This window comes from Somniosus microcephalus, chromosome 1 (genome assembly GCF_052327205.1).
Source record: "Somniosus microcephalus isolate GS21.2 chromosome 1, FLI_Smic_1.0, whole genome shotgun sequence".
Lineage (NCBI taxonomy): Eukaryota > Metazoa > Chordata > Chondrichthyes > Squaliformes > Somniosidae > Somniosus > Somniosus microcephalus.
This window is the reverse complement of record NC_140987.1, coordinates 103271367-103415545: the sequence shown is the minus strand read 5'-3', so window position 1 is coordinate 103415545 and position 144179 is coordinate 103271367. Positions and strand designations below refer to the sequence as shown.

Here is a 144179-nt window from a genome sequence, read left to right as displayed (position 1 = left end):
TGGAAGGGCTAGAACGTTCAGGGGTGCTGTCCAAGGTGGACTGGAGCGAATGGGCTACACCCATTGTTCCTGTCATGAAGCGTTCGTTGAGCAACAAGCCGGGGGAACCTGGGAAGGTTCGCATGTGTGGCGATTTCAAGATCACTGTTAATCCGGTTCTTCACACGGTGCAATATCCGCTTCCGCGGATTGAAGATATCTTCGCTCCACTGTCTGGTGGGAAACACTTCACTAAGATAGACCTGGCGCAGGCGTACCTACAGATGGAAGTTGATGAAGCCTCACATCAGTATCTCACGATCAACACGCATAAGGGCTTATATCGGTATAATAGACTGGTTTTTGGAGTGGCATCAGCTCCAGCGATTTGGCAAAGGGCCATGGAGCAGGTATTGCAGGGAATTCCAGGCACACAATGCTACCTGGATGACATCCTGATTACAGGAGATAACGATAACGATCACCTCGCGAATTTGGAGCAGGTGCTCATCAGATTGAAAGAATATGGGCTCAGAGTTAATCGCCAGAAATGCGAGTTCTTTCAAAAGCGAATCTCATACTGCGGCCACGTCATTGACCGGGAGGGGCTCCATAAGTCACCTGACAAGATCGAAGCTGTTGTAAAAGCTCCTGCACCGGAAAATGTATCCCAGTTGAGGTCGTTCCTTGGGTTGGTTAACTATTACCATAAGTTTCTTCCAAATTTATCCATGGTGTTACACCCGCTAAACACTCTTTTGCAAATGGGAATACCATGGAAGTGGAGCGATGATTGTAAGCGGGCTTTTCAAAAGAGCAAAGCACTGATCACCTCTAAGGAAGTGTTGGCTCACTTTAACCCAACGCTGCCTATTCGCTTAGCTTGTGATGCTTCTCCATATGGTATCGGGGCAGTGCTCTCACATAAGTTTCCAGATGGCTCGGAAAGGCCAGTCACTTTCGCATCCAGATCATTGACCTCCGCTGAGCTCAACTATGCTCAGATAAATAGGGAGGCTCTCAGCCTCGTGTGGGGAGTTAAGAAATTTAACCATTACCTGCAAGGCCAAAAGTTTACGCTGCTGACAGATCACCAGCCGTTGGTTTCCATTTTCAACCCTAAGAAGGGTGTTCCGGTAATGACGGCGCAGAGGCTTCAGAGATGGTCCCTTTTCGTAGGGGCACATCAATATGATATTGAATTCAAAAGTACAAAGCAACATGGTAATGCTGATGGGCTGTCGCGCCTGCCACTACCTACAGTGGAAGAGGCACCGGCAGCTGACCCTGTCGAGATATTTCACTCGACCATTATCGAATGCTTACCAGTCACCAATGCGGGTATTGAGAGAGACCCGAAATGACCCGACACTGTCTCGGGTCTACGACTTGACAGTGAAGGGATGGCCAGCACATGGCGAACCACTGTTACCAGCATTCTCAGCCAGACGAGAACAGCTGTCCGTATGTCAAGGAACATTGATGTATGGAACAAGGGTGATTATTCCTCCTAAGTTAAGGGAGAGAGTTCTGAAAGAATTGCACGAAGGTCATCTGGGGGGAGTCAAGATGAAAAGCCTTGCTAGGGCTTATATGTGGTGGCCAGGTATCGACAAATAGAGGATCTGACTAAAAGCTGCTCAGGGTGCCAAAAAGTTCAAAATGCACCTCCAATTGCACCACTGCATCCGTGGGAATGGCCTTCAGCCCCATGGCAACGTGTGCATATCGACTTTGCAGGTCCATTCATGGATTCCATGTTTTTGATAGCAGTAGACGCACATTCTAAATAAATGGCCAGAAGTGATTAAGATGTCGACCACTACCTCTGAGAAGATGATCGCAGTTCTAAGAACCATATTTGCAAGGAATGGGTTGCCGGAGCAAATATGTTCAGACAACGGACCACAGTTCATGTCAGAAGAATTCCAGAAATTCATGAAAAAGAATGGAGTGAAACATTATACATCTGCCCCATATCATCCGGCTACAAATGGGTTGGCTGAGAGATTTGTTCAAACGTTCAAAAAGGCGATAAAGGCCATGAGTGAAGACCATATTCCACTACAACACAAGGTGGACAATTTCCTGATGGCGTATCGAAACGCTACGCATTCAGTGACAAATCAAAGCCCTGCCATAATGTTCTATAACAGAAGGTTGCGGTCCCGGTTGGATTTGTTAAAACCCAATGTGCGAAGGGAAGTCGAAAACAAGCAATTCCAGCATGTAAATAACAAGGCCACTCGTAGTTTCAAAATAGGACAACCAGTGTTGGCCAGGGACTATAGGGATGATAAATGGCAACCTGGGACAATTCGTGCACGACAAGGACCCTTGATGTACACGGTAGACGTTGGAGAGAATGTAATATGACGTCATGCTGACCAACTTGTGGAATCGAGAACAAGGGTCGACCCCATGTCTACGGCAGAGACACCAGTTGAAGAACTTATTGAGCCTGTAGCATCTACCTCAGACTCGAACGTACCTGATGATGTTCAATCCATAGGAGATCAAGTGGATGAGTCACCCCAGCAACGAGAACCAGAGACCCCTGAAAGGTGTTATCCGGGCTGGATCAGGAGGCCTCCTCAGAGACTGAATCTTTGAACAGTTGTGTGTAAATTGTATATATGTTATCCATGTAATGTTTAATTTGGGGTGTACACTGTTAAGCTAAAAGGGGAGGAATTGTAGTGTATGTAACCTGTACCACCTTAAGAGGATACCTTAAGGTGATGGACTACTTTTTGATGGCTCCTGTACATTGTAGTACCGGTGATGACCACACCGGTACATAAACCCTGCAGAGGAAAGTGTATCCCAGTTCAGCCCTGACCCTCAATCACTGAAGACCTGTTTACTTACTTCTGTAGCCTGTGTCCTGTTATTCAGTATAACTGCAATTGAAACCACAGACTCAACAGAGACGGTGCAACAAAGGTTCACTAGATTGATTCCTGGGATGAGAGGGCTGTCCTATGATGAGAGATTGTGTAGAATGGGCCTATACTCTCTGGAGTTTAGAAGAATGAGAGGTGATCTCATTGAAACATACAAGATTCTGAAGGGGATTGACAGGGTAGATGCTGAGAGGTTGTTTCCCCTGGCTAGAGTGTCTAGAACTAGGGGGCATAGTCTCAAGATAATGGGTAGGCCATTTAAGACTGAGATGAGGAGGAATTTCTTCACTCAGAGGGTTGTGAATCTTTGGAATTCTCTGCCTCAGAGATCTGTGAATACTGAATCTTTGAGTATATTCAAGGCTGAGATAGATGGATTTTTGGACTCTAGGGGAATCAAGGGATATTGAAATCAGGCGGGAAAGTGGAGTTGAAGTTGATGATCAGCCATGATCTTATTGAATGGCGGAGCAGGCTCGAGGAGCAGGCTCGAGGGGCCTACTCCTGCTGTTATTTCTTATGTTCTTATGTCGCCAGTAGCGCCCTGGAAGGTACCAGATGCAAAAACATTGAGGGCGTTGGTGACTTTCACAGTCACTGGTAATGCATGCTCGCCAGGTCCAGCCCATATCCCTTGAATTCTCTAGAGTCCAAAAATCTACCTATCTCAGCCTTGAATATACTCAATGACTCATCATCCGCAGCCCTTTGGGGCAGAGAATTCCAAAGATTCACAGCCCTCTGAGTGAAGAAATTCTTCCTCATCTCAGTCTTAAAAGGCTATACCCCCTAGTTCTAGACTCTCCAGCCAGGGGAAACAATCTCTCAGCGTCTATCCTGTCAATCCCCCTCAGAATCTTATATATTTCAATCTTATGATATGTGAGGCAGCCATTTGTAGACTAAAGAGCAAAATGTGAAACACAAGCATGTTTAAACTATTTTCTTCTTACCAAATGAACTGGAAAGCACAGGAATAAAATTCAAAAATAATTTTCATGATTCTGCTCTAGAGCATTTCATCCATCAGGAAGACTGCATTGTGCAATGTATCTTGGAATCCAGTTGTGGAAGAATAAAATCTATATTGAAGATGTATACATTCTGTGCAAGTTGCCTGCTGGTTTAGTTGTTCACAAGTATTGGCTGTTTTTGCTTATTTGTGTTTAATAAAATAATGGACGACAAGAAGTTTGCTTATTCAAGCTTGTTCTACTGACTAACACCTAGCAGGACAAACTGTATGGATGTTCAATATTGTAATGAAACAATGTTGAATACAGCTTTTACCTGTTAGGCAACAGTGAACAGAGAATCCAAAACACTGTTCTTGCTCTTTCTTGAGGTTAGCTGACTCTTATCATTGCACTGGTTGTATAACATGAGCAAAGTGAACTCAAGTAATGATACCTGCCAACTTTTCAAATCTGGCACTTTCTGGTGAGAAGGTTTAAACACCAGGTCCTCCAAACTAGGATATTATTTAATTAGTTGCAAAAATGTAGTTTTGTGCCAAAGTATTCAAATTTCAACACTGCCATGCGGTAAACAATTAGGGCGTGAAATTCGGTTACGCCCCGTTTGGGGGCAGTAACCGAGTTAAGGCCGGACATTTAGCACCTGGCGTGGAAGTACCACCCTGGCTGCTAAATTCAGCTTACCGCCCCACACAGGAAGTGGAGCGTGATCTCAGGTGCTCCACTTCCTGGTGGGGCGGTAACGAAGGCGATGTCAGGGCGTGATTGGTAGCGCTCTGCGGAGCGCTGCTGCGTTTTAATGCCCCTCCTCTTCAGTTAAAGGGGAGGGCTGTTGTGCACTCTGCAGGGCCTCCACTGGGCCCAACTAGGCTACCAGAATGGCGTACTGCCATGTGCGTGATGGCGGTCAGGACCATGCCACGGCACAGCACGGAGGGCCGACCTGGAGGTTGGCCAAAAAAAGGAAATGGTAGCGCGGGTCGTGGCCACACCTCCCCTTTAAACACTGCCCCATGAGCGGAGGTCGGCCCGGTTCGCGACCCGCGAGGCTGGAGCTGACATCACCCGCGGCAGCCTCACGGGGCGCAGCCGAATTTCTGCCGCGGGGTTTTGAGGGGACACGGTGGGGCGCTAAGGGGTCGTGCTGCATGCCAATGATGTCATCGCTGGCAGCGCAGCAGCCCGGGGCGCTACCGGCGGGGGCACGTGCTATCGGGTCGCGCCTCAGCAACGCCCCGCTTAATTTCTCAGGAGGCGATTTTTTTGACCCCCTCCGAGTGATGAGCCCTGTTAGCGCCCCCCAGAGGCACTAGCGGCAGGCACAAAGGAGCCAAATTTCTAGCCCTTGGTTCTTTCTCTTGTTTTCATTTAGTTTTACGATGCTGTAACATTGCAGCCTCAGTCTCAGGGGAGTGAACTGAGTGAGCTACTCTTCCACATTTCATTTTAAAATATACATCCAATCTTCCTGTAAAATAACTGCACTGTGGGTGTCCAACATTCCATCCAGTCACAGGCTGGCTATAGCACACGTACATGGAGTAGCAACGCCATGACATTGCGATTGTGACGTCGCTACAAAGATAATGGAGATGTTCATGCGTAGTGTTGTCGAGATGCAACTTAATGATGTCACCACCAAAATACCATTGCAGCAGCACATTTAGTAGTCCCAACAAAGCCAGCAGCAGCCGAGAGGTCCCAATAAGAAATGTGTCTTCCTCACTACTAATCAGAAAAAATCCATCACGTTTCTATTAATGTGGTCACCAATTGCACCTCCATTAAAAGTCAAAAATGTCTGACTTACTACCACAGTACTTCTTTAGAAGGGGACAAAGTATTTAGACATGCTAATACTTTGATTACAATGTGGTTAAGAGTTATTGTACAAAAAGAGTTTTGGTTAACTATTTCTAACAGTTGTTTGAGAATTGAACCTGTTGGATTGTTTTCAAATTGTGGGATAAATTTTTGTCTTCACTCCCTGGCTGAGCGGATCACCATTCTGTTATAGAGCTGAATGGCATGAAAATCGGAAAGGCGGGCAATCCGCTCAGCCAGATTACTGCCCATGCAGTGAAGACAAAGATTTACCTCATTGTGTTCATCCTGTAATCCTATCAAGGTGAGCTGCTGAGAATTACCTATAAAGAACCTGCTTTTAGATCAAAGTGGAATCCTGGATATAACTGACTTGTCAAATATGACTAAGTTTAGTTTGTCTTGTCATGAAACGTGGAAGTAAATTAGACAGTGTAAGCTTATGTTTATGTAATTCACACAAAGGCCTAGAAATTCAGTTGGGCGCGCCAGACATTAGCGCCTTAGGAGGAGTAGATCTCGAGCGCTAGGCGCTTAGCGCCCGGGCGCAGCGCGATCTGCGCCTCGCCCCAACTTCAGTACACATTTAGCGCCGGCGCAAAGTCTTAGCGCGCGCCCTGCCGCGCGCGCAGATCGTGACATCATTTACTAGTGCAACGCGCAATTTGTGCACCCCGAACCGGAACTTCACTCGCGCCGGCCCATTGTGCGCTGGGCGGTCCGAACGACTGTGAAGTGGAACGGTACACAGCCGAGCCGGGCCGCGGGGAGCGCTAATTAAAGGGCACTTACCCTGCACTATAAAGGGCCGCCATTTTGCAGCATTCACTCTTGTGCAACGGTTTTTTGGACAGAGACCAAGGAGGAAAGCTTACTGGTTTGGACCAACACTAGGACAGGTATTTTTGGCTCAGGCCAGAGCTTAGCAATTATCTTTGCCCTCATTGAGAGCTCAGTGTTTGCCAGCATATAATGGGGGCTGCATTGGGTGGCAACGCTGACTTTCAGCCTTATGCCAGAAGGGCTTACAGACGCCGTGAGAGAGTGGCAGCCCTAGCTAGACGCAGAGGGGGCAACAGGTGTCGCCAACTGAGGCCTTACTCACCCAGGGTATACCGCCAGCAGACCTCCTATCTGACCATGTCTGCCGCGATATGTGTTAAGAGGCTGCGATTCAGAAGGGAGGTGGTTGCAGACATCTGCCGGCTGCTTCACAGAGATCTGCAGCCACAGCTGATGCGCAGGACGTCTCTGTCAGTGGCAGTGAAGGTGACGGTGGCTCTCAACTTCTATGCCACCGGCTCCTTCCAATCCGCTACTGGGGACATCGCTAACATCTCCCAGTTCGCCGTGCATTGCTGCATCCACCAGGTGACCGAAGCCCTTTTCACAAGGAGACATCAATTCGTCTCCTTCCCCATGACCCTGGACAAGCAGCAGCAGCGTGCAGTGGGATTTGCAAGAATAGCGGGCTTCCCCATGGTGCAGGGTGCCATTGACTGCACGCATGTGGCTTTGCGGGCACCTTTTGAGCATGCCGAGGATTACCGCAACCGGAAGGACTACCATTCCCTCAATGTACAGCTGGTGTGTGAACACAGGCAGCGCATCCTAGCTGTCAATGCCCGCTTTCCAGGCAGCAGCCACGATGCCTTTATCCTGCGACAGACAACTGTGGCTGACATGTTCCAGGCATAGCCTCCCCCCAAGAGGATGGCTTATCGGGGACAAAGGCTATCCTTTGTGTACCTGGCTCATGACCCCGCTCCGCGCGCCCACGACCCCTGCTGAAGAGGCATACAACGAGAGCCATCAAGCGACTAGGAACATCATAGAACAAACAATCGGCGTCCTCAAGCAACGGTTCCGCTGTCTCGATCGCTCCGGGGGAGCCCTCCAGTATTCGCAGGATCGAGTCTCCCAATTCGTCGTCGTTTGCTGCATGCTGCACAACCTGGCTATCCTCAGGACTCAGGCACTGCCACCTCACGTTGGACCACCACCTCAGGAGGAGGAGCAGGAGGAGCATGAGGAGGAGGAGGACGAGGAGTACCAGCCCAGGAGGGAGGCACAAGGTCCAAGGGCCGCCCGTCGGCGGCTTATTGAACGTCACTTCTAGGCCCCCTGTCAGGGAATGGCTTGTGCCAATGAAAGAACATGATTGCAGCCGCTCCGCAAGCCCTCAGCCGGTTAAGGCAACAAACACTTCAAAGATCAAACATGGACAATGTTAATAAATAAAATGCTTTATTGTTCAAACTCAGGTCCCTTCCCACATGAAAACCAAAAACAGACGAAACCCCCAAAAAACACTCAAACACATTACTCGCTCCCACAACCTGGAGAGGATTAACAAAATAGTGCAACTAAAATGGCCGTCATTCTCGGCCTTCGTAAAAAACAAACATCACATCATCGGCCTTCAAAAAACAAACATCCAATTCTCGGCCTCAAAAAACAAACACAACTGGCCACACATTCGACTATTTGGCCCGCTAGGGCGATGCCTTGGCCATCTTTGTGTGGCCCCTGCCCGCCCTGCTGCTCCTCCTCAAAGTAAGGCCATTGGCTGCTGCAAGGCTGGGGGCAGGCTCCTGAGGGGCACATGTCGTGACGGCAGATGCCCTTGGGGGTCGGCCTAGTCGAGGTCTGGCCGTCGAGCGGGCGGCTGTTGAATGCTGCAGCTGTGGCTGGCCAGCATCAGTCGCTGCAGCAGCTCCTGGCAGCTCCACTGGGGGAGTGGCAGTGGCGGCTGGAGGAATGGGGGCAAGCTGGTGGATGGCAGGTGCTCGCTGGTCGCCTGAGGCACTGGCACTCGCCCGGGCCAGCACTGCAGCATGCGCACCAATCTGCCGAGGGACAGACCGCTGTGCTGCTGCAGCGCGCCAGGTGCCCTGGCGATGCCTGGCTGACACAGCGAGTGTGGCAGCAGTGAGTGCCCGTGTTGACCTGTTCACTGACCGCATCAGAGCAACCAGTGACTGGACGGCACCACTGATCACCTGGCCAGTCGCTGCCAGAGCTGCCCCGAATTCCGCCCGACTCGCTGCCTGATCTGCCCCGAATTCCGCCCGACTCGCTGCCAGAGCTGCCCCGAATCCCGCCCGACTCGCTGCCTGATCTGCCCGGAATTCCGCCCGACTGGTGGCCTCTGAGGGCCCGAACTCGGTCACACTCCGAGAGAGGGACTCGATGGCCTCAGGCAACCATGCCACCGCCGCCATGAGCTCCGTGTGCCGGCGCTCCGAGTCCGCGGACAAGTCCTCGAGGCGTTCCCTCTCCTCGGCGAAGACCATCTCCGGACTGGAGGCCGGACTCTCCCTCTGGGGAGAAGGCTGCCGAGCTGGACGCCGCTGGGCCCAGCAATTGGACTCCCCTCCGACGCATCCCCCCTCTGGGGAGAAGGCCGCCGAGCTTCCACCCCCCTCCCGCGTTTCTGCAGGCCGCAGGTCCCATGAGCTCCCCTCCCCTTCGACACTTCCGCCACGCTCCCCTCCAGGGAAGACGTGTCCCCTACATTGGCCTGGGTGGCCGCGGCTGAGGGTTCCCCTGATGGGCCGCCTTCCTCTTGCTCTTCCTCCTGCTCCTCTTCTGAGGGGCTGTCACTGGCAAGTTCAGGGACCTCCTCCTCACCATCTGAAAGCAGGAAGGCACAAGAGTAGCTTTAGAGTGAGGAGAGGGCGTCAGCAAGGGATGCATGAGTGGTGGCATTCAGCGCATTGGTCGGACAGTGGCAAAGGATGTAGATCTGATGCGCAAGTGGGACGAGAGAGGTCCAAACGTGGATGTCCTTACCATTGGTGCCCAGAACAGGGTCGGCATCTCCACATACAACAGGGCCAATCACCCGGGCACCCATGATGCGCTCCACGCGATGTTGAAGCTCGGTGAGCGGCTGGATCTGGGGTCGGCCTCCCCCGGTCGCAGTCCGGCTCTTCCGATTATTAGCCAGCTTGGCCTGCAAGAGAAAGGACGGCCTCTAAGTACAGTGTGTCGCCCTGATCTTGTGTGCACTGCCTCCCATGGTGGAATAGCCTGGCCAGTGTGTCGCCCTGATCTTGTGTGCACTGCCTCCCATGTTGGAATAGCCTGGCCAGTGTGTCGCCCTGATCTTGTGTGCACTGCCTCCCATGGTGGAATAGTTTGGCCAGTGTGTTAAGTGCAGAATGTGCAATTGATGTTCATGCCTGTCCCATCGCTGCTGGATGAGGGCTGGCCATTAGGGCTTTCAGGTCCCTTTGTCCATAATGTGAGGTGCACATGCAAGGATGAGGAGGTCACTGGAAAGGGTACTCACCCTGACAATGCGAGTGAGGTCATTAAACTTTTTGCGTCATTGGACACCGCTCCTGGGGACCTCGCTGTTGGCTGACAGCTTGCTGGCGACATGCCTTCAGGCTCTCCTGTAGACGCGGAACGGCGCCTTCTTGCCATTGTCCGGGTACAAAACATGGCGCCTCTTCTCCACAGCACCAACCAGCACACTCAGATCACGCTCTGAGAAGCGCTGCGCACGTTCACGGGCCTTCTGCATGGCTTCAGGCGCTATTTGGGTCCAGCAGCAGTGTTCAGGCCTAGCTGGAGGGCTGCACTATCCAGGGCGTGGCAGCAGACACAGTCGACCCTTCCCCCTTAAGAGCTGGCCGGCGCCAGGGTGTCTGCTGTCAATCACGAGATGGCCGCACCTGCGCTGCGCCCGGCCTCGGCGCTATCGATCAGCACCTCCGGCTTAGCGCCCAAAGAGAGGCGTCCAGCGCCAGTTTTAGCGCTCGAGCGAACTCTTAGGGCGAAGCTAATGAATATCGGAGAAGTGGCCTCGATTTGGCGGTGGGCGCAAACTTTAGCGGCCGCCCCACTTTACCGCCCCAAAAGTGGCTACAATGAATTTCTAGGCCAAAGTCTGTTTCCACTAAGGAAGAAAATTGCTTATTTCTTTCTGAGAGGTACTTCGTTTCATTTTCTGTAAGAAGAATTCAAATAGTCCTGTCTGACTGCTTTGTTTTGTTAACCCTTTGTCAATCATTTCCAGACTTCAAGTACTGTAACGGACTGATCAATATCTTGCCTGTAGTGCTTGTTTTTGTAAATAATCCTATTTGTGTTATTGTCCTATTTACTAGTTTAGCTTGTTACAATAAGTGTCAGATGCAATGAATCTTATCTGGCTTGTCAAGTGGCATGAAATGTATGGAATCCTGTGTATATTGCAATAACAAATCTATATATATAAAAGGATATGTCTATCTGTCTGTCTCTCTGTCTGTCTCTCTGTCTGTCTCTATGGCCGGCTATACAATCAAAAGTTATAGAGCGTACCTACACATATGTTATATCAAAAGAAAGCTCATCATTAGGGGACTCTTGTAGGCATATTTACTTTTTGCTCGGACAAAAATTGTGCCGACGGTATCCAAAAAACTTTCAAAATTCCTCTCATTATCCGCTCATTTGCATCGAGTGGGGGTGGGTTCATTGTGTGTGCAGGCTACAGTTGAGTGACGTGATCATTGACCAATCCTACAGTTCAGTGACCTGACGGTTGACCAATCGGTGCGTGTGTGGGCAGGCCTTATCATTCTGAACCGAGGTGAGTCGCCGCCATCTTGATTCCAAACTTTTCATTTCTTTTTCCCACTTTCTGCGTGTTTCTTTTCAAATCTACATTTCCAGCAAAAAAAAGTTGCTTTTAAAACACAAATTGTTTTTAAAAAAAGTTAATTAATTTGTAAATCTTTTCTCTAACATCTAGAATTTTCCTACCTTTCACCGTTTTTCCAGGCCTGTAAGCCTGGGCCTCTGTTGCCCAGCCACGCCCGAGCTAGGCACCACCCGTCGCGCTCAACAAGCGGCTCGCGATCGCCACCATCTTTGTGAAGGCTGGAGGGGGCGGGCCTGAGCCGAGCGTCGCCACCCGCCGCCATCTTAGTAAAGGTGGGTGGGGCAGGAGTCAGCGCGCATGACTTGAGTCCGGCCGGGCCTCACGCGGTAGGTTGCACGGCGGCATCTCTCTCTCTACTCTTGAAGCCGGCTCGGGTGGGGGGCGGGGCTCGGGAGATTGGGGTTCGGCAGATCGGGGCTGGGGGGGGCGGGGCTCATGAGATTGGGCCTCGGGAGATCGGGGGGACGAGCCTCGGGAGACGGGGCGGCGGGGCTCAGGATATCGGAGATCGGGCCTCGGGAGATTGGCGCTCGGGAGATCGGGGGGCGGCGCTCGGGAGATCGGGCCTCGTGAGATCGGGCCTCGGGAGGGCGGGGCTCGGGACATCGGGGGCGGAGATCGGGGGGCGGGAGATCGGGGGGCGGGACATCGGGAGATCGGGGGACGGGACATCAGGAGATCGTGGGGTGGGGCTCGGGGGCTCCCCCCCTCCCCCTCTTCCCCCCTCCTTCCCCCCCCCATCGCCGGCAGAGGGGAGAGGGTCTGCTGGCTCCCCCCTCCCTTTCTCCCCCCTCCTTCCCCCACCTCCCCCCCTCCCCTCCCCCCTCTCCCTCCTCTCCCCCTCCCCTCCCCTTCCTCTCCCTCCCCTCAGTCCTCCCCCCTCCTCCCACCCTCCCCCTCCTCCCCTTCCTCCCCCCTCCTCCCCCCCTTCCTCTCCCTTTCCCCCCTCCCCTTTCCCCCCTCCCCTTCCCCCCTTCCCCCCAGTCACGCTCTCTCTTCCCCCGTCGCTCTCTCTCTTCCTCCCAGTCGCGTTCTCTCTTCCTCCCAGTCGCGTTCTCTCTTCCCCCCAGTCACGCTCTCTCTTCCCCCCAGTCGCTCTCTCTCTCTCTCTCTCTCTCTCTTCCAACAACAACATGCCCTCAAAAACCCCTCGGCACTGCCGGGCACTTCAGCTAGTTTACAATAAAATGGAGGATTGTTTGCCGTGCAGCGCACCGTAACCCATATACTAATTGCATATGGTTAAGTTTTAGATCATAGGGAGTATTGAAGCTGCCTCTTACAAGTGAGTAAAAAGTATTGGAGACAATCCTGAATTGTAACACAATGCAGTATCTATATATATAAATCGGTACATCTGTCTGCCATTCTGTCTGTCTATCATCGCGTGTGCGTCTGTCGGGTATGCGCTCAAAAGTTACAGGGCGTACCTACGCGCGCGTTACCTCCAAAGAAAGCTTACGCTTCCGAGACGGTTTTAAGCGTATTTACGTTTCGGCCGGGCTAAAATCGCGCCCGCGGTATCCGAAAAACCTTAACATTCCGCTCATTAGCATCTCATTATCCGCTCATTAGCGACAGAGCGACCTCGAGCTCGACCAATCGTACGCCGGGTTGCTGGCGTGTGCCACCGGGCCAATCGGTGCATGTGTGGCCGGGCCTTATCATTCTGAACCGAGGTGAGTCGCCGCCATCTTGATTCCAAACTTTTCCTTTCTTTTTCCCGCTTTCTGCGTCTTTAAAAAAAACGTTCCTTTTAAAACACATACTGTTTTAAAAAAAAATGATTTAGAAACAAATTAACTTATCTAATCTCATTAATTTTCCTACCTTTCCCCGTTTTTCCAGGTAGGCCTCGAAGCCTCGGCTTCTCCTTCGCACCCACGCCCGAGCTAGGCACCTCCCGGCCCCACTCGAAGGCTGGAGGGCCGAGCCTCAGCCCAGCGCCGCTCGGGTGCGCGCGCAGCAGGAGCTGAGACGCGGCGTCTCTCTCTCTGGCTCGGCTGGGGGGCGGGGCTTGCTGAGCGCCAAGCGTTACCCTGGCAACCGGGCCCGCCGGCCGTCTCGCACAGCCGCAATCGGCGGTCTTCACCTCAGGGGGCAGGGGGGGCGCGACCCTCGGGGGGGGCCGCGACCCTCTGCGGGGGCCGTGACCCTTGGGGAGGGGGGGGCGCGACCCACGGGGGGGGCCGTGAACCTCGGGGGGGCCGCGACCCTCGGGGGGACACCCCCGCCCTCCCTCCCCCCCCACCGCCCCCCCTCCCCCTCCCCCCCTCCCCCCCTTCACTTCCCCCCTTCCCTTCCCCCCTCCCCGCCTTCCCTTCCCCCCCGCCCTCCCTTCCCCCCCCGCCCTCCCTTCCCCCCCGCCCCCCCGCCCTCCCTCCCCCTCCGCCCTCCCTTCCCCCCCTTCCCCCCCCGCCCTCCCTTCCCCCCCGCCCCCCCTCCCCCCCCCCCAGTCGCTCTCTCTCTCTCTCTTCCAGCAACAACATGCCCTCGAAAAAGCCTCGGCACCGCCGGGCACTTCAGCTAGTCTATATATATAAATCGGTACTTCTGTCATTCTGTCATTCTGTCTATCTGTCATTCTGTCTGTCATCGCCTGTGCGTCTGGTGGGCTATGCGCTCGAAAGTTACAGGGCGTACCTACGCGCGCGTTACCTCCAAAGAAAGCTTACGCTTCCGAGACGGTTTTAAGCGTATTTACGTTTCGGCCGGGCTAAAATCGCGCCCGCGGTATCCGAAAAACCTTAACATTCCGCTCATTAGCATCTCATTATCCGCTCAGTAGCAACAGAGTGACCTCGAGGTCGACCAATCGTACGGCGGCTTGCTGCCGCGTGCGGCCGGGCCAATCGGTGCATGTGTGGGCGGGCCTTATCGTTCTGAACCGAGGTGAGTCGCCGCCATCTTGATTCCAAACTTTTCCTTTCTTTTTCCCGCTTTCTGCGTCTTTAAAAAAAACGTTGCTTTTAAAACACATATTGTTTTTAAAAAAAAATGATTTAGAAACGAATTAACTTATCTAATCTCATTAATTTTCCTACCTTTCCCCGTTTTTCCAGGTAGGCCTCGAAGCCTCGGCTTCTCCTCCGCACCCACGCCCAAGCTAGGCATCTCCCGGCCCCACTCAAAGGCTGCAGGGGCCGGCCTCAGCCCAGCGCCGCTACCTTACTAAAGGGTGCGCGCGCAGCAGGAGCTGAGATGCGGCGTCTCTCTCTGGCTCGGCCGGGGGGCGGGGCTTGCTGAGCGTCAACAGTTACCCTGGCAACCGGGCCCGCCAGCCGTCTCGCACAGCCGCAATCGGCAGTCTTCACCTCGGGGGGGGGGCGCGACCCTCGGGGGGGGCCGCGACCCACGGGGGGGGTGCGACCCTCGGGGGGGGCGCGACCCTCAGGGGGGGCGCGACCCTCGGGGGGGGCCGCGACCCTCGGGGGGGCGCGACCCTCGGGGGGGCCCCCCGCCCTCCCTCCCTGCCTCCCCTCCCCCCGCCCTCCCTTCCCCCCCTCCCCCCGCCCTCCCTTCCCCTTCCCTTCCCCCCCTTCTCCCCCCGCCCTCCCCCCTCCCTTCCCCCCCGCCCTCCCCTCCCCTCCCCCCGCCCTGCCTCCCCTCCCCTCCCCCCGCCCCTCCCCTCCCCCCCGCCCTCCCCTCCCTCCCTCCCCTCCCCCCTCCCTCCCCCTCCCCTCCCCCTCCCTCCCCCTCCCCTCCCTCCCCCTCCCCCCCCTCCCTCTCTTCCCCCCAGTCGCTCTCTCTCTTCCCCCCAGTCGCTCTCTCTCTCTCTTCCAACAACAACATGCCCTCGAAAAAGCCTCGGCACCGCCGGGTACTTCAGCTAGTTACATATATGCCAACTGTTAGCATTTTAAGCAGACAGTCAGCATTTCAAACCAATAAGCAATGTTCCAATGCACCTGCTAGCTTGCTGGAATTCCACAAGAAAAAACTTTTTTCAATGGAGTTGGAGGTTATCAGTATAAATCAATGAGATTGATTGGAAGGCAGGACTGGATGCCATCAGTGAGTTCTAGTGAGTATAGGAATAGGAGGATAGAGCAGATGAATGCGTGGCTAAAGAGTTGGTGCAGGAGGGAGGGCTTTCGTTTTCTGGATCACTGGGTCTGCTTCTGGGGAAGGTGGGACCTGTACAAGTCGGACGGGTTGCACCTGAACCAGAACGGGACCAACATCCTTGTGGGGAGGTTTGCTAGTGCTGTTGGGAGGGGTTTAAACTAACTTGGCAGTGGGATGGGATACGGAGTGGAGCTATAGTAGGGGGTGATGCACAGCCAAATATAGAGGATAAAACAAGTCAGCCTGGAAGGCACAGCAAATATGTAACGGCACAAGGGAGTATGGCAAGGCTGGATGGCATTTATTTTAATGCAAGGAGTCTTGCGAGTAAGGCAGATGAATTGAAGGTGTTGATGAACACATGGGAGTATGATATTGTTGCTATCACAGGGACATGGTTGAGGGAGGGGCAGGACTAGCAGCTCAATATTCCGGGGTATAGAATCTTCAGGCGAGACAGAGGGGGGTGTAAAAGAGGAGGGGGTGTCGCAATATTAATCAAGGAGACAATTACTGCTGTAAGGAGGGATGATATCTTAGCAGGTTCCTCTAATGAGGCCATATGGGTGGAACTTAAAAACGAAAAGGGGGCAAGCACTTTGCTGGGAGTGTATTATAGGCCCCCAAACAGTCAGGGGGAGATAGAGGAACAGATATGTAGGCAAATCTCAGAGAAGTGTAGAAATAATAGGGTAATAATAGTAGGAGATTTCAACTTCCCCAATATTGACTGGGATAGTCAGAGTGTGAAAGACTTAGAGGGTGCGGAATTCTTAAAGTGCATCCACGAGAGCTTTTTGAGCCAGCATGTAGAAAGTCCTACAAGAGAGGGGGCGGTATTGGACCAAATTCTAGGGAATGTAGTCGGGCAAGTGGTAGAAGTGTCAGTAGGAGAGCATTTTGGTGACAATGACCATAATTCGGCGAGATTTAAGGTAGCCATGGAAAAGGATAAAGATGGACTGGAAATAAAGGTTCTAAATTGGGGGAAGGCTGATTTTAATATGATGAGGCAGGATCTGGCCAAAGTGGACTGGGATCAGCTACTTGTAGGAAAATCCACATCAGAGCACTGGGAGTCTTTCAGAAAGGAAATAGAGAGAGTACAACGCCAACATGTTCCCATAAAGGTCAAGGGTGGGACCAACAAGCTCAGGGAACCCTGGATGTCAAGGGATATACATGAATGGATTAGGAAAAAAGGGAGGCTTTGGCAGATACAAAGGACTAAAAACAGTGGAAGCCCTAGCGGTGTATAGAAAGTACAGGGGGGTACTTAAAAAAGAACTTAGGAGAGTGAAGAGGGGGCATGAAAAAACACTGGCGGGCAAAATAAAGGAAAATCCCAAGGTGTTTTATAAGTATATTAAGGGCAAGAGGATAACCAGGGAAAGAGTAGGGCCCATTCGGGACCAAAGTGGCAATCTGTGTGTAGACCGGGAGATGTGGGTGAGGTTTTAAATGAATATTTTGCATCTGTGTTCACTATGGAGAAGGACGATGTCTGGGGGATTGTGATATACTTGAACAAATTAGTATTGAGAGGGAGGAGGTACTAGCGATTTTAGTGGGCTTAAAAGTGGATAAATCCCCAGGCCCAGACAAGATGTATCCCAGGCTGCTGTGTGAGGCAAGGGAGGAAATAGCAGGGGCTCTGACACAAATTTTCAGATCCTCTCTGGCCACAGGGGAGGTGCCAGAGGACTGGAGGACAGCTAATGTAGTACCATTATTCAAGAAGGATAGTAGGGATAAACCAGGGAATTGCAGGCCAGTGAGCCTAACATCAGTGGTAGGGAAATTATTGGAACAAATTCTGAGGGCAGAATTAGTCTCCACTTGGAGAGGCAAGGATTAATCAAGGATAGTCAGCATGTTTTTGTGACTGGAAGCCTGTGTCCAGTGGTATACCGCAGGGATCGGTGCTGTGTCCTTTGCTGTTTATAGTGTACATTAATGATTTAGATATGAATGTAGGAGGTATGATCAGTAAGTTCGCAGATGACACGAAAATTGGTGGAGTGGTAAATAACGAGGAGGGAAGGCTTAGGCTACAGGATGATATAGACTGGTTGGTCAGATGGGCAGAACAGTGGCAAATGGAATTTAACCCTGAAAAGTATGAGGTGATGCATTTTGGAGGACTAACAAGGCAAGGGAATACACAATGAATGGTAGGATCCTAGGAAGGACAGAGGATCAGAGGGACCTTGGTGTGCATGTACATAGATCCCTGAAGGCAGCAGGACAGGTAGATAAGGTGGTTAAAAAGGCATATGGGATACTTGCCTTCATTAGCCAAGGCACAGAATATAAGAGCAGGGAGGTTATGATGGAGCTGTACAAAACGCTAGTTAGGCCACAGCTGGAATACTGTGTGCAGTTCTGGTTGCCACACTATAGGAAGGATGTGATTGCATTGGAGAGGGTGCAGAGGAGCTTCACCAGGATGTTACCTGGGCTGGAGCGCTTCAGCTATGAAGAGAGACTGGACAGGCTGGGGTTGTTTTCCTTACAGCAGAGAAGGCTGAGCAGGGACCTGATTGAGGTGCACAAAATTATGAGGGGCAGAGATAGGGTAGATAGAAAGGAACTTTTCCCCTTAGTAGAGGGGTCAATAACCAGGAGGCATAGTTTCAAGGAAAGGGCAGGAGGTTTAGAGGGGATTTGAGGGAAAAAAATGTCACCCGGAGGGCGGTTGGAATCTGGAACTCTCTGCCTGAAAGGGTGGTAGATGCAGGAACCCTCACAACATTCAAGAAGCATTTAGATGAGCACTTGAAATGCCATAGCATACAAGGCTGTGGACCAAGTGCTGGAAAATGGAATTAGCATAGACAGGGCTTGATGGCCAGCGCAGACACGATGGGCCAAAGGGCCTCTTTCTGTGCTGTATAACTCTATGGCCCCGATTTTCGGCTTGAGTGGGAAATGGTCGGGTTTCCCCGAATGTGGGGTTTCTGACACACGTAAAAAAGTGTCAGCCAGCTCCATGCAATTTTCCTTCAAGTGGCCAATTAATTCCCAGCATGTGGGAAGCCTTGCTAATTGTCCAATTTGAGTCAGAAATCCCCACAGTATGATGTCATCATTCATGGTGCTTTCAAGGTCCGTAGCAAGCACTGCATCCTCTGAAAGCTTCCAAACGAACCACACAGGATGGCAGAGGAGCCTGCAGCAGCTGTGGCCAGTGCCAGACCCCGAGCTGCCTCCAAATTCGACGAGGCTTCACTGCAGGCATTATTGGATGGGGTTAGGGCCCACAGGGAGGTCCTCTTCCCTAGGTCAGGGAGGAAGAGGCCTCCCACTGAGACCAATGCTGCATGGATGCAGGTGTCAGCAGATGCCAACTCGCTGTGAGTCACCAGAAGAACCTTGGCATTACATCTCTAACTCCTTCCTTTACTCCCCCACAGTGCCATCCAGAGCCCCCGTCCTCACTGTGGAGGAGGAAGAGGCTGTGCAGCCAGACTCCTCAGAGGAAGCTCCAACCTCTGAGGGCACAGCGTCAGCAGAAGTAAGCACACCCAGCACCAGCGCAGACACTCACACCTCGGGGGGACCTTCGGGACATAGTGTTGTCACCTGGTGTTTCACAGCTCACAAGTGAGCCTCAGCAGATTCTGGAGACAGGGACAGCAGTGGAGAGTCCTCGTCGGAGGGCGCAGGACTCTGCCAGCTCAGCTCAGCTGCGCTGCATGTCGACCCTCTGCCTCTGGGTCCATCCGCAAGAGAAGAGGTGATGGATCTCCATGCACAGATGCAGGAGTCTCTGGCAGGTTTTGTCTCCAGGGTCGCTGCGAGTGTGTAGGAGTCCATAGCGATCATGAGCAGAGTCTTTGTGGACTCATTGGTGCATGAATGCATCACCATGGAAAGGTTGGCAACCTCCATGGAGGAGATAACTCACCAGGGTACGGAAAACATGGTGAGTGCTCATAAGAGAATGACATCGCTTGAGGAGTGTTGGCCATCTGTTGAACAGAGAAACCAGATCTTCATGGAAGTCCTTCTGAGTAGGACTGCCAGTGCAGATACGGGTCCCCATGGCCCCCTAAAGCGCAGCAAGGTGCTCTCAAGCCACTTCCAAGCGCTGGCCCCTTCTGGCCTGTGCAGCTTCAGGTGAGTGAGTAGCAGCCTGGTGCTCCTGGCGCTATTCCTGCTGTTCCTGGTTCTGCAGCTGCCGCCTCTGCTGCTGGAGATCCTCTAATGGCAAGAAGGGAAGGAAAAAAAGGCGTCCCATGCTTCTCGTAGATGCCTCCGCTGAGGAAGTGCTGAGTGAGGGTGGCGAGAGGGGCTTCCCAGGAGATCGCATTGGAGAAGTGTGTGAGGCTCCAACCTTCCACAGCTGTGCCTAAGCCTTGAAGAAGTAGACCCAAACCTGCAACAACAAGGTCCTTCAACATACAAGTGCCGTCCCTTTAAATCGCAGCTTCTCCGATTGACCTGCAGCTGACAGCAAGCAAGCCGGCAAGCTTCACGCCAGGTCTCAGCAGCGGGGTGCCCCGTAGGCGGGTTTGATGTGGGGAAAGCCCCAAAGTTGCAACGGCCCTGGAATAACTACCTCAACAAGCTGATAATTGGTAATTAGTGTGCCGACGACCAGTCCCGCCAGCGGTGGCCGGGACTGAAGCGGGTCGCGGGGAAACGGCGGTCCGAAAGTCGGACAGGCGGGGAATCAGGCGGAGGGGGGGTCCCGACCCGCTTTTTCGCTGATTTTCGGCCCCCGGCCGCATGAAAAGCCGCCCGACGGCGGCCAGAAAATTGACCCCTATGACTCTGATTCTAAGAACCAATTAACCGAAGGCCAAAACTGGAGATTCTCAGAGCCAATCATTCTGACATTACTTTCTCCCAGTGTTCGCTGCACATAAACTTGAAGCAGAAAAGTTTGAAGCTGAGTTGATGGTCTTGAAGATCTAAGGTTACAGGAGTTTGTCCCCAAAGAAATTAAATATAATAATTATAACAAAAAAAGTACTAACTGCCAATTTCTTTCTGGGGAATGCCTGGATGCTGTTTTAATCCTCCTACTACATTTATGGATTAGTCAGGGTTTGGATATAATTGGGAATGACATTGGAATTGGCAATGAGTTTTACTTAATTTTTAAAAAGCTACACTAAGAGTGCAATATTTAAGAATTTACTACAGTTTACACCTGTGATGTGTGAACACTGTGCTGTTTGTGGGTGAGTTATTGTACCTGGTTATGCTCTATAACTTTGAAAGTTGTTTTCGGTTTGGTTACATACTTGTGCTGGAGGTTCTTTTTTTACTGTGCAGTAACAGCAGAGGTTCCACACAATCCATATTTGAACAGTCAGTATCTATCAATGTCAAGGAGCATGAAGGAGCCAGGCACCAACTTGGCACAGGGCTTTGCGCAGAGCTTGGAGTCCATCCTTTCCAGCATGGAACTGGTGGCCAACTCCATCAACATACTTGTGGACCCAACGAAAATGTAGCATCTGATGGCTGATGTCTCAGCTTCCATTGCAGCACAAGCAGCAGCCACCCAATGTCTGAGTGCTGCAGTGGAAGCTCAGACTGTTGCCATCATGTGGATACCAGTGTTCAAAGGGGCTTGTAGGGTTCACAGCCATGCCACTCTGCCAGTGCCCTTGCTGTTGCCTGTCCACCAGCCAGCCCAGACTGCTGCCGCCCATGGCGAGATGGTGCAGTCCGCAGCTGGGCCTTCTAGGCCCAGAGCTGCTCGAGGTTGTCCTCCAAGGCCACTGAAAGTCAGCAGCCTTCCACCAGCCATTGGGGCAGCACTGCGTAGGAACATTATGACAGGCAAAGGCACACGGAAGACCAGCATTAAGGAACGCACAAGGGTGATTAGCTTAAATTTATAATTCTGGTTCGGAATGTGTATTTTGTGGTGGCTTTTATTTTTCCATTGTGGTCAGGACAATATGATGGCCAGTGACAGAGGGAAGGTAAGGAGTGTGGGACTGTTGGTGAAGGGGAATCGGGGTTGAGGTTACTGGTATTGCACTTGAGTTAGTTCTTCACATACAGCCCGGGCAGAAAGGGACTGTCTAGGTTGCAACCTCCCTTCTCTTCCTTGTCCTTCTCTTCCTCCTCCTCCTCCTGCTCCTCGGCTTCTTGCCTGATAGGTGGTGCCAAGGGCTGTTCCTTCATGATGGCAAGGTTGTGCAGCATGCAGCACACCACCACAAATCTTGAGACCCGCTCAGCCGAGTACTGCAGGGCTCCTCCAGAGCAGTCTAGGCAGGGGAATCATTGCTTTAGCACACCAATGGTCTGCTCTATCAGATTTCTTGTGGCAGCATAGCTCTCATTGTATGCATGCAGCGCATGTGTGCATGGGTTGCGAACTGGAGCCATGAGCCATGTCATCAGTGGATAGCCCTTGCCACCCAGTAGCCACCCTTTGGTTTGCCATGGTGGCTGAAATACAGCTGGCACAGCGGACTGCTGCAGAATGAGCGCATCAGGATACCAGGCATTGGCCTGCATGATGCGCTGCCTATGGTCACACACCAGCTGCATGTTGAGGGAATGGAATCTCTTTCGGTTCAGGTACATAGCAGAGTTGACACGAGGCGCACGCAAAGCAATGTGCGTGCAGTCAATTGCACCTGCACTATGGGGAAGCTTACAATCCTTGCAAATCCTTCTGCTCACTCTGCCTGCTTCTCTCTGGTAAGAGGGAATGAAATGAAGTTATCTCTCTTTGAATAGGGAGCCTCAGTGACCTTCCTTGTGCAACAGTGCACTGCAAACTGCAAGATGTTGCTAATACATTTTGGTAGGAAGAATGAGGAGAGACCATACATACTAAATGGTACAATTTTAAAAGGGGGTGCAAGAACAGACAGACCTGGAGGTGCTTCTGCACAAATCTTTGAAGGTGGCAAGACAGGTTAACAAAGCAGTTAATAAACTATATGGGATCCTCTGCTTTATAAATAGAGGCAAAGGCCGTGAAATTCGGCTCCTTTGCACTTGCCATTAGCACCCCTCGGGGGCGGTAACGGGGAGCAAAGAGCTTATCACCCAGGCAGGGGGCAGCACTTCTCGAAAAATTCGGCGGAGCACTGCTGAGGCACTAGCCGATAGTGCCGCACCCCCGCCATTAGCACCCCGGGAAACTGCGCCGCCAGCGACGACGTCATCACCATGCACCGCACCCCGCCGCGACCCCTTATCGCCCACGGCAGGAATTCAGCTGCGTCCCATGAGCCTGCCACAGGTGGTGTCAGCACCAGCCTCATGGGTCGCGAGCCAGGCCGACCTCTGCTCGTGGGGCAGTAGTTAAAGGGAGGTGCGGCCGCAACTCGCGCCGCCATTTTATTGTTTTTGGCCAACCTTCAGGTCAGCCCTCCATGGCGGCCCTTGGCATGGTCCGTGGCCGTAATCGTGCAGCCTGGCATCCTGTCTCGGTGCCAGGCTGCAGCCATGGCACCATGCTGCCCTGGTTGGCTAGTGTGGGCCATCGGAGGCCCTGCATTGCTCGCAGCGTCCCTCCCCTTTAACTGAAGGGGAGGGGCGGAGAAACACATTAGCGCTATGCGGAGCGACCACATAGTGCTCTGGGGTTAGCGCGCTTTGTGCCCCCGACAACACCCTGACAGGAAGTGGAGTACCCGAGATAGCGCTCCACTTCCTCACCAGGGCGGTAAGCTGAATTTAGTGGCTGGGGTGGTACTTCCGCGCCGGCGCTAAATCTCCGGCGATAATTCAGTTACCGCCTCTAAACGGGGCGTGACCGAATTTCACCCCCTAGTTCAAAAGCCAGGAAATTATGCTAAACCTATATAAAACATTAGTTCAGGCCCAGTTGGAGTATTGTGTCAAATTCTGGGCACCACACCTTAGGAAGGGTGTGAAGGCTTTGGAGAGGGTGCAAAAGAGATTTACATGAATGGTTCCAGGGATGAGGGATTACAATTACGTGGATAGATGACAGAAGCTTGGGTTGTTCTCCTTGGAGCAGGGAAGGCTAAGAGGAGATTTGCTGGAGGTGTTCAAAACCATGGAGGATTTAGATAGAGTAAATAAAGAGAAATCGGTTCCAATGGCTGATGGGTCGATAATGAGAGGGCACCGATTTAAGGTGAATAGGCGACATGAGGAAAAACTTTTTTACGCAAAGAGCGGTTAGGATTTGGAATGCACTACCTGAAAAGGTGGTGGATACAGATTCAATAGAAGCCTTCAAAAGGGAATTGGATAAATACTCGAAGGGGAAAAAATGCAGGGATATGGGGAAAGAGCAGGGGAGTGGGACTAACCTGATTGCTCTTCAAAAGAGCTGGTGCAGACTCGATGGGCAGAATGGCCTCCTTCTGTGCTGTATTATTTTATGATTCTATGAATATCTCCAGCATCAGCCTGGAAGGAGCCAGACACACAAAAGTCAAAGGCCACAGTCACCTTCACAGACACTGGCAATGTGGTCCTCGCCCTACTCTGAGGTTGGAGTTGTGGCTGCAGCAGTTGGCAGATTTCAGTGATGACCTCCTTAGTGAAGCGCAGGCATCTGAAACATTGGTTGTTGCTGAAGTTCAGGTAGGAGAATTGCTCTCTGAACACATATGGCCTTCTGCTGAGAGCACTTCTCCCCTTCCCTCTCCTCCCTCTTCTAGCATCTCCCGTGCTCTGTGTGGCCTCTGCTTATTCCCCCAGTCATGTTCGATTCCAAGAGGAAGGCCTAGTAGTGCAACAATGTCTGGGAGCAATTGGATTGTGCAGAAGTCTTGAAGTCACCAAATGGTACCTCAGCACCTACACGCTTCCCATCAGAAGTGTGCATGTGTGCCACGGACACCATTTTGGAACCCCAAGCGGACTCGTAGCGCCCAAAAATTGCTGCTACCGAGCTGAATTCTGTCTCCCATGTTTTTATGCACCTTAGTTTTTTTTAAATGATTGTCTTGTGTAACAGTTTTCATTTCCTGTAGAAGAAAATAAACCTCTCAGAAGAACATTGTAGGCTAGAAATTACTGTTGCTGATAAAAGTGGATCAATGCTTAATGCATTTGTGTTACTTAGCTCTGTCCACAGTGCTAACATGGACATTATTTAAAATGTTCATTTATTTTAAATGTGTTAACACCTGCATTAAAGCAGTGGGCAGAGGAATGTCATACCGACATGTTCAGTACTTCTTGTTATTATTGTCAGCAGTGATTTTCAGCCTTATGTGTTTTAAGGTTGTGAAAACAAAAAAGCCCAAAGTTCTGCAATGGGTTCCACCATTCTTCCGCTGTAGCTCTGGTGGGAGACCAGCAGAGTCCAGTGGAAAATGGCAGGGACTGGATTGTCCTGGAATTGTCCAGCCTGCCTTGTAAGGAGCAGAACTTCTACCCACCCCTTACAAGGCAAATGTCATCAGAGGAATGAAGACTTCCAACTCCCGGAATTCCAGCTTCCCCAGTGTTGGGCTGGAGGTCAGTTGAGGCCTAATAGCCTATGGGTGGGCGGAAGTGGGCAGCGGGTGCAGGAGGTGGCCTGAACCCTCAAAGACCACCAATTTTAAAGAAAAAAATACACATTGGGATTGGTCCCCTTCAACAGGGGCTTGAGAGGGGTCTGGAGGTGGTCCTCAAAGACAGGTGCTGGATTTTCCACTTACATTATGCAGGTGGGCTCTGGGGATGTGCCTGCTGGGGAAGGGGACACTTACCAGTCCCATGCACATGAAGAAACCTCCCGTTGATCCTGCAAACTCCAAAAGCGTCAGTACTGAGGGGCACCAGTGGGCGTAATCACAGTATAACTGTGGAGATCGTGGCCCATGGGTTTTCAGTGCCTATATGGGGTTTCTGTTGTAAATATGTATATTTTTGGACTTGTGCCAGCCTTTGTTCTAGTCCTTAATTTGGTTGTGCATCAATTTTCACCAATTTAAGTTATTAGTAGATTGTAATGTTCCAATTGTCATATTTTATGAAGTTTACCTTTTATTAAATGTGTAATGTCATCTGCAGTATTAGGTCATATCCCTTTTCAATTGTTTTTGCTTTGATTTTTGCTCTTGTATTTGTGAACTGAGGGTCTGTAACTGATGCATGCTGACAGGTGTTCAGAATTATTTGTCTCTCACTTTTTGACTCATAGGCATTATGCCGACTGAGTCTGAAGGCATTTTATATATGAGCATTTTCATCCATTAATTATGTTAATGCTTCTGTTTACAAAGTGCCTTATCATGCAGAAACATCGCAAAGCACTTCACGCATTTAATTACTTTTGAAGTCCACTGATCAAACAAGGCAGTCATTCTGCTCCAGTAACTTCACACAAACATGCAATGGCATCAATACCCAGTTGACCTGTGTGTTTATTTTGGTAGCATTAGCTGAGGAAGAAATATTGACCAGGATATTGGCAAAACTTCCTTCTGGTCTTTGAATAATATCAGCGGATCTTTAACAGCCATCTGAATCACTGGAACAGTTGAACAGGACCTCAATTTAACCTGTTATCTGAAGGAAAATTGGATGAAAGATCAAAGTCACAGATTGTTGTAAGGGGGAATTTTCCATGGTCATCACTGATGGCGCAGATATGTGCACTTGGCACGGCGGTAGGAAAATCTGGAGGAAGCCATTATCCCGAAAGTGTTCTAGGAGGGTGCTGCTCATTATTTTTTGGACTGGCTGCAGTGGTATCGGTGGGCACTTACGTTTCTGGCATGCATGGGCTTCTTTAAGAATACAGAAATGACAGAAATAAGGCCAGGGCTACCCTCTTCTCATTTTCCATGGTTTGCTCCAGAAACACTGCGTCACTGTTGAACATTGTAAAATCCGGATACACTCGCAAAGGTCTGAAGCACTGAGGGGTGAAATATGACTTCAGCAAGGGGGTAAAACAGGCAGTAGTGGGTTGGTCGCCTGTAATACACACTGCTGCAACCACTATGCTCCTATGCATATTGGTGAATTTGCAGGACTGCTAAGTAATCATTAAAATGAGCAGACCTTGGAAAATCCCACGAGGTCCACCCTATGCACCTACAGTGGGAGATGTGTTCATTTTCTTCTGGGGACTACCACTGTGTCCCAAGCAGCAGATCAGTCTTAGTCTTTCTTATATTTTTGTTTTGATTAACATTGAGAAAGCTGGACACATACTTATCCCTAGATAATGTAAATGTTTTATTTGGACATTTGTAGGTGCCTGTTTTCTGTTCTTTTAGGTTCTGTACAATAGTTTGTATAGTAACTTGTTCATGTATTATTGTAAGTTACTTTGAGTAATATCTGTTGCTTTCTCAATATTTATAACAGATGTTCCTCATCAGTGAATGTGGTAGGGTTTATTTTCTCATTACGTCTCTAGAATTTTGATTCATTTCTTGGACTTTATTTTGTATTGACTCCCCTAGTCTTCTGGGTTTGTAAATTCAAAGTTCTGGAAGAGGTCTTCAAGCCAGTTATGTAATCCATCTTGTCTAATTTATGTAGTCTTTCCTGTGAGTATTATGTAGTCTTTCCTGGCAGTATCTAAAATGGTGGGAGAAGTTGAGATGCTTGTGGGTTTTAAAGGGATTTTATTGCTTGGAGCAAAAGATTTTTCGGTTCACGTTTATTGTTTATTTTGTGTTTGTGGTCTATCATAAGAATGCAAAATGTACAGAGAAGCAACAACAACTTGTATTTATATAGCGCCTTTTACATAATAAAATGTCCCAAGGTGCTTCACAGGAGTATTTTAAAACAAAAAATTTGACACCGAGCCACATAAGGAGAAATTAGGGCAGATAACCAAAAGCTTGGTCAAAGAGGTAGGTTTTAAGGAGCGTCTTAAAGGAGGAAAGAGAGGTAGAAAGGTGGAGAGGTTTAGGAAGGGAATTTCAGAGCTTAGGGCCTAGGCAACAGAAGGCACAGCCACCAATGGTTGAGCGATTATAATCAGGAATACCTAAGAGGGCAGGATTAGAGGAGCGCAGATATCTCGGGGGGTTGTGGGGCTGAAGGAGATTACAGAGATAGGGAGGAGCAAGGCCATGGAGGGATGTGAAAACAAGGATGAGAATTTTGAAATCGAGGCGTTGCTTAACCGGGAGCCAATGTAGGTCAGCGAGCACAGGGGTGATGGGTGAACGGGACTTGGTGTGAGTTAGGACACGGGCAGCCGAGTTTTGGATGACCTCAAGTTTATGTAGGGTAGAACATGGAATGCATTGGAATAGTCAAGTCTAGTGGTAACAAAGGCATGGATGAGGGTTTCAGCAGCGGATAAGGTGAGGCTAGGGTGGAGACGGACGATGTTACAGAGGTGGAAATAGGCAGTCTTAGTTATGCCATGGATATTTGGTCGGGAGCTCATTTCAGGGTCAAATATGACACTAAGGTTGCGAACAGTGTGGTTGAGCCTCAGGCAGATGTTAGGGAGAGGGATGGAATCAGTGACTAGGGAACGGAGTTTGTGGTGGGTACCGAAAACAATGGCTTCGGTCTTCCCAATATTTAATTGGAGAAAATTCTGCTCATCCAGAACTGGATGTCGGACAAGCAGTCTGAAAATTTAGAGACCGTGGGGGGGTCGAGAGAAGTGGTGGGGAGGTAGAGCTGGGTGTCATTAGCGTACATGTGGAAACTGATGCTGTGTTTTCGGATGATGTCGCCAAGGGGCAGCATGTAGGTGAGAAATAGGAAGGAGTCAAGGATAGATCCTTGGGGGACACCAGAGGTAACGATGCGGGAGCGGGAAGAGAAGCCATTGCAGGTGATTCTCTGGCTACGATTAGCTAGATAAGAATGGAACCAGGTGAGTGCAGTCCCAACCAACTGGACGGCGGTGGAGAGGCGTTGGAGAAGGATGAAGTGGTCAACCATGTCAAAGGCTGCAGACAAGTCAAGAAGGACGAGGAGGGATAGTTTACCTTTGTCACAGTCACAAAGGATGTCATTTGTGACTTTGATGAGAACTGTTTTGGTACTGTGGTAAGGGCAGAAACCTGATTGGAGGGATTCAAACATGGAGTTCCGGGAAAGATAGGCACAATACCGAAACGGCTCTCATCAAAGTCACAAATGACATCCTCTCTACTTTTCTTTCATCCTTTAAAACGCTCCTTAAAACCTACCTCTTTGACCAGGCTTTTGGACACCTGCCCTAATTTATCCTTATGTGGCTCGGTGTCAAAATTTTTGTTTTAAAATACTCCTGTGCAGTGCCTTAGGATGTTTTACTATGTTAAAGGCACTATATAAATACAACTTGTTGTTATTTATGTGGTCCAGCCAGATCTGTCGGTGAATGGCTAAACCAGTTGTCCGCCATATCTGTTCAAGTCTGCATCCCTTGGACTTAAGGGAGTGAAGATGAGGGCCGTAGCAGGGGGAATGGCCAGAGTGAGAGAGAGTAATTATTTTAATAGGGCTAGTGCAGCAAAGGTGGTGGTGAGGGTGTGGTTGAGCAGATCGGTAGCTGCAGAAATGTCGTGGTGAATGGAGGGCCAAAGGCTGGACAGTTGGGATTTTGTAAGTGCAGTTGTAAGAGAGTTGGGAGGGAGTTTTTTGCAGGGCCGGACACAGAAGGAAGTAGGGTTGGTGGGGGTGCGGGGTTGGCAGCGGAAGGGGGATGTGGGTGGAGAGCGATACGAGGAAGTGGTCAGAGATGGCCTTTTCTGCGATTGACAGAAACAAGAAGTAGTAATTTGGCACATTGAATCCACTCATTCTAATAGATCAAAGGCCACTCAGTCTGTCCAAACTGGAATCGTTTTGCCACCTGGTCTGATTACATTTTGGAGGATCAGATTAAGTACAAGCATATCACTTTAAATTGTACTTGACCCATTAGAAGCAGCAGTTCTGAAAGGCTGAATGGACTTTTCCCCTTACAGTGTTATGATGACTGTAACAATTGCTCTTTCTAGATCTTGGAAATGACCCCATGCGTGATACCTGTACTTTAAAATATCAGGTCATGTTTCCAATTTTGAATCAGGAAACATTCCTAAATTAATGCAATCTTTAGAAAGAAAGACAGAGCCTATATAACATATTTGGCATTTATATAGCACCCTTCATGTCCTTAGGATGTCTCAAAGTTGCTTACAGTCAATTAATGTGCTCATTGTTGGTTTGTAGACAAATATAGCAGCCAATTTATGCACAGCAAGGTCACACAAACAGCAATGAGATAAATGGCCAGTAAAACCAACCTGGACACCACCATGCTCTTCTTCAAATAGTGCCATGTGATCTTTTTCATCCACCTGAGCAGGCAGGCAGGACTTTTGTTTTGCATCTCATCTGAGATGACAGCACATCCAGACAATATAATGTTCCTCAGTACTGCACTGGAGCATTGACCTAGCTTATGCGCTGAAGCAGAACTTGAGCCCCCAACCTTTCTGAGTCAATGCTTCCACTGAACCAAGGCTGATACTTGAAAGGATAACGTTCAATGGGAGACAGGCAACCAGTAGTAATTTAAAAACATACTTCCGTTCCAATGAAAAAACAATTGTACCTTGAAATTTCATGGTGCCATTGCACCAACGGAAGCATGGTAGGCAGAACTTCTATTGAATACATTGAATTCACCATGACCCCATTCAAAATCTCAGGGCAGGGTCATTCAAATCACAGGACAGGCACCCAAGCACATAACTCTGCAACAGAGAAGCCCACCTTGAGAAGCCAGCATAATCGTGGAGGTTGCCAAGAAGGAAGAACCAGAGGCCAGATCGGGTGAAGAACAAGGCTGGCCAAAATGTTTTCTTTTTACTTTTTAGAACAGAAGGCCCAGCCTGGAATGCTATTGGGCACAAAATTATTCTTCCCATAAAAAATGGGAGAATGCCTGTTTTTCTCCATAATTAACAATCCACTAACCAAATTGCATTCTCAGAACTTACTGTTTTAAGACAGTTCATTCTTGCAATTTGTTTAATGGGTCATTAACTGTGGTAAACACAGGCATTCTCTCCTTTTCATTAAAAGGGGAATTTTGGGGACAGTTTTTGTTTAAAAGAAACATTCTGTCCTGACCACTAAAGATAAAAACAATTAAATTAATGTTGTATAATGTTTTATACTTAACAGGCATCATTAAGGAGCCTGAGTGGAAATCTGCATTTGCGTCATAAAATAAAATACGTCTTTATATGTTTGAGCATGTGCTGAGTTTAGCACAGCACAATTATTTTCAGTACTTGATTCTTACCTATGTTACATGGCAGCTTAAACGCGACATTGGGAACCTTTATGGACATATTCTAAACATTTTCATCAACTTTTTATAGGCTTAACTTTGGGAACACTAATAAATTTGTCAACTAAAAAACCAATCTCACCCCCACAGATTTTTTTGTGACCAAGTTAAGAGTTCATGTCAAATTCAGAGAAAGAAAGATGACATATTATTCAAGTCTGTACATTTGTTGACACATTTCATCATAGCATTAAACTATGACCTCTGCTGTACATACATTTTATATGATTTATGCATGCGTCACAACAGATTAATATTATCAGCTGAATTCTCCACTCAAATTTATAAATATTTGCTGTGCTGATTATTAATCAACTCCTGTTTGAATAGGAGTAAAAAATAAAAAGGAACTAATTTCTGTTTCAAAAATGGTACTTTCTCACAGCTTTCTCACATATCACATTGTGTATATTAGCATATTAACACATTTGCATGCAATTCCTTTCTCTGCTATTTGATTAATAACTTCATTAAAAAAAATGAACAAAGGTCATACAAACATATTAATCCATTTGCGTGCTGATATCAAACAATACATTTTCAACCCAAAGGAGTATGTTCTGCCCAGTGTACTGGGTGGTGTGTAGGCGTGGTGTGGAAAATGTCACCTTAGGGTATATTTTCCTGTTTAGTGCTTCCAATTCAGAATGTTACATGATGAAAGCATATATTAAGAATTCAGAGGTCCTAGCCATGGAAAATCACAGGGGCGGTGAAACAGGCGTGCAGCCAAATTCCTGCTACGCACTACCAGCATGCAAAGTCTGTGCTGGACTCCTAAACATGATAATGTACTCCCTTGTAGAATTGGACTCTTTTCACACACAAGGAAATAGTTCTTAATGCTTTCCTGCTTGTGGAGTTTGCCCAGTGAAAATCAGCTCACATGAGATCATTTACCCAGAGTAATCAATTGTAAGATATTGCTACAATTGTGTATTTTGAATGATACATACCGTGTAGGACCACTTTTAAAGCAAACATAAACATAATAAGGTCTGGAATGAGATAAGCTATTTGGTCCAACAAGAAAGCAGGAAACCATAGACCAGTTAGCCTAACATCTGTCGTTGGGAAAATGCTGCAGTCCTTCATTAAGGAAGCAGTAGCAGGGCATTTAGAAAAGCATACTGCAGTCAAACAGAGTCAGCATGGTTTTAGGAAAGGGAAATCATGTTTAACAAATTTGCTGGAGTTCTTTGAGGATGTAACAAGCAGGGTGGACAAGGGTGAGCCAGTGGATGTGGTGTATTTGGATTTCCAGAAGACATTCGATAAGGTGCCACATGAAAGGATACTGCATAAGATAAGACCTCACGGAATTGGGGGTAATATATTAGCATGGGTAGAGAATTGGCTAACTAACAGAAAGCAGAGAGTCGGGATAAATGGGTCATTTTCTGGTTGGCAAATGGTAACTAGTGGGGTGCCACAAGGAACGGTGCTGGGGCCCCAACTATTTACAATCTACATTAATGACTTGGATGAAGGGACCGCGTGTAATGTAGCCAAGTTTGCAGATGATACAAAGATGGGTGGGAAAGCAAGTTGTGCAGAGGACTCAAAGACTCTGCAAAGGGATATAGACAGGTTAGGTGAGTGGGCAAACATTTGGCAGATGGAGTATAATGTGGGAAAGTGCGATGCTATCCACTTTGGCAGGAAAAATAAAAAAGCAAACTATTATTTAAATGGAGAGATTACAAAATGCTACAGTTCAGAGGGACCTGGGGGTCCTTGTGCATGAAACACAAAAAGTTAGCATGCAGGTACAGCAAGTAATCAAAAAGGCAAATGGAATGTTGGCCTTTATTTCAAGGGGGTTGGAGTATAAAAGCAGGGAAGTCCTGCGACAACTGTACAAGGTATTGGCGAGACCACACCTTGAGTACTGCGTACAGTTTTGGTCTCCTTATTTAAGGAAGGATATACTTGCATTGAAGGCAGTTCAGAGACTATTCACTAGGTTAATTCCAGAGATGAGGGGTTTGACTTATAAGGAAAGGTTGAGCAGGCTGGGCCTATACTCATTGGAATTTAGAAGAATGAGAGGTGATCTTATCGAAACATATAAGATACTGAGGGGGCTCGACAGGATAGATGCAGAGAGGATGTTTCCCCTCATGGGGAAATCTAGAACGCAGGGGCAGAGTCTCAGAATAAAGGGTCGTCCTTTTAGAACTGAGATGAGGAGGAACTTCTCTCAGAGGGTCGTAAATTTGTGGAATTCTCTGCCCCAGAGAGCTGTGGAGGCTGGGTCATTAAATACATTTAAAGTGGAGATAGACAAATTTTTGCAAGATAAGGGAGTGAAGGGTTATGGGGAGTGGGCTGGGAAGTGGCTTTGAGCCCTAGATCAGCCATGATCTTATTGAATGGCAGAGCAGGCTCGAGGGGCCAAGTGGCCTATTCCTGCTCCTATTTCTTATGCTCCTTCAGAATCCATATATGATTATTTGGTCATGAATTTTTGCCACCACCACTGCTTGCTGATCCCTTATTTGGTTAAATTCTTTCCCCTACTTCTTCTGATATCTCTATAAGCCTCTATAACCCCTTCTCAACAGGCACATGCCTGCAAGTAAATGAACATTACAGCACAAAGAAGATGATTGAATTAGTTGTTGACTGACTGGAATACAGTCCAACTCTGGACATCCAGGCCTAGATTTTCTTCCCATTTACCACCTGTTTTAGGGCAAATAATGGAGGAAATAGGGTGGGGAGGGCTTGTGCTAATCTCTGCCAATCCAAAACACCTCTGGTATTCTATTTCCTACATGTACCTATATCACCATGTCTGCAGAGCCAGACAGTCTTATCTGAATTTCTTGAATCACCAGTGTTTTAGAAGGTTGCAATTCCCTTTGCAAGATAATTGTAGATGTTGTACCAGTTGCTTGCCCTGGGTCTGGAGCCCACTTTTACCACAGCCATCATGTTGCCAGTGGCAATAAAAGTATCTATGCCAGTGTTTTCCTTCAAACCAACATCGAAGGACTTTTGCATAATCAGCTGTCCACCACTGCATCAAGCAAACAACCAATGCCTTTGCTTGTGCAAACAGCCTAGTTATCTCCTTTCCAATTAACCTTGAACATCAATGTGAAAGGGCTATTCATTTTCACAGACTGGCTGGATTGCCTCAGATACAAGCTGCCACTGATTAGACCCTTTTGAAAACACAATCAATGTTCTTAACAAGAAAGGGTATTATTCCCTCAAAGCTAGTGTGCAATACAAAGCATCTAATTCTGCATGTGAATCATGCCATGCAGAGAGTTGCCATAATCCCTTTGTTTTATTACAATTTGTATGCCCTCACTGTGCACAGGTCAAAGGCAGATGTATGGATAGCTGGCTAGTGTCCTGATAGTAAGGACAGATGATAGCAGTCTGGTACCAAAGGGACACTGACAATGTTCCCTCTTAGTTTTTTTGGGTGTGCAGCCCCTTTAAGGGGCTGCTTGGCCCATTCACAGTTTTATGCGCGAAATTTAACATTGAGAAAGCCAGTCCTGGGGTTGCACGGGACTGGCAAAGAGCTGCGCGGCCGCCCAGCTTATAGGGAACGTTGGACACTAATGTAGAGAGGCTCAAGTTGCCACCAGGATTGTCATTGAACAGACCACAGAGATTCTGAAGGCACAGTTGATAGCTCTGGGGGAGTGCTGCAGTACAATGCTGCTCAGGTCTCTCACACTGTTAAGGCCTGCTGCATGCTGCACAACTGTGCCGTCTGCAGCGAGACAAAATCCAGGCTATCGGTACTTAAATCATCTAGTAATGCGCACTGAGTGTCCATTAGCAATGGTGAGAAAGGAAAAGGATTCAGATATTTTTATTGAGCATTCACTGAATATTTCCAGTCAAGTTGAAGCTGTTATCAACAAGTATTGGATGAGGGTGCTTAGTATAAGTTGAAAGAGATTAATGGCCCAGAATTTGCTGCCAAAATAACGGTGTTTACTGCGCACGCCGTTATCAATGTATAAATCGTCCAGCAATTTGCTGCGAGTTAAAGGTACCCTGTGAATTGCGAATCAAGTTATTGGGCAATTTGCTCTCACTGTGCACAGGTCTGCTATTAGCCGTGTGAAAACACCAGCTCGCCCTCAACCTCCGGTGATTTTCATGAAGTTGCTGCAGTTGCACATTAATTGCCCATTAAATTCACCGTAGAAAATTAGGGCCAGTGCTTAACAGCATAAGTATCTTCTTTAAAATAGATTTATGTTCCTGCAATTCCAAACAACCGCTTTGGTCCAGAAAGGGAACAATTTAAACTCTGGGGTCTCATTCCTACAGGTAGTAAATTGTTGTTAGAGATTTTTTAAATTTTAAATTAAAAAAAAAACTTACTTTTCCTTTCTATCTCTTTTTTTTCTCTCTCTTAATCTAATCTTTCTTTCCCTCTCTTTATTTCTCTTCCTGTACCTTATTTCTTTCTCAGTTGTTTCTCTGTTTCTTTCTCAATCCTTAAATCTTATTGGTTAAGGAGATGCATTGTTGGTCCCGTCGTTCACCATGCCATTATCAGTTCACACTTCCAGCAACTTACAGGGCAAAATTTTTTTCAGCTGAAGCGTGCGAGTGAGGGAAAAAATCTAACTGATGTGGCACGCCACTCCAGCAAATACTGGGCCATTCTATTCTAGGTTACTTTTGAGATCAGTTAGGCAATAATCTTTCAAATAGATAATGGCCCAGAAATTCGGGTCGGCGGCTTCCTGCGATGCAAGCCCCCGACCTGCACTTACCTAGCGCGCCGGCCGTTGTGCTGTGGGCACCTGTGGAATTGTGATCCTGGGCCTCCTCCAACTGTCGGCATGCAGTGCTTGCGTATCCCAGGGGCACAGTTAGTTCAATGCATCCCCTGGGATCACGTGGGCCATGGAGAACCAATCGGAGCAGGGAATGCTTTATTCATAAGATTGACAGGAAGGGCTGTCAAACTTATAAATACTATAAGCCCCAAAAGATCACTAAATCTTCAAATAATTTTTTTAAAAACAGCACATTTTTAAATAAACTATAAATTACATGAAATAACTATTTTAAACAATAATTTAAATTTTTGAAAAAAATAATTTTATTTTCTAACGGGGCTAAAAATAAACTTACCTTTCTTTAAAGTATTTAAAAATAATAAACCTGTGGAAAAAATGTTTTAATTTTAATTAATTCACCACTTACCTTGTAAAAAGCAGGCCTTGCGACTGCTTTTTACATGTCTAACTTCTGGAGACTTACCCTCCTGGGAAAACCTGCAAAAAAAAGTAAGTTCTATGCGCACGTGCTGCCTCTCCTGCGCACGCGTTCAACCTCTGAACCCCTTCTTTCAGGGGAACAGAAGTTCCGGTTTCCCGCGCATGCGCAGTGCATGCAGGAAACCGGCACTTTCATTGGGCTTACGGGTGAGTACCCCGTGCGCACTCAACCGTGGTGTTCTGGACTTATTACATGCAGATAGCACCCTCTAGTGGTAGTTAGTGTATAGCAGTGTTAGTATATAGCAGTATGATATTTGACCTTCCTGTTTGACCCGGAAGTAGTATTCCAGGAAGAACCTGTTGAGTTATGAAGAAGCTCACGAGGGATTCTCAATCCAGTTGCATCCTTCTCATACGCTAGGCAAGACGCAATGTCTGTGAGTATCCTTGTTTAGTAACATGATAACAACCTTGTCAGTGTAGTATTTTGACAATACTTTGTCTATAAGAAGTTATTAGCTGTTAGTTACCGAGGTTTAGCTCCAGTGCTATTTAGTTATACAATTAGTCTATTCTGTTGTCATAAACATGTTTATATCTTATGTAACATCTAAAGTATAGTACTCAGTTCTATGTACAAAACATACTTTGTCTTTGTTTACAGTTTCACAAATTTGTTCAAGTAAAGCTTCAAAACAGAAACCTGCTTCTCAGAGGAATTATTTGAATGAGTGTTTAGCTGGCTGGATAACTAGATAGGAGCACGTCTAGCGAGACTAGTACAGTGAAAAGACAGCATTACGGCTAGCTGTGAAGAGAGGAGATCCTCCACGTGGAGCAGCAAGGACTCAGAGTAGACCATCACGACAGAGCCAGCTTAAGTCTTCACCTTGTACACCACACTTACCTCACATCAACATGGCAGAAGGTAATACTGAAAACGCTACTCAGCGAGTAGAAGACCTTAAACAGTTAGTTGAAACTGGAGAAAGTGACAATCTGTCTATAAGCTCTCATTACTTCAGATCGTCAGCTCGTTCTAGGTCATCAGCCGGTTCACGGTCATCAGGTGGTTCTAGGGTAACCATGGCCATCGCCAAAGCACGGGCTAGGCTAGAAGCAGCCCAAGCCAGAGCTGCTTATGCCAACAAAGAAATAGAAATAAAAGTTGAACAGGCCCATCTCCAAGCTGACCAGGCCCGTCTCCAAGCTGAACTCCAAGTTGAACAGGTCCGTCTCCAAGCCACATTAGACGCTCTGCAGGAAGAAAAAGAGATAGATGCTGCATTAGCTGAGGCACAAGTATTGGAGGCAGTTTTGGTGGAAGCTGATCCTGAGGCAGCTAACAAACTTTTAATTCCCGCTCCGCGGCAGAGTCGACTACAGCACACCAGAGATTACGTGAGCGACCAAGCCGACACACAGTTTACGAGAGAGAGAGATGAAGACCCGCACATCTCTACAGACTCAAGCACTTCATGTAACATGCCCCATGTCACCAACAAAGGTCAAAATGGACAGCGTGCCTCAAGTCACAGGATCCTCCCCTGCAAAACAGAGGACACGGTGCAGAGGAATGGAGCGCTGAAGAGAGAAAGTCAGCAGCAAACCCCCTCTCGTTTCCTTGAGACCCCCAACAGAGCCCCTACTCAAGGCAACCCTGGCACAGGTCGCACCACCTACGACCTTGCCAAATACCTTGCACGCAGCCAGCTGGTGACTATAGGGTTAAACATGTTTGATGATAGACCAGAGAATTATCGGGCGTGGAAGTCCTCCTTCCATGGTGCCATATCAGGTTTAGACCTGTCAGCAGGAGAGGAGCTCGACCTCCTTATTAAATGACTCGGCCCAGAGTCCGCCGGACAGGCACGCAGGATAAAAGCGGTCAATGTGGGACATCCGCCAGTTGGGTTGAAGATGGCTTGGGCGAGGCTGGAAGAAAGCTACGGCTCACCTGAAGCCATTGAAAGGGCTCTCTTTGCCAGGTTGGAGAACTTTCCGAAGTTGACAAATAAAGAACCCCAGAAGCTCTGCGACCTTGGAGATCTGCTGTCGGAACTCGAAGCCGCAAAGCAGGATGGCTACCTACCCGGCCTATCGTACTTAGACACTTCCAGAGGGGTAAGTCCCATCATTGAGAAGCTTCCATTCAATCTGCAGGAGAAGTAGATATCATTCGTGTCAGAGTTCAAGCTAAAGCACAACGTTACCTTCCCTCCATTCTCTGTGTTTGCCAACTTCATTCGTAGAGAAGCCAAAGCCAGGACAGATCCCAGCTTCAACCTCTTCTCCTCCCACACAGCACTTGCTGGAAGAGACAAGTTTGACAGACGTGGAAAGACACCAATATCTGTCCACAAAATGCAAGTGTCTTCAACTGAGAACACAAGGGATCAGAAGAAATCTGAGGATATGAGCAAACAATGCCCCATCCACAAGCCCCATCCATTAAAGAAGTGCAGAGGCTTCAGAGAGATGTCCCTGGAAGACCGCAAACAGTATCTCAAAGAGAACTCTATGGCCTAGAAATTGGGTATAGCCCCGCTTGAGGCATTAGAACTGGCGCTGCGCAAAGTTTATAGCCAGACGAAACTTATCGCTGCCTGGCGCGATATTGGGTTGCATCGCCCCCAAAGGGGATTGAGGCGTGAATTCAGACATTGCATGGGGCTCCTAAGGCGCCAAAGTTCAGGCGCTACCCAATATCAGCGCAGACGGGCGCAGCGCAGGTGATCTCAATTACCGAAAACCACGAGACTTCCAGGCGCCGGCCGGCTCTTAAAAGGGGTGGGTCAGTCAGCCTGAGCTGCCACACTCAACGCCCTGTAGGCCTCAGAATCGGCGCTCGCCCTTCTCTGGCGCAAAAAACTTGGTGAGGATGGAGAAGGTGAGACAGAGAGCAGAGCACTTCAGCACTGAGGCTCTGGACCAGTTGGTGTCCGCAGTGGAGCGCCGTCGAGATGTTCTGTATCCTGACAATGGCAGGAGGTCCAATCAAAAGGATTACTGGTGATCTTGGAGGGAGGTTTCTCTGAGTGTCAACTCAAGCAGTACGGCGACCAGGAGCCCTGTTCAGTGCAGGAAGAAATTCAACGACCTCACTCGGGTCGTTAGGGTGAGTGTTGTTTATGCAAACTTCTGATTCCCTCCATCTGCACCTGACTTCGAGCACCCTGTTGCCATGATGCCCCAATGGCCATCTGTCAGCTAGCACCCATGGCCCTTTCTGGGCACACACATGGACATTTGACTCAAGGCCACATGTAAGGGCTCTTGCACCATGGGGGGCATGAGATGATCTCTCAAGGCCTCATGTAAGGGCTTTTGCACCATGGGGGGCATGAGATGATCTCTCAAGGCCTCATGTTACAGAACTTCCCCTTCTTTCCCCTGCAGTCCAAGCTGGTGGCGATGCGAAAGGACCAGCTTCGAACCGGTGGCGGGCCTCCACAAGTCGTCACTCTCACGGATCTCGAGGAGAGAGTGCACCAGATTCTTGGAGGACGTCTGAGTGGTCCTGTTACCACTGCAGCTGCTGACCCCATTCTCGACAGTGAGGGTAAGGTTCTCACCTTTTTCAGCTGTTTCCTTCCACTTGGTCCCCCCACCAGCATGCTTCCTCAGTGTGCAGCCATGTCAGAGCCTTGCCGCAATCTGGCATGCCTTGCCGCCAACCTGTCCTTTTGCTAAAGCCACTCTTCCACCTCCCTGCTTTCAGATGATTCATCACCAACTCGGGATCAACGCCCTGAAGCTGCCAGTGCCTCCGGAGGCAAGGATCAGGAGGAAGCCGGAGCATCCGTTCCAATCTCAGGAGAGCATACAAAACTGCAGACTGGGGATAGTAGTTCCCTGGAGGGGAGGGGGGGCTCTGATGAGCCAGTTGCCGGAACAAGCGGCATGCAGCAACGCAAGGGGGGTAGACAAGTTTGGCCACCGGCTCCCCGGAGGGCAAGGCAGGGAGTGATGACTGCTGCACAGAGTGCAGAGGAGGTGCGTCGCCTGGCTGAAATGAGCACCCAGACCCGGCTCAGGCACACTGAGCTGATGGCTGCAGTGGGGAGGATGCCTCAGTCAATAGAAACACTGGCAAAGAGTGTGTTGGACTTCGGGGCAGCAATCGAGAGGACTCTCCAGGGCTTCGGGGCAACAATGGAGAGGACTCTCCAGGGCTTCGGGGCAGCCATGGAGAGGACTGTCCAGGGCTTCGAGGCCGCTATGGAAAGGACTGTTCAGGGCTTCGGACAATCCCTGGAAAGGTCTGTCCAGGGCTTGTCCGAGGCAGTGGAACGGACTGCTCCGGCCTTGTCCGAAGCAATGGAAAGAACTGTCCAGGGCTTCTCCGAAGCACTGGCACCTGCCACACAGGTGCTCACTGCTGCTACGCAGTCACTTGCCGGCCGCGTCCACACCCAGATTGAGGCAACGCGAACTCTCACTGCAGCCACGCTATGTGCATCAGCTAGGATCACCCTGGGCCCTTCCAGTCCCATACAAGGCCAGGAATCAGTGGAGCATGCGATTGTGGCGGATGAGACGAACCGGTCCCCTCAGAGAGCCAGTGTGTCGTCCGACCATGGTGCAGGTGTCCTCTCTTGGCAGGTGACCATTGCACAGGCCAGCGCTGGTACGTCTGCAGTGCAGCTGCCACCACCTGCAGGGCACACTGCTTCCAGCCATGCTCAGATCAAGCAGCCTGTGCCTGCACCCTCCAAGACCAGAGGTCAGCCAGGCCGTCCCTCAGGGGCTTCTGCGCTTCCACACAGTCAGCAGGCGTCCCCCAGCCTTGACCCCGCCACTGGGGTTCAATTACGTAGGAGCAGCAGGGAAGGAAGGGGCCGACCGCGAAAGAGAAGTCATTCTCCATCAAGGGGCCAGCAGTAGAGGGAGGTGCTGAGACGTTTCTTTGGCCAAATTCAAGGACACCCTCACCTGTTGTAATTGTTGGAAATGGTTTGTTTAGTTTTGCGGCTTTGCCGAAGAGTTAACTGTTATTTTTTTAGTTATGGTTTCTGTTGACTTGACGTCGTTTTGCTGTAATGAAAGACTTTGTGACAATAAAGAAAAGTTTTAATGTGCTATGGTACACGTGACTATTTACAGTGATGCTGGCCTTCAGAGGCTTTCAAAGATCCAATGTGCACAGGAGTAAAGACACCCATCATTCTGCCAGGGGGGCCTCGAAATGAGTCCTGATGAGCCTCTGACAGATGGCCCTTCCATTTTCAGGAGCCCTTCCATCTTCCTCCTCCTCCTCCTCCTCCTCCTCATCCGCATGCTCCTCCTCCGCCTGCTCTTCCTCCTCCTCCTCCTCCTCCTCTGCCTGCTCTGCTGGATGTTGAGGGATAGCTGGAATTGGCTGGGTGCGTCGAATCGCCAAGTTGTGGAGCATGCAGCAGACGACGATGATGTGACCCACTTGCTCCGGCAAGTACTGCAGGGCTCCCCCCGAATGGTCCAGACAGTGGAAACACTGTTTGAGCACACCAATAGTGTGCTCTACAATGTTCCTGGTCGCCTGATGGCTGCTGTTGAACAGCTCTTCTGCTGGGGTGGCGGCCAGATGGAGTGGTGTCATCAGCCATGGGCAGAGAGGATAGCCCTTGTCCCCAATAAGCCAGCCTCGTGGTCGAGCCGGCCCCTCAAAAAGGTCACAAACTGAGGTCTGCCACAGGATAAAGGCATCGTGGCTGCTCCCTGGGAATTGGGCGTTGACTGCCATGATGATGATTTGGCGGTGGTCACAGACCAGCTGCACGTTGAGGGAGTGGAACCCCTTGCGGTTGCGGAAGTCCTCAGGATTCTGGAATGGCGCCCTCAAAGCCACGTGTGTGCAGTCAATCGCCCCCTGCACCATGGGAGTTGTCGCTATCTTCATTGCGCCCGCCCCAACATTGGGTTGCGCCCCAATTCTCGGGCTCTTTAGGCGCTAACCGCTGGTGCTCCCAACCGAATTTCTAGGCCAATATGTTTCAAGTGCTGCTTTTCCATGAACCATCTCGCCAAGAACTGCAAGGTAGATGCAAAATGCACAGAATGTGAAAGTGATCGGCGCATTTCAGCACTCCACCCAGGCCCAGCTCCTTGGAAGTCAGAGTTGTCTCCTCCCACCTCAGAGCACGGCGGGGAGAGAGAAGGAGCTGCCGGTCCGGAGATTACATCCAAGTGCACCAAGGTGTGTGGAGAAGGAGTGAGCGCAAGAGCATGCTCCAAGATATGCCTCGTTAATGTGTACCCTGTAGGACGTCGCCAGGAATCTGAAAAGATGTATGCCATACTAGATGAACAAAGCAATCGTTCTCTAGCAAGATCCGAGTTCTTCGACATCTTCAAGGTCAAAGGAAGTCCGTCGCCTTACACGCTGAAGACATGTGCTGGACTTTCAGAGACAGCCGGCAGGAGGGCCTGTGGTTATGTTGTTGAGTCAGCCGACGGGAAGATTAGTCTCCCCCTTCCTACACTCATCGAATGTAATCAAGTCCCCGACAACCGTTCTGAGATTCCCACTCCGAATGCAGCTCATCACCACCGTCATCTGAGACGCATTGCAGACGAGATCCCACCTCTTGATCCAGATGCAGACATACTCCTGTTGTTGGGAAGGGACATCCTGAGGGTACATAAGATAAGGAAACAGATCAACGGTCCACATGATGCCCCTTTCGCCCAAAGGCTAGACCTTGGCTGGGTCGTTGTTGGAGACGTGTGCCTCAGGGGTGCTCACAAGCCATCGCAGGTGAGCACACTCAAGACTTCCATCTTGGAGAATGGTCGTCCAAGCTACCTTACCCCATGCAGTAGTCAGATCCGAGTGACAGAGAAGTTCAGTCATACAGCTCAGCCTCAGAACCCCCCAGCGCTGATCTCCACAGACAGCACACAGATGATGCTCACTGGAGAGAACCTGGGTCAGTCAGTCTTCTGTCGCACCGCCAATGACCACAAACTTGCTCCATCAATCGACGACATGAGATTCCTCCAGATTATGGACAATGAGGTCTCTCGTGACAGCTCTAACAGCTGGGTTGCACCCTTACCCTTCCAGGACCCCAGACGATGGCTGCCGAACAACAGGGATTATGCCTATAATCATCTTAACTCACTCCGTCGCACACTAGAGAAGAAGCCAAAGATGAAAGCACACTTCCTAGAGTTTGTCAAGAAAATGCTTGTCAACGATCATGCAGAGCTAGCTCCTCCACTCCAGGAAGGCCAAGAGTGTTGGTACCTCCCCTCCTTTGGAGTCTATCACCCCAAAAAGCCAGAACAGATCCGCGTGGTGTTTGACTCCAGTGCACCATATCAGGGAGTCTCTCTCAACGACGTACTCCTCACAGGGCCCGATCTCAACAACAGCCTCTTGGGGGTACTCATGAGATTCAGGAAAGAGCCCGTCGCCATCACTGCCCATATCCAGCACATTTCACTGCTTTGTGGTGAGAGAAGACCACAGAGACTTCCTCCACTTCCTGTGGTATCGCAACAACGACCCCAACAGAGACATTGTGGACTACAGAATGCGTGTCCATGCCTTCGGGAATAGCCCATCCCCTGCTGTCACCATATACGGACTAAGGAGGGCTGCCAAGGAAGAAGATGACGACTTTGGCAGTGATGTGAGAGGGTTCATTGAACGAGAGTTCTACGTTGACAATGCACTGAAGTCATTCCCGACCAAAGCAGAGGCCATCAGTACCCTCGGACGAGCTCAGGAACTACTTGCACTATCCAACCTCAGGCTACACAAGATAGCTTCTAACAGACCAGCAGTGATGGAGGCATTCCCCCCTGAAGATCGTGCTAAGGATGTCAAGGATCTAGACCTCTTCACTGATGACCTCCCCCTACAGCGTAGCCTAGGTGTGTCTTGGAACATAGCAACAGACACGTTCACATTCCAAGCCTTAGATGACAAGAAACCCTTCACACGTAGAGGAGTGCTCTCTACAGTCAACAGCCTATACGACCCTCTCGGCTTCTTAGCCCCTGTCACCATACAAGGCAGGCTGCTCCTCAGGGAACTCTCCACACACACTGAAGAGTGGGATTCACCCCTCCCTGAAGAGATGGAAGCAGAGTGGGACAGATGGAGAGACTCACTTCAAGACTTACAGGAGATCCAAATACCTCGCTCCTATACGTCCTTCTCTCCCTCAAATGCCCAATTCAAAGAACTTTGTGTCTTTGCAGACGCATCCGCTAAGGCCATTGCAGGTGTGGCTTATCTGAAGGTCACCACTCAAGATGGACAAAGCAAAGTTGGCTTCATCTTTGGTAAGGCCAAGTTGGCACCCCAGCCAGGCCTCACCATACCCAGATTGGAACTGTGTGCAGCAGTATTAGCAGTTGAGATTGCAGAGTTCATAGTAGAGAAGATTGATCTGAAGTTCGACAGCATCACGTATTATATAGAAAGCAAAGTGGTGCTAGAATACATCCATAACCAAAGTAGACGTTTCTATGTATACGTGAACAACAGGGTCCAACGTATTCGACAGTCCACATCCCCTGACCAGTGGAGGTACGTCCCCACAGACCTGAACCCAGCTGACCATGGATCTAAATCTGTAACAGCGTCCCTTCTCAGCAGCACGACTTGGCTGTCAGGACCTGCTTTTCTCCAGGATCAGTCCCTGCACTCCTCTGAACTCAATGAGTCATTCGACCTCCTCAACCCTGTTTCTGACTCCGAGATACGCCCACAAGTCACAGCAAACGTTACTCAAATCTCTAAGGACCTGATGAGCACCAAACGCTTCGAGCGCTTCTCCAAATGGAACACTCTCAAAGACAGTAGCACGCCTAACCCACATAGCTCATACCTTCTCCCAGCCTACACAAGAGAGTAGCTGCCATGGGTGGCACATCTGTCATAAGAGTCCCTCTGAAGAGGAGCTCAAGAGAGCCAAAATCCTTGTGATGAAGAGCGTCCAACACGAGTGTTACTCAGAAGAGTTGAAGTGCATAGCAGCAGAATGCAACCTACCCCCTCACAGCAGTCTATGGAAGCTGCATCCTATCGTCGACACCGATGGACTTCTCAGAGGTGGTCCTTCTTTTGTCGCCAGAGGACTCCAGTGACAAGTAGAGATAGGATTATGTGGGGACCCCAGATGGGGAGTGTTCTGGACTTATTACATGCAGATAGCACCCTCTAGTGGTAGTTAATGTATAGAAGTGTTAGTATATAGCAGTATGTTATTTGACCTTCCTGTTTGACCCGGAAGTAGTATTCCAGGAAGAACCTGTTGAGTTATGAAGAAGCTCACATGAGGGATTCTCAATCCAGTTGCATCCTTCTCATACGCTAGGCAAGACGCAATGTCTGTGAGTATCCTTGTTTAGTAACATGATAAACAAGTAATGTTTTCCTGATTGGCCTGTTTGGACACCATTCACACCTTTGATTGCTGTGATTATCTCTCTGCCGAGGTGTGAGAAATGGCAGTTGGCAAGATTACCTGTAAACATCTGACATTATTCTCTGACTATATAAGCTGTGCCTTTATGCATTTCTCCACTTCACCTGACGAAGGAGCAGCGCTCCGAAAGCTTGTGATTTCAAATAAAGCTGTTGGACTATAACCTGGTGTTGTGTGACTTCTTACATTTGTCCACCCCAGTCCAACTCCGGCATCTCCACACCATGGCTGCTATCGACACCACAAACTGCCGGCTCAAAGTACAGAGGATCTCCAAGAAGATCGCGCATATCGACACAGACATCAAGTTTCTACAGAGATGCAAGAAAGCAGACAAGATCCCGAAAGGACTACAGATCACAAACCCACTCAAGTCGACCTACAACACAGACTACGCTGAGAGACTCTGCCGTCGTACCTCTTGCACACTCCTCAACCATCTCATACACCAGCTCGACAGCAGACGCCGCAACCTCGAAACCGAGATGGAGTCCATGTTCTCAGCCTGTGCTCAGGACACAGCAGACCAGCTACGAGACACCGCCAAACAAACAAGACAATGGAACTACGCTACCTACATGCACACCAAGAACAGGAAGCTTGAGAAACTCGGCATCACCAGCAGCAGCAACCAAGCCTCCCCCGGTACCACGGTTGAAACCACAGGGAAATCCATAGTCAACCTGTCCGACCACACCCTTCAACCAGACGAAATTGAAGTTCTCAGCCGAGGGCTCAATTTCTGCCCCACCACCAAAATGGACCCCATCGGTCTCGCGGCAGACACCGAGGAATTCATCAGGAGAATGCGGCTCTGGGAATTCTTCCACAAATCCCAAGATGTCAGCAGCGAACCCAATGAGACAATCAATGATCCGGAACAGCAGACAGAGGGATCCACAGTGCAGCAACCGAAGAAGAGTCAAATTGGACCCCTCCGGAGGGCCACTGCCCTAAGCTTGACATGTATGCTCAAGCTGTCAGGAGATGCATCAACGCCAGATTCATCAGCCGCACTCACAAGACAGTCCAGAATGTCACCCGAGCACAACGCAACGCCATCCACGCTCTCAAGACCAACCGCAACATCGTCATCAAACCAGTAGACAAAGGAGGCGCCATTGTCATACAGAACAGAACGGACTATTGCAAAGAATTATACCGACAACTGGACAACCAGGAACACTACAGACAGTTACCCGCAGATCCGACCAAAGAACACACCCGCCAACTCAACAGACTGATCAAGACCTTCGATCCAGACCTTCAAAGCATCCTACATGCTCTCATCCCACGTACTCCCCGCGTGGGAGACTTCTACTGCCTCCCAAAGATACACATAGCCAACACACCCGGACGTCCTATCGCATCAGGCAACAGAACCCTGTGTGAGAACCTCTCTGGATATGTTGAGGGCATCCTGAAACCCATCGTACAGGGAACCCCCAGCTTCTGTCGCGACACTACAGACTTCTTACAGAAACTCAGCACCCACAGACCAGTTGAACCAGGAACACTCCTCGCCACGATGGACGTCTCGGCACTCTACACCAGTATCCCCCACAATGACGGCATCGCTGCGACAGCCTCAGTACTCAACACCAACAACAGCCAATCTCCAGACGCCATCCTACAACTCATCCGCTTCATCCTTGACCACAATGTCTTCACCTTCGACAACCAGTTCTTTACCCAAACACACGGAACAGCCATGGGGACCAAATTCACACCCCAATACGCAAACATCTTCATGCACAAGTTCAAGCAAGACTTCTTCGCTGCACAGGATCTCCAACCAACGCTATACACCAAATACATCGACGACATTTTCTTCCCATGGACCCACGGCGAAGAATCACTGAAAAGACTACACGATAACATCAACGAGTTCCATCCCACCATCAAACTCACCATGGACTACTCCTCAGAATCGGTTTCATTCTTGGACACATGAATCTCCATCAAAGACGGACACCTCAGCACTTCACTCTACCACAAGCCCACGGACAACCTCACGATGCTTCACTTCTCCAGCTTCCACCCTAACCACGTTAAAGAAGCCATCCCCTATGGACAAGCCCTGCGAATACACAGGATCTGCTCAGACGAGGAGGAATGCGATGGACACCTACAGACACTGAAAGATGCCCTTGTAAGAACGGGATATGATGCTCGACTCATCGATCGACAGTTCTGACGGGCCACAGCGAAAAATCGCACCGACCTCCTCAGAAGACAAACACGGGACACAACCAACAGAGTACCCTTCGTCGTCCAGTACTTCCCCGGAGTGGAGAAACTACGCCATATTCTTCGCAGCCTTCAACGTCATCGATGACGACGAACACCTCGCTAAGGCCATCCCCACGCCTCCACTACTCGCTTTCAAACAGCCGCCTAACCTCAAACAGACCATCGTTCGCAGCAAATTACCCAGCTTTCAGAACAGCGACCACGACACCACACAACCCTGCCACAGCAACCTCTGCAAGACATGCCAGATCATCAACACAGATACCATCATCACACGTGAGGACACCACCCACCAGGTACATGGTACGTACTCATGTGACTCAGCCAAAGTTGTCTACCTCATACGTTGCAGGAAAGGATGCCCCGGAGCATGGTACATCGGCGAGACCATGCAGACACTGTGACAACAGATGAACGGACACTGCGCAACAATCACCAGGCAGGAGTGTTCCCTCCCAGTCGGGGAACACTTCAGCAGTCAAGGACATTCAGCCTCCGATCTTCGGGTAAGCATTCTCCAAGGTGGCCTTCGAGACACACAACGCAAAATCGTCGAGCAGAAACTGATAGCCAAGTTCCGCACCCATGAGGATGGCCTCAACCGAGATCTTGGGTTCATGTCATGCTACATGTAACCCCACCTGACGCAGGGTCATCCAGACTCGAGTCGACATTGGCTTGTTCTCTCTACACAGATGCGGCCGGACCTGCTGTGATTTCCAGCAAAAAAAAGTATTTTGTCTGTTTTTTTGTTTTTCACACAGACCCCAGCATCTGCAATATTTGACCCCTTGTGACCCCACCTCATTGTTCTTTGATGTAATGTTTTCCTGACTGGCCTGTCTGGACACCATTCACACCTTTGATTGCTGTGATTATCTCTCTGCCGAGGTGTGATAAATGGCAGTTGGCAAGATTACCTGTAAACATCTGACATTATTCTCTGACGATATAAGCTGTGTCTTTATGCATTTCTCCACTTCACCTGACGAAGGAGCAGCGCTCCAAAAGCTTGTGATTTCAAATAAAGCTGTTGGACTATAACCTGGTGTTGTGTGACTTCTTGCATTTGTCCACCCCAGTCCAACTCCGGCATCTCCACACGATAACAACCTTGTCAGTGTAGTATTTTGACAATACTTTGTCTATAAGAAGTTATTAGCTGTTAGTTACCGAGGTTTAGCTCCAGTGCTATTTAGTTATACAATTAGTCTATTCTGTTGTCATAAACATGTTTATATCTTATGTAACATCTAATGTATAGTACTCAGTTCTATGTACAAAACATACTTTGTCTTTGTTTACAGTTTCACAAATTTGTTCAAGTAAAGCTTCAAAACAGCAACCTGCTTCTCGGAGGAATTATTTGAATGAGTGTTTAGCTGGCTGGATAACTAGATAGGAGCACGTCTAGCGAGACCAGTACACGTGGAAACCCGAATTTCTGGGCCATTATGCATTGAAGAGTGATCAGAGAGAGAAAGAGATAAAGAAAGGAAAGAAAGAAAAAATGAACTTGCAATCCATGCCCTATAAGCATAGAGCTGAAGTACATGAATGCAAATTGCAACTGAGAGGTTAGAAGACTGCTAGCAAATTCAGTAGATGCCCTATTAACTCCTTCAAAGCAAAAACTGGACGAATATCATTTTTATTTAAAAAAAATGTGCAATGGCATGTTTTGGGCCATAGGATATAAAAAGTGGTAACTCAGTAAAGTAAAATAAATTAGGTGCTGCCAGCAGTGCTGTTCTAGGAGTTTAAGTACATAAAAAAGCCAATAATGTGGAAGCAGGTACTTGATGCACTTTACCTCCCCTTATTTGGGGCCAAAACATTGCCAGCACTGAGAGACTGTACACCAGCTGTGAGCAAGACTCATTAAGCCCCCAAAAAACAATGAAATGAGGGAGCTTCCCGACACTGCAACTGGAGTGCCCAAGTAGCACTCCAAGCATGTGGTGCCTGTTACAAAGGCACTGAATGGGAGGCCCATCTCAAACAAAAATAATGTTAATCCAGAGTGGCCACCTTTCCTTACTGTTTCTCTTTCCTCCCCCCCCCACCACCCTTCAACAATCAAATAATTGCATGTGGAAATAAGCCCTCAAGCATCTTCGGTGTCCAAAAAAATGCCACTGCTTTGTAGGCTGCCAGCACTCTTTCATTAGTTGTTGGCATCTAACTTTCTGCCCCCACCACCACCCCCCCCAGACCTATGGCACTCCTGGCATGTCATGCGCTATTGCATTCGGAGCACCCAATAAAAAACACATAGCAATGAGGTCAGCTCATTTGGAGTCAGATGCAGTGAGCTTCTGACAAGTGGCAGTCCCAGCACTGAGGTACCAAATTTTCAGCCTCAGACTTTGCATGTGGTTAGAGCACACATTGGCCTGATTTTAATTCAGTCTGCCAGGCGAGAGTGGGTTGGCAATGGCCCTAAAATCAGAGTGCTGCACGTACTGCTCCATTCCAGCTCCAATCCTACCCGCTGCCATTTTGCCCAGGATCTTTACAAGGGCACTCCAGACGCTCACCTGAATCATGCAGGTGCCTCTTTAAATTATGCAAATTGGGTCATGACATACATAGGGCCCCTGTTGCAATTTTGAGGTACAAAATTTGTAACAGGTGGTGAGCAGCCTAACCAGTGGCCCCTTTAGGTTGCTCACAAAACAGCCCAGGAAATATCATTTGTTTTTTGGTGAGCATTAGCAGGATTGCTTCTACTGGATCCACAAAAGAAATCCAGGTCATTGCTGGCCGGCCCGAGGCCCCCACTATTGCCTTTCTCCATCCAAAGCTCCGACAGTTGGCTGGATCAGCGTGCGAGCTGGCTGATGTACCACCCACCCAGAACCAGCGAGCTGCAGCCCTTGGACAGAATGAAACTGAGGCCCAGGCCTCGAAATGCCTCGGGCCTTCCAAAGTCCACCCGTTCTCTGCTGGTTGTTAAAATCCAGTAGTGTAATTCATCCATAGCACAAGAAGCAAATGCAGGATTCACAACGGTCAGGCCAAAGCCCAATTTTTTAGATACAAAGAAAAGTCAAGGATGCTGAAAGGCCATTTGACCCTCTCATACCCTAACATTTCCATTATGGCAGTTTGGACATCCCTAACCTGAAACGTTACTTCAAACATCATCTTTCTTTAAGTGAAGAAGTTCCTTCCAATAGTACAGATAAAAAAAAACTACAAATGCTAGAAACCTGAAATACAGTAATAATAAACAATGCTGGAAATACACATTTGAAAAGATAAATGACAGGTTAAAGTATCAGAACTGGGAACTGGAAAAAAAGCAAGGCTTAGAAACTCGAGCACGGTCAAAAATGGGTATTTTGATCATTTTTGCTGAGCCAGCAAGCTGCGGACATCTTATAGGCATCCCCAAGCAGCTCACTTGAGAAGAGGACTCAAAGTTCAGGCCACTGCGATGCCAGCAGCAGCCTCAGGTAAGCTCTTAAAGGGGGTAATTGGGAAGGAGGCAAGCAATGGCCGGGAGGGAGGGTAGTGTTGATCAGAAGCGATCGGGGAGGGTAGGGGCGGCAGTGGTGATCGAGGTTGAGCCAACGGTGCTGATCGGGGGTAGCAGTGGCCCACGTGGTTTTAATGTGGATCTGGGAGGAGCAGATGGGGTAATTTTGACTTTGGGCAATAGTGTAATATAAGTGATAGCGAATCAGCAGCCCATGTTACATTGCTCCTGATATTTTTATTTCCACTGCATTCAATGGCAATAAAAATCAGGAGAGATGTAAAACGGACTGCCAATTCGCTATCACCCATTTTACACTATCGCACAAAGTCAAAATTACCCCCATCTGTTCCTCCCGGCTTCACATTCAGGCAAGTATATTATAAGCGCTTACCTTGTCCCTTGCGATCTGCAGCGGTCACTTTAAGGACTGCCAATTAGACCGCATATAGACCTGATTTTTCTGAGCGTACCCAGCCCCCTCCACTCTGGTCTCCAAGCACTACCTCCGGTTATGTGCAGTCTTTTGCAAGCAGATGAGAAAGCAACATATATGTAGGAAAGAGGATTGTGAGATGAGTTGTACAACGTGCAAAGGACAACAGCCACTTTATTTAAGTTTGTGAACATCCAGCTGTAAGCAATCTTGTGTTGCCATAATACTTGCTGTTTGATACTTGACCCATTTAATGACCAACATGAGCAGCACACTGATATGTCAACATGGCCTGGTGAAATAGAAAATAATGAGCATGCCTGTACTTTTACAAGATCAGCACTTGGCAAAGTGCTCTGATTTCTCCCTCTGTGATGCTGTTCCAAGTTTGCAGTGACGAGCATCTATTAAGATGTCATCACATGTTTGCTCATTTATCTTGACAATCTTGGCTAAACCAAAGAATTTCTTTCTCACCTGCTTCCAGGTTCAGGCTAAGGGTGAGGGTGAGATAGCCTTGACACAAGTCCATCACCTCCATTCATGCTGCTCTGGCTGCACTCGTTATTGCTGGGTGGTCCTCTCCTCCAAATAGGCCTCCCCGTTGCTGAAGGACCTCCAGCAGCCTGACCTACAGTGCCTGATTGCTGATCCACACCATTCTGTGCCCAGACATTTTCAGGTGTTCAGTGACAATTCCAGATTTAAAAGCAGCCAGCAGCCATTTAAGAACTGATGCAAATCCTGCCTCCATGATGTCGACACTTCCAATGCATCATGCACTATGCATTGCGAGCATTGTCAAACTATGCAAATGAGCTCAAAATGTCCATTTATTTTCTACTACCATGATTACTTACTCGATTAAACCAATAAGGCATCTCTCATCATTACAATAATAAAGTAATGCTTATCATATAGTAATACTCCCAAACTACCCTGCAGTCCAAATTATAATTTAGCTATAGCTTACCTTACTTCCAATAATCATAACAGTGTAGGGACAGAGGTTCCTATCAAAAGACTGAGTTGAACTCAGATAATAAATTAATGAACTTTAATGAAAACAAGAGTTTAAACTGGAAACTGCTAGGACACATCAATAACAGGTCTATTCTTCTCGAGGGCTCCACGAGGACTGATCCCCCGATCAGGAGAGTGACGTCATGACGTTCTTCCCGCCGTTGGGGCATCACGTGACTAACGGCATGACGTCATCACGTGCTGTAAATGTAACTGGCATTGTACAGTCAAACAGTGTAATTAAAGGTACAGGCACAGACAGTAACTACATTGCGGTTAAAGGAATTATGTACAACCGCTGAGTCCTTTGGTGGCTCCGCCACAACAGTATAATTAATAACATCAGGGTCAAATTAAAAGGTGATTGAAGGAGGAAGAAAAATCTGCTCTAGGAAGCATCAATAAGTTACCATTTATAAACAGAAGGTTGCCAAATGCCACATTATACAAAACGCCAGCATATATAAAAGCCTAAATAAGGCTCAGATGTCTTGATCATGCTTTTTGCTGCAAAGTTTCATTGTGTTCCTGTACAGCTGTGAAATGCTTCTTTCATTTTTTCCTTTGGACCGTCATAAATCAAACCACACCTAAAACATGGAAACATTATATTTGGGTGCTACTTTCGCTAATTAGTATTTTCTATTCGTTTATGGGATGTGGGCGTCGCTGGCAAGGCCAGCATTTATTGCCTATCGCTAATTGGCCTTGAGAAGGTGGTGGTGAGCCGTCTTCTTGAACCGCTGCAGTCCGTGTGGTGAAGATACTCCCACAGTGCTGTTAGGGAGTTCCAGGATTTTGACCCAGCGATGATGGAAGATCGGCGATCAGGATGGTGTGAGACATGGAGGTGATGGTGTTCCCATGCACCTGCTGCCCTTGTCCTTCTAGGTGGAAGAGGTCGCGGGTTTGGGAGGTGCTGCCGAAGAAGCCTTGACGAGCTGCTGCAGTGCATCTTGTAGATGGTACACACTGCAGCCACGGTACACTGGTGATGGAGTGAGTGAATGTTTAAGGTGGTGGATGGGGTGCCAATCAAGCAGGCTGCTTTGTCCTGGATGGTGTCGAGCTTCTTGAGTGTTGTTGGAGCTGCACTCAGCCAGGCAAGTGGAGAGTATTCCATCACACTCCTTACTTGTGCCTTGTAGATGGTAGAAAGGCTTTGGGGGAGTCAGGAGGTGAGACACTCGCTGCAGAATACCTAGCCTCTGACCTATTCTTGTTGCCATAGTATTTATGTGGCTGGTCCAGTTAAGTTTCTGGTCAATGGTGTAGTGTCCGAGTATAAATAATACACGGACTGCAGGAGAACAATAATAACAGGTATTTACTGAACAGAGGGTAACTCTTTTGTTTGTACCCAAAAAAAAACAAATTGACTGTAAACAAAAGTTCAACTAAAACTTAACAAATCAAATTAAAATTTGGTTTTCCGGGTTGATGATGCACTCCAGTCCCCGCGGCGCCCACCGGTCGCGGAAATACTCAAGCGCACTGGCGGGCACCGCATGCTCCATCTCCAGGGCCACCCAGGCGCGAACATGGCCGCGGAGAGGCAGGCAATCCGGCTGGACGACCCCCTCGACCGCCCGCTGCCTGGACCAATTGATGGCTCTTTTAGCCAGGCCCAGGAGCAGGCCCACAAGGAGGTCCTCCAACCTGTCCGCTCCCCTCCGCACCGGGTGACCGTAGATCAAGAGCGTGGGACTGAAGTGCAACCAAAAATCGAGGAGCAGCCCCTTCAAGTAGTGAAAGAGGGGCTGCAACCTCTCACACTCCATATAAACGTGAAACACGGACTCCTCCAGGCCGCAAAAAATGCAGGCGGCCTGGGAGTCCGTGAACCTACTTAAAACCTTATTGCACGGGACCGCTCCGTGCAACACCCTCCAGGCCAAGTCCCCGATGGAACAAGGGAGGACTCCCGCGTAGAGAGCCCTCCATTGGAGACCTCCGCCACCGCCAGTCGGCAAGACGCCATGCCAAGGCGTGTCCGGACGGTAGACATAGATGGCAAAGTGGAGAGTGTGCAGGAGCAGCCCGTACAGGAAACCCCGCCGCGCGGAATGAAAAGGCACGGAGGGTATTTTGAGACGGCTCAAGTTGTGAGGCGCCGGTTCCCGAGGGGAGTTTCGGGGCCGGGCGCCGATGAGGAATTCCGTCCAAATGGGGGTAAGCTCGGACAGGATCACCCCACGTGCTTGAGCCGCCTCGATACACCTAGTGGAGTCGGGGCCCAGTGCCGCTTTCACCGATTCGATGGCTTCGACCGCGAGCCGGACGTTGGTCCAGGACAGGTGCCGCGCCAGCTACTCCGGCACCATCCAGCCCGCTCCTCCGCCATCGAGCAGGTCCCCGACTCTGGTCACCTTGCCAGGCACAGCCCTGCCCTCCGCCAGCCGCCCGAACCCGCGTTCGTGGAGGTGCAGATTCCTGAGCAGCGGCTCCCGAAGGAGAGTGCCCCTCCTGACGGGGGAGAGCTCCGCCTGGAAGCGACATAGTTCCAAACCCATAGTAGTTCCTGGTAGAAGACAGGCAGCTCCCGCAGGCCGGCACGCCTGCCACCCACTTTCGCGAACAGGAGCTGCGTGTCGTAATTGAGGCCGTGCAGCTGGTGGAAGAAAAACGTCGCCAGCGCACACCATCGCGGAGGATTCTCGACGTACAGGTATCTCTGCAGCGTCTGAAGACGGAAAGTCGCAGCCTGGGTGCGAAGGCACACCAGCGCCTGACCGCCCTCCCTAAGCGGGAGACACAGAACTGCGGCAGAGACCCAGTGCTTCCTTTTGTCCCAGAAGAAGTCGATGAGCTTCTTCTGCATCTTGGCGACAAACGCAGGGGGAGGGATCAAAGTGACCAACCGGTACCACAACATGACGGCCACCAGCTGGTTAATGACCAGCGCTCGACCCCTGTAGGACAACACTCGGAGCAGTCCTGTCCAGCGTCCTAGGCAAGCGGTGACTTTGGCCTCCAGCTCTTGCCAGTTCGCCGGCCAGGTGTCCTCGGCAGGGCTAAGGTAGACTCCCAAATAGAGGAGGTGCTCCAGGCGAAAGGCCTGAACTCCTCCGGCAGGGAGTCCACCCGCCACTGACCCACCAGGAGTCCGGAACATTTCTCCCAGTTGATCTTGGTGGAGGATGCGTCCGAGTAAATCTGCTGGCATTCCCGCATCCTCCGCAAGTCAGCGGGATCCGTGACCGTGAGGAGCACGTCATCGGCTTAAGCCGAGAGGACCACCTCCACGCCCGGCCCTTGCAGAGTCAGTCCCGTCAACCTCTTCCGCAAGAGGCACAGGAATGGCTCCACGCAAACGGCGTATAACTGACCGGACATGAGGCATCCCTGATGCACCCCCCTCCCGAAGCGAAGGGGCGCCATCAAGGACACGTTAACTTTAATCAGACACTCCGCGGCGGCGTACAGAAGTCAGATCCGGGCGACGAAATGCGTACCGAACCCGAATGCGTGCAGAGTCCTGAAGAGATACTCGTGATCCACCCTGTCGAACGCCTTCTCCTGATCCAGGGAAAGGAAGGCGACCGACAGACCAGCCCTCTGGGGGTGGTGGACCAGGTCCCGGACCAGATGGATGTTATCGTGGATGGTCCGGCCCGGGACCGTGTAGGACTGGTCGGGGTGGATCATGTGGGCCAGCACGGTGCCAAGGCGAGCAGACATGGCCCTGGCAAAGATTTTATAGTCCGTGCTGAGGAGGGAGACCGGGCGCCAGTTCTTAAGGAGGCGGAGATCGCCCTTCTTAGGCAGCAGGACAATGACCGCCCTGCGCCAAGAGAGGGGCATCTCCCCGGTCGCCAAACTTTCCCCCAGGACCCACGCGTAGTCACCCCCCAAGACGTCCCAGAACGTCCTGTGGAACTCCACGGTCAGCCCGTCCAGCCCCGGGGACTTTCCCCTAGAGAGCTGGCGGAGGGCGCCGGTCAGCTCCACCAGGCTTAGCGGAGCGTCCAATTTTTCGGCGCCCTCCGGGCTGACCTTCGGCAGGTCCTCCCACAAAACTCTGCGCGCATCCTCGCTGGACGGATCCGGAGAGAAAAGAGCCCCATAGTAGGCGCGGGTCTCCGCGCTGATTCCCTCCGGATCTGAGACCAGAGATCCGTCGTCGGCCAGCAGCCCCAAGAGCTGCTTACGGAACCCCCGTCTTTTTTCCAGCGAGGAGAAGCAGGGGGAGCCGCGGTCCAGGTCCCGCAGAAGCTGGATCTGCGACCTCACGTACGCGCCTCGGGACCCGACGAGCTGCAGGTCCTTCAGCGCGCCCTTCTTCTCTTCGTACACCTTCCGCAGGGCCGGGTCCTCGACGACCTGACCGAGGCGGGACTCCAGGTCGAGCACCTCCTTCGCCAACCGCCCGACCCGGGCTTCCCGCCTCTTGGTCGACCCCTTCGCGTACTCCTGACAGAAGAGACGGATGTAAGCCTTGCCCACATACCACCAGAGCCTCAATGAGGGGAAGCCCCCCCGCTTCCTTCTCCAGTCGGCCCAGAACCGACAAAACGAATCCCGGAACCGCGTGTCCTCCAGCAGCAGGTTGTTAAAATGCCAGTACGCGGACCCCCGCCACGCGCGCAGTGGAGCAAGCTCCGCCCACACCAGGTGGTGGTCCGTGGACAGCACCGGCCGCATGGAAGCCGCCGGAACGCAGGAGACGTACGCCCGGGAAATGTAAAGGCGGTCGATTCTGGACCTTCCTCCCCCAGACCTCACACTAGTGAAGGCGTTGGAGTCGGGGTGGAGATTTCGCCAGACGTCCACCAAGTCGAAGGACCTGAACAGGTCCCTCAACTTCTCCATCGCAGCCGGGCTTCGCGGGGGACCCGAACGGTCCCTCGCCTCGAGGGTGCAGTTAAAATCCCCCCCGAGGATGACGCACTCGCCCATGTCGACGGAGCCCAAAAGAGCGGACACTTCTTCAAAGAAGCGCACTTGCTGCGCACTGGTCTGAGGGGCGTACACGTTCACTAGATGGAGCGGCACGCCACGCCCCCCAGGCGAACAGTGACCTGGAGCAAGCAGCCCGGCACGTGCTCCTTGATCCCCAAGATCTCGGCTGAAAATGCGGGGCCAGCAAGATAGCCACCCCACTGGAATTGTTGGAGAGGTGACTCATGCTGACCCCTCCTTGCCACTCCAGGAGCCACGTGGCTTCGTCTCCCGGAACGGTGTGGGTTTCTTGCAGGAAGCACACCGCATACTTCCCGTCCCGAAGGACCGAGAAGTTATTGAATCTGCGGCGCGCCTCCCTGCTGCCGTTGATGTTGAGGCTGGCTATGGTTATCTTCATGTCAGAAGCATAGTGCAACCTCTACCTACACCTAACGGGGGGAGGAAGCGCAGCCGCTGGTTAGCCGCCACTTCCTCAGCAGCCCAGTGAGAAACATTCTGAGCCGACACAGCTCGAGCGGGTTCACACCCTCGTCCGCGCCCATGATCTTAACGGCGGCGCGGACGGATACGATGAGCAGCGAGGGCCAGCCGGACCCTATTGCGCCGACCCAGGCACGTGGCCATAAAATTCCCATCACCGAGTCCCCATCCTCCTCCAGGGGGTCGTCACCAGCGGCCGACCCGTCTGCCGCGCAGTGCACGGCTCGGCCGCACCAGCCAGCCCCGCCTCCACTCGGATCCCACCCCCAGGATCGGCGGCAGAGGATTCCTCCCTGGGCTCCTCTAGGGGTGCTGGGCCAGAAGACGGCGGCGGTTCAGAGCTCCCCTCCACCCCAGACGCCGGAACGACCGGAGAAACCGGGGAGAGAACAATTCCCAGCTCCTCCAGCACGTCCGGCACCAGAGACGCAGCCAGGGGGCCATCCTCCCCGCCACCAACCTCCGACCCAGCGGATGGGGTGTTTTAAATTAAAAGCTATACCAGGACGAGCAGCCCCTGGGAGATGTCCGGGTCGCATTGGGCGAGCTCATTATCCTCGAGCTCGCCTGACCCAGACCCCTGGCTGCCCGACCCGGCGAGGGGTAACGGCACCGATAGAACGTCAATTTCCACCGCGGGTTGTTCCGCGACCCCCCCCCCCACGGGCAGGGTCCCGTCCCCATCCCCGGGAGGCACGCGGCGGACAGACACATCTGCCTCAGCCTCCCGAGGGACAGGCGACCCCTGCCAATGACGACAGCGGGGGGGGGGGGGGGCGCAGTACCCGCGGCGGGCGACGACTCCCCCTGCTCGGAGGGACCTTCCTCCTCCCGGTCCTCCTCCTCTTCCAGGGGGTCGCGCCTTCTTTTTAGCACGGAGGGAGCAAGGGAGGCCTCCCTGTCTGCAGAGGCCTCCTCCTCAGCTCCCTCCGGCGTAGCAGGTTTGTCGGGTTCCTCGGGCCCGAGCCCGGCCGCAGGTATCGGCGTTACCGCTGCGGCCACAGGCTCGCGCACGAGGCCCCTCCCGCTCGCGTCTGTCCCGATTAACTCTGCGAGGAGCGCGGGTGTAAGGGGCTCAAGGGGCAAGGGCTGGCCATCCACGGGGGGACCCGCCCTAAGGTGTTTATTTTTTCGCCGTGCTTTCTTTCCGGCCGGACACGCTCCCTCCCCCCCCACCGGAGGCCTTGGTGGCATCGGCCCCCGACGTCGACCGCGCATCAGACGTTCCCGACGCGCGGGCAGATCCGGGGGGAGGAGCGGCGGCGGCGCCAGCCTCGGCCGCACGAGATGATCCGGCAGCCTTGGAGGCGGGGCAGTTTTTCCGGATGTGCCCCACCTCCTTGCAGGCGTGCCACTGCACACCGTCCGACGTCCAGAAGACGCGATAGGCGGTCCCCTCGTGGTGGACGACGAATGCACCGTCAGTGTTCTCCTCCCGCGCCAGCTGGATAAACAGCTGGCGCCGGAAGGAGAAGACGTGGCGAAGGCTGGCCTCCCGGAAGCCGAGCGGGATGGGTGTGATCCCCGACCTCACCTCCCCAAGTTGACGTAGATGGGGAAGGAGGAGCTCACCAGGAACATAGGGCGGGACGTTGGAAATGACGATCATCTGTGCGGTGGCCTCGAGAGGATCCACCGGCAGGAAGGTCCCGCCCACGGTGAGCCCCTTGGCGACGGCCAGGGACACCGCCCGCTCCGACCCCAGGAAGAACACAGCCTTCCCATACATTTTTGAGGCCGCGACGATGGCTGAGGGGCCGACAACCCCAGCCATGGCTTTAACGCAGGCCTCAATAGTCATAGTGGGGTGAGTGTAGCTCTTCATCCCAAGCTTTTTTGCCATCAGTCTGAATGGTGACGGGGCAGCAGAAGCAGCGGGGGCAGCTGTGGCTGTGGCTGCCACTCCCGCATACGTCTTGGCTGGCCCCGCCCCCGGCAAAGATGCAGTCGCCATTCTGGGGTGGTATTATAAAGGGCTACACTCACCCCAAGTCACAGGCCTGAAGGTGGAAATGGCCTCAGGTATTTTTCTGGTCCTCTATTGAGCAGAGGGAGCTGTTTAAAATGAAGGCACACCTCTCCCCCTATTGACTGAGATTGGGGGCGGGGCCTTCTCTCCTCTGCTCAATAGGCAATTAATTAATAGAGTCAATTGAGGTGCCTTAGAGAAAGAGGCAGAGAGAGACAAAGAGAGAGGGGGGGGTGGGAAGGAGGGAGGCCGCAAAGGCAGGGTCGCCACTCAGGATGGCGGGTGGGTGGGTGTTGGCAGGGGTGCACTCTCCTGATGGAAATTTAAAGTCTCTGATAGTGGTGGTCTTCTGGCAGGGGGAGAAGATGTCTTCACCTGGGAAAGCTGGAGATGCCCAGGCTCAGTCCTGCACCAGGTCTTAACGATGTAATTAATGGAATTAACCACTTCACCTAGGCAGCTCCAGCTGGCCCAGGTCAGGCAATAGAAGGGATGCTTATTTGTGGTGCGTGTGGCCTAGTTTTGGCAAGAGCCACACACACACACAGCCACCCCTTGATGTTCCGGCCTTGTTTCTTCTTTTCTCCCCCCACCTAAAATACAAAGTCTTTGGGAGAGTGCCCCAAATAACACCCACCTGTAGATATTTTGAAGATGATATTCCTCCCTCCTTCCGAACAGTTGGTGTTGGTTGATAGTGGTTTCTCTCCACTTCTCCTGAAGTGGAGGCCAATTTGGGGAGGCAGTAATGGGAAAGGCCTCTCCCCTGGTTGGTGTTGTTGCTGGCCTCCCTTCTCCTCCGCTGTCCTCTCCCTCCAGGCACCTCAGTTGCGGTGATGATGGTGGAGGTGGAGGTGGTGGTGGTCCAGCGTTCTCCTCCTCTGCCTGGTCAGGGGACCACCACTTTAGTCCACTCTCCTAGTCTGGCTGCTCCCTCTGCTTCTGCTTGCAGCTGCACAACCAGCAATGCTGTGAATGAGGAACAGAGGGTAACTTAAGACTGAAATACAGAAGCCTGCTATGGCTTTATATACAGGGGTGGTCACTGCCGGTACTGCAGTATAGAATCAGTTCTTCCCTTAAAGGCACATACACAACAATTCCTCCCCTTTTAGATAAACAGTACATAACATTCATTTAACAACTAAATAATAACTAATTACAATTACAATTTTCTCTGTACTATATACATCAACTGAAATAATCATTTATAAGTTCAGTCTTTGAGGAGGCATCCTGATCCTGACTGGATAGCGCCTTTCTCGAGCATCCTGTTCTTGCGGCGGAGTTGATTCTGGCTCATTGTCATTGGTTGGTTCGTCAGCTTCCAATACCACTGCTTCTGAGGTAGATGCAATCTGTACTTCGGGTTGATTACCAGGTGCACCTGCTCGTGGTATGGGTTTGACTTGTTCCTGTGACTCTAGAATCTGGTCAGCATGGCGTCTCACGATGCTCTCTCCAATGTCCACTGTGTACATTAGTGGTCCCTGCTGTGTGCATATCATTCCTGGCTGCCATTTTTCTGTTCGGTAGTCGCGGGCCAAGACTGGTTGCCCTATCTTGAAGCTCTTGGTTGGCTTCTCATTTATGTGCTGGAACTGCTTATCCTCAACATCTCGTCTTATGTTTGGTTTGAGCAAATCCAGGCGACATCTTAGCCTTCGGTTGAAGAACATTATGGCTGGAGCTTGGTTGGTGACTGCATGTGTCGCATTCCGGTAAGCAAACAAGAAATTATCCACCTTGTGTTGTAGTGGTATGTCATCATTATGCATTGCCTTTATGGCCTTTTTAAAGGTCTGAACAAACCTCTCAGCCAATCCATTTGTGGCTGGATGATATGGGGCAGATGTGTAATGCTTCACCCCATTATTCCTCAGAAACCTCCGGAAATCCTCTGACACAAACTGTGGCCCATTGTCAGAGCAAATCTGTTCTGGCAAGCCATTCCTGGCGAAGATGGTCCGTAGGACTGCAATAGTTTTCTCCGTGGTGGTGGAGGACATTTTGATGACCTCTGGCCATTTCGAATGGGCGTCCACAGCGATTAGGAACATTGAGTCCATAAATGGACCAGCAAAATCAATGTGTACCTGTTGCCATGGAGATGAGGGCCACTCCCATGGATGTAGCGCGGCCTGTGGTGGAGCGTTTTGGACCTTCTGGCATCCTGTGCATCTCTTGGTCATATCCTCAATGTCTTTATCGATTCCCGGCCACCACACAAACGCCCTGGCTAGGCTCTTCATTTTTACCCCTCCCAGATGACCCTCATGAAGCTCATTGAGCACTCTATCTCTCAACTTGGGTGGAATTACCACTCGGGATCCACACATCAAGGTCCCCCGGCACACTGACAGCTGTTCTCTCCTTGACGAGAATGCTGGGAACAGAGAGTCGCCATGTGCTGGCCATCCCTTCACCGTCAAATCATAGACCCGAGAGTGTGTCGGGTCATTTCTGGTTTCCTTCTCTATACTTGAGTTTGTAACAGGTAGACATTTGACTATGGTCACATGGAATATCTCAACAGGGTCCACTGCAGGTGCTTCCTCTACCGTAGGCAACAGTAGGCGCGACAGCCCATCAGCGTTTCCATGCTGTTTCGTACCTTTGTACTCTGTCGTACTGATGTGCCCCTAGAAAAAGTGACCATCTTTGCAGCCGTTGCGCCGTCATCACCGGAACGCCCTTCTTTGGGTTAAAAATGGAGACCAGGGGCTGATGAGGTCAGTACGGTGAATTTCTGCCTGTGCAGATAGTGATTGAACTTCTTCACCCCCCACACCAGGCTGAGGGCCTCAAATGTCAATCTGGGCGTAGTTACGCTCGGCTGAGGTTAACGAGCACGACGCAAAGGCTATTGGCCTCTCTGAACCGTGAAGGAATTTGTGTGACAGCACCGCTCCGATGCCATAGGGAGACGCATCACATGCTAACCGAATCGGTAGTGTTGGATTGTAGTGGGCCAATACCTCTCTTGAAGTGATTAGGCATTTACATTTCTGAAAGGCATGCTTACACTCATCACTCCATTTCCATGTTACTCCAGTTTGCAGCAGGGCGTTTAGTGGGTGCAGAATTGTAGATAAATTTGGCAAGAACTTATGGTAGTAGTTCACCAACCCGAGGAACGACCTCAGTTGCGACACATTTTCCGGAGCCTTGACTACAGCCTCAATCTTGTCCGGCGACTTATGCAACCCTTCCTCATCAATCATGTGGCCACAATAAGAGATTTGTCTCCTGAAGAACTCGCATTTGGGGCGGTTGGCTCGTAGCCCATATTCCTGTAATCTCGTGAGCACTTGCTCCAGGTTGGCAAGGTGTTCACTGTCATTTTCGCCCGTAACCAGGATGTCGTCCAAATAACACTGGGTCCCCAGGATCCCTTGCAGGACTTGTTCCATCGCCCTCTGCCAAATAGCTGGGGCTGATGCTACCCCGAATACCAGTCGATTGTACTGGTAAAGGCCTTTGTGAATGTTTATCGTGAGGTATTTCCTAGATGCTTCTTCCACCTCCATTTGTAGATATGCTTGGGCCAGATCAATCTTTGTAAAGCGTTTCCCTCCAGATAGTGAGGCGAAAATATCTTCTATCCGTGGAAGTGGATATTGTACTGTGTGCAGGACTGGGTTCACAGTTACCTTGAAGTCCCCACAGATGCAAACCTTCTTCGGTTCCCCAGGCGTGCTGCTCAATGATTTCTTCATTACAGCAACGATGGGTGTGGCCCACTCGTTCCAGTCCACCTTGGACAGCATACCCGAACGCTCCAGCTCTGCTTCAACGGCTGGGCGGATCGCGTAAAAAATTTTGGGTTTGCGTTATCTTCGATTTTTATCGTTGCCGTTACTCCTTTTAGAGTCCCAAGTCCTTGTTGGAACACCTCTTTTGTGTCAGTTAGAATCTTTGACAGTCGTCCAGGTGTGACGTCATCATCCTTTTTATCAGTCACAGTTAGCGCCTGAATGGAATGCCAATCCAATTGTATTTTTCAGATCCATTCACGTCCCAATAATGGTGGTCCTCCATCTGGTAGTATATATATACAGTTTCTGTGTTTCCTTGCCGTTGTATTCAACTGGCACCCTTATTTTTCCTCTGGGGTAGACTTTTTGCCCCGTGTAGGTCTTCAATACAATGGACTTGTCCTTCAAGGGTATGTGTGGGAATAGCCGCTCATAGTCTCGTCGATTCATGACAGTTAGGGCTGATCCTGTGTCCAATTCCATCTTTACTGGGGACCCTGCTATCATGAGGGTAACCCAAATGGTTCGGTGATCCTCCTTTGCGATCACGTTGTGTAACTTTAGACAACTTAGTCTCCTGCTCCCGGAGTCCTTATCACTCTCCTGATCTTCCGAACTACTGTCTGTCAATTTCTTTACTTTCTTGTAGTTTTCCTCAGTAGTTCTTATAGTGTTGGTTTTCTTTCCTGACCTGCAGACTCTTGCTATGTGTCCCATTTTCCCACATTGCCTGCATACTTTGTCCTTAAACCAGCAGTCCTTCTGATCATGGGTTGTTCTGCCGCAGTGATAGCACTTTTCTGCTCCATACGCCATTTCTTTAGCGCGGTATTCTTGTGGTTTCTGTTGTATTTCCACAGCTCCCCGTGCTGCTGCTTCGTAGGATACTGCCACGCTGAAAGCCTGTTCTAGCGTCAGGTCCTTTTCCGAAAGTAGTCGTTTCTGGGTTCCTTCACTCTGGAGCCCGCAGACAAACTTATCCCATAAGGTGTCTGCCAGTCCTGCTCTGAACTGGCAGTGCTTCGATAACTTGCGTAGTTCCGTAAGATAGTCAGCATTGCTCTCATCTTTGTGCTGGTTTCTTTTATGGAGCTTGAATCTTTCTGCTATCAGCAGCGGTGTAGGGTTTAGGTGTTCCTGTAAGATATTAACAATCTCCTCAAAACTTTTCTCCATTGGTTTAGCTGGGGTAATTAAATTCCGCAATAGGCCGTACGTTCGCGCGCCCATCAAATTTAATAATACCAACGCCTTCTTTCCTTCGGCCACCTCATTTGCCTTGCAGTACACTTCAATTCTTTCCACATACGTGGTCCAGTCTTCTACCTCGTTGTCAAAAGCAGTGATACTGCCACTTTTCGGCATCTTGGGTGATTTAAAATGGCGCCTCCTGCGCTTTTTCTTCTTCACCAATGGATTAAAATGGCGCCTCCCGCGCTTTTCCTTCTTCCCCAATGGAATAAAATGGCGCCTCCCGTGCTTTTCCTTCTTCCCCTTGCTGTCACGCTGCTCCTAGCGTTCTGCAGGGTAATGGTGGCAACCCGCGGCTTCGGCGCGTCTCACTTTTCCTTCCCCGTTTTATTTTCGCTACGCTGCCCGGTTCTTGAGCACAGACCGCGCCCTGTGTGCTCCACCCTCTCTCTCTCTCTCTCTCTCTTTTCCTCCCGACGACGCTGCATGGCCCCTTTGCAGAGCCGCTCGATCGAGCTCGAGCCCGCCGCAGTCCGGAAGGGTCAGCGCACTACCTGCTACCAGCACAATTTGCTGGAACACCTTGACTGGGGAGCCAAGCCCAGCTCTCCACAGCCTCTCTTGCAACTCTCCGAACTCCGATGGATCCTTGGGCGGTTTCCCGCGGTCGACGCCCGTTGTTCTGACTTCGACCTCCAAGCAGCTTCTTCTCAGGGAAAGATCCCCGTGAGGTGATGCAGTACTGCAGGTGAGTTCGAACCTGTTCGTCGCCAATGTAGTGTCTGAGTATAAATAATACACAGACTGCAGGAGAACAATAATAACAGGTATTTACTGAACAGAGGGTAACTGAAGACTGAAATCCAGAAGCCTGCTATGGCTTTATATACAGGGGTGGTTACTGCCAGTACTGCAGTACAGAATCAGTTCTTCTCTTAAGGTACATACACAACAAATGGTGACCCCTCCAGGATGTTGATGGTGGGGGATTCGGCGATGGTAATGCCGTTGAATGTCAAGGGGCGGCGGTTAGACTCTCGCTTGTTGGAGATAGTCATTGCCTGGCACTTCTGTGGCACGAATGTTACCTGCCACTTATCAGCCCAATTCTGAACGTCGGGCATGGACTGCTTCATTATCTGAGGAGTTGTGAATGGCGCTGAACACTGAACACAGCGAACTTCCCCATTTTTGACCTTATGTTGGAGAGATAATTGATGAAGCAGCTGAAGATGGTTGGTCCTAGGACACTGCCCTGCAGAACTCCTGCAGCGATGTCCTGGGGCTGTGATGATTGACCTTCAATCACCACAACCATCTTCCTTTATGCTAGGTATGACTCCAGCCAGTGGAGAGTTTTCCCCCCAAACCAGGTAGGTTTTTTGGACAATCCGATAGTTTCATGGTTAGCTTTCAATTCCAGATTTATTTAATTAACTGAATTTAAATTCCTCAGCTGCCGTGGTGGGATTTGAACTCACGTCTCCAGATCATTAGTCCAGGCCTCTGGATTACTAGCCCAGTGACATTACCACTATGCTATCATTCCTGTTATTGATATATAATCTTAGTCTGTTATGACTGAGCTGAGAGTAGCGGTATATTTAAGTGTACAATTTTCCATGCCTTTATTTCTCTTCCCCTCCTGTTCTATTGGTATAATTGCCAACTCTATGCCTTCTATTTATTTGCCTTTTCCTCCTTTCTCACCTGCACCATCTAAACCTGACCTTACTGCTGTAACTCCAGTAAACAAAAGTTATTTATCACTAAATGTGAATCTAGCATTATTATAAAATTCAGTGAAGCCTTTGTCTATGTTAGCAGTGCTCAATTTTTTTAAGTTGTGGTTATCTCTCAATCGCCTGCTATACTCAAAAGAATGATTATTATCTGTGGAGCTACTTACTGTTGGAGCTTGTTAGCTGCTGGTCTCTGTCAACTTTGAGCCTGAAATGATGGTGGTTTATGGAATTGTAGAAGTAATAAGATTAAACATCAAATTTCTCCAAAAGTAGAACATAAAAGTGACATTTGGGGGGAGAAAATGCTCCATGGGGGAGTTCAATATATTGAAAATAGTTCCAATCCACTTTTGTTCTTCTTACCAGTGGCATTTTATAAGGCGAGTTGTTATCATCTGGAATGTTCTGCCTGAAAGTGTGGTGAAGAAAATTCAATAATAACTTTCAAAAGGTAATTGGAAGGGGAAAAATTTGCAGTGCTATGGGGAAACATAGAAACATAGAAGATAGGAGCAGGAGTAGGCCATTCGGCCCCTCGAGCCTGCTCCGCCATTCAACGAGATCATGGCTGATCATCCAAATTCAGTACCCTGTCCCTGCCTTCTCCCCATATCCCTTGATCCCTTTAGCCTTAAGAAATATATCTAACTCCTTCTTGAATATAGTTAATCAATAGGCCTCAACTGCCTTCTGTGGTAGAGAATTCCACAGGTTCACCACTCTCTGGGTGAAGAAATTCCTCCTCATTTCTGTCCTAAATGGCCTACCCCTTATCCTTAGACTGTGACCCCTGGTTCTGGACTTCCCGACCATCGGGAACATCCTTCCTGCATCTAGTCTGTCTAGTCCTGTTAGAATTTTATAAGTTTCAATGAGATCCCCTCTCATTCTTCTAAACTCCAGCGAGTACAAGCCCAATCGACCCAATCTCTCCTCATACGTCATTCCAGCCATCCCAGGTATCAGTCTGGTGAATCTTCGCTGAACTCCTTCCATGGCAAGAACATCCTTCCTCAGATAAGGCGACCAAAACTGCATACAATATTCAAGATTTCAAGATGTGGTCTCACCAAGGCCCTGTATAACTGCAGCAAGTCATCCTTGTTCCTGTACTCAAACCCTCTCACTACGAAGGCCAACATACCATTTGCCTTCTTAACCGCCTGCTGCACCTGCATGCTTACCTTCAGCGACTGGTGCACAAGGACACCCAGGTCTCGTTGTACTTCCCCTTCTCCCAATCTATTGCCATTCAGGTAATAATCTGCCTTCCTGTTTTTGCCACCAAAGTGGATAACCTCACATTTATCCACGTTATATTGCACCTGCCATGCTTTTGCCCAATCACCCAACCTGTCCAAATCATCCTGGAGTTTCTCGGCATCCTCCTCTCAGCACACACGCCCACCCAGCTTTGTGTCATCTGCAAATTTGGATATATTACATCTAGTTCCCTTGTCTAGATCATTAATATATATTGTGAATAGCTGGGGTCCAAGGACCGATCCCTGCGGTACCCCACTAGTCACTGCCTGCCACTCGGAGAAAGACCCGTTTATTCCAACTCTTTGCTTTCTGTCTGCCAACCAGTTCTCTAGCCAAGTCATAGCGCAGGAGGAGCACACAACGGGGCCGAGCTGTGCTGCCATGACTTACCCTTTAATTAATTAAAGGGCAGGGGAGAGGGACTAATTGTATAGCACTTTCAAAGAGCCGGCACAGGCAAGATAGGCCAAATGGCCTCCTTCTGTGCTGTATCATTCTACGAGAAGGAACTCCATCAGTGTTCTCAATGCTAAATACTTTCTACATACAGTATGTACCTCAGCGAGTTACCTAATTCTTTCAAGCAATTCTTTTCAAAATAATTGTTTCTACAGAGCTCCTCCATCATTTAGTTAATACTTAGCAGAGTCAAAATAAGTGACAACTCAGTAAAGGGATCAAAGAGGTCCTTTTGACTTATATCAGCACATGAATCTCTGAAATGTTAGTAGCATGAAATGGCAGCATACTGTGCTCCAGGAAGTAGAGCTCCCAATGTGAATACAAGTTTTAAAAGAACACATGGAAGTGATATACAAGGAAGAACTTGTTATTGTTTAGTATCTACCAGTAAGTGCCTTCTTTTTAAAATCTACTGAAGGCCAAGGGGCAGAATGTAAGCTTAAATCAAACAAAGTGGAAGCTTAACTGCTAGTTTAACCTATTACAATGCAGTGTCTTATATTTGATTTATTTTGACATTTTTTTAAATTCGAGCCCGAGAACGTCAAAACAAAAGTTGGCCCTGAAATTACGCCATGGGACACTAATGTGCAAATGTTTAACATGTGCCTACGAAATTTCACTCACCACCATTTTTGCAGAGACCTTCATTTTGAATGAGCTAATATCACAAGGCATAATTTCAGGGCTACTATTTCTTTTTCTTCAGATATCCTGTACAGTGCAAGATGATGCACACACAATGAGAAAGGTTTATTTCTAGAAATAATTACTTTTAGTGTGATTCTTCTCAATAATATTCATCATTATATGAATGAATATAACCACTTATCTTAGTTTTTCAGGTATTCCAAGTTGTATTTTTTTTAATTTTTTTTATAAAAGCCCAGGTCTTCTCAGATCCCACTGTGCTGTGTACCACTGCCTGACCAAGGTGACACATTCCTGGACACTGCTGATTTTTAAACTGACTGCTTCAAAACATGTGAGAAGTTAATTCACCCTGTATATTCCCCTCCCTCAGAAAACCTCCTTGTTGCTTTCCACATAGACACAGGCACACAAACACAAGTAATTGCTAGCGCAAACCAATGTTCTCTGTTTTATCACTGGTGCATGATTTCTAAAAAGAAAATCACCAGCCTTCAACATGTTGAGAATTGATTTGCTGTTCAAATGAACAAGACACTACAATATGATACAATTAGGAGCTGTTGTTTTCCTGATGATGGCCATGGATTGGAACAAACAATCTTGTTCAGTCCATTCCTACCCTGAAAGATGTCTTGCCTCTCAAATAAATATCTTATTGTAGTAAGTGCAATGACACAAAGAGTAGTTGGGCAAAGTTCTCCAGCTCTGCACCTTGGAGTTTATCCCAGTTCAGACCAGGTGGGAGCCAGAATTCATGGTTCTAAAACCACTGATTTAAGCAAACAGCCGAGATAATGACATGAGCTGCTGAAGTCCCAAATATACACAGGTAGATTCCAATCTAATGTTTGCACAGTGGGCCATCCAATGAGGAGGAACACAATAATTAGTGGAGAATAGCGCATGTTAAATGAGGCATTTAAACCCCAAAGGAAAGCCAGGTTTGCTACGCACTGCTGCATACATCAGGTCACTGATACCTTGTTTTCCAGGGCGAATGACTTCATCACTTTTCCAAGGAACTCTAGTTTCACATCACAAAGCTAGATTGCCAGTAACAAAACTGCATAATAAATAGCTGTTTCCAGCATGCAGTAGAGAATGGTTTGTAGGGATGGAAAGGAATTAATTTTCTATTTAAAACATTAATGGGCTTAAATTTTGCAGTCAGGATAACAGAAAATAATAAGCTTCCGTACTGGGCTCTTCGGGTTGTTTCTTTGACATTTCCCTTCAATGTATTGTGCAATAGGAGTGGCTAGATAAAGCAAACATTATGCTCACTGTTCTGCCCTCGCAACGCGATTCTATGCAGAGCTAGACAGATAGCGAACAACTCGATATCTTCCAATAAAATCACAAGGCTTGACTTTTCTTGTAACGCTTTACTGAACGATTCTAATTGTAAAACTGAAATACAACACAGAAATGGAAGCACACATTAGTATACAGGCGCATAACTGATATGTATACACAGATTTAGGTACGCCTGAGCAACACAGTACATTTAGTAAACTGGGAGGCATTCTCTTTAAATTAGCCCTGTACATAGTGTATGAAAATACAGCTACTAGTTAATCAGCTAGGCAGAGAAAAGTTACAACTAAACATTTTCTACAACATACAGTGCACATTAATCATCTATAGCATTCTAGAATACTCACAGACAAACAATTTCCAAGACTCAAGCATGGGGACAATACAACTGCCCGGAGCCTGTGCTGCTGTAGGAGCACCGTGGTGTAGGTCTGTGTCCCAGCAAGGACTCCACGAGGACTACGTAGCAGTCCTGTGGGGAGCGTGATGACCTCATCACGCTCGGTAGCGTTGTCCGCGCTTGGGGCGTCACGTGATGCGCGTGGTCGCGTTTCTGGCCGTGGAGGCCGAAGTCGGGAGCGGGAGCTGGAGGCCAGGCTGAGCCGATGCTTGCCGCGGGAGCGGAAGATCGCGTCGCTCCCGGCGGCTGGTAGATGCGGCCGAAGACGCTAGGCCGGGCTGTGCCGGCAGCCTTTCTGGAAGGCCGAGTCGGGCCGGCAGCCGCCTCACGCACGTCACGTCGTACGTGCCGTGACGTCAGCACGCTACGTTGTACGTGACGTGACGTCAGCACGCTAAGGTGCGTCTTAAAGGGGCAATGGCCCTAAAAGGTAAGTTAAAGGGGCAACAGCCCCAACAGGTAGGTTATACATATATAAGTAAGTTAAATACATACAGTTGAGGTTAAGTTAGAGGGAGAGGCAGCACACTCCCCGCTTGGTACAATTCCATTGTACCACTACAGATACAAAATAAACCTGAAGAAAACGTCCTTTGGCTGCAACATACTCAGAGTCCGTTCTCTAGGTTACTTCAGAAAGGAGGATCTCTGAGACTGGCCTCAGAAACACTTTGATAGGCCCCTCCTTGACAATCTTCACCTCCACCTTGCGGACCCTCTTGTCCCTGGTCGGCAGAGTTTTGACAACCAGGCCCACTGGCCATTCATTTCTGCGTGCTTGGCTGTCTTTCAGCAAGACAACATCTCTCACTTTGACGTTTGACTTGTCTTCTGTCCATTTCCTACGGCTCTGTAGGGACATTGGCAAAGGAGGAACTGACGCAAATCAATATCTCTAAGGATATGGTGTTAAGGAAGCTAAAGGGATTGAAGGTGGACAAATCCCCAGGGCCTGATAACATGCATCCTAGGGTACTGAAGGAGGTGGCCCTAGAGATAGCGGATGCACTAAGGATGATTTTTCAGAATTCATTAGACTCGGGAACAGTGCCGATGGATTGGAGGGTAGCTAACGTTACCCCACTATTCAAAAAGGGGGGTAGGGAAAAAGCAGGTAATTACAGACCTGTAAGCCTTACATCAGTTGTGGGCAAAATGCTGGAGTCCATCATTAAGGATGAAATAGCGGAGCACTTAGCAAATGGGGACAGGATAGGACAGAGTCAACATGGATTTACAAAGGGTAAATCGTGCTTGACTAATCTATTGGAATTTTTTGAGGGAGTAACTGGTAGAATAGATGGGGGAGAGCCAGTAGATGTGGTGTACCTGGACTTCCAAAAGGCCTTCGATAAGGTCCCACATAAAAGATTAGCATGGAAAATTGAGGCTCATGGGATAAAGGGGAAAGTTTTGGCGTGGATAGGGAACTGGCTGTCAGATAGAAAACAGAGAGTTGGAATAAACGGCTCATTTTCTGAATGGCAGGCAGTAACAAGTGGGGTACCACAGGGATCTGTCCTGGGCCCCCAGCTGTTCACAATTTACATTAATGACCTGGATCAGGGAGTCGGATGCAGCATTTCCAAATTTGCAGACGACACTAAACTAGGAGGTGGGGTGGGCTCAGAGGAAGAGACCAGGAAGCTCCAGAGCGATTTGGACAGACTGGGCGATTGGGCGGATAAATGGCAGATGCACTATAATGTGGACAAGTGCGAAGTTATCCACCTTGGGTGCAGGAACGGGAGGGCAAATTATTATTTAAATGGCAATAGATTGGGAGAGGGGGAAGTACAGAGAGACCTGGGTGTTCTTGTACACCAGTCACTGAAGGCGAGCATGCAGGTGCAACAGGCGGTCAAGAAGGCAAACGGTATGCTGGCCTTCATAGCAAAAGGGTTAGAATACAGGAACAGGGATACCTTGCTGCAGCTGTACAGGGCACTGGTGAGACCACACCTCGAGTACTGTGTACAGTTTTGGTCGCCTCATCTGAGGAAGGATGTTCTTGCCATGGAGGGGGTGCAGCGGCGATTCACCAGGCTGATACCAGGAATGGCGGGAATGACCTATGAGGAGAGACTATGTAGTTTAGGGATGTACACACTGGAGTTTAGAAGATTGAGAGGGGACCTCTTAGAAGTGTATAAAATTCTGACAGGTCTAGACAGACTGGATGCAGAAGGAATGTTTCCCTTGGCGGGTGAGAACAGAACTAGAGGACATAATTTAAGGATAAGGGCTAAACCATTTAGGACAGAGATGAGGGGGAATTTCTTCACTCAGAGAGTGGTGATCCTGTGGAACTCATTGCCACAGAGGGCAGTGTACGCCAGCTCATTAAATATATTTAAGAGGGAATTAGATATATTTCTACGGGCAAAAGGGGTTAAGGGTTACGGAGAGAAGGCGGGGACGGGATACTGAATTAAAGGATCAGCCATGATCTCATTAAATGGCGGAGCAGGCACGAAGGGCCGAATGGCCTACTCCTGCTCCTATCTTCTATGTATCTATGTATCTATGTGGACAAATACTCTCCTCTTTGCTTGGGGAATGTCTGTCCCTCTTCAAGACATTTGAATTCCTCCTTGAGGACATCATGCTGGACAGAGCGAATGATCACACCTTTGGCTTGTGATGGCTCACTTGTGCTGGATACTTCTTTAGAACATTTCCATCCTTTGCGTTCTATGTTGTCCGAATTCCCCTTGAAGGATGCTGCTACATGAATGAGTCGGGCTGTGGTTCGGCAGAGTGTTCTCCAGCTTGAGAATCGCTCGAAGCTTTGTGAGCCCAACTGAGATTCTGAGGCTTTGGTGACCAGGGTCGTAACTTCAGGCCAAATCTCAGTATCAGCTTCAGGCTCCACAAGGGTGAAGGGATTGGACTCAAGAGTCTCCTCTGTGTTGACATTAGACAGGAAAGAGGGGCCCGAGAACCAACTGCTTTGCTGTAGGTGTGCTGCTGGTATAGACCTGGTAGCATGGTCTGCAGGGTTCAGGTCTGTGGAGACATAGCACCACTGGTCAGGGTGAGTGGATCGTCTAATACGAGTCACCCGGTTGGAAACATACACGTAAAACCTTCTTGTGGAGTTGTGGATGTAACCAAGTACAATCTTGCTGTCCGTGAAGAACTTGACGGCGCCCACATCGATGTCAATCTTGTCTCTGATCAACTGTAGGTTCCATTTTGCTTCTTTTTCTGGGAGGAGTGGAGCATCCCACTCACTCTGATCCGATGAGAGTTCCCGTACTAATGCTTTTCCTTGCATTGTTATGGGAGCTACGAACCCCAAAGGGTCGTACAAACTGTTGACTGTGGACAGGATGTCTCTCCGTGTGAATGGCCTTTCTTCACGGGACACCAGGAATGTGACGCTGTCTGTTTCCAGGTTCCAGGAGAGCCCCAGGCTCCGTTGAAGGGGGGGGGAGGATCCACTCCAAGGTGCAAATCCTTCAGATCCTTGGCACGGTCCTCTGCAGGGAAGGCTTCCATCACCTGTCCACTGTTCGATGCTACCTTGTGTAGTCTCGGGTTGGACTCTTTCCATGGCCAACAACTTTCAGGACGGCCATCTAACTCCAGAAGGCCCGAACTCAACAACTCTCGGCGGATAAGGCACCCAGCGAGGTCCTGTGTACCCTGTGGCTCGGGTGGGGACTGCTTGGCCGAGTGCTGTGGAGGTCTATGTAGGTAAGTCTTGCTTGTTTCTTCTCCTTTAAGCTCAGTGTCTCCAAAAACAGGCTGTTTGCTACTGTGGTGAGTAGCTGGTTCTGCGTCGAGATGGTTGGATGTTTCCTTGGAGAACAATTTGGAGTGTTGTTGGACGTACTCACTTGTACGTTGCACTGGACTGAGGGGCTGTCCCAGAACATATGTTTCCTGGCTGGGCTCCCCGCCTTCGTTCTCCTCACCTTCTTCATAAGCTGCGGCTTTAGCTTTAGCGGCAGCGGCAGCTCTCTGGCTTTGGAGAATGTGGAGACTGGCAGCGAGGTCAGCTCTCTGCTTCATAACCCTAGCTTCTTTTTCAGCAAGGGCCAATTGAGCCTGGGCAGCCTTTGCCTTGGCACGTGCTTTGGCGGCTGCAGAAGCTGTCGATGACGACGGTCTGCTGGACTGCCGAGATGATCTAGTGGATACTTTAGAGGACTGTGCTGTCTGCTTCATCACACTAGCGTCGAGGTCAGCTCTCTGCTTCATCACACTAGCGTCGAGGTCGGCTCTCTGCTTCATAAGGTCAGCTTTCTGCTTCATCATACTAGCTTCGAGGTCGGCTCTCTGCTTCATAAGGTCAGCTTTCTGCTTCATCACACTAGCGTCGAGGTCGGCTCTCTGCTTCATAAGGTCAGCTTCTTTTTCAGCGAAGGACAATTGAGCCTGGGCAGCTTTTGCCTTGGCACGTGCTTTGGCGGCTGCAGAAGCTGTCGATGACGACGGTCTGCTGGACCGCCGAGATGACCTAGAGGATACTTTAGAGGGCTGTGACTTGGCATCGTTTGCTAGGAGAGGCTCATGCTTCTCGCTTGACTGGTCGACGTCCTCTAGGGTATATTGTTTTCCTGAGCGTAGACTCATGGTAGCTGAGTGGTATCTTCCTGCGCTTGAGCCCGCTGTGCTGTTGTCTTTTTACTGTTCTGCCCTCGCAACGCGATTCTATGCAGAGCTAGACAGATAGCGAACAACTCGATATCTTCCAATAAAATCACAAGGCTTGACTTTTCTTGTAACGCTTTACTGAACGATTCTAATTGTAAAACTGAAATACAACACAGAAATGGAAGCACACATTAGTATACAGGCGCATAACTGATATGTATACACAGATTTAGGTACGCCTGAGCAACACAGTACATTTAGTAAACTGGGAGGCATTCTCTTTAAATTAGCCCTGTACATAGTGTATGAAAATACAGCTACTAGTTAATCAGCTAGGCAGAGAAAAGTTACAACTAAACATTTTCTACAACATACAGTGCACATTAATCATCTATAGCATTCTAGAATACTCACAGACAAACAATTTCCAAGACTCAAGCATGGGGACAATACAACTGCCCGGAGCCTGTGCTGCTGTAGGAGCACCGTGGTGTAGGTCTGTGTCCCAGCAAGGACTCCACGAGGACTACGTAGCAGTCCTGTGGGGAGCGTGATGACCTCATCACGCTCGGTAGCGTTGTCCGCGCTTGGGGCGTCACGTGATGCGCGTGGTCGCGTTTCTGGCCGTGGAGGCCGAAGTCGGGAGCGGGAGCTGGAGGCCAGGCTGAGCCGATGCTTGCCGCGGGAGCGGAAGATCGCGTCGCTCCCGGCGGCTGGTAGATGCGGCCGAAGACGCTAGGCCGGGCTGTGCCGGCAGCCTTTCTGGAAGGCCGAGTCGGGCCGGCAGCCGCCTCACGCACGTCACGTCGTACGTGCCGTGACGTCAGCACGCTACGTTGTACGTGACGTGACGTCAGCACGCTAAGGTGCGTCTTAAAGGGGCAATGGCCCTAAAAGGTAAGTTAAAGGGGCAACAGCCCCAACAGGTAGGTTATACATATATAAGTAAGTTAAATACATACAGTTGAGGTTAAGTTAGAGGGAGAGGCAGCACACTCACTAAGGGCTGATTATGGCTGATTATATTAATAAGCTTTTGTATTGTAAAGGCAGCAACTTTCCTGGTCTGAAATATGTACTAGTTTCATCCAATTCCACTGCATTTGTGTTTACTTTCACATGATAAAAATTATTAAATAGTATTAGAAATCAGAAATACTAAAAGTGCAAGCATCAACAAATTATTATTCCAACACCAAGCTTAACATCTTTGACTCAAAGCCTTACTCTAAAGCAGCCAAACTTATCATATTTGTTAAAGTATTAGAGATAAATTGAAGTGATCTCAAATCTACCAGCTCACAGTCTCATTGTGTGCCACACATTTTTACAACTTGGCACACAATCACATTGCAAAGGCTATAATTATTATAGTAAAGTTTAAAGTTTCCGGGAATGTCTGGGAAACTCCATATCCAGATGCTCCTACTCTCCTGGCAAGTAAGATTCCAACTGCTTAAAACTTTAGATTGGTTACAACATATCATGCAGTGTGTGTGATGTGAATGTGCATTGTGCATAAAATTGTGACCACCATAGAATTAAACACACTTAATGTGATAACCGTGTGAAACTCGTTTTAATCACAGATAAATGAATGGACCATAATTTGCTGTGGCAGGGCATCTAACAGCATCTGCCGTTAGTTAGAATTGCCCGTGCATGTTTAGGTTTTTTAATTTTTTGCATGGCAATTTCCTGAAAGTGCGAGGTGATAATGGCCCAGAAATTAGGTTTGGGGGCTTGCCGCACGTGCAAGCCCCCGATGTGCACTTACGCGGCGCGCCGACAGCTGAAGCCTGGGCCTGCTTGGAATTCCTGTCACTGGCCCGGTTCAGCTGTCGGCGCGCTGTGCTTGCCTGATCCAGTGGCATAGTTAGTTCGATGTGCCGGCTGGGATCAGGTGAGCACTGGGCAGCCAATCAGGGGAGGGAAAACTTCATTCATGAGTTTGATAGTAAGAACTGTCAAACTCATGAAAACTACGGGCACCCAAAACACTACTTAAACTTTAAATAAAATTTTAAAAAACATCCCACTAATTAAATGAACTATAAATAACTAAAAAACTATTTTAAACAATTATTCAAATTTTTTTTTTTTTTTTTTTTTTTAAATCGGGTCTAAAAATACACTTACCTTACTGTAAAGTCCTTAAAAACAATAAAGCTGTGGAAAAAATGTTATAATTTTAAATAATAGACCACTTACCTTAAAGAATCAAGTCCTTATGTCTCCTTTTCACATTCGTAAAAAGTTGAGGCCCTTACACACGGGCAAACCTGTAAAAAAAAAGGAAGTTCAACGCGTGCGCGCAGAGTCCTGCGCGCACATGTTGGACCTCTGAACCCCTTGGAGGAAATGCCGGTTTCCCGCGCATGCAAGAAACCGGCACTTCCATCGGGTCCACGCGTGAGTACCCCGTCCTTACTCACGCGTTGGGACCCGAAGTACTGGGCCATTGTTGCAACATGGGAAACTGGGCATCTGGGACCTGACTGAACAGGGCAAGCAATTGTGTATCTCCTAACCAATCATATTAAAGGATTGTGAAATTAACAGAGCAAGAGCTAAGAAGGAAGTGTAAATTAGAGAGGGTGAATTCAATGTCAAATCTGATACAGAAAGAGAAATAAAGGGGGTCATTTTAACCCCCAAAAATGAGTGGATTTGTGTTGGGTGGGAAGTTAAAATGTTAAAAATCTGAAACAGGAATTCAACCCGGCTCGAGCCCGCCTACATCCACTTTTAATGGAAGCAGGATGAGGGGCAGGTGACCAATCAACTCTCAGGTGGGTGGATCGTTGAAGTCTTTTAAGGAGGCTGTGTGCCTTCATTTTAAGAGGGTTTCTATTTTCAACCACTGTTGGCCGGGTTTCCCGGCCTCTGGAAACAGGGCAGGTAAAAGGAGGCGAGAAGGGCTGGATGCATCAGGTGTGGGCCAGGAAAAGCAGGAGTGCATCCCCCCAGCTCAACAAGCTAACTTGTAAATCCCCCCTTCCACCACCTGCACAATCTCCCTCCGACATCCACGCGATCATAGACCCCCATGATCTCGGACTCTCCCTCCAATCCCCCCATCCGTGCCTCCGATCTCAGCCTGATCCGCCACGATCACCCCCAATCCTCCAAACCATGCTGTACCCACCCCCTCGCGATCTCTACCCCCAAAAGAACTAAACTTACCTGCTCCTGGGCTGCGGCCTCTTCTACAGCGTTCCCCGCCTGACAAGGAGCCCAGCCTGTCAATAGGCTGGCTTCGTAGCAGGGAACCTGTTTAAAAACATGCTCGCTGTGGAATTAAAATTCCATGGCATTCGAGACTATATCTCCTCCCCCTTCAATTGGAAATTCTGCCCGAGTAAATATTGGGGCCAAAGAGAGGGAAAGAAAGATTGGATTAAGAAAAAACAGACAGAAAGGAAAAGTTATTTTTATTAATTCTTTAAAATAATTTACATTTTTAAAATCTCCAACAACAATTAAAACCTGAAGGAACTTGTAATAGTTAATTTTCAGTGCCAGAGACATTGACTGGCAGTAATTAATACTTGTCATCAACGTTCCCTCTAAGCTGTGTGGCCACGCAGCTCCCTGCCAGTCCCGCGCAACCTGGGACCGGCTTTTCTATTGTTAAATTTTGTGCATGTACGAAACTGTGAATTGGCCACACAGCCCCACAAAGGGGCCGCACAACGAAAAAAAAATTAGGGGAAACATTGCTTATCATATCGTTAAAAGTGTACTTAGACTTGAAATGACTTGACTTAACTTCCTGTGTTGAGTTTAGTTCATATCTAATGCGCAAATACAGCAACTTCATGCCATTCAATGCATGTCAATGGTGAGGCAGACAGTGAGATGCCATTGATGTGAAGCTAGTGACACATCTGGGGCAGCAACTTTTGGATATTCGTGTTTAATCTCGCATCTGCCCTCACCCGAAGTTGCTGTTTCATGTGTGCATTAACAGGAAGTGCCATTAGACTTATGTTATTTTGACAGCAAATTATGGGCCAGTGATTCCACTAATTTGCCCCCAAAAAACCATTTTGTGTGACTGTGACCCAGTCACACAAAATGCTTTTCACCATAACAACTACAAAAATTATCCTGAGAGCCTTTTAAGAATCACTTCATGATGAACTGAATGGCACAAATCAATTTGACTTGGCTTGCAATTATCTCTATAACTATCGTATTGTCTGGAGCAGAAATTTAATCAGTTTATCCTACCCATAAGGTTAAAAAAACTCTGTTATGACAAGGCAAATATCAAATTAGTTAGAATAACATTGCCATGGGCATGATGAGGTTAATGATAAACAGATTCAACACTCCAGTCAAAGAATGCAAACTAACAGCAGTTGCAGTCCTAAATGTCTAGATAGTTGGTTGAATTTTTTTTTTCCCTAAGTAACCTAGGTGAAGTCCAGACCCACTGTGTAAGATAGCAAGACTGAAAATAAAATAGAAGGAAAGATAAGGTTAATCAATAAATACATAGATACATAGAAGATAGGAGCAGGAGTAGACCATTCGGCCCCTCGAGCCTGCTCCGCCATTCAATGAGATCATGGCTGATCATCCAAATTCAGTACCCTGTCCCTGCTTTCTCCCCATATCCCTTGATCCCTTTAGCCTTAAGAAATATATCTAACTCCTTCTTGAATATATTTAATGAATTTGCCTCTACTGCCTTCTGTGGTAGAGAATTCCACAGGTTCACCACTCTCTGGGTGAAGAAATTCCTCCTCACCCGTGTCCTAAATGGCTTACCCCTTATCCTTAGACTGTGACCCCTGGTTCTGGACTCCCCGGCCATCGGGAACATCCTTCCTGCATCTAGTCTGTCTAGTCCTGTTAGAATTTTATAAGTTTCAATGAGATCCCCTCTCATTCTTCTAAACTCCAGCGAGTATAAGCCCAATCGACCCAATCTCTCCTCATACGTCATTCCTGCCATCCCAGGTATCAGCCTGGTGAATCTTCGCTGCACTCCCTCCATGACAAGAACATCCTTCCTCAGATAAGGCGACCAAAACTGCACACAATACTCAAGGTGTGGTCTCACCAAGGCCCTGTACAACTGCAGCAAGACACCCTTATTCCTACTCGAACCCTCTTGCTATGAAGGCCAACATACCATTTGCCTTCTTAACCGCCTGCTGCACCTGCATGCTTACCTTCAGCGACAGGTGCACAAGGATACCCAGATCTCGTTGCACTTCGCCTTCTCCCAATCTATTGCCATTCAGATAATAATCTGCCTTCCTGTTTTTGACACCAAAGTGGATAACCTCGCATTTGTCCACGTTATATTGCATCTGCCATGCTTCTGCCCAATCACCCAGCCTGTACAAATCATACTGGAGTTTCTTGGCATCCTCCTCACAGCACACATGCCCACCCAGCTTTGTGTCATCTGCAAACTTGGAGATATTACATCTAGTTCCCTCGTCTAGATCATTCATGGCCCAGAAATTCGGGTCCCAACGCGTGAGTATGGACGGAGTACCCACGCGTGGACGCAATGGAAGTGCCGGTTTCTTGCATGCACAGCGCATGCGCGGGAAAACGGCACTTCCGGTCACCTGAACGAAGGGGTTAAGAGGTGAAACGCGTGCGACGTATGAGGCAGTGCGTGCGCGTTGAACTTCCGGTTTTTTGACAGGTTTGCCCGTGCGTGAAGACCTGCACTTTTTGCACATTTAAAGACCAGACGTAAGTACTTAGTTTTAAAAGGTAAGTGGTCTATTAATTAAAGTTAGAATTTTTTTTCCCACAGGTTTATTATTTTTAAAGACTTTACAGTAAGGTAAGTGTATTTTTAGACAAGATTTAAAAAAAAAAAATTTTTCAAAAATGTGATTAATTGTTTAAATTAGTTTTTTTTACAGTTATTAATAGTTCATTTAATTAGTGGGATTTTTTTAAAAACTTTTATTTGAAGTTTAAGCACTGTTTTGGGCGCCCGGAGTTTTCATGAGTTTGACAGTTCTTACTATCAAACTCGTGAATGAACTTTTGCAACCTCCGATTGGTTGCCCAGTGCTCACGTGATCCCAGCCGGCTCATCGCATTAACTACGCCGCTGGATCACGCAAGCACAGCACGCCGGGAGCTGCAGCGGTCCACAGACCGGAAATGCACGCAGGCCCAGGCATCAATGGCCAGCGCGCTAGGTAAGTGCAGGTCGGGGGCTTGCACTCGCGGGAAGCCCCCGACCCGAATTTCTGGGCCAATATATATTGTGAATAGCTGGGGTCCTAGGACCGATCCCTGCGGTACCCCACTAGTCACTGCCTGCCACTCGGAAAAAGACCTGTTTATTCCAACTCTTTGCTTTCTGTCTGCCAACCAGTTCTCTATCCAAGTCAATACCTTGCCCCCAATCCCATGTGCCTTAACTTTACATGCTAATCTCTTATGCAGGACCTTATCGAAAACCTTCTGAAAGTCCAAATACACCACATCCACTGGTTCTCCCTTATCTATTTTACCAGTTACATCCTCAAAAAATTCCAGTAGATTAGTCAAGCACGATTTACCTTTTGTAAATCCATGTTGACTTTGTCCGATCTTGTCACTGTTTTCCAAGTGCTCTGCTATTACATCTTTTATAATGGACTCTAGCATTTTCCCCACTACCGGTCAGGCTTACCGGTCTATAATTCCCCATTTTCTCTCTACCACCTTTTTTGAACAGTGGGGTAACATTAGCTACCCTCCAATCCATGGGTACTGTTCCAGAGTCTATCGAATTTTGGAAGATGACCAGCAATGCATCTACTATTTCTAGGGCCACTTCCTTAAATCCCCAGGCCCTGGGGATTTATCGGCCTTCAATCCCGTCAATTTCCCCAACACCATTTCCCTACAAATACTGATTTCTTTCAGTTCCTCCCTCTCATTAGACCCTATGTTCCCCGACATCTCTGGGAGGTTATTTGTGTCCTCCTTTGTGAAGACAGAACCAAAGTATGAATTTAGTTGGTCAGCCATTTCTTTGTTCCCCATTATAAATTCCCCTGATTCGGACTGCAAGGGACCTACGCTTGACTTCACCAATCTTTTTCTCTTCACATATCTATAAAAGCTTTTACAGTGGTGGTTAGATGATGTCAAGCTTGAGTTTTAAGCGCTGAAGATTGAGAGAGAAAGGAAGATATGAGGGAGTAAGGAGTTCTAGTTTTGAAGTTCTGGGAAAGAATATCTAGATTAAGAGATGATGCAATGGTTCTAGATTTCAACAGAGTGAGGATTCAGAGACAAAGATATATTTGGAGCTGAGGAGAATAAAAGAGGAAAGTTTAGGTTAGTGTCAGCTGTGGCTCAGTGGTAGCACACTCACCTCTATGAGTCAGAAGGTTGTGGGTTCAAGTCCCACTCCAGGGGCTTGAGCACATAAAGCTAGGCTGACACTCCAGTGCAGTGCTGAGGGAGGGCTGCACTGTCGGAGTTGCCATCTTTCCAATGAGACATTAAACCGAAGCCCCGTCTGCTCTCTCAGGTGGATGTAAAAGATCCCGTGGCACTATTTCGAAGAGCAGGGGAGTTATCCCCGGTGTCCTGGCCAATATTTATCCCTCAATCCACAGAACAGAAACAGATTATCTGGTCATTATCACATTGTTGTTTGTGGGAACTTGCTATTGGCTGTAAAGTGCTTTGAGATGTCCGGTGGTTGTGAAAGGTGCTATATAAATGCAAGTCTTTTCTTTTATAATGGTTATAGTCCTTGTGACAATAATCTAATTATTTGGATCTGTAGTTTATCTTTTCTCATGTTCAAGGTACTTCTGGGTTTAAAATAGGTTTTCTTATATCAACACCATGCTTAATCTGGAAACTCTGCATTCACTGAAACAGTAGAGTTAAACCAGCTACAAAATGTCTTGATGAGACAAAGTACCGAAATTTGGCAGGCCAGGCATTATCCGCCACAAAGAGGTTGCCAAAAGGTTTCTAGGCTAAAGTGCTGTTAATATGCTGGAATTTTAATTACAACCTTGTTTTCTGTTATGAAAATATTCAAATAAAATAAAGGTACCAAGAACCAGGTATGAGTGGATTTCTTTATTATCAAGCCAAGGCAAGCAGATGCCATTTGATTTTGATTTTTGGGTGGTAATATCAAATGCCTGCAAAATCTGAACTTAAATCTGAGAAATCAAGGGTTAGATAGTAGTCAACAAGGACGTTTGCCTGTACTAAATGGTATGTACTTCAATGCAAGGAGTATAGTGAACAAGGCAGATGAGCTGAGGGCACAGGTAGATTCTTGGGACTATGATATTATAGCTATTACAGAGACGTGGCTGAAAGAGGGGATGGCAGGTATGGCAGCTCAACATTCCAGTGTTTTCAGATGGGATAGAGAGGGAGGTAAAAAGGGAGGGGGGTCGCGGTATTGATTAAAGAAACTATTACAGCTGTGAGGAGGGATGATATGTTGGAGGGATTATCAAATGAGGCCATATGGGTCGAATTGAAAAACAAAAAAGGGGCAATCACACTGCTGGGAGTGTACTACAGACCCCCAAACAGTGAGAGGGAGATAGAAGAACAAATATGTAGATAAATTTCTGAGAAGTGCAAAAACTATAGGGCAGTAATAGTAGGGGATTTCAACTACCCCAATATTAACAGGGATAAAATTAGTGTGAAGGGTATAGAGGGTGCGGAATTCCTAAAATGCATCCAGGAGAACTTTTTTAGCCAGTATGTAGCAAGCCCAACAAGGGAGGGGGTGGTTCTGGACTTAGGGAATGAAGCTGGGCAGGTGGAAGGCGTATCAGTGGGGGAGCATTTTGGTGCTAGTGACCGTAATTCTGTTAGATTTAAGGTAGTTATGGAAAAGGACAAGGATAGGCCAGGAATAAAAATTCTAAATTGGGGAAAAGCAGACTTTGCTTAGCTCAGAGGGGATTTAGCCATAGTAGACTGGAAACAGCTACTTGAAGGTAAATCAGTGTCAGAGCAGTGCGAGGCATTCAAGGAGGAGATCCGGAGGGTTCAGACCAAACATGTGCCCTTAAAGAAAAAAGGTGGAATTAACAAATCTAGAGCCCCCTGGATGTCCAGAGACATGCAGGGTAGGATAAAGAAAAAAAGGGAGGCATATGACAGATGCCGAGGGCTAAATACCCCAGAATCTTTAGAGGAGTACGGAAAGTGCAGGGGTGCAATTTAAAATGATATTAGGAAAGCAAGAGAGCATGAAAAATTCTTGGCAAGTAAAATCAAGGAAAACCCAAAGATGTGTTATAAATATATTAAGAGGATAACTAAAGAAAGGGTAGGGCCTATTAGAGATCATGAGGTAATGTGTGTGTGGAGGCGGGAGACGTCGGTAGGGTTCTTAATGAATACTTTGCGTCTGTTTTCACAAAGGAGAGGGGCGATGCAGACATTGCTATCGGGGGGAGGAGTGTGAAATATTAGATGAAATAAACAGTGAGAGAGGAAGTATGAAGGGGTTTAGCAGCTTTAAAAGTGGATAAATCCCCAGACCCAGATGAAATGTATCCCAGGCTGTTAAGCGAATCAAAAGAGGAAATAGCAGAGGCCCTGACCATCATTTTTCAATCCTCTCTGGCTTCAGGTGTGGTGCCGGAGGACTGGAGGATTGCTAATGTGGTACCCTTGTTTAAAAAAGGAGAAAAGGATAGACCGAGTAATTACAGGCCAGTCAGCCTAACCTCGGTGGTGGGAAAATTATTGGAAAGAATTCTGAAGGACAGGATAAATCTTCATTTAGAAAGACACGGATTAATCAAGGATAGTCAGCATGGATTTGTTAAGGGAAGGTCGTGTCTGACAAATTTGATTGAATTTTTTGAGGAGGTAACAAGGAGGGTAGATGAGGGTAGTGCGTTTGATGTAGTTTATATGGACTTTAGCAAGGCTTTTTTATTTATTTATTTATTTTTAAAATAAGGTTCCACATGGCAGATTGGTCACGAAGTTAAAAGCCCATGAGATCCAGGGCAAAGTGTCAAATTGGATTCAAAACTGGCTCGGAGACAGGAAGCAGAGGGTAATGGTTGATGGGTGTTTTTGTGACTGGAAGGCTGTTTCCAGTGGGGTTCCGCAGGGCTCGGTACTAGGTCCCTTGCTTTTTGTGGTATATATCAATGTACTTGACTTGAATATAGGGGGTATGATTAAGAAGTTTGCAGATGATACTAAAATCGGCTGTGTGGTTGATACTGAAGAAGGAAGCTGTAGACTACAGGAAGATGTCAATAAATTGGTCAGGTGGGCAGAACAGTGGCAAATGGAATTAAATCCGAAGAAGTGTGAGGTAATGCATTTAGGGAGGGCTAACAAGGAAAGAGAATACACATTAAATGGTAGGACACTGAGTAGTGTAGAGGAACAAAGGGACCTTGGAGTGCATGTCCACAGATCCCTCAAGGTAGCAGGCCAAGTAGATAAGGTGGTTAAGGCGGCATACGGAATGCTTGCCTTTATTAGCCGTGGCATAGAATACAAGAGCAGGGAGGTTATGCTTCAACTATAAAACACTAGTTAGGCCTCAGCTAGAATACTGTATGCAGTTCTGGTCACCACATTAAAGGAAGGATGTGATTGCACTAGAGAGGATAGAGAGGAGATTTACAAGGATGTTGCCGGGAGTAGAGAATCTTAGCTAGGAGGAAAGATTGGATAGGCTGGGTCTGTTTTCCTTGGAACAGAGGAGGCTGAGGGGAGACCTTATTGACGTGTATAAAGTTATGAGGGGCATAAAGTGGATAGAAAGGACCTATTTCCCTTAGCAGAGGGGTCAAAAACCAGGGGGCACAGATTTAAAATAATTGGGGGAAGGTTTAAAGGGGATTTGAGGGGAAATTTCTTCACCCAGAGGGTTGTGGGGGTCTGGAACTCACTGCCCGAGAGGGTGGTAGAGGCAGGAACCCTAACCACACGTATTTGGATGTGCACTTGGGATGCTCTAACCTGCAGGGCTACGGACCAAGAGCTGGGAAGTGGGATCAGGCTGAATTGCTCTTTGTTGGCTAGCGCAGACACGATGGGCCGAAATGGCCTCCTTCCGTGCTGTAACTTTCTATGATTCTATGAAATAACCTTGTTTTCATGGCAGGGAATGTCCCACAGGGACTCTGTGGGAAGGGGATAACTGACAGCTCCATGTCCCAGCAAAGAAATATATTCATCCGCTTTTTGCCGGCCCTTCATGTTGCATTGATGTAGAAGTGTACACGTGAATGCTCCTTTGGGTTAAACTCAACCATGTGTCTTCAGTTTTATGTTACGGTTACTGATCCAGGGTCAGTAATATTAGGAGAATTTTTGCTACTGTTTTATGTTTGCTTTTAATAAACCTCAATAATAGATTAAAGCCTAAACCACATGGCCTGATAAGAGTAATTATTCTTCCTCTATTTTATTATTCTTCCTCTATTTGAAGATTAGGAGAACGTGAGAGGGCTTGTGATATGTCTAGTAATTAAATTACAGTAATTAGAGTGTTCTGTCCAACTGTGGGCAATGCTACATTGCCAGAAATTGTGGGTATTAGATTACACTTTGATTTGTAGAAATTGAGAGCTTGTTTATGGGAGTTGTTGCTGGTGCGGAGCATAGTATTAGACATTTCTGATACTGTCTGAAAATCGCAACTGTACAATTGATAAAATAGAGAATAATAGGTACAATGGGAAAAGGGAGAGGATGTAGGCTAGAGGTGTGTCTAGGTCCATGAGGGTGACAGATATGAGAGCAGTATTGAAGTCTGGGTACCATGCACTGAAAAAATAATGTTTACAGGATGACACAATCTGCTTCACAAATTTCCTCTCAACTTAAGGCTCCTTTTTCAGCTTCCTTGCTTGTCCTTAGACAGTCGTCCAACAAATAGTTCATACCACATGGTATTTTGTGGTTGGAATTCCAGCTCCAGTGACAGGTCTACCTTTCCACGTTCAAGTAGTAAGCCAGCCTGGCTAGTCAATGGACCTGCCAGGCTAAAGCATCAGATTACCGAGACTGCTACAAGGTTAGACTTGGTTTTAAACTTCCATCGCCAGGCATGTCACTTTAGGCCTTACTTACCTCCTCTTTTCCCCTCCCGCCTCCCCTCCCGCCACCCACCCCCCCCCCCCTCCAAACCAAAAAGGGATAGTCACCAACTGGTCATTAGGCTACTGGCGAGTGCAGATTTGAGAGTTTGGTGGGCAGATAGCAGGCTCCATCTTCTTAAACCCCTCTCCCGTACCCCGTCCACCCTCACCTCCAACAAGGAGCTCCTGGACTTCTTTGTCAAGATTGAGGCCAATCATTCAGCTGCCTCTTGCCGCATCTCTCTCTTTCCCTAGCCCACCACCGTGCCTCTAGCCAAGCTGTTCCAGTATGGCTACAACACTGGCATCTATCCGACAATGTGGAAAACTGCCCAGGTATGTCCTGTCCACAAAAAGCTGGACAAATCCAATCGATCCAATTACCGCTCCATCAATCTACTCTCAATCATCAGCAAAGTGATGGAAGGTGTCATCGACAGTGCCATCAAGCAGCACTTACTCACCAATAACCTGCTCACTGATGCTCAGTTTGGGTTCTGCCAGGACCACTCGACTCCAGACCTTATTACAGCCTTGGTCCAAACATGGACAAAAGAGCTGAACTCCAGAGGTGAGGGGAGAGTGACTGCCCTTGACATCAAAGCAACACTTAACCGAGTGCGGCATCATGGAGCCCTAGTAAAACTGAAGTCAATGGGAATGGGGGGAAAACTCTCCACTGGCTGGAGTCATACCTAGCACAAAAGAAGATGGTTGTGGTTGTTGGAGGTAAATCATCACAGCCCCAGGACATCGCTGCAGAAGTTCCTCAGGGCAGTGTCCTAGGCCCGACCATCTTCAGCTGCTTCATCAATGACCTTCCCTCCATCATAAGGTCAGAAGTGGGGATGTTCGCTGATGACTGCAGAGTGTTCAGTGCCATTCGCAACTGCTCAGAAAATGAAGCAGTCCACGCCCGCATGCAGCAAAACCTGGACGACATTCAGGCTTGGGCTGCTAAGTGGCAAGTAACATTTGCGCCACACAAGTGCCAGGCAATGAATATCTCCAACAAGCAAGAATCTAACCACCGCCCCTTGACATTCATCAGATTGGGAGAAGGGGAAGTGCAACGAGACCTGGGCATCCTTGTGCACCAGTCGCTGAAGGTAAGCATGCAGGTGTAGCAGGCGGTTAAGAAGGCAAATGGTATGTTGGCCTTCGTAGCAAGAGGGTTCGAGTACAAGAACAAGGATGTCTTGCTGCAGTTGTACAGGGCCTTGGTGAGACCGCACCTTGAGTATTGTGTGCAGTTTTGGTCGCCTTATCTGAGGAAGGATGTTCTTGTCATGGAGGGAGTGCAACGAAGATTCACCAGACTGATACCTGGGATGGCAGGAATGACGTATGAGGAGAGATTGGGTCGATTGGGCTTATACTCGCTGGAGTTTAGAAGAATGAGAGGGGATCTCATTGAAACTTATAAAATTCTAACAGGACTGGACAGACTGGATGCAGGAAGGATGTTCCTGATGGCCGGGGAGTCCAGAACCAGGGGTCACAGTCTAAGGATAAGGGGTAAGTCATTTAGGACGGAGATGAGGAGGAATTTCTTCACCCAGAGAGTGGTGAACCTGTGGAATTCTCTACCACAGAAGGCAGTGGAGGCCAATTCATTAAATATATTCAAGAAAGAGTTGGATATATTTCTTAAGGCTAAAGGGATCAAGGGATATGGGGAGAAGGCAGGGACAGGGTACTGAATTTAGATGATCAGCCATGATCTCATTGAATGGCAGAGCAGGCTCAAGGGGCCGAATGGCCTACTCCTGCTCCTATCTTCTATGTTTCTATCCTGGGGGTCACCGTTGACCAGAAATTTAACTGGACCAGCCACATAAATACTGTAGCAACAAGAGCAGGTCAGAGGCTGGGCATTCTGTGGCGAGTGTCTCACCTCCTGACTCCCCAAAGCCTTTCCACCATCTACAAGGCACAAGTCAGGAGTGTGATGGAATACTCTCCACTTGCCTGGATGAGTGCAGCTCCAGCAACACAAGAAGCTTGACACCATTCAGGACAAAGCAGGCTGCTTGATTGGCACCCCATCCACCACCTTAAATATTCACCCCCTCCACCACCGGCGGCACCGTGGCTGCAGTGTGTACCATCTACAAGATGCACTGCCGCGACTCGCCAAGGCTTCTTCGGCAGCACCTTCCAAACCCATGACCTCTACCACCTAGAAGGACAAGGGCAGCAGGCACCTGGGAACACCACCACCTCCAAGGTCCCCTCCAAGTCACACACCATCCTGACTTGGAAATATATCGCCGATCCTTCATCGTTACTGGGTCAAAATCCTGGAACTCCCTCCGTAACAGCAGTATGGGAGTACCTTCACCACACGGACTGCAGCAGTTCAAGAAGGCAGCTCACCACCACCTTCTCAAGGGCAATTAGGGATGGGCAATAAATGCTGGCTTTGCCAGCGACACCCACATTCCATGAACGAATAAACCATCCCCCGCCAAGGTTCCCCCCTGCCCTAGCAGCTTTCTCTAGTTTTTCTTCTCTCCCCTTATGCCTCTGAGCTTATCTTGTCCGCGAGACCCACCTCCTGCTCCCGTGACCCTATACCCACCAAACTGCTGACCACCCAAATTCCTTTCCTGGCCCCGATGTTAGCTGATATTGTTAATGGTTCTCTCTCCTCAGGTACTGTCCCCCTCGCCCTCAAATCTGTAATCACACCCTCTCCTCAAAAAACCCACCCTTGGACCCTCCGTCCTTGCAATCTACCACCCATCACTAACCTCCCTCCTCTCAAGTCCTTGAACATGTTGTGGCCTCCCAAATCCGTGCCCATCTTTCCAGCAACTCCATGTTTGAACCCCTCCCATCAGGTTTCCGCCCCTGCCACAGTACCGAGCAGCCCCTATCAAAGTCACAAATGGCATCCTATGGGACTGTGACCATGGTAAACTATCCCTCCTTGCCCTTCTCTACCCATTTGCAGCTTTTGACATGGTTGACCCCACCATCCTCCTCCAACGCCTCTCCTCCATCGTCCCGCTGGGTGGGACTGCCCTCGCCTGGTTCCATTCCTATCTTTTTTTTCCCGTTTCTGGGATGTGGCCATTGCTGGCAATGCCAGCATTTATTGCCCATCCCTAATTACCCTTGTCAAAGAGGCCTTGGCGAGTTGCTGCAGTGCATCTTGTAGATGGTACAAACTGCAGCCACAGTGCACCGGTGGTGGAGGGAGTGAATGTTTAAGGCGGTGGATGGGGTGCCAATCAAGCGGGCTGCTTTGTTCTGGATGGTGTTGAGTTCCTTGAGTGTTGTTGGAGCTGCACTCATCCAGGCAAGTGGAGAGTATTCCATCACACTCCTGATTTGATCCTTGTAGATGATGGAAATGCTTTGGGGTGTCAGGAGGCAAGACACTTGCCACAGGATACCCAGCCTCTGACTTGCTCTTGTGGCCACAGTATTTATCTATCTAGTCGTAGCCAGAGAATCGACTGCAATGGCTTCTCTTCCCCCTCCTGCACTATTACCTCTGGAGTCCCCAAGGGTCTATCCTTGGCTGCTTCCTATTTCTCATCAACAACATCCTAAAACACATCAGTTTCCACATGTACACTGACGACACTCAGCTCTACCTCACCACCGCCTCTCTCGACCCCTCCACCTCTGGTTTATCATGTTGCTTGTCCGAAATTCAGTACTGGATGAGCAGAAATGTCCTCCAATTAAATATTGGGAAGACCAAAGCTCTTGTCTTCAGTCCCCGCCACAAACTCCGTTCCCTCGCCACTGACTCCATCGCTCTCCATGGCCACTGTCTGAGGATAAACCAGACTGTTTGCAACCTTGCTGTCCTATTGAACCCTGAGCTGAGCTTCTAACCCCATATCTTCTCCTTCACCAAAATTGCCTACTTCCACCTCCATAGCACTGCCCGTCTCCACTCCTGCCTCAGCTCATCTGCTTCTGAAATCTTCATCTATACCTTTATCTATTCTAATAATGCTCTCCTGGCTAGCCTCCCATCTTGCACTCATCCAAAGGTCTGCTGCCCTTTTCCTAACATCACAGAAATGTTTGTTTTATGAATCAATATAAATATTCAAGTCTCCCAAAAATGTTATGAATTAACAAAACTAGCCTGCTGGCCCAGTGTCCGACAGTGTTGAACATACAGGTTGTTAGTGCTTTGAAATTGGAGTCTTCACTTTCTGCCACCACTGGTTACTACAAGCTGTTATGTATATACTGCACTGTCCTCTAGAGGCAAAAGTTAGTTATTGCACTATTACAATATTCTAATTCGCCAAATCCACATAGGAGCAGGAGTGCATCATTCAGCTCATCAAAGCAGCCCTCATTTTAGTTAGTCATGGCAATTCTGTTTCTTTAACCCTGAATCCATACCTTTTCTCCATTTCTCTTAACACTTTTACTTCCCAAGTAACTATCTTCCTTTTAAACAGCTCAATTGACTTTGCATTTATGTCCTTCTGAGGCAGTGTATCCCACATCTCAGCCCCTTAGTTTTAATTAAATTTGCTTTTAAATTATGTATATTCACTCCTGATATAACTTAAATTAGTGTTCCTGTAGTGGCAGTATCAACAACATACATTTATATAGCTTTCCTCACAATGGAAAGAAGTCTCAGAATGCTTTACAGCATTTTTCTCATGTCAACATTGCTGATAGCACAGACTATGACATTGTAAAGTGTGCTATTCTCAGGGCTTATAATTTAGTGCTTGAAGCATACAGGTAGAAATTTAAGAAGCTAAGTGTAGATCAATTCAGTACTTACAGGTTATTGAGCTTGCAGGCAAATGTGGCTAGAAAGCAACCACGAATGTCTTTGCCGCTTAATGCTGAGGAAAACAGTTCCAGACAATTTAAGAGTCTGGCTTGTTAACCAGGAAAGCAAAACTATTAAGCAGCTAAGCCTGTGTTGGCCATTTAATGGCCTTGCAAGCACAGGTAAGCTGCCACATGGGTGGGAAACCAGATGCCTAACAACATCCTACAGGCAAACTGCTCAGTGAGCCAGCTGTGCAAATCACCCTAGGCGAAGCTGGAGGGGGAGCAGCCAAGCAGAAGTCGGAGATCTGCAGACATGAGATCAAGGCCTAGAAATTCAGTTGGTAGCGCCAGCCGCTAGTGCCTTAAGAGGGCGATAAGTGGGGCGCGAAGCGGCTAGCGCCCGGGCGCGGCACGATCTGCGCCTCTCGCGAACTTGAGTGGACATTTAGCAGCGGCGCAAAACCGCAACGCCCGCTCAGCTGCGCGCGCAGATCCTGACGTCATTTCATGGTGCAACGCCCTTGGTGTGCCCCGAACCGGAACTTCAGTGGCGCCCCCCTTCTTTCCGCCTGGCGCTCCCAGCGACTGGTTGAGTGGAACGGTTCCCAGTCGCTGTGGGACTGGGGGGGGGGGGGGTGCTATTTAAAGGGGGCTCTTCCTGCCTTCTTAGTGGTAGCCATTTTGGACCACTCCTTCTGTGTGAGAGAGAGAGAGAGAGAGAGATTTGCAGGGCGACAAAGGGAGAGAGCTTTCTGCTTTGACTCAGCGCTCGCACAGGTACTTCTGGCTTCAGCCCAGAGCTTTGCAGTTGGATTGATTTCTCAGTGCCATAGCCTTGAGAGGCCACATATAATGGGGGCTGCAATGGGTGGAAACGTTGGGTTTCTCCATTGCATTGAGAGGGCTCAGAGACGCCGAGAGAGAGTGCCAATCATGGCCAGACGGAGGAGGGCCAACAGGCGTCTGCACGGGAGGCCTTACCCTCCCAGGGTATACTGCCAGCAGTTCTCCTACCTCAACATGTCCGAGGAGCAGTGCATTCGGAGGCTTCGATTCAGAAGGGAGGTGGTCACTGAGATCTGCCACCTGCTTCAGAGAGATCTGCAGCCTCAGCTGAGGAGCAGGGCGTCTCTGTCGGTGGCAGTGAAGGTGACAGTGGCTCTCAACTTCTATGCCACCGGCTCCTTCCAATCCGCTACTGGGGACATTGCCAATGTCTCCCAGTTCGCGGTGCATTGCTGCATCCGCCAAGTCACGAATACCCTCTTCAAAAGGAGACGTCAGTACATTTCCTACCCCATGACCCTGGACAAGCAGCAGGAGCGGGCAATGGGATTTGCAAGAATAGCGGGCTTCCCCATGGTCCAGGGCGCCATTGACTGCACGCATGTGGCTTTGCGGGCGCTTCTAGAGAATGCCGAGGATTACCGCAACCGGAAGGGGTTCCATTTGTTGTAACGTGCAGTTGGTGTGTGACCACAGGCAGCTGATACTAGCTGTTAATGCCCGCTTTCCAGGCAGCAGCCACGACGCCTTCATCCTGCGCCAGACTTCTGTGGCACACCTTTTCGAAGCCCCGGCTCACCCAGGAGGCTGGCTTCTCAGGGACAAGGGCTATCCTTTGTGCACCTGGCTGATGACCCCGCTCCATGCGCCCAGCACCCCTGCTAAAGTGCAAACATGCACAATCAGAATAAAGACAATTATTTATTTAACAAACTCTGTGCCCTTCCCGCATGACAAACAAATGCAGAGAAACCCCCCAAAAAACAGTCAGACACATAACTGGCTCTCACAACCTGGAGACAACGAACAAAACAGTTAAACAAAAATGACCATGATCCTCGGCCTTCACAAAAAAAAAACACAGCATTTTGCCACACCTCCTCCTTTTTGGCCTGCGAGGGTGATCTGCCTCGCTTGCGAGATTGGCCCCTTCCCACCCTGCAGCTCCTCCGCAATGGGACCCCAGTGGCTGCAGCAAGGCTGGGGGAAGGCTGCTGAGGGTCAGATAGTGAGTCGGCAGATGCCCTTGGGGGACAGCCTGGACCAGCTCTGGACCTGGAGGGCCCGGCTGCTGACTGCTCCAACTCTGCTTGGGCGGCAACAGTCTGTCCTACGGGTGGTGGCAGCTGCAGTGGAGAAGTGACAGTGTTGGCAGCAGGAATGCTGTCAACCTGACAGAGCACAGGCACTCCCTGGTCGGACGAGACACTGGTACTCGCACAGGGCAGCACTGAACCATGCGCAGCAATCTGCTGAAGCACAGACTGCTGGCCTGCTGCGGCGCGGCGAGGGCCCCGGCGATTCCTGCCCGATCCAGCGAGGGTGGCAGCAGTTAGTGCTCGTGTGGCCCTGATCTGTGTCTGCATCAGACCAGCCAGTGACTGCATGGCATGACTAAGCACTTTACTGGAAGCTGCCTGTGCTGCACCGAAGTCCTGCAGACTCCTTGCCTGTGCTGCCCTGAATTCCTGTTCACTCCTTGCCAGTGACTCTATGGAGTCAGGCATCCTTGCCACTGCAGCCATGAGCTCAGTGTGCCTGCGCTCCGCCTGGACGCCCATTTCAGCAAGGAGCCGCACCTCCTCTGCGCTCACTGTAGCAGGACTGGAGGCCACACTCCCCCTCCGGGGAGAAAGCCGCCGAGCTTCCCTACCCCCTCCCCGAAGTTGCTGCAGCCTGCTGGGCCCCGGAGCTTCACCCTAAGACTCGTCTTCCCTGGAGGGGAGCAGGGGCGGGGGGGGGGGGAAGGGGGAAGTGTCCCTATTATGGCCATGGGCTGCCTCAGCTGAGGGTGGCACTGATGTTCCAGCTTCCTCTTCCTCCTCCTCGCCTTCCGATTCACTCACAGTGGCAGCTTGAGGGCCCGCCTCCTCACCTGGCGAATGAGCATCTGAAAGCAGGGAGGTACAAGAGTTGCTTTAGCGTGAGGACAGGGCGGCAGCGAGGGAGGCACGAGTGCTGCAATGCACTGCATTGGTTCAATAGTGGCAAAGGATGCTGGTGTGAGGCACAAGTGGAAAGAGAGAGGTCAAAAAGGTGATGACCTTACCATTGCTGTCCAGAACGGGGTCGGCATCTCCAGTGGCGACGGGGCCAATCAGCCGGCCTGCCATAATCCGTTCCACTCGCTGCTCCAGATCGCTGAGGTCTTTACGTTCAGGATGGCCTCCCCCGGTTCGTTGCTGCTGCCTCCTATTGCAGGCCAGCTTGCCCTGCAAGAGAAAGGACGGACTCGGAGTACAGTGTGAAGCCCTGATCTTGGCTGCACTGCCTCCCATGGTCGAATAGCCCTTACAATGTCAAGCCCTGATCTTGGCTGCACTGCCTCCCATGGTCGAATAGCCCTTACAATGTGTAAAGTGCTGAACGTGCATGTGATTTTCACGAGAGGCCCATAGGTGTTGGATGAGGGCTGGGCATTGGGGCTTTCAGGACCCTTTGGCCATAAAGTGAGGTGCACATGCAGGGATGAAGAGGATACTGGAAAGGGTACTCACCCTGACAACCCGAGTGAGGTCCTTGAACTTCTTCCTGCATTGCGTTGGGGTCCTAGGTACCATGCTGCTGGAGGTCACTCTGTGTGCCACCTCCCTCCAAGCTTTTCGATATTCGTTGGGCAGCGGCCTCCTGCCACTGTCCGGAAAGATAGGTCGCCTGCGCTCCACTGCGCCAACCAGAACCTTCAGGGCCCCCTCACTGAAGCGCTGCGCTCGCTCCCTGGCCCTCTCCATGGTCGTAGGCGTAACGATGTCGCAGCAGGTCTGTCCGCCGAGAATCAGGGCTCCAACGTGCAGGGTGTGGCTGCAAGCCAAATCGACCCTCCCCCTTTAAGAGGTGACCGGCGCCAGCGTGTCTGCCTGCAATCGCTAACTGGCCGCACCTGCGCTGCGCCCGCCCTCGGTGGTAGCGCTTCGCCTCTCCGGCTTAGCGCCTTAGGATAGTCGTGCAGCGCCTGCTTTAGCGCAGCAAGAATCTCTTGGGGTGAAGCAACTCAATTTCGCTGAAGGTGGCGCTAAGTTGCGCCGGGCGCTAAATTTAGCGCACGTTCGACTGTAGCGCCCCAAACGTGGCGATACTGAATTTCTAGGCCCAAGTGTTTTAAACGTGGCAAGGTCAGTCACAAGGGGAACCACTGCTAGAAATCCTACAACGTGAACATGGAGGCTGAGTTAACACAATAAGGAATGATTAGGCCAGTTCTGTTGTAACCGCTGTTTTAGATAGAATGACTCCTTACTTTCAACCAGTGAATGGCCCACATACAAGGGTGCTGCGAGACTCTAGCTGCTTTTTCACAATAGTATATGGCAGCCTGTTGAAGGCCTACCATTACAAGGACAAACATGCCCACATTCCAGGACATTGCGAGGCATCTGGTGTTGCGACCACACAGATAGCCATGGCCTGGATATTGGCTGGATTATTTTGATTATACAAGTGCAATGGAAGTGGGAGTTTACTCGTCCATGCCATTCCACACTTTAGTACAGCGGTACTGAGGGGGTTAAAGACATCCAGTTCAGGGAAGGCAGGATCATGGCCTTGCAGCACTCGGCCTTCTTGGCTGAGGGTAAGCAGCTACATCTTGTACACATTGCAGCCACGGTACACCAGTAGTGGAGGGAGTGAATGTTTAAGGTGGTGTTTGAGGTACCAATCAAGTGAGCTGCTTTGTCCTGGATGGTGTCAAGCTTCTTGACTGTTGTTGGAGCTGCACTCATCCAGGCAAGTGGAGAGTATTCCATCACACTCCTTACTTGTGCCTTGTAGATGGTGGAATGGCTTTGGGGAGTCAGGTGAGACACTTGCCGCAGAATACTGAGTCTCTGACCTGCTCTTGTTGCCACAGTATTTATGTGGCTGGTGCAGTTAAGTTTCTGGTCAATGGTGACCCCCAGGTTGTTGATGGTGGGGGATTCGGCGATGGTAATGTCGTTGAATGTCAAGGGGCGGTGGTTAGACTCTCGCTTGTTGGAGATCGTCATTGCCTGGCACTTTGTGTGGCGCGAATGTTACCTGCCATTTATCAGCCCAAGCCTGAACGTCGTGCAGGTCTTGTTGCATGCAGGCATGGACTGCTTCATTATCTGAGGAGTTGTGAATGGCACTGAACACTATGCAGAAGTTTGGAATTGGTTCTGCTCTCCAAAATAATTTTAATCCTACTAATTTAATTTTGTCCAGCCCAACTTATTTTACGTAACTGCAATTGCAATTTATACTAGTGTCTTGGACTTTAGGCTGATATTTACTGCAAGTTTGGCCTCCTCCAATCATACCAAAAAATGTTACTTTTAGTATAAGATGCACACATTATATATTTTAAAGCAGTTTAATTGATTGCAATGATTTACAAAAATGATTCTGCAGAACAAAATGTATTTGAGTTTACAAAGTGCACAAGTAATCAAAACCATGAGAATCTACTGCAGGAGTTGTTATACAATTAATTAATTCTTACTTAAATAGGCACCCATTAACCATTCCAGAAATACCACTCCACAACACACAGTATCTGTAGTATTCAAAACCCGCAACCATAACAAACAGACAGCAAAATGTGACTATAAAAAGACCATACTGGTACCCGAACCATTTTAAGCACTTATGCCTATGTTCTTGTGTGATGCGTCTCCAATCTTTCAGATGACTCCTTCGCCTGACTTAAATGTAACTGAATGTTTTTTGTTGCCTTTACTGGTTTAGACTTTGGAAAGGAGCCCCGACTCTGGTGCACTTGCCTTGATGAGGTTTTGAACTTCCTTGAAATGGGGATGATCTTTATCACCAATCAATTGCAGCAGTACAGCTTCGCTGGTGGTAATTATAATCCCGGTACGGGCTAGACGCTATGAAAAGAAATAAAAGATTAAATAAAAGTTTCAAATACAGGTCAGTGGTGACAATAGTGCGAACAAATCCAGCTATTTCTTATGGCTCCCTTCCTCACCATCAATTTTCTTCTCTACTCTCCAGTAGGCGATCACTCTTGCTGGGGTACAGGTTCATAGATCCCAGCTATCCTCCAGGACCTCAAGTAAGAGGCTTTCCTTCATGTGTGAAGCTAAACTATTCTACACTTTCCAGCAAAGGTCATCGGATAGTGCTCAGAAACAGGAATCATGGCTGTTCTCTCCTCCTTTCCTAGACAAGAAATTCTGAAACCAGCTTTAGCATCTAAACTGCTGCCCAGGTGGGGATCAGATGGCCCAGCACAGATCAAGGATTGAATTTGAGACCTTCCAGTCCTGGGTGACTCGGGGTCAACTCTTATGTGGCATTTGTCCAATAAGGCATCAGGTTTCAAACTTTCAGAGATCATCAAATTTTCATCTGTTTGTCATCAACAACTTGCATCTATATTTATGTTATCTAATGTCTGTACACCAATGTTGAAAAGAGGAGAAAAGGAGGACAGAAATCAAGAGACTATGATTTGGTGAGGCCCAGCTCTGGTTTTTAATGGCTGTAGATTTACCACTGATTGTTCTGTTTACTCCAAGCGAGAAAAAATTATGGTACCAGAAGACAATATTGTTAGTAAATCAGTTTTCAATTCGTCTGGCCAGTTGTAACTCCCACATTATGTAAAATAGCTTTCATCTCTCTTTAGAAGATTTTGTACATCATCAAGAAGACATTAGAAAACTTGCAGACTGGGCAGTTAAGTGGTAAATGAACTTTTACATAGATAAATGTGAGGTGATGCATTTTGGTAGTAAAAATAGAATCATCACCTACACTTTAGAAAATAATAAACTGAATAAGGTATAAGAGCAAAGACATCCAGGGATACAGGTGCACAGATCATTAAAAGCAACATCGCAGATCAGCAAAGCAATTAAAAATGCTAACAAAGCACTGGGATTTATTTCCAAATTCAAAAGTAGTGAAGTTATGTTAAACTTGTACAAAACCCTGATCAGGGCGCACTTGAGTGCTGTACGCAGTTCTGGCCTCCATACTGCAAAAAGGACATAGAAGCACTGGATAAAACGAAACATTTTTTTTTTTTTTTTTTTACAAAGATGGTACCAGAACAGAGCGATTACAGCTATCAGGAAAGATTGAACAGGTTGGGACTTTTTTCTTTAGAAAAAAAAGACTTAGAGGTGACCGGATAGAGGTCTTTAATATTATGAATGAGTTGGACAGGGTAGATGTGGAGAGAATGTTACCACTTGTGGAAGAATCCAAAACTAGGGGCAAATACAAGGTAGTTACTAATAAATCCAATAGGGAAATAAGGAGATATTTCTTTACTCAGAGGGGTTAGAATGTGGAACTCGCTACCACAGGAAGTAGTTGAGGCAAACTGTTTAGATGCTTTCTAAAAGGAAACTAGAGAGTACACGAGAGAAAAAGGAATGGAAAGATATGCTGAAAGGCTGAGATGAGGCAGATGGAATGGGAGGAGGCTCGTGTGGAGTATAAACACCAGCACAGACTAGTTGGACCGAATGGCCTGTTCCTGCACTGTATATTCTATGTAATCGTAAAAATTTCATTAGCAGGGATTTAAATTAAAGATGAAAGCAGCTACAGCACCAAGAGCTGGCCCAGAAATTCGGGTCGGGGGCTTCCCGCGGGTGTAAGCCCCCGACCTGCACTTACCTTGCGCGCCGGCAGTTGAGCTGTAGGGCCCCGTGGAATTCCGCTCCGGGGCCTGGCCCAGCTGCCGGCGCGCTGTGCTTGTGTGTCCCAGGGGCGTAGTTAGTGCGATGCGTCCCCTGGGATCATGTGAGCCATGGGCAGCCAATCGGAGGAGGGAAAAGCCCATTCATAAGTTTGACAGGAAGGCCTGTCAAAACTTAAAAATACTACGGGCCCCAAAATAGCATTAAACCTTCAAATAATTTTTTTTTTTTTTTTTTTTTTTTTAAATCACATTTTTAAAATAAACTATAAATTAAATAACTATTTTAAACAATAATTTAAATTTTTGAAAAAAATAATTTTATATTCTAACAGGGCTACAAATAAACTTACCTTTGTAATAGCTGTTAGATTCAAAGGTGGGTTTTAATTCTTAGAACAGAGACTGACAACAAGCAAGCGGGAACAGACAGCATAAATGCCAGCAAGGTCGAATATCAAGCATCAAAAGACAAATAGAAGTGATAAGGGAATCGTAAAATGCAAAACATCACAGGGTGGTGGGATAATAGACAAAAATGGAGCCGAAGAGTCATAAAATGTCCTTAAAGAAACATAACAAAACATTCCTCAGAAAGATAAGAGGGAGGCTTCATCAGTCATGCAGAAAGGGACGGCGAGGGTTGCCTTCCCGCTTCACAATTGGACAATAGGATGGGGATCAAATAATTGACACCAGGTGATTACCAGCCCACCGAAATAACTATAAATATAGACGACCGAGAGAGGAAATCAGGCAGTCAGGGGTGAAGGCTTCCCCGAGGTGGCCTAACACCTTGGTCAAGTTTAGCCTCTGAGGTGGCTGATGGCCTAACACCTCCAGCAGCTTGAGAGATGACCCAACGGAAGTGACCACTGCAGCAGACTGCAGGAATCCACCCAATCCGAGACCACCGTACTGCCTCCCCATCCGTCCGGTCGTGTCATTCCGATTCGGGAGTCGTAGATCGCTCCTACTGTTACGGGTTGTATGTCTATTATACTCAGCTTAAACCATATGTAATATCTGATTATGCTTTAAAACTGTAGCTCTTTAATAAAAGCCTTGCAACTTCTAAAACCCTGTTGGGTAATCTGTGTGAGCCTGTGATCCTGAATCTTACATTGGTGTCAGAAGTGGGATCATGGAGTTAGGAGTTGTAAGGTTCCAGTTGGGATGACCGGAGGGACCGGTCGAACGCACGTGATCATTGGTTAGACTGTGTATAGTGTTTTTTTCTCTCTGAAAGAAGGGAGCGGTAAAGAGCTTGTTGAAAGGTAAAACCAGAAATACAATGGTGTTGGCATATCACCGGGAACAGTTGATAGATAGCCTGAAGGAGGTAAAGCATAAAGTGCAGGAGAGAGAGGGAGAGATAAAGAAGGAAAAAGATCTAATTTGCAGACTAACCCATCTGAAAACTCAGCAAAGGAAGGGAAACACAGGGATTTGGAAAGCCAGGAAAAGCTGCTGAGACACCGATGTAAAAAGAGGAAAAGAGGAGAAACTTGGAAGTTATTAACGTCTGTGCCAAGACAAATAAAACACAAGATTGCTGAGTGACAGGAACCTTAAAAAATGCTGGAATTTCAGTTTGTGTGAAAGTGTGTGTTAAAGTGTGAAAGTTTGCCTGACTATGAATGTTTAAGAAGTTACAGTATTTCTTTTGTCTGAAAGTTTGTCTTTAAAAGAAAGATTCTGTTGTTTGTTTTAGCTCCACCCACTTCTGTTTTAAAAGCGTTTAAATCTTTTGTCTTGTCTTGGATTTTGGAAGTTTTAAGAATGTGCGAATAAGATTGTGCACCAAGAATTTAAAAAAATCTTTGAACTACAATTTAAATTAAGCTGGTGTGTAAAAACTGAGAACAACAACAAAAAGTTTGTTTAACAAAAGATTAAGTTTCAGTCTAAGATTTAACCTTGGAGTCGTGGTTGCTATGGTGAAATCTTCTAAAGCAGTTTGATTTGATTTGTTTAAATGTGAAAAACTAATTTTTCCTCCAGTTATATTCAATGTTTTTACAGTATTTTGGAAAGATATCTGAAGAAAGGACAATAAGAAATATGACGCAATTTACTGTTTTCTGCAAGAATGTGCTATTTTGTTTTGTTTTATCTGTTCTGTTCATGTTTAGTTAAAGTGTGAAAACACAACTGTCTTTTTCGATCGGGAAAGTTTTTTTTAAAATTTACGTGAAGTAACGTAATTGCATGCGCCTGATAATGTTTTGCTCCACCTTCTTAAAATCCTGCAAAGGAGTTAACCCTTTCCACTGACAGCTGTTCACCAAGCAACAACTTTAGTATGAAATTTAAAGATATTGGACATTATTAAAGTATAAGTTTCTTAATTTTAAGTTAATATTTCCCCACAGTGACAGAAGGAAAATTATGATTTGATAAATTATATGGAAGTTACCTTGTAAACTAATAAAAGATCCTCGAAAATAATGATAATTTAAAAAGTTGGACCAAGTGAGAATGTTTGATCTATGTTTTCAATTTTAAATATTGTACTGGACAGTAAAGTTCCTCCAGGGCTCATGAATGAGGTATGAATGGTAATTAATAGGATGTGTAAAATGGAGCGAGGAAGTGATTGAGGGTGTGAGATAGAAACAGGAGAATTACACCACCAATTGGGAATTTTCCAAACTTTCTCATGAAAGTCAGGAAAATGTAGTTAAGAATAGTAAATTGATAGCTTTCTCTTGGAGACATTTGTGTCCCTGTCTATAATGAACTTTTTAAGAAAACTGAATTTGATAGCCTGGCCACTACCCAAGACATCGGGACCATGCAGAGGAAGATCAACAAAGACCTCCAGACAATCTTTTGATGAGATCACCTGAAAGCCCGAGAATGGCTTGTATTGGAGGACACATGTGGCATGATATGGAGATACCGATATGAATGTGCAAATGTGATTTGTTACGTATGAAGCAATTACCATCCGGAAATGCGTGCTGAGTTTGCACTGAAGAACGGGTCTCAGACATGCTCAGTTACTTGACAACAGCAAGGCATGAAATGGTTAAAGTGGCTCAGGAGAGTGAAACAACTTTTAAAGCATTGACACATACTCCATCGAGAAACTATCTAATTAATGAAACTATCAGAATAGAGTTAAACACACTGGTACCTGTTAGAGGGATTGAAATTGAAGTTGAAGTGGAGAGTTACATGGAATTTGGATTGGGACAATTGAGCGCTAAGGAGAAATCATGTTTAGTAAGAATTATCCACAAGATGGATACGAGTAAACGAGAGATCTGGAGAAACTTTTAAGTCCATGATTTGTTGATTCGATGTTAAACTGTAATGTCGCTTGAAATGATTGTAAGACTGAATTTAACTGTAACTGTAATAATTGTGTTTTGTAGCTAATAGAGCATGGGAAAAACCAGTACGAATCCAGTAGGTGGTGGTTTTGGTGGTGCCTCCTGTGTCACTACTACCGCAACTACCATGCTTTATGGGTCTAACAGGACCTGTCCCATTCAGATACAACATTCCCCTGTTGTTTGAGGGTTTCAGTGAGCTCATGATGTGACTGAATTCCTCCCTAAAGCATTTTTATGTTTCGGAGCAAGACAACTCGAGAATGGATATTGAAATTGACAGCATAGGGAACAACTCACACTGGTGGGATATTGGGCTTAATACATCAGCACACCCTTAGGTTCGTATTATTTCACATGCTCTGGTAGTTATCCAACTTGTCATGATAGTGTATTTGATATATGTAACGTGTGTAGTAAGACTTTGATACATAAGCCAATTGGGTATTCATACCCATGACTAACCAGCACTAACAAGTTAATTGAGCACACCAAAAGAGAAGATCCGAAGCAATGTAGAGGAGACCCCAGGCAGGGTAACATCAGTAAAGATAGAAGAAACAGAGGATACCCAGGCGGGGCAGAATTGGAACACCGGAACAGTGAATTGAATTTGAGTAAGGGGTCAGAGGTTGCTCCTTCTCCTCAAAGGAATGGATTGTAAGGATGGGGGTAATCTTCATTTTCAAGACTCCCTACTAACTAATTCCCAAGTTGAGAGAGCAATAAGAGCTAGCTAGATTAGTCAAGAGCCGATTGTGAGAAGTCAATAAGGATATTTCCTTCTCAAAGAAGGGAATTGTAAGAAATAGCTGTTAGATTCAAAGGTGGGTTTTAATTCTTAGAACAGAGACTGACAACAAGCAAGCGGGAACAGATAACATAAATGCCAGCAAGGTCGAATATCAAGCATCAAAAGACAAATAGAAGTGAAAAGGGAATCGTAAAATGCAAAACATCACAGGGTGGTGGGATAATAGACAAAAATGGAGCCGAAGAGTCATAAAATGTCCTTAAAGAAACATAACAAAACATTCCTCAGAAAGATAAGAGGGAGGCTTCATCAGCCATGCAGAAAGGGACGGCGAGGGTTGCCTTCCCGCTTCACAATTGGACAATAGGATGGGGGATCAAGTGATTGACACCAGGTGATTACCAGCCCACCGAAATAACTATAAATATAGGCGACCGAGAGAGGAAATCAGGCAGTCAGGGGGCGAAGGCTTCCCCGAGGTGGCCTAACACCTTGGTCAAGTTTAGCCTCTGAGGTGGCTGATGGCCTCACACCTCCAGCAGCTTGAGAGATGACCCAACGGAAGTGACCACTGCAGCAGACTGCAGGAATCCACCCAATCCGAGACCACTGTACTGCCTCCCCATCCGTCCGGTCGTGTCATTCCGATTCGGGAGTCGTAGATCGCTCCTACTGTTACGGGTTGTATGTCTATTATACTCAGCTTAAACCATATGTAATATCTGATTATGCTTTAAAACTGTAGCTCTTTAATAAAAGCCTTGCAACTTCAAAAACCCTGTTGGGTAATCTGTGTGAGCCTGTGATCCTGAATTTTACACCTTGCTTTAAAGTATTTAAAAATAATAAACCTGTGGAAAAAATGTTTTAATTTTAATTAATTGACCACTTACCTTGCAAAAAGCAGGCCTTACGCTTGCTTTTTAAATGTGTAAATCCTGCAGGCTTACCCTTCCGGGAAAACCTGTAAAAAAAAACTAAGTTCAAAGCGCACGCGCAGCCTCCCCTGCGCGCGCGTTCGACCTCTGAACCCCTTCGTTCAGAGGATCGGAAGTGCCGGTTTCCCGCGCATGCGCAGTGCATGCAGAAAACCCGCACTTCCATTCGGCCTACGGGTGAGCACCACGTGCGTACTCACCCGTGGAGACCCGAATTTCTGGGCCATTACTGTTTAAAGCATTAAGTCAGGCATATCTGTAGACAGCATGCAGGGGAAAATCAGTCCCAATCAACAAACCTGAACAAACAGAGACTGACTGTGGAATCATAAATATGTATTTGGAGGTTACTGTGCTCCTAGAGGCTGATTTAAACAATTATACGCAAGATTGGTTTTATTTAAAATTCAAATTCTTCTCATTTATAGTCCGATCCCATTTTTATTCTTCAGCTGGGAAGGGATACTATCATAAACTTTAGGGTGATTCGGCATTTATTATGTTGGTTAATACTTTATACCATAGGAGGTTTCCATACCTTCAACACCATCCTGTGAATGACCAACAGTAAGTGGACTTTTGTGAAGCAGGATTAATCCAGCCACTCTTTTTCTAAGGGAAAGTCCATACTTGACTTTATCAGATAAATCTACAATTCTAAACACCCCAGCAAGAGAGAGAAGACAAAATGAGAAGCATCTCAAAAAGTCAGATCATGCTGGGATTCAACCCATTGACCCTTTTAACTGGGAACCAGCATGATACAGTTACAATAAAGTAACAGGGCCTCCCATTTTCTTTCCATTTCTGATTCCTTCCATTAAATAAAATACTGAGATATGAAGGTAAATTTTTGACTTAGTCAGCCTGCCAGAGTCTCACCCACTGAGAGTGAATCAGAATTTCAGTCACACACTTCACACAATAATTTTAAATGGTTGGAACAATGATCAGATAATCACCTGCCTGAATTTCTGATAGGCACACCTGTGGATGAGGTTACTCACTGGGAACATGAACTCAGAAAATTACTCCAACGCTGGGCACATTTTACACTTTTCTTGAACATGCAGCACAAAGAATAAAGGGCAAGAGAAATTATGGGCTGAATTTTTCTGGATACAACCTAGGAGATTCGGGCTTGAACTTTCACCTGCTGCCTGAACTCTTGTGACCTTAGCCCAGTTTCCTCTTAAAGCATCAGGGTGGACGCTCGGCAAGATCTCCACCAGGATGGAACCCTCTGCTGCTGAAGAAGTAAATGTGGTGATGATGTGGGAGACAAAACTAAAAGGGGCAGAAGTGCCCCCAAAGACTTCAACAATTTTATTTAACTGAAGGCCTTGACTGGACAGAGGCCTTCAACAGGCCATTATGGAGGGAGCAAAAACCACTACTGGGCCCCCTCTCCCTTCAACCAACAAAATAGGGGGCTGGCCGCCACTAGCCCAGAGACTACTGGCCAATGTTCCCCCTAAGGTACGCGGACGTGCACCAATCGGGAGATCTCGCACCGGCCGCTCTCCAGCTGCTGCCGCTGGAAGAGATACTGCGCATGCACGACCGCGCAGCAAATTTAAAGGGACCGCGCACCAATAAAAAGAGGGAACATTGCTACCGGCGTCCCTCTCCTGGTGATCACTAGGAACTGGCCCCATCAGCTGTGGCAACAAGGCAAACTAGGTGACCTGCTGGACCCAGCCTCCCCAATGATCATTTACGTGTGGTGGGTAGGGAAGTGGCACCCTGGGCTTTCTTCACTATTACTGGGGGAGAAAAATAGAGAACAGGAACATGGCAACAGACTTCACCTGATTTGGGGCAGGATAACCAAAGAAAATCCAGGCCTATGTATCCTTGTACATTTAATATACAGAACTACAATTCAGTCCTAGTATACAAGTCAGGCATCATTATGAAACACTGAAGACTAAATATATTATAAATATATTTACGTTATGGAAACAGAGTGCAACATTAATTGTAAATTGAACATACAATATCATTGTAGATAGATCATTTTAAACAACAGGAATGCAATTGTGAAGACCGAGGTCATACTGTAATTTTCACATTGATCCAAAATGGCTACAGATGCACATTAATGCAAAGGTGGCAAGCATAAGGGGGATGTTCCAGAGCAGGAGTTATTCCAGGGCAATTTAGGTGATGCATAATGAAAGTGGCAGGCCTCTGGCAGCACTTGTTAACTAACACTGTACATTCTGTAATAAGCATCATCCCCATTTCACCTTGCAGGAGAAAGCACTGCAAAAGTCACAGAAAGCTCTCTGCAACAAGAGCTGGGGAAGCCTTCATCAGGGCCCTCACCGCTTTTGAGGAGTAGGCCATTTCAATCCAAGACTACTGCAGCCAGGACCTGGTTGGAGATGGAGAACCAGGAGGGTGAATCCCTGTGCAGTTTCTATCCCAAGGCTCGTTCCTGAACACTGCAATCTAACATCCTATCAGGACTGCCACACAAGCTTTCCAGGAGCAGCTGTATTATACCATGTGTTTGCCCATGCCAGTTGAGGACTACCATTCTCAGTTCATTTTTATAACACTGTCCTTTTTATGTCTTTGTGGGATCTTCTCGGGTTTCCAGAGCTGACCTTTCCTGGAACTCACCAGGAAGCAAACCTCTTGTGAAGTAGCAACAGCATACCCAACACCCCATTACTACATATACTTTATGCACTCATCAGCTCCAAGACATCCACCCCAGAAGGTTTAGGTACTGAGCAGCAGGGCAGCACGAGTAGTGAGCCACAGAGCATGGATGGATAGAAGTAGTAGCAAGTGAAGGAAAAGGAGCAGGAAGCCCCTCACCGAAGGGTGAAGGTGCATCCCTCCCCACTTGGTGAAGTCAGGAAACCAGATCGCCGTGGTCCAGCTTTTGAGAGAAGAATACTATCCGAGCACAAGAGGTTGTTGGGATAATTAGGTTATCTGCCTGAAAATGTCCAACAAAAAGCAGCAAGTATGAAGGAATCCAGCAACCGCACGAGCAAGGTGTCGAGGGTCGGCATGCAGAACCTGCAGACAGCATTGAAATGCCAATTTCACGTACTATCTACAGCACAGCCCCTTGTCAGAAAAGCTGCAATGATACCGTAATCTGCTGCCATTCAGGCCTTGAGCTGCATGGATGCTACATCATTGGGCAGAATTTCTGATGAGCCTGCCCAAATGAGACGCGAGATAAGGACAAGCTTTCAAGATGCCATTGCTGCCATCACATCCATGCCCTCTGATCTGCAGGTGCACAATGACATGGAGGCTCTACCACAGTGGGGTAGAGGAATGCATCGGCTTGCAGCTAGCAACATACGTTGTGAAAGTCGGAAAAGGATTTTCTTAAAAAAAAATCGAACTACCTCCAAAGCAAACATTCTGTCCATCATACTTCTTGAAGAAGTTGCATCAGCTACTATATGCACTTCAAAGCCTTTTCCGATCAGATCTAGGGCGGTCTGTTGTATGCAGACATGCGTCTATCAGAAAAAAAAGAGAATTAGTAACACATTTTTTAAGTAGCAGTCAATCTAAATTTTGTAGAGAAATTGCAGGTTAGATGCTGATTAGATAGGAACAATCATTGGGTAGAAATTTCTATTTTGTGTTTATAGATAAAAAATTAAATCCAGCACAGGGTGAAGGACCATCAATTATATATAATTAATACTCTCAATTCCCCACTATTCAAAAAAGGTGTAGAGAGAAAACGGAATTATAGACCGGTAAGCCTGACATCGGTAGTGGGGAAAATGCTAGAGTCCATTATAAAAGATGTAATAGCAGAGCACTTGGAAAACAGTGACAAGATCGGACAAAGTCAACATGGATTTACAAAAAGGTAAATCGTGCTTGACTAATCTACTGGAATTTTTTGAGGATGTAACTGGTAGAATAGATAAGGGAGAACCAGTGGATGTGGTGTATTTGGATTTTCAGAAGGCTTTCGATAAGGTCCCACATAAGAGGTTAGCGTGTAAAGTTAAGGCACATGGGATTGGGGGCAAGGTACTGACTTGGATAAAGAACTGGTTGGCAGACAGGAAGCAAAGAGTTGGAATAAACGGTTCTTTTTCTGAGTGGCAGGCAGTGACTAGTGGGGTACCGCAGGGATCGGTCCTAGGACCCCAGCTATTCACAATATATATAAATGATGATCTAGACGAGAGAACTAGATGTAATATCTCCAAGTTTGCAGATGACACAAAGCTGGGTGGGCGTGTGTGCTGTGAGAAGGATGCAGAGAAACTCCAGTATGATTTGGACAGGTTGGGTGATTGGGCAGAAGCATGGCAGATGCAGTATAATGTGGATAAATGCGAGGTTATCCACTTTGGTGGCAAAAACAGGAAGGCAGAATATTATCTGAACGGCAATAGATTGGGAGAAGGGGAAGTGCAACGAGACCTGGGTGTCCTTGTGCACCAGTCGCTGAAGGTAAGCATGCAGGTGCAGCAGGCGGTTAAGAAGGCAAATGGTATGTTGGCCTTCGTAGCGAGGATTCGAGTACAAGAACAAGGATGTCTTGCTGCAGTTGTACAGGGCCTTGGTGAGACCACACCTTGAGTATTGTGTGCAGTTTTGGTCGCCTTATCTGAGGAAGGATGTTCTTGCCATAGAGGGAGTGCAGCAAAGATTCACCAGACTGATACCTGGGATGGCAGGAATGACGTATGAGGAGAGATTGGGTCGATTGGGCTTATACTCGCTGGAGTTTAGAAGAATGAGAGGGGATCTCATTGAAACTTATAACATTCTAACAGGACTAGACAGACTGGATGCAGGAAGGATGTTCCCGATGGCCAAGGAGTCCAGAACCAGGGGTCACAGTCTAAGGATAAGGGGTAAGCCATTTAGGACAGAGATGAGGAGGAATTTCTTCACCCAGAGAGTGGTGAACCTGTGGAATTCTCTACCACAGAAAGCAGTGGAGGCCAATTCATTAAATATATTCAAGAAGGAGTTAGATATATTTCTAAGGGATCAAGGGACATGGGGAGAAGGCAGGGACAGGGTACTAAATTTGGATGATCAGCCATGATCTCGTTGAATGGCCTACTCCTGCTCCTATCTTCTATGTATCTGTGTATCAATCTGGTTCTTGGTGATTATGAAAACAAAATTCAGAAAGAGTAGAGTTTTCATCTTTATTTGAACTAAATATGGCACAAATCTAAGTGAAGCCATTGTTCAAGTCAAATTGAGTGGCTGCAAAGATGTAATTCCCAGGTTTCCTCCTGCAGGTGCAAGTAGTAGCAAGACCTGTGATGGTTCAGAACACACCAAGAGACACAGCAGGTTCATCCTCGTAACTATGACACCTTTTGTGAAAGCTGCAAAGTCCCTTACCACTGAAGGTCTGACAGTGGCACTGGATTCTCTAGTGTTAGCCTAGTTGATGGGCTCTGATAATTGCAGCCTGTGGAGGGACTAGGTTCTCGTTTGGAAACCCCCAATTCAGCCATTTTGCCTCCAGTGACACAGTAAAGATTTTCTGCAGCTGCTGCCAAATAGAACAGTAACAAGAAGCATTTATATAGAGCCCTTGACAGAGTTACCGTGGGACGTTTTTCTATAAAAGGCGTTATCAGACAAAAATGGACACCGGGACAAAGTGATATTAAGAGGGGTGAAGTGGTAAGTTTTAAAGAGTGCCTTAAATGGAGGAGAGGGAGGTGGAGAGGTTTAGGGAAGGAATTCCAGAGCGTGCAGCCTAGATAGATGAAGGCACAGCTGCCAATGATGTGGCGAAAGGAGGGAAGGCGCACAAAATGCCACTGGTAAAATCCAGGAATTCCATGTAATAAAAGCAAATGTGACCTCTCAGTTATTGCAAAAAAATGGCCCTAAAGATGCCTATCAATGGGGTATTATTCTGGAATGCAGTAAGCAAAGGTCACTTGGGTACCATTGAAAAGTCTAGTAAACAAACAAAAGGTCCGCAATTCTTCTGACTACATTAGTTGTATGTTATATTAAACATAACAGAAGACTGTTAGAATGCCTTAAATTCAGCAGTTTGAGCTTCCACTGAATATTTCTAGAATACAATTGTTCTTTCAGAAGTGCAATCTGGGCATTCAAAAGCTTTTTGTCTTTGCTTTCAATATTCTCCCCTCCTATCCTAAAGACAGTAACGCATGGTTCCATTGGTGGCAGTTGCCCTTCGGTACCTTGGTCAACTGGCCATACACGAGTGACAAGCTGTTCAGCTGTGGAAGCATGACAGCCACACTTAAAGCTGTCTTTATACAATTCCCACACATGCTTACTTCGAGAATATTTCACTGGATAGTGATCACAAGCAAAGAACAGTTCCCTGCCCCCGTGTAAAATCACTTATTACACCACCTTACAAAAGCTGTTAAAGTAACAAAAAAACACCACTTCCCCAGTAATGAATAGACAGACAGAAAAGATAAAGGAACATAAAAAGTGCATTTAAAAACTCTCTAAATTTTGGTCTTATATGTTTAGTAATACTCTGGAAGTCAAGTAACAAAAGGCAAAAAAACCCACAATATACTTTTATTCACCAAGAAAAAGAGATGAAACATAAACAAAAGAAACATTGGTGGGTTGTGCAGTGAAGTCGTGTCTTGTGCAAGGCTTTGCCTGTGACATTTCTGGCCGACAAATGGAAGTGAATAATGTTTTTTCTCCTGTGTTTATATTTGTAATAAAACTCACAATTGTTTTTGATTTAACAGAGGTGGAAGAAAAGTGGCCATAGGTTGCATAGTTTGGTAGGATTTTTACTCTCCATCTCTGGGCTTCAATGCTTGCACAGCTCTGTCACAAGAATAGCGGGAGGGTTTCTCTACCACTATGGATGCTGGGTAGAGATCTCATCACACAAAAGCCTGGTACTGTCGGTCAAGGCAGGGTAGTCAGGAATCCCTGAAATAGCTGGGGGGGGGGGGGGGGGAAGTGGTCTGAAGACGTGCGGTGGAGGGGCAGAGTTGGGGGGAAAGGGAGACTAGGGTAAGGGAGACTGGGGAATGGGTGCTACGGCATAGAGATGGAGACTGGGGCCTTGGCGGGAGAAATGGAGGAAATGGTTTCCCCTTTTCCCCCATCATCAGTTTCCCCACTTTGCCTGTTCTCGGGTAGCCTCCTGGTTCTTGGAACTTCTTGTACAACAGCTGCCAGCGCAAAACCACAAATAAAGATTCTCAACTACAGGGGGCCCAATCTTTATAAGGTAAATCCAATAACATTTGTAGAAGTTATTCGTTCCAATGTCATATGACCTGACGTCAAGTGATCCAATGTCACATGTCATGTAGTCAGAACATCATGTAATCAAACTTTCAGGAATGTCTCCAACCAGCGTTGGCAACCCTACACCACCAGTACATCAGGTACGGATTAGCTACTAACAGCCCTCTACCCGCCCCCCAGCACTTCAAACATTAGCAGCTGTAGTACACGGAGGGAGGGAATCCCAGACAGGGGACTGCAAGACATTAATCTCCCCCAATTTGGTTGGGATCTCCCAGGCACTCCGGCCCTGCAGCAGCCATCTTGCCCTGTGCAGGCTGACAACGTAGCAGATCCCAGGATCAGGACATCCCTGCCTTGATGGAAAAGGACCGTGGGATGGCAATGAACTAGGAAACCCAGCGAACAGAAAATGAACTAAAATCACATCCTGCTGACAGGGCTGCAGAATTAGGCACAATCACAGGTGAGGGCGAAAAAAGGAACGCCACAGGAGATACAACCAATCCCGGGATATTTGGCTCATCCTGTTCACCATACATACAATGGCCACTTTGAAAATAAGGACACCTGCAAATAAAGGACACCTGATGCAAGTTCCTTAGATGTCCCTAATTTACAGGTTTCACTGTATTCAGTTCCCCGATACTAGTGGCCAAGGGCGCCAACCAGTGTAGCGCTAAACCCAGGAGAGTCCCAGATTCAATCTTCAATCCGTGTTTGGTAAGCCGATCTCAGTTGGTGCAGCACAACAATTTGCTTTCCTGCCCCTTGGCGAAGCAGACAAAACAATCAGTCAACAAGAAAACAATCTCAGTCAGTACATTGAAGGATACAGATGGATTAATCCCGTCCTGGACTTGAATGTCACCCAAGGACTTTAAAACCTAACATTGGCCAGAACCTTGGGAACAGGTTATCTGCTGCTCTTATAAGAAAGTGATAACTCGCGACATGAAGGAACATTAAGAGTTAAGAGTTGATTTTTAAGAAAAAGGATTAAAATAGACACATGCATTCTCTGAACCACGGGGCTGTTTGTGAGATTCAATAGACCACGTGGTTCTAATCTCATTCAAACCAGACTACAAATAACAGAAGTAAGATGCTTATCACAAAAGAGAGAGGAAGTAATTAGGAAAGAAAAATGTTAATCGTGTATCATGGCACAAGAAAATATATGACAAATGAAGGGCAAAATAAACGTACATAAAACCAGATATCTACATACCTCAACTCCAAACAACACAACACTTTGAACTCCTGGGATTTCATGAAGAGCTGCTTCCACCTCTGGTACAACCATTGAAAATTTAGTTTTAGGTATGACCAGCTTGGCTGTTGTCACATCAATTTCTGCTACAGTACTCCCAAGTCCTTTTGGATATTGTTCAGTGACAACAACAGGAATTCCCAAAATGTGGGCACCCTGAATCTGGAAGTGCATTCAAAATAATGTTAAAAAATATATACAAGTAGATAACGCAATAACATTTCTTTCAACCCGGTTTAGTAAAATGCTATACATTGCACATTACTGAAGACACCCACGCCCCAAAAATGTAAAAGGAGTACTCTCGGCACCATGAAAAGCATTGTAGAAAAGGTGAATTCTTTGTGAAGCAGAAAGTGTGACAGAACGATTAAACATAGATGTTAAAGATCTATTAATATCCCAACAACTGGGCAACACTGCGGAATGTGTCATTTGTCAGTTATGATTGAAAAGATACAGATCATTTGAATTCTAATGACCCGTACACTATGGTCAGCAGCGAAGAAAAGGTGTTTGCTACTGGCCCCAAAGAAAGCTGCCCACAAAGATCTCGCGATCTCTGTGGGGAGAAGTTTGGCTTTTGAGACGTTCAATTGAGATCAGTGCAGTATAGTGGGGAATTCCTGGTGTGCTCTGCTGTGATGTCAACAAGCTGTCTAAGCAGAATTCTCAGAGGAAACCAGGAAACATAGAAACATAGAGATAGGAACAGGAGTAGGCCATTCGGCCCTTCGAGCCTGCTCCGCCATTCAATGAGATCATGGCTGATCTTCGTCTGAGATCATAGCTGATCTTACCAGTTCAGTACCCCGTCCCCGCCTTTTCTCCGTAACCCTTAATCCCCTTAGCCTTCAGAAATATATCCAATTCTCTCTTGAAAATATTTATTGAATTAGCCTTCACAGCCCTCTGTGGCAGGGAATTCCACAGGCTCACCACTCTTTGAGTGAAGAAATTCTTCCTCATCTCTGTTTTAAATGATTTGCCCGCTATTTTTAGACTGTGGCCCCTGGTTCTGTGCTCCCCGGCCATTGGAAACATTCTCTCTGAATTCAGCCTGTCCAGGCCTGCCATAATTTTATATGTTTCGATGAGATCCCCTCTCAATCTTCTAAACTCCAGTGAGTACAAGCCCAAACTATTTAATCTCTCTTCGTAGGTCATTCCCGCCATTCCAGGTATCAGCCTGGTGAATCGCCGTTGCACTCTTTCCATGGCAAGAACATCCTTCCGCAGATGGGGCGACCAAAACTGTACACAATACTCCAGATGCGGTCTCACCAGCACCTTGTACAGCTGTAGTAAGGTATCCCTATTCCTATACTCGAACCCCCTTGATATGAAGGCCAACATACCATTTGCCTTCTTAATCGCCTGTTGCACCTGCATGCTCTCCTTCAGTGACTGGTGCACAAGAACACCCAGGTCCCTCTGCACTTCCCCATCTCCCAATCTATTGCCATTTAGATAATAATCTACCCTCCTGTTTTTACCCCCAAAGTGGATAACCTCGCATTTATCCACATTATAGTGCATCTGCCACGTATCCGCCCATTCCCCCAACCTGTCCAAATCGCACTGTAGCCTCCTGACATCCTCATCAGAGCCCACCCCTCCTCCTAGTTTAGTGTCGTCAGCGAATTTGGAAATATTGCATCCAATTCCCTGATCCAGATCATTTATATATATTGTGAACAGCTGGGGTCCCAGGACAGATCCTTGCGGCACCCCGCTGGTCACTGCCTGCCACTCCGAAAACGAGCCGTTTATTCCAACTCTCTGTTTTCTATCCGCCAGCCAGTTCTCTATCCACGTTAATACTTTGCCCCCAATTCCATGAGCCTTAATTTTGCATGATAATCTTTTGTGTGGAACCTTATCGAAGGCTTTCTGGAAGTCAAGGTACACCACATCCACTGGCTCTCCCCCATCTATTTTACCAGTTACTTCCTCAAAAAGTTGCTTTTATTCTGACTTTTTAAAATGTTAGAGAGCAAAATAAAGATTGGGGCTCTCACATGTGGAAAAGGTAAACCTGAAATAAGTATAAACAAACTTTTAAAAACGAAAATTTTTTTTTTTTTAAAGTTTCTTAAAAATTACATTTTTTATTATAATGAATAGATTTGACACACCACAATATTTAAATTCATTTTTTAGGGCCATAATGTTACACCTAATCCAACAAGGTCTAACTTTTAATGGGGTATTTAACAGCGATATTACCGTGGAAAAGCCCACGTTTGTCAGTTTCACCGATTGCTGGCTATTGGGAGCGGCACACACGCAACCAGTGTCGGAGCAGTGAATGACTGACCGCAGGATTTCCGCATTAGGATGCGCATGCGCTACATCCTGAAGTTACAGTCAGTTTCAATGGGGTCATAACAGCAAACACTGTTCGTTCGCGGTTATTACCCACTGCAAATTCTGAGCCATTATGTTTTAACATATTAAAACTCTACAAGGGGGTATGGACTGAAGCTCAGAAGAGGGCAGGTGAACAAATAGTTCAGATTTGGAACAGACCAGCCAGGGAGAAGTAGAGGCGGATAGTGTCAGAAGATTCATGACGATATTGGATAAATATTTAGCAGAGAAACAGGTAATGTATTGGAACTTACTGCCATGTTTCTATCACTCCTGTATATTTCTAAGTTCTGTGCATAGCTAATAGCTGTATCTTAAAGATGTAGAATCATACAGCACAGAATGAGGCCATTCAGCCCATTATGCCTGTGGCAGCTCTTTTGACAGAGCTTTCAAACTAGTTCCACTCTCCTGCTCTCTCCATAGCCCTGCAAATGTTACCTTTTGAAGTATATGTTCAGTATAGGTTAAGAAGGCAAATGGTATGTTGGCCTTTGTAGCGAGAGGGTTTGAGTACAGGAACAAGGATGTCTTGCTGCAGTTGTACAGGGCCTTGGCGAGGCCACACCTGAGTATTGTGTGCAGTTTTGGTTGCCTTATCTGAGGAAGGATGTTCTTGCCATGGAAGGAGTTCAGCAAAGATTCACCAGGCTGATGCCTGGGATGGCAGGAATGACGTATGAGGAGAGATTGGGTCTATTACGTCCGTGAATGATTGAGACACGGACAGCAGGAGTTGAACAAAACATGTCTTTACTGATGGAAGTCAATAGTGAAACTGAAAACAGAGGCTCACTAGCGCCTTTTATACAGGGGTGGTCACTGCCGGTACTGCAGTCTGAGACCAGTTATTCTCTTAAAGGTACATACACAACAGGGTCGATTGGGCTTATACTCGCTGGAGTTTAACAGAATGAGAGGGGATCTCATTGAAACTTATAAAATTCTGACAGGACTGGACAGACTAGATGCAGAAAGGATGTTCCCGATGGTCGGGGAGTCCAGAACCAGGGGTCACAGTCTAAGGATAAGGGGTAAGCCATTTTAGGACAGAAATGAGGAGGAATTTCTTCATCCAGAGAGTGGTGAACCTGTGGAATTCTCTACCACAGAAGGCAGTAGAGGCCAATTCATTAAATATATTCAAGAAGGAGTTGGATATATTTCTTAAGGCTAAAGGGATCAAGGGGTATGGGGAGAAAGCAGGGACCGGGTACTGAATTTGGATGATCAGCCATGATCGCATTGAATGGCGGAGCAGGCTCGAGGGGCCGAATGGCCTACTCCTGCTCCTATCTTCCATGTTCCTATATATCAAAAACCCTTTTGAAAATTACTACTGATCCTGATACCACCACCCTCAGGCAATGCATTCCAGATCATCATAACTTGCTGCATAAAAAGGTTTCTCCTCATCACCCCTCTAGTTTGTTTGCCAATTACCTTAAATCTTTGTCTTCTGGCTACCGACTCTCCTGCCAGTGGAAAAAATTTCTCCTAATTTCCTCTATCGAATCCCTTCATAATTTTGAACAACTCCATTAAATCTCATCTTAACCTCCTCTGTTCGAAGGAGAATAATCCCAGTTTCTTGAGTCTCTTCACATAACTGAAATCCCTCATTCTTGGTATCATTCTAGAAAATCTCCTCTGCACCCTCTTCAAGGCCTTGACATCCTTCCTAAAGTGCGGTGCACAGAATTGGACACACTACTCCAGCTGAGGCCTAACCAGTGACTTATAAAAGATTTAGCATAACTTTCTTGCTTTTGTACTCCGTGGGCTGGATTTTCATTGAGGAGTCGGGTACGAGGCGGGACTACAACTTTCAGGGTTGCAGTCCCACCTCCATCGAGTTCTAGCCAACCCACGCGATTTAGACTTGATTGACCTTGTTGAGCCCGCCCAGCAGGCCAATTAAGGGCCACCCGGCAACAGGTGACGTCACAGATTGAAATTTCATCTGTCAAGACCTTTTGACAGATGAAATATTAGTGTTTGACAGCTGTTTGAAGCGGTCAAACACTGACAATCTGTACTCCAGGTTAATTCCTTCCTCTCAGGATGATTTAGAGATCTCCCCGGAACAGAAAGCAGAGGCTGCAGATTTTGACAGCTGGCGGCCATTCTGCTTTCTGTGCCGGTGAGATGAGGGACTCCCGAGACCTGAAGGAAGGAAGGTTGTAAAGGTAAGTAAAGGTTAGCAGAACTTCTTTAAACACTTTACACAGACCAAACACACTCATGCACCCCTCACCTGAACACCGGACATCTTGACCCCTCCAAGCCCTTCATCCCGACAGCCCGTTAATTGTCACTAATCTCCTTCCCACCTCGGGGAGGCGGGTCCCAGTGCGGGGCGGGTACCCGCCTCCTTTGAAACAGGCATGGAGGCGGGTTGGGGGCGGGACCCCCGAATTCGGGATTTTAAACCCCCACACGCCTCCAATCCTGACTCCACGGCCCAATGAAAATCCAGCCCTATGCCTCTATTTATAAAGCCCAGGATCCTGTATGCCTTATCAACTTGTCCCACCTTCAAAGATTTGTGTATATCCTGTGGGTCTTCTTTATGTCATATGTTAGACAAGGTTGATTAATTAAAGATACTCTTTTTTTTTTAAATGAAGGGTAAGGTGCACCATCGAACAGTACAGCACAGAAGGAGGCCATTTGGCCCATCGACCTTGTGCCAGCTCTTTCGAAGAGCAATCCAGTTAGTCCCACTCCCCTGCTCTTTCCCCATATCCCTGCATTTTTTTTCTCCTTCAAGTATTTATCCAATTCCCTTTGGAAGGCTACGATTGAATCTGTATCCACCACACTATCGCATTCCAAATCCTAACCACTCATTGCGCAAAAAAAGTTTTTCCTCTGGTTCTTTTGCCAATCACCTTAAATCCGTGCCCTCTCGTTATTGACCCGTTATCATATTGTTTCTACATAAATGTTTATATTCTGAAGGGGTGAGGTACATGCCCAGAAGTAAAGCATACACAGGAATGTATCTATTTTTTTTTTACAGTGGGGAAGAGGACAAAATACCAGTGGTACAAGGGAACCTAAAAAAAGTCATGGGGAGAAACTCAGTGGGGGTGAAACTGGTTAGCGCATATCCCTTGGTTATTTGGTTCTCACTGGAGATAATTTGACTACTAATTAGTCTATTGTGCTACGTGGGATGAGAATTTTTATGCTTTGAATAATTAAAATCAAATTTCAAATAAAATCCAGCAACTCAAATATGATATAATTTTATAATCTTACAAAACATACATTGTGGAAATAATGTCACAATGGAGGATACAGTGTAATGCCTTTAACATGGAAAAGACTCATATCACATCACTACCTACATGAGTAACAGGTATTCCAAATACATATCATCACCAGGAATTTCCTCGGGACTTCTCCCGCTCCACTACCGTAACTATGGCAGAAAAACCATTTATGGCGTAAACGATGTTTCTGCCAAACCTCTGCCAAGGTTATAGCGGCAAATTCCCAAGGAAATTCTCAGCGTATGAGTTTTCACCAGCTGCTGCTGCAGCAGCAGGATGTGAAGTCCTGCAACAACTGAAAGAAGCAGGTATGGTGGTTTATCCATTCTGAATGCAGCAAGATTCTTTGATGGTTCACAACATCTGGGGCCACTAGAATTTTTCTACAATACTTTTCTACAGTGTCAGCTGTGGCTCAGTGGGTAGCACACTCGCCTCGGAGTCAGAAGGTTGTGGGTTCAAGTCCCACTCCAGGGACTTGAGCACACAAAGCTAGGCTGATATAGTGCAGTGCCGAGGGAGTGCTGCACTGTCGGAGGTGCCGTCTTTCGGATGAGACGTTAAACTGTGGCCCTGTCTTCTCTCTCAGGTGGATGTAAAGGAACCCAAGGCAATATTTCGAAGAAGAGCAGGGGAGTTATCCCCGGTGTCCTGGCCAATACTTATCCCTCAATCCACATAACAAAAACAGATTATCTGGTCATTATCACATTGCCATTTGTGGGAGCTTGCTGTGCACAAATTGGCTGCTGCGTTTCCTATACTTCAACTGTGATTACACTTTTAAATTCTTCATTGGCCACGTTTCCCACATTACAACAGTGACTCCACTTCAAAAGTGCTTCATTGGCTGTAAAGCGCTGAGACGTCCGGTGGTCGTAAAAGGCGCTATAAAAATGCAAGACTTTCTTTCTTTACAAGAACAGAGAGATAAGGATGCCAAGTGGAACAAACTTATCTCTTTGGGGATCGACGATAGAGAACCATGAAGCCGGTATTCAGTGATTTCATTGTGCTACTGGGTCTGCGGTCATGCCGATCTTTGACCATGGTAAGGCAGTACTCAGCAGCAGGGGCAGGAATGTCATCACTGTCTCTCAAGATGGTAACGCATCCAGGCCCTTGTGCCAGCTCTCCCTTGACATATATCAGAAAATGTGCAGGGCCAGGCCGGGCCATGCCATGCCTGCAGTTGTAGAAGGTCCTGCAGCTGCTACAAGTCAAGACGCAGCAGCTGGCTGGGGCTGGGGTAGGGTGGGGGCGAGGAGGAAAGCGCCACCTCAAACTCATGGGGCACTTATGGACACACAGCAGCAACCACCACAAATACCACTGCCATTGATGTAGCACCTAGACAAAGCACAGGATCAGGTTTAAAAGGGCAAATATCACCTACTGATACCAAGGAGAAGAAATGCAGAAGCAAATAGTAGACACTCACGCAAATCACATGTAGAGTTATTAAAAAGTTTATTAAACTGAAGTTGTATGTTTGAGCAGGTGCCAAGAATGAGAGATGTGGGAGTTGAGTGGGAGATTTGTCACGTTATAGGTAAAGATATATTTATGGAAGGCATGGGAAAGATGTCGACAGAACTATGGATGCAGTGGGCAGATTTCCAAGTTAGAAGGTCTTCTTTATTATATCAAAATTAAAGGGGGATTACTATGTGAAGCTCATTGTGCATATCGGTAAAGAAATGGCAGTGCCACAATAATTAACACAAAAGCCCCTGAACACCCAAGCAGTGATAGGGAAGGCGGTACAGAAATAGCCTGCAAATACTCTATACCTATATTCATATAGGGCTGTTAAAATCCACTCTCCAACATCCCTGGATGCCCATGTTGTATGAGCGGGTAGATGACTATGCTGGCGTAAATACCGAAAATTGCATAAATGACACAATGACATGGGGCATCATTCCCATATACTGTATGTACACACCAGAAAACTCCCGAGACACTCTGAAATTTCATGAAAAATTATGCTAAATCGGCAGAGGTCCAGCATTAACAGATCTCCATCCCTTTTTCCTGGTGGTTAAACCCAACTGACTAGAAAAATCTAGGTTAGTGCACCAGCCATAAACTATAATTCCTGAACTAATATCCAGCTTAACGCAACAAGTAGCCTTTTCCATTCCTGCTGCCACTGAAGACTGGGAGACAAAGGTGCCTGCTAATATAATATAAATGAATATTCTCCAAGGAAATTACATCACAAGATTATATTTCTGATATATTCATACAAAAGAAATAAATATATGGCTAAAAGCGGTCCAACAAATGAGTGTTTGTTGGGATTCCACAATAACAGTACAGCACTTGAAAATTCTCCGCACAGTGAAGGTTAAAAAAAATGATTGCAGAAGCTGTCATTCTAGTGAAACATCAGAAATATTCATTTCACACAATGCTAGAAAGATCCAGAAAGACAACATTCATTACACATCCGAGTAACAGAAAGAACCTGCCTTTATCTAGCACCTTTCACAACCTCAGGATATCCCAAAGCACTACACAGCTAACAAAGTACATTTTGAATTGTAGTCACGGTTGTAATTTAGGCAACAGGCCAGCCAATTTGTGCACAAGTTCTCACAAACAATGAGATAAGTGATCAGATAACCTAGGCTGAAAACCTGCTCAGAAAGACGCCATTTTAAGAAAATAAAAAATGCATATCATTTAAACCAAATGGAACAACTTTTAAATTTTAAAAGGAAAGGATATCATTGCATTGTGAATAAAATTTTGAACAAAGGGTAACTCAATTGTTCTCATTATGTTGCAATTCAGCAGTGCTGGATCAAATTTCAGAATGAACAATAAAAAACTTGCAAAAACTCACCAGCCTTTGCCCTACACTTATGATATCTCCAAAATACTTGATTGCAGGCCTGAACCTTTCCTGCATATCACAACAGAAAAACATAGTGCTGGAAGCTACAAGGTTTCCAAGTGAAGTCATCTGGTAAAACAAATAATAAAAGTATCATGTCACAATTGGCCATTCCATTTCTTTCTGTGTTCAAGATAACATTATAGACATGCCAACAGGGCAGGTAATGAAAATGCCAGTTACAATAATCATAATCAGCCAGCAATGTAAAGAATTTCTCACACTGTCAGTTCAGAACATTGATTACCTCAGGAGAATGTGGTACATTGAGTAAATGGAATTCTTTGGATAGCTCATGCCCAATATATTTAAAGGGTTAACTGCTAATAATCAAAAGCATCTTACTTACAATTCACAGCACCAGTAGACAATACTTTCCTGGATCACATTTACAACTTCCGTCTTCATTAATATTCAAATTTTTTTCAACTGTGAATACTGCTATGATCCCACTAAGTTCAGTCCTAAGATGCAGTACTGTACTCAATTGGAAATCATTTGCAAATCCACTAAATACAGTGTTGTTTTAACATTATTTTCAAGCTAGGATATTGAGTGATAGATTCTTTCATCTCCTGGGACGTGGAGTCGTGTTCAGATCAGATTGATTGTATGAAAGTCTCCTCTCTCTACTGGCTGCAAAGGAACTTTGCGAAATTAGTTTGGGCAGCCTTATTTTAATGTCATATTGGAAATGCAGTTGGGGTTGTTCTTCTGAGGTTCCAGGTACTGTACATTGTTGGGTCAAATTAGGGGAGCTTTATCTGCTGTTGCTCTGTAGCCATTTGTTGTTCATGCTGAGGGCCTCAAATGGGAAAGTGTTTCATTCCCCAGCACTCGCATCCCTCACTTTGAGGAGTAGCAAAAAAATACTTTCAAGGCCCTTTATTAGTTAAATGAATATGCAATTTGACAGTAATAGCAATGCCAAGTACCAAAAACACTCAATTGTACCATCAATACATTTTTTAAATGAACTTTCCTTGATACAATATCAGATTTGAAATAAATGTTTCTTTCTTATTTTCAATAAAAGTTAACGAGCTTGCTTTATGAGATTCAGTTCTATGCTGAAGGGGGATATCTGGAATGGTCTGCAACATTTTCTCTCATCTAGCTCTTACATTATTAAAAGTTAAGTAACATAAGTGATAATCACTATGCTGGAGAAGGGCTTCCTCTCTCTGCTCTTCATATGAGACTCATGAATACTTTCTTTTTACATAGAAACATAGAAGATAGGAGCAGGAGTAGGCCATTCAGCCCCTTGAGTCTGCTCCGCCATTCAACGAGATCATGGCTGATCATCCAAATTCAGTACCCTGTTCCTGCCTTCTCCCCATATCCCTTGATCCCTTTAGCCTTAATAAATAAATCCAACTCCTTCTTGAATATATTTAATGAATTGGCCTCTACTGCCTTCTTTGGCAGAGAATTCCACAGGTTCACCACTCTCTGGGTGAAGAAATTCCTCATCTGTCCTAAATGGCTTATTCCTTATCCTTAGACAGTGACCCCTGGTTCTGGCCTCCCCGACCATCGGGAACATCCTTCCAGCATCTAGTCTGTCTAGTCCTGTTAGAATTTTATAAGTTTCGGTGAGATCCCCTCTCATTCTTCTAAACTCCAGCGAGTACAAGCCCAATCAACCCAATCTCTCCTCTTACGTCATTCCTGCCATCCCAGGTATCAGTCTGGTGAATCTTCGCTGCACTCCTTCCATGGCAAGAACATCCTTCCTCAGATAAGGCGACCAAAACTGCACACAATACTCAAGGTGTGGTCTCACCAAGGCCCTGTACAACTGCAGCAAGACATCCTTGTTCCTGTACTCAAACCCTCTCGCTACGAAGGCCAACATACCATTTGCCTTCTTAACCGCCTGCTGCACCTGCATGCTTACTTTCAGCGACTGGTGCACAAGGACGCCCAGGTCTCGTTGCACTTCCCCCTTCTCTCAATCTATTGCCATTCAGATAATAATCTGCCTTCCTGTTTTTGACAACAAAGTGGATAACCTCACATTTATCCACGTTATATTGCATCTGCCATGCTTCTGCCCAATCACCCAACCTGTCCAAATCATACTGGAGTTCCTTGGCATCCTCCTCACAGCACACACGCCCACCCAGCTTTGTGTCATCTGCAAACTTGGAGATATTACATCTAGTTCCCTCGTCCAGATCATTTATATTGTGAATAGCTGGGGTCCAAGGACCGATCCCTGCGGTACCCCACTAGTCACTGCCTGCCACTCGGAAAAAGAGCCGTTTATTCCAACTCTTTGCTTTCTGTCTGCCAACCAGTTCTCTATCCAAGTCAATACCTTGCCCCCAATCCCATGTGCCTTAATTTTACACGCTAATCTCTTATGCGGGACCTTATCGAAAGCCTTTTGAAAATCCAAATACACCACATCCACTGGTTCTCCCTTATCTATTTTACCAGTTACATCCTCCAAAAATTCCAGTAGATTAGTCAATCACGATTTACCTTTTGTAAAGCCATGTTGACTTTGTCCGATCCGGTCACTTTTTTCCAAGTGCTCTGCTATTACATCCTTTATAATGGACTCTAGCATTTTCCCTACTACCGATGTCAGGCTTACCGGTCTGTAATTCCCCGTTTTCTCTCTACCACCCTTTTTGAACAGTGGGGTAACATTAGCTACCCGCCAATCCATGGGTACTGTTCCAGAGTCTATCGAATTTTGGAAGGTGGCCAGCAATGCATCTACTATTTCTAGGGCCACTTCCATAAGTACCCTAGGATGTAGATTATCAAGCCCTGGGGATTTATCGGCCCTCAAACCCATCAATTTCCCTAACACCATTTCCCTACAAATACTGATTTCTATCAGTTCCTCCCTTTCATTAGACCCTATGTTCCCCGACATCTTTGGGAGATTATTTGTGTCCTCCTTTGTGAAGACAGAACCAAAGTATGTATTTAATTGGTCTGCCATTTCTTTGTTCCCCATTATAAATTCCCCTGATTCTGACTGCAAGGGACCTACGCTTGACTTCACCAATCTTTTTCTCTTCACATATCTATAAAAGCTTTTACAGTCAGTTTTTATGTTCCCTGCAAGCTTACTCTCATACCCTATTTCCCCCCTCTTAATTAATCCCTTTGTCCTCCTTTGTTGGATCCTAAACTGCTCCCAATCCTCAGGTTTACTGCTTTTTCTGGCCAATTTATATGTCCTCTCCTTGGATCTCATGCTATCCCTAATTTCCCTTGTTAGCCACGGTTGGGTCACCTTTTTTGTTTTATTTTTATGCCAAACTGGGATGAACAAATTCTGTAGTTCATCCATGCGATCTTTGAATGTTTGCCATTGCCCATCCATCGTCAACCCTTGGAGTGACATTCCCCAATCAATCCTACCCAACTCGCACCTCATACCATCGTAGTCTCCTTTATTTAATTTCAGGACCCTAGTCTCTGAGTCAACTATTTCACTCTCCATCTTAATGAAGAATTCTATCATATTATGATTGCTCCGACCCAAGGGGCCTCGCACAAGATTGCTAATTACTCCTTTCTCATTACATAATACCCAGTCTAAGATGGCCTGATCTCTCGTTGGTTCCTCGACATATTGGTCCAGGAAACCATCCCGTATACACTCCAGGAATTCCTCCTCCACAGTATTGTTACTAATTTGGTTAGCCCAATCTATATGTAGATTAAAGTCACCCATGATAACTGCTGTGCCCTTATTGCACGCTTCTCTAATTTCACGTTTAATGCCATCCCCGACCTCCGCATTACTGTTTGTAGGTCTATATACCACTCCCACTAACATTTTCTGCCCCTTGGTATTTCTCAGTTCTACCCATACAGATTCCACATCAGAGCTAATATCCTTCCTTTCAATTGTGTTAATCCCCTCTTTAACCAGCAATGCTACCCCACCTCCTTTTCCTTTCTGCCTATCTTTCCTGAATATTGAATACTTGCTATTCTGATATTGTAAAATATCAGATTAATTTTACATGAATACAATTCAGGAAAAATATATATAAAAAATATTGATCTTACTTTTGGACCACTGGGCTTGAAAGCACTATGGCAAATAATTACATACATCTACTGCCAAGCAGCCAAATATTATCATCCATTGCTTCTTAACTTACCACTGGGCATAAAGTAAGCCATCCAGTGGGAAATTAGTTCAAATTATTCATGTTTATTATTCTACAAACAGAAGTGTGGCAGTTCACAATGTGCGCACGTGGCCTATAATGCTCTGGGGGGAAATGGTGACTAAAGGAAAGGCACATACTAGAAGACTGAATTGTTTGCATTGGTGAAGCAACATATAAATTCAAAGATTTGTATACTGTAAGCAAAAAGAATCTGTGGCTGCAAAAGCTGGCTATAAGAAAACCTGGACAACTATAGCTGGAAAAAAAAATCAAGTTATTAAGAATATAGAAGACACAATAACTATTTAAGTATGTGGTTTGATGCAACATAAAACATATTAAACTGTTAGCAATGTAGAAAGATAATGACATGTTTCTTCCCCCAACAAAGGAAAAAAATCTCATACACAAGAAAAATGACTGCCAAAGTATTTAATCTTCTGGGTGAGAAAACCGGCAGCGCCTCGTAATCTGGTGACCATTATGTACCATCTTTTTAAGTTTATTAACAAATAACAACTATCACAGGAATCTTTCAGAAGTCTTTTGTAATAGCTTACCAATATTGCTTAGTTATAAACAAAAACCTCATTATATACTGCCTGTATCCATAAACGCTTGATGTGCTTGAAGTAAATTAATTAACGTCAACCCAAGCACCCCACTCACCCGCCCCTTCAACCACTGTCTGCTCCACCTGTGACAGAGACTGTAGGTCCCACATTGGACTCATCAGTCACCTGAGAACTCATTTAGTGTGGAAGCAAGTCATCCTCGGTTCCGAGGGACTGCCCAAGAAGAAGAAGAAAAAATTAATTATGTATAGGATATCTTTCTTCTGGGACCATTTTATTGTAAATGCTGCAGTCTTTGCAGAGTCCAAAGTTAATTAATACACTCATTCTTTCAAGTCTTCACAGATGACTATTCCACATCTTGTTCTCTGGAGTCATACCAGGTGATGATTATAATAATGAAATTGAAACCTAGCAAGAGGGGGAGCTCATCATGACAATCAAGCATGTATGCAGATCTCACATTGCATTGTTGAACCACAGAAGTGGCAGGATTTTCCATGGGAGCCATGACCAAATTGTGCCATGCAAGTTGAAGACTCCACCAAAAAAAGACACGAGAACATCAAGCACAGTGGACCTGCTGGTCATTCACTGCACCATCACCAGAGCACAAGAGGAGGACACTGGGGAGATACAAGTCATTTAAAATGTTAATGACACTGTGCAGAGATATCAACCAGAACAGTGGCATAACAATATTTTGTATATCATACAATTTGCTTGGGCACAATTGGAGGAGCATGCTGGCTCCATTATTAATCTTCTGATCACGTTGGTCAGAAACCAACAACACACTTGCTGCTTCAAAATGTTGTTGCACTGTTCCTTTGATCTATCTGAAAGTCAGTCTGCAAGGGTTTTGAAGCCAGTAACCGGCTCATCATTAGATAATGTTGGACATCTGTGGATGATCCTTTGAGTGATGAGTCCTCCTAAAGCTCTGGAGCTAATCAATTGCAAATTCTGTAAATAGAAAATAGAGTTTTAGAACAAAAACAGTTAAAATGCTAATTAAACATAATTCTTTCCTTTCTTTGTTGTGTGTATATGTATATGTTGATTTTTATATATTTTACAAAATAAGGTACAGGAAACTTTCGTTTATCTGGAGGTTAAATGTCCGGAAAGCTCTATCCACCGGCAAAATTCAGGAATCGGTTCAGATGTTTTTTTTCTTTTTGTTGCTTTTTTTCTGCAGTCGTGGCTCAGCAAGGTCTAGCTGAAGCTGTTGCTTAGCTACAGAGACGCTTGCAAGCTACGCCGACTGTTTTGAAGCTGTTGCTAAGCAACAGGGTTTGTTGCTTCACACGGAGCTCAGAAGCTCCGTATGTTTCAACATTAGCGCTGGTTTCTACGGCAGTTTTGACGGGACGGCACCAGCTCGGTCTCGTCAGTGCCGGATACCAGAAAGTTTCCTGTAATGAACAATAAGTTTTGAAATGCAAAAAAGATTTACCCATGAAATTTTATACAGCTGCATGAATAAAGAATATTTTTTTTTTAAATCACTTCTTTGTCGGGTGCCTTTCAGGTTTATTCCCCCCCTTCTCCGTTCATGCTTCACATACCGGTTGAAAGCCTGCAGCAGGTTTCCTCTTCACCCTCTCTGGCGCAGCCATTACACTTTCCAGAATTTTCTGCCATGTGATGCAATTTTATCCTCAGTCCAGTCATCATGTAACATATTGACATGAAAGGAAGCTTGATATGTCCCAATTGAAACATCTAATTTTCATGAACATCTAATCTACCGACCATAGAGCACATATACCAGAAACGCTGTTTACAGAGGTCACGGTCCATCATCAAAGACCCTACCCACCCCAGCCACAGTCTGTTTGCCCTCCTGCCATCTGGGAGACGCTACAGATGCATTCGCACCCGTACGACGAGATTTAGGAACAGCTTCTTTCCCAGGGCTGTCATCCTACTGAACTCCACAAATAAACTCTAAAGCCTGCACATCTGCCAATGCACTTTATTATGGTTATGTTTATGTTAATGTATTACAAGCCAAATGCATGTTGAATGTTTAAATGTCTTAATCTAAATGTACACTCTCGGGAGCCGCAAGCCTACATTTCGTTGTACTGCACTTGTGCACTAACAATGACAATAAAAGTTGATTTGATTTGATTTGATTGATTAATATTTATTTTCTCCACAAAAATGCTGCAAATGCAAAATTCTCCCAAGTATCCATCCAGATCACTGACGTCAACAATGTAATGCAAATGATTTATTGCACATTTTTAAATGAAACTACCGTGGAAAATAAATTAAAATAGCTTCATAATATATCAGTAAGATTTAAATAGATTTTATATTTCATATATATTGTCAAATAATAAAAATTATATTGCTTTAAGTCTGCTGTGGTAATAAATTCTAATCTAACTGCACTGTATAAACTATTTCAATCTTCCCCATAATAATCAGCTAAATGATTGAAGTTTTCAATTGACTAACAGTAAACATTTACCATTGTGATAAACCCATTTTGAATTATACAACATGCTAGCAACACAATGAAAGTACTTTTACCATCTGCAGTGCATCCTACCAATAGTACAAAATTACCAATAGTCCCATATAACCAATAAACTAACTCAATATTGTTTCTTTCCCTGATTTTCTTTTGTGAGCTGAATTTTGAGTGGAGCACTTAATTACTGATCAAGATGTATTATGTGGTTGTCACCTTGATACATATACGAACACATAGACTATGGACTGAATTTAAATTGGGAGGCGGATCGGGCTTGAAACCGGGAATGGGTTTCCCGCAAGTCCTGCCGAATTTAACCGCAGGGCCTGACTTGCATTTGAACCCTCTGTTTCCCAGCCGCAGCCTGCCGGATTGAGAGGCTGGCTAGCTGCAGGTGGGAAGTACCTGCGGCATTGGGCTAGAGAGGGGAGGAAGGGAAGGATTAAATGGAGGCCGGGGGGTGGGTGGCCGGAGGAGCACGGGAAGGGCCGGAGGAGCACGGGAAGAGCCGGAGATGTGGGGGTGGGGTGCCATCAGCAACGATCAAGTGTGAGAGCAGTTGATCGAAGGGCCGAAGGAGCTTTGGGGGGGGGGGGGGGGGGGGTGAACATTGGAGGGCTGGGAGCAGCACGGGGGGGGGGGGGGGGGAAAGAGAGCAAGGAGCAGCATGGGGGCAGGGATCAGGGGCGTGTGGGGTGGGATTGGAAGCCTCGTGGGGGGGTCTCTGATCACCGCAGGTGGGTTAGGCAGGAACGCTGGATCCAGGAGTTAAGTGTAAAAGGTACTTACCTCCTGGATCCGGCAGTCCTTGCCTTAAAACTGAGGCATGGCAGCCTCATTATATTTAAATAGTTGTCGACCCGCCTCCTGTGACAAGGTTGGCTGCCCACCCCCAGCCGCCTCCTTTACAATGGGAAGTGGGTGGGTTGGAGGCGGGTTCTGGTCAGGATTCAGACTTTTAAAACTTTAATTTCCCACCCGACCCAAAGCCAGCCTTTTTTTGGGTTAAAATTCCCCCTCATGGGCTGGATTTTTCCAACCTCGGCAGGTCCAGGGCAGGCGACATCCGTGGTGTGTGGGGATCCCGCATCGGTCTCGATCCCGGCCTCCAATAAGATTTTACGTAAATAGGGCTTCTTAAGCCTGCCCTGCGAGGTTTCCAACCGATAAAGAAGGTGGTCTGATGACACGTCATCAGCCGTTTTTCTTAAAGGGACCACGTCCAAATTGATTTTTACAGTTCTGTTGTCAGTGTTCTGCAGCACTGAGGTGCTACAAACACTGACAAGCACTGCACAAAGGTGCACGGCTGCACCCAGACTTGCCCATGACTCCCTCCATATGCTTATTGCACAGGGAGAACACAAGCAGGGATGTCATCAGGGAGGACCAGGCTGCAGTGGAGCAAACCTTTCAATTTCAGTAGATCACGGAATGTTACTGCAAAGCCACACTCAACCTCATCCTGCTGTGCCACTCATCACATCCCCATCACGCTGCCTTCCCTACCCTACTCCTACACATGCTTACTCACACCAACTTACCTTGTATCCCCCTCTATCTACATTATCACTTCTCCATCTCACACTCCCCCTTATCCTAGTCCAATCATACCAACTAACAACACACAAAGGGTAGGCACTTGGGTGTTTTAGCCAATGTTCGTGTAAACTTTCTGTTAATGTGTTGAAATCACTTTGCCTTCTTGGACAGATGTGTGTGCACCTTTGAAAGTGTCTTGGTGAGTTCCAGTGAATGGTGAAAGAGAACATGCCCGTCCCCACCCCGCAATGGTGATGAGTGAGAAAGGAATGCCTTCGACATTTTGGGATGCTCTATGGTGCTGGAGTGGGGTGGTGCCAACTTGGTGCATCATGTGGCAGCCAGTGTTAAGTCAGAGAGTCATACGGCACAGAAGGAGGCCATTCGGCCCATCGAGTCCGTGCCGGCTCTCTAGAACAATCCAGTCAGTCCCACTCCCCCGCTCTATCCCCATAGCCCTGCAAGTTTATTTCCCTCAAGTGCCTACCCAGTGAAAACATTGGCCCAGAAATTCGGGTCTCCACGGGCGAGTACGCACGGGGTACTCACCCGTAGGCCCAATGGAAGTGCCAGTTTCCTGTATGCACTGCGCATGCGCGGGAAACCGGCACTTCCGTTCCCCTGAAAGGGGTTCAGAATTCGAACGCGTGCGCAGGAGAGGCTGCGCGTGCGCATCGAACTTAGGTTTTTTTTTTTTTTAAATACAGGTTTTCCCGGGAAGGTAAGTCTGCAGAAGTTACACATTTAAAAAGCAGGCGTAAGGCCTGTTTTTTACAAGATAAGTGGTGAATTAATTAAAATTAAAACATTTTTTCCACAGGTTTATTATTTTTAAATACTTTAAAGCAAGGTAAGTTTATTTTTAGCCCCGTTAGAAAATAAAATTATTTTTTTCAAAAATTTAAATTGTTTAAAATAGTTATTTCATGTAATTTATAGTTTATTTTAAAAATGTGACTTTTAAAAAAATTTATTTGAAGATTTAGTGATGTTTTGGGGCCGTAGTATTTATAAGTTTTGACAGCTCTTCCTGTCAATTTTATGAATGAAGCATTCCCTGCTCCGATTGGCTTCCCATGGCCCACGTGATCCCAGGGGACACATCGAACTAACTGCGCCCCTGGGATACGCAAGCACTGCGCGCCGGCAGCTGGAGCAGGCCCTGGATCGGAATTCCACGGGGGCCCACAGCTCAACGGCCGGCGCACAAGGTAAGTGCAGGTCAGGGGCTTACACCCGCGGGAAGCCCCCGACCCGAATTTCTGGGCCATTTGAGTGTCTCCACTTCCACCACTTCCGTCAGCAGCGAACTCCAGGTCCTCACCACTCGCTGCGTAAAAAAGTTTTCCCTCACCTCCCCCCTGTATCTCTTGCCCAAAATCTTAAATCAGTGTCCCCAAGTCCTTGTTCCATCAACTAGTGGGAACAGCCTTTCCCTGTCTAGCCTATCCAAACCCATCATAATCTTGTACACCTCTCATCAAATCACCCCTCAACCTCCTTTGCTCTAATGAAAATAAATCCAGCTTCTCCAACCTGTCCTTGTAGCTAAGATCCCTCATCCCCAGAACCATTCTGGTAAATCTCTCCTCTGCACCCTCTCAAGGGCCTTCACATCCTTCCTAAAGTGTGGTGACCAGAACTGGACGCAATACTCCAGTTGTGGCCTAACCAGGTCTTTATAAAAGGTTCAGCATAACATCTCTAATTTTGTACTCAATGGGCAGGATTTTCATTGGGCCCTGGAGGCGGGATTGGAGGCATGTGGGGGGTTAAAATCTCGAAATCGGGGGGCACGAACCCATCCCACCCGCAACCCGTCTCCATGCTAGTTTCAAAGGAGGCGGATACCCGACCTGTGCTGGGACCTGCCTCCCCAAGGCGGAAAGGGGATTAGTGCCAATTAACTGCCTGATAACAGGTATTAAAAAGACAGTTTTTAGCCTAATCCCTATTTTTATTCCTGAAGTGTGGGATTCCCAACGGCTCCAAACAACGCCAAGTTAGGAAGGCGGACCGTCGGGCTGAAGGACTTGGAGGGTTCGAGATGTCCGGTGTTCAGGTGAGTGATGGGTGCATGAGTGAAGAGGCAAGTGTGTTTGGTGTGTGTAAAGTGTTTAAAGAAGTTTTACTTACCTTTTCTTACCTTTACAGCCTTCTTTCCTTCAGGTCTCAGGAGTCCCTCATCTCACCGGCACAGTAAGCAGAATGGTCGCGAGCTGTCAAAAGTTGCAGCATTCAGCTTTCTGTTCTGGAGAGATCTCTAAATCAGCCTGAGAGGAAGGAATTAGCTTGGAGTAGACTGTCAGTGTTTGACAGCTTCAAAGAGCTGTCAAATGCTGATATTTCATCTGTCAAAAGCTCTTGACAGATGAAATGTCAATCTGTGACGTCACCTGTTGCCGGGTGGCCCTTAATTGGCCTGCTGAGCCCACTGGGCAGGCTCAACAAGGTCAATCAAGTGAAAATCGTGTGGGTTGGCCACAACTTGATGGAGGCAGGACTACAACCCTGAAAGTTGTAGTCCCACCTCCTACACGCCTCCAGAATCAAACTCCAGCCCAATGCCTCTCTTTATGAAGCCCAAGATCCCATATGCTTTGTTAACCAATCTCTCAATACGTCCTGCCACCTTCAGGGACTTATGCACATTAACTCCCAGGTCCCTCTGTCCCTGCACACTCTTTAAAACTGTGCCGTTAAGTGTATATTGCCTCTCCCTGTTCCTTCTGCCAAAATGAATCACCTCACACTTCTCTGTATTAAATTCCATCTGCCGCTTGTCTGCCCATTCTGCTAGCCTGTCCTGTTGCAGTCGATTGGTATCATCCTCACTGTTTGCCACACCCCCAAGTTTGGTGTCATCGGCATATTTAGAAATTCTACTCTATTCCAATATCCAGGTCATTTATATACATCAAAAAAGCAGTGGCCCCAGCACTGACCCTTGGGGAACACCAGTGTCTACCATCCTCCAGTTTGAGGAAACAGCCATTTACCACAACTCGCTGTTTTCTGTCCTTAAGCCAATTCCATATCCAATCTGCCACTGACCCACCTATTCCATGAGCCTGAATTTTGTTAACCAGCCTTCTATGTAATAAATGTTAAATGTCTTCTGAAAATCCATGTAGACAACATCCATTGCATTCCCTTCATCAACCCTCTCTGTTACTTCATCAAAAAATTCAATTAGATTAGTCAAACACGATCTGCCTTTTACAAATCCGTGTTGGCTCTCCTTAATTAGCTTAAACCTCTCCAAGTGCCCATTCATTTTTTCCTCGATTATGGTTTCTAAAACTTTACCCACCACTGATGTTAAACTGACGGACCTGTAGTTACTAGGATTGTCCTCACACCCTTTCTTGAACAATGGTGTCACATTTGCCACTTTCCAATCCTCAGGCACCTCCCACGCATCTAGGGAAGATTGGAAAATTATGGCAAGCCCTTCCGCTATCTGCTCCCCCAATTCCCTTAGCAACCTGGGATGCAAGCCGTCTGGACCAGGTGATTTTTCCACTCTAAGCATACCCAGCCTTTCTAGTACATCCTGTCTATCAATTTTCACCTCTTCCATTGCTTCTACCTTTTCCACTTCTACCGATATTTTGTCAGCATACACCTCTTTAGTAAACACCAATACAAAGTACTCATTGAGTATTCTAGCCTTGCCCTGCGCCTCTAAGCATATATCACCTTCTTTGTCCCTAATAGGCCCCACCCCGCCTTTTACTACCCGCTTACTGTTTACACGCCGGTAGAACATTTTTGGGTTCCCATTTATGTTAACCGTCATTCTACTCTCATATTCTCTCTTTGCCAATCTTCTTTTCATCTTCACTTCCCCTCTCAACTTATTGTATTTGGTCTGGTTCTCCCTTGAAGAATTCACCTGACATTCATCATACACCCTCTTTTTTTGTTTCATCATCTTCTCTATCTCCCTCGTCATCCAAGGAACCCTTGCTTTGGTTCCCTTACCCTTCCCTCTTGTTGGAATGTACCTAGCCTGTACTTGGAACATCTCCTCCTTAAAGATCACCCATTGTTCCGTTACAGTTTTTACTGACAGTCTTTGGTTCCATTTAACCCTGGCTAGATCTTTTCGAATCCCATTGAAGTTAGCCCTATTCCAGTTTAGAAGTTCCACTCTAGATTGTTCCTTGCACCTCTCCATTGCTAATCTAAATCTTATGATACGATGATCACTCATACCCAAGTGTTCTCCCACAGACACTTGGTCGACCTGGCCCACCTCATTCCCCAGCACCAGATCCAACAATGCCTCCTTCCTAGTTGGGCCAAGAACATATTGGTCAAGGAAATTCTCCTGAACACATTTCAGAAATTCCTCCCGCTCCTTTCCCTTTACCCTAACATTATCCCAATCGATATTTGGGAATTAAAGTCCCCCAATATCACCACTCTATAGCTCTTGAATATCTCTGCGATTTCCCTGCAGATGTGCTCCTCTACCTCCCTCTCACTATTTGGAGGCCTATAGAATACCCCCAATAGCGTGATCATACCCTTTTTGCTCCTCAACTCTAACCAAATGGATTCTGTCCTTGTGCCCTCAAGAACATCCGCCCTTTCCAACACTACATCTTCCTTAATCAGCACTGCCACCCCACCTCCCTTTTTTCCTTCCCAATCTTTTCTGAACACCTTGTAGCCTTGAATATTAAGTGCCCAGTCTTCACCGTTTTTAAGCCACGTTTCCGTTATTGCCATATCATATTGCCATACGGATAATTGTGCTTGTAGCTCACCAACCTCATTCACCACACTTTGTGCGTTTATGTACATGCATTCTAAACCCATTTTTGAATTTTTTGTAGTCTTTCTTAGTCTGCTCCTATCTAATATACTACTTCCGCCTCTAGTACTATTTTCTTCCCTAGTACTATCCAAAACACTCACTCCTCTATGCACCTTATTCCTCTTTTCGACTCCTATATGCTGGTGCCCATCCCCGTCAAGTTAGTTTAAACCCTCCCCAACAGCACTAGCAAACCTCCCCGCGAGAATATTGGTCCCGGCTCTGTTGAGGTGTAACCCGTCCGACTTGTACAGTTCCCACCTTCCCCAGAAATGGTCCCAATGCCTCAGGAATCTAAAGCCCTCCCTCCTGCACCATCTCTCCAGCCACCCATTGATCTGTTCTATCCTCCTATTCCTGTACTCGCTAGCACGTGGCACTGGGAGTAATCCGGAGATTACTACCTTTGAGGTCCTGCTTTTTAATCTCTCTCCTAGCTCTCTAAACTCTGCCTGTAGGACCAAATCAGTGAAGCAAATCTGGACAAGGTGAAGCCATCAGTGGTGTCCCGGGCAGCAATGTGCACGGGGGATGATGCCCTGTGTCCTGTGCAGCACCAGTTGATTGCGGAGAAGGTTGGTGTGGATGTTGGTGCTGCTGGTGTGCCCGGTGATGCTGGTGTTGGGGCTGATCGTGTTGGGATTCTGAGGACCAAGGTGAGATTTTTTCAAGGGCACCAATGCTGATGGAATAGATGGCAGGTGAGGACGAGATGACAGAATTAATCTGTCAATGTTGAGATAGGTTGTTCCAAGGAGGTGACAGTGGATAGAGAGATTACTCCAAACACTTCAAAAGCAGGTTCCAAATCATTAATGCTCCAGCTTCCAAGATTGGGAAGTGACCAGCTGTGAAATGGTAGGTTTTATACCACTTTTGCAGCTTTCACCTAGTCACAGCAATCCACAGTCATTGAGAACCCAACATAAGAACATAAGAAATAGGAGCAGGAGTAGGCCAGTCGGCCCCTCGAGCCTGCTCCGCCATTCAATAAGATCATGGCTGATCTGATCCTAACCGCCAATCCACTATCACAGAACCATCTCCTGAATCTAACAGAATTAGACACACGAAATAGGAGCAGGATCAGGCTACACGGCCCCTGGGCCCGCTCCGCTACCCACAGGGCCATGACCGATCCGAACCTAGACTCATGTCCAAATTCCTGCCCGCTCCCCGTAACCCTTAATTCCCTTTACTTCTAGGAAACTGTCTATTTCTGTTTTAAATTTATGTAATAATGTAGCTTCTACAGCTTTTTGGGGCAGCATATTCCATGGACCTACCACCCTCTGAGTGAAGTAGTTCCTCCTCATCTCAGTTTTGAAAGAGCAGCCCCTTATTCTAAGACTATGCCCCCTAGTTCTAGTTTCACCCATCATCGGGAACATCCTCCCCGCATCCACCCGATCCAACCCCTTCACAATCTTATATGTTTCAATAAGATCGCCTCTCATTCTTCTGAACTCCAATGAGTAGAGTCCCAATCTACTCAACCTCTCCTCATATGTCCATCCCCTCATCCCCGGGATTAACCGAGTGAACCTTCTTTGTACTGACTCGAGAGCAAGTATGTCCTTTCTTAAGTATGGACACCAAAACTGTACGCAGTATTCCAGGTGCGGTCTCACCAATACCTTGTACAACTGAAGCAATACCTCCCTATTTTTATATTCTATCCCCCTAGCAATGAAAGCCAACATTCCATTGGCCTTCTTAATCACTTGCTGCACCTGCATACTAACCTTTTGAATTTCGTGCACCAGGACCCCCAGATCCCTTTGTACTTCAGTACTTTCCAGTTTCTTGCCATTAAGATAATAACTTGCTCTACGATTTTTCCTGCCAAAGTGCATAACCTCACACTTTCCAGTATTGTATTCCATCTGCCAAATCTCTGCCCACTTACTTAGCCCGTCTATGTCCCCTTGCAGGTTTTTTATGTCCTCCTCACTCACTACTTTCCCTCCCATCTTAGTATCATCTGCAAACTTTGATATCTTACACTCGGTCTCCTCCTCCAAATCGTTAATATAGATTGTAAAGAGTTGGGGACCCAGCACGGAGCCCTGCAGAACACCACTAGTTACTGATTGCCAGTCTGAGAATGAACCATTTATCCCAACTCTCTGCCTTCTGTTAGATAGCCAATCCTCTATCCATGCCAGAATATTACCCCCAATCCCGTGATTTTTTATCTTAAGCAATAATCTTTTGTGTGGCACCTTGTCAAATGCCTTTTGGAAGTCTAAATACACTACGTCCACTGGTTCCCCTTTATCCACCCTGTACGTTACTTCCTCAAAGAACTCCAGCAAATTTGTCAAACATGACTTCCCCTTCATAAAACCATGCTGACTTTGTCCTATTAAATTATGATTATCCAAATGTCCTGTTACTGTCTCCTTAATAATGGACTCCAAAATTTTACCTACCACAGATGTTAGGCTAACCGGTCTATAGTTTCCAGCCTTCGGTCTACTGCCCTTTTTAAATAAGGGTGTTACATTTGCAGTTTTCCAGTCTGCCGGGACCTTTGCCGAGTCCAGGGAGTTTTGGAAAATTATTACCAATGCATCCACAATCCCTACCGCCACTTCCCTCAAGACCCTAGGATGTAAGCCATCAGGTCCAGGTGATTTATCTGCCTTGAGTCCCATTATTTTACCGAGTACCACTTCCTTAGTGATTTTGATTGTGTTTATCTCCTCCCCCCCCCTGCTTGTCCAGTGTTGGGATATTCTTAGTGTCTTCTACTGTAAAGACTGATGTAAAATATTCATTGTGTTTTTGCCATCTCCATATTTCCCACCATTAATTTCCCGGTCTCATCCGCTAAGGGACCAACATTTACTTTAGCCACCCTTTTTCTTTTTATATAACTATAAAAACTCTTACTATCTGTTTTTATTTTTTTTGCTAATTTACTTTCAGAATCTATCTTCCCTTTCTTAATCAATCTTTTTGTTATTTTTTGCTGTCTTTTAAAGTTTTCCCAATCCTCTATCCTCCCACTAGATTTGGCTACCTTATATGCCCTTGTTTTTAGTCGAATACTATCCTTAATTTCTTTACTTAGCCATGGATGGCTGTCTTTTCTTTTACACCCTTTTCTTCTCAGTGGAATATTTTTTTTTTTGGAAGCTGTAAAATAACTCCTTAAATGTACACCACTGATCATGTATCGTCTTTCCCTCTAATCTATTTTCCCAATCCACTCTACTCAATTCCGCTCTCATACCTTCATAGTCTCCTTTATTCAAGCTTAGCACGCTTGTTTGAGATCCAACCTTCTCACCCTCTAATTGAATATGGAATTCAACCATGTTATGGTCACTCATTCCAAGGGGATCCTTTACTAGGACATTTTTAATTAATCCTGTTTCGTTACACAGGACCAGATCTAAGGTTGCTTGCCCCCTGGTCGGTTCAGTTACATACTGCTCAAGAAACCCATCCCTAATACACTCAATGAACTCATCCTCAAGGCAGCCCTGCCCAATTTGATTTGTCCAAATAATATGATAGTTAAAATTCCCCATAATTATAGATGTTCCCTTATTACAAGCCTCAACTATTTCCTGATTGGTACTCCGTCCAACAGAGTTGCCACTGTTCGGAGGCCTATAGACTATGCCCACTAGTGTTTTTTTCCCCTTATTATTCCTTACCTCCACCCAAACTGTTTCATTATCCTGATCTTTTGACCCAATATCATTTCTCTGTATTACAGTGATTCCTTCCTTTATTAACATAGCCACCCCACCTCCCCTTCCTTCCTTCCTGCCTGTCCTTCCTGATCGTTAAATAACCTGGTATGTTTAATTCCCAGGCATTGTCACCCTGCAGCCATGTTTCTGTAATGGCCACAAGATCACACCCATATGTAGTTATTTGTGCCATTAACTCATCTATTTTGTTACGAATGCTACGTGCATTCAGATAGAGAACTTTCAAATATGTTTTGTGACACTTAGTTCCTGCTTTTGCCCTTTTTATTACTTTACCTTTTACTCCATACCTTCTGCCCCTTCCTGACACGCTCTGGTTTTTAATTTCCCCACTGCTACCTAAGTCTATGACCTTCTCTGTTGTCATTTTTATTATTTGCTCTCTAGGAACCTCCCCCCCACTAGTTAGTTTAAAGCCCTCTCTACAGCCCTAGTTATATGATCCGCCAGGACTCTAGTCCCAGCACTGGCCAAGTGAAGCCCGTCCCAACAGAACAGCTCCCTCCTGCCCCAGTACTGGTGCCAGTGTCCCAGGAAGCAAAACCCATTTCTCCCACACCAGTCTTTGAGCCACGCATTTAACTCTCTAATTTTATTTGTCCTAGCCAAATTCGCTCGTGGCTCAGAGATTATTACCCTCGTGGTTCTGCTTTTTAATTTGGCCCCTAGCTGCTCAAACTCCCTCAGCAGAACCTCCTTCCTTGTCCTATCTATGTCGTTGGTACCAACATGGACCACGACAACTGGATCCTCCCCCTCCCACTGCAAGTTTCTCTCCAGTCCAGAGGAGATGTCCTTAACCCTGGCACCGGGCAGGCAACACAGCCTTCGGGACTCTCGCTCTCGGCTGCAAAGAACTCTATCTATCCCCCTAACGATACTATCCCCTACCACTACAACATTTCTTTTAACTCCCCCCACTTGAATGGCCCCCTGCTCCACGGTGCTGTGGTCAGGTTGCTCATCCTCCCCGCAGTCCCTGTTCCCATCCTCACAGGGAGTAAGAGCCTCGAACCTGTTGGACAAGTGCAAGGGCTGCGGCTCCTCCAACACTACCTCCTGGATCCCCGTACCTGCCTCACTTCTAGTCACACCATGCTGACTCTGGCCACGGACTACATCTGAATTAATTAATCTAATTGGTGTGAATACCTCGTGATACACAGAGTCCAAGTAACTCTCCCCCTCCCTGATGTGTCTCAGTGTTTGAAGCTCGGACTCCAGCTCTTCAACACGGAGCCGGAGTTCCTCGAGCAGCCAACACTTACTGCAAATATGATCACTGTGAGCATCAATGGTGTTCACCAGCTCCCACATATTGCAGCAGCAACACATCACCTGATCTCCCATTCTATGTAATTAATTAAATTTATTAATATTATTCTTAAATACCCTCTGCCCCGATTCTAGATGGTGAATATCACACCTTAGAAACTATAAACCAAAGAGATTTAAGCTTAAAAAGGGAGAAATACTTACCAACCAGTCACTTACCCGCTTTCTGGTGACGTCACACTTGGATTACTTTTTACCTCTCTCCTTCCCTCCGAGTTCCCAGACTGGAGACTGGTACGCCTTACCTAGTCTCTGGGGACTTTTATAGCCCCGCTCTGCCGCTCGAGATTCCCGCCAACGCTGTGAGGCCTTACCTGGTCTCTGGGGCCTTTTATAGCCCCGCTCTGCCGCTCGAGATTCCCGCCGACGCTGTGAGGCCTTACCTGGTCTCTGGGGCCTTTTATAGCCCCGCTCTGCCGCTCAGGATTCCCGCCGACGCTGTGAGGCCTTACCTGGTCTCTGGGACTTTTATAGCCCATACTTACCTGATGTGATAGCCGCTTTCCGGGAACCTCATTGAAAACCTGGTAAAATGGTAAGTAGATGGGGAAATGGTTCTTAACTACCTTTTAATAAGCTTTTAACAATCTAAATTGGCTGACCTGCCGCTTGGTGTTGGGTCTGTTCAGGGATGACAGACCCGACACTTGGGAAACTGACAAGGAGGCGGGTTTACAGCAGGATACCGACCCGCTGTCAATCTTTGGGATTTTGACAGCGGACTTGCCTCCAAACCCGCACTCTGAGCGCCAGCAAAATTCAGCCCTATGTCTCTGTTTTGGGAGTAGACATAAGGGCTGGACCAATAAAAATATCAAAAGCATTTCTAAACACATGAATCAATAAACATCTAAAAGCTGAAACCAGAAAACTTTGGCCTCTAATTTCAATATACAAGTCATTTAAAAAAAAATATTCCATTTTAAATAAAAATATACACTATATTCATCACACTAGAGCATCTGTAACCTAGTAATAGTTGCTTCCACCTCAATCCAGATCAGCTGGAGTGGCAGATGGAACAGTGAATCTTTCGTATCTGTCACAGCACCATGGGCAGCCTGTGAAATTGGGTCGGGTTCCAGGGCAGGAAGCTAGTCGGCCCATACTACAAGTGCAGGATGGATGCTAAATAAATGTTAAATAATGCATTGTATTGTTAGTGATAGGCTACAATATTAACAGTTCCTGCAAACAAAGTTAACCAACAAAAACTTACAGTATTTAACTGTGCATCTATAAAATATACAGACAAATTCTGAATCGGTGGCATAGTAATCAAACATTTAAAAACATTATGTAAATATTAAATGGAGAATCATTCGGTTCAATGAAGCTTCATGTGCTTGCAATGAATTGTACCACCAAAATCTGGCATCATTCATTTGTTCCTTTGTGCAGAGACCAGTCAAATGAGGGCCAGCATAAGTATGGACATGGCACAGTATATTTAATTTAGTGTAATCATGTTTATTTTGATGCAGACTTTGTTTCATCAACAAAAATAAACGACTGACAACTAGCACATGTATTTGAATTTTGAAAAAAAAAGATTAAAAAGGATTGGTCTCTTTCCATACTAAATTACTATATTTACAAGATAACGAAGGCGCACTGAAATAAGCTTTATATATTTAACATACACACAAAAAAATACTCGTCCTAAATGCTTTAACTGAATCAGTTGCTCCCCACCGCGTCTCTATCAATGAACAGTGTGCGACTTTGGACACACAGCCGTGCTTTTTTGCCACATCTGAAAGGTTGAGACTGCAACATTCAATAACCGGTTGATACAAGTGGTACTTGCTACACACGCGCGCGTATATTATTTGCCTCACTGTAACATTGCAAAGACGTTTCACTAGCACACATGGTGCTGCTGCTAATCCGGCACACAGTTGAACCGACGAGACCTGAATGGAAGTACGGCTTTGCCCAGTGACGCCGCTGGGCAACACGGCGCTGCGATTTAAGAGTTTGGCGCTGCGGCGTTTTGAATGAGCTCAAACGCTTAAAGCTCACCGGCACTTGCAGAGACACCAGCCGGAGTTTGCATCTCTCGTTGACCACAAACCCTTTGGGCAGGTCGATGAACTCGCCCCACTCGGCCGAGTGCACCTGGATCACGAACTTTCGGTGCACGCCGATCAAGCCGCCGAAGAGCGCCAAGAACTTCTGGATCAGCAGCTCGTGGCCCGAGCCTGCCGGCACGGCGGAGGCTCTGCAAAACGTCGAGAAGCAGAACAGCACCGGCACCTGAGGTTCCGCCATGTTGCCGGACTGCAAAATATCCGCCCTCTCAACTTTAACCCCGACATCGGAGCATTACACACACACAAAACTCTCACTATCGGCACAGCCTTCAATCCCGCTGCAAGAGCGGGCGTCACAGGAGGAGTAGCCCGCCCCTCGCTTCTGGGTGGAGCTCCTGGTTCCGAGGCTTGTTTTTTTCCTAAATTTGAAAATGTTGTATTTTCAATCTTTGTTAATATGCTGAAAAGTTTAATATATTGGTCTCTCCTTCTTGCCTTTGTACAGGGCCAACTTGGGCTACTTTGACCACCTTGAAGAGGACACCAGGAATATCACCACATTTGCAATTCGAAGCAGACTTGACTGAGTTTTTTTTAATAAGGACATTGAGAATTAATTGGCAGACTTTATGCAAACCAGGGATACAGGTGGTCCTACTACCAACACCGACTCTTGCAGTTCAGTACACTTCAAATTAATATGTGCTTTATTTTTTCAACAAGTTTCTATTGCATTTCTTGTTTTTACTTCATGTCCCACAACATTAATCTGCCCTTTTTACAGCAATGTTAAAGTGACTCGCAGCTTGGCAGTAATGTCATTCCAGCAGGTTATTTGTGGGGATGAATGCCTATAGACACTGCAGCAATTCTTATCCTCCCATGCCGTGCTTGTAATACCTGATATTTGAGGCATTACAGCTAATTGTGCACAATTAAATGGCCGTGTCTTGAGTACCACAGGTGTAGCCCATTCCTTTTCAAGAATTCAAGGTTCAAAGTAGTGCAGTAGTCAGAATTCCAGACAACACGTAGAAACATAGAAGATAGGAGCAGGAGTAGACCATTTAGCCCCTCAAGCCTTTCAATGCGATCATGGCTGATCATCCAAATTCAGTAACACCTCTCTGATTTCTCCCCATATCCCTTGATCCCCTTAGCCTTAAGAAATATATCTAACCCTTTCTTGAATATATTTAATGAATTGGCCTCAACTGTCTTCTGTGGTAGAGAGTTCCACAGGTTCACCACTCGCTGGGTGAAGAAATTTCTCCTCATCTCAGTCCTAAATGACTTACCTGCATTTCGTGTTATCCACCCAAATCTAAATGGATGTGGGAGATTGATGCAATTTTAAATTAATTGTCCAATTGATTTCCAACGTGTGGGAATCCTTGGCAAATGGGTTTCTCCTGACTGAAAGTCGCCTCCGATGACGTCATCATTGCTGCTGCATTTAAGGTCTACAGCAAGCCTTGCTTCTTCTGCAGACTGCCAAGCTTTCTCCATTTGGTGTGAGAGACCTGCAGGAAAGATGACAAGCGGGAGGCCCAGATCAGCTCCTCGCTTCGAAGAGGTGGCCCTGCAGGCATTGGTGGATGGGGCTAGGGCCAACAGGGAGGTGCTCTTCCCTTCCTCGGAGGAAGAGGCCTCCCAAGCAGACTAA

The 144179-nt window shown here is 47.3% G+C and overlaps 1 protein-coding gene across 2 annotated transcripts; it reads right to left on the bottom strand.

Moving 5' to 3' along the window:
- Positions 1–97391: 97391 nt before the first annotated feature.
- isoc1 (isochorismatase domain containing 1) lies at positions 97392–143084 on the bottom strand. Of its 2 annotated transcripts, XM_085984436.1 has the most exons (5): positions 142503–143084; positions 121771–121890; positions 113221–113424; positions 108128–108244; positions 97392–97927 (listed from the first exon to the last, which is right to left on the bottom strand). In XM_085984436.1, the coding sequence occupies exons 1-5, from the start codon at positions 142749–142751 to the stop codon at positions 97781–97783; spliced, it is 837 nt and encodes a 278-aa protein (XP_085840562.1). In that variant the 5' UTR covers positions 142752–143084; the 3' UTR covers positions 97392–97780. The 2 variants fall into 2 exon arrangements, with proteins under 2 accessions (XP_085840562.1, XP_085840566.1); XM_085984440.1 differs by lacking the exon at positions 121771–121890.
- Between the last annotated feature and the right edge of the window lie 1095 nt (positions 143085–144179).

Coding starts and splice junctions, on each gene's coding strand:
- isoc1 (XM_085984436.1), bottom strand. CDS start 142,751: ATGGCGGAACCTCAGGTGCCGGTGCTGTTCTGCTTCTCGACGTTTTGC. Junction 121,891..142,502: donor TGGTGTCTCTGCAAGTGCCG/GTGAGCTTTAAG, acceptor TTGTTTTACCAG/ATGACTTCACTTGGAAACCT. Junction 108,245..113,220: donor TTGTGTTGTTTGGAGTTGAG/GTATGTAGATAT, acceptor TTTTTCTGATAG/ACGCATGTCTGCATACAACA.